A 144,179-nucleotide genomic window follows, 5' to 3' on the forward strand; every position below is an offset into this window, starting at 1 on the left:
AAACCCCATTTCTCCATTAAGTGAAGACTACAGCAGTATAAGACAGGAATGTTATAGTAACCTTGGAAATATGACGCTGTTTGATGTGTTGGCTTTCCTTTACCATGGTCTTTACCATAACATCATATTACATATCAGTTTACATCAAGATTGTCACGTGGTCACATTCTCTTTCAGGAAATGCTAATTCTTCAGTATCTACATAGGCATTTCATTCCTTTTATATGCTCTACATTTTTTTTTTTAGCCACATAGCCACTCTGATGTGAGCAAGCAGTGAATGTTTACTGACTTAATAGACACAGGCAATATATAAATAATTCACTCATTTTTACATTGTCCTTGTATCTCTTTCTTCCCAGTAAAGTACAAGAAGTCTATGTATTTTGTTTCCCTATGTACCTATAGTTCTAGTCAGCTCTGTATAGTTGAGTGTTGCTTCAGATTAGGCTATATTTAACCTGATTTGCATGACCAAAGATGACTGATAAAGAGAATATTATAAAGGAACATGCATTATAAGATCATAAGTGGTGGGCAGATCTGTTCTCCTAAAGTCTCTATGAAAAGGTAACTAAAATATCACACGCATCCAGGAAACATAAGTTTCTCTCACACAGGGAATCAAGAACTAGTTGAACATACTAAAACCACATGCTACAATTATGAGGGAGACAAAATCAGTTGCTGTAGGAATTAGTTTAGCCCATTTATATTTATGACTGCTACTGAGAACAGTAAGTCCAAGGGATGCTCACAAGTCTGTCTGTCACACTGTTTTATGTGGAGCAGTTTCTCTCCACACAAAACAAAACTGTCAGAAAGTTTATCCTAATGATTAGCTTGAATTTATTGCACTGAAACTTTCTGTTTTTCTCCTCCGGAGACACTGGATACTTTCAAAGCTTTGTGTGTCCTTAGCCACATCCTTCTTGAATTATGGTGGAATGAGGAAGAAACTTGACTTTCTTATTATTCAAATCATTCCTGTTTTGTACATATTCTTTATCACCTACTTGTATCTCTGTTGCATCAAAGATGCTCCCAACACCAATGTTTGAACCTGTGATATAACACCTAAGGACCCTATTCCTTTCCTAAAACTCATACACTATGTCAGATGCTGATATAATTTTCTATTTAGTGTAATTTATGGATACTTTCTATAACCCAGATTTCCAGGATGATAACAGCATGGAGTGGAGATCTAGTGTACTATATTGCTCCCAAAATTAAATTTGTAATTTACTCATCTGCCTTCCTTTACAACTCTGACACATCATTATGTCTACTTGTATATATCACTTTGAGATGTTTCTAAGTCTTTTACTTGACCAAAGTATTGATGCACTTCTGTTTATGCTCTCTTTCCTACCTCCCCATGGGGATGAGGGTGAGGCACATGAGGCGTGTGTGTGTGTGTGTGTGAGAGAGAGAGAGAGAGAGAGAGAGAGAGAGAGAGAGAGAGAGAGAGAATATGTGAGAAGGCCCAAAGTTGCTGTTGAAAGTCTTCTTGGATTGCTCTCCACTTTGCTTACTGAATTGGGTTCTCTTTTTGAACCCAGGACTTAGAAGTTCTGAGCAGTAGAGATAGCCAGCTTGCCTAAGGATCCCCTCTCTCTGCTTCCCATGTACTAGAATTACAGGGGACTGCCACACCTATGGGGTCCTGGAGATCCAAATTCTGGTCTTCATGCTTCCAGGGCAAGTGTTTTGTCTGCTGAGGCATCTCCCCAGGCCCTGATTTTATTCTATAATCTGATTTTAGGTTGTGCTGACAGACATAGCCAAGATGTATGTCATCTTCAAATAAGATGAAGACATACTGAATGGAACATATATGACAGAACTGGTCAATATCTTGGGATTCTAGTAGTGACTGTTCCCACCCAGGGCCCCACTCTGACATTATCTTTTACTTCTGCTTTGCTTGGCAGAAGCCCTCATGTTGTGCGACACCGTGAGCACTAATTTAAAAATTACAGTCAGAGATGACACATGGGGATTGAATTCTGTAGCAATGACTAGAGCCATGAGCTTAGATCTCAGTTTGTTTCTCTTGGAACTTAACATGTTCTAAATCTTCTGACCAAAAACTTAAAAACAAAGAAAAAAATATTCTCTGTTGACTTCTGGGCCTACCCACAGATAAATCTTTAAAGTGTACATTGAAGAATGGTAACCAAGCCAACAGTGCAATGCAATGTAAACACTTCAAAGAAAATAAAATTCAAGTAAGGCCAGCTTGTTATTTGACACTGTGAGAACCTAGGCTGTGCCAAATGTGAGGCTCTTACTAAACCTCACCGCATACCTGACATCAGAATAAGTCACTGAGAAAGACTGCAGCCAATGCCACGACTTTCTCTAAACATTTCCCCCCAGTGTCCTTTAGTGGAAGTTTGAATTTCACTTCTTCAGGCTAAAATGAAATTCCTTAAATCTTTCCTTGCATGACTTGTTTTGAAACAGAATAAGCTTTCTCCTTGATTGACCAAAATAATTATGCCTGTGTGCCGTTTCCAAGATTTAAATTGGGAATAAATCTTAGTAGGATAAAAAAAAAAAAATCTGGCACTGTTTCTTCGGATATAAAGAAACAGGGGCAGGGTACTCACTCTTTGAAAGTTTTAAAGAGAAGCCAGTGTTTTTGAACACAAACCATAGCACCATCTTATGAACATGTCTTATTACCACTCACCCCCAGTCACAAAAGCCTGGGCAATATCCAAGCATGCCTGTGCTACTGTCAGTAGGGACACTTCATTGTCTTTAGTCTTCTGTTCTCCAACTTTCCATGTTTTCTTCTAAGTTTTTAACTTATGCTTCTTGGTTTTTTTTTAACTAACTCTTTAATATATTTAGAATTTTCCTTTTAAAAATATACCTGCTTTTATCATTTTTTATATTTGTGTGTGCATATGTGTGATTGGTTATGTACACATTAATTCAGGTATCCTCAGAGGTTGGAAGAAACAGATGCCCTGGAACTGGAGTAACAGGCAATTGAAGACTACCTAATGTGGGTGCTGGGAACTGAACTCAAGTCCTGTGCAAGAGCAGCATGAACTCTTTATTATGAGCCTTCTCTCTAGATTGATTTTATCTTCTGTCATAAGACAAGAACCTAAATGTACATTTTCCTAAAATAATCAATTTAACCATCATCACATCTCTACTGAATGATATCAGAGATCATCAGATATCAATGTGTTCTCCTAACTATGTCAATCAATGTTTTCATGAATAAGACAATCTAAGCACCTATGTTGGTATAATGATGGTTGGGTGAAAAGTCATCAATAATTGTTATGTTGTATGGAGATATTTTTAAATGTAGGGAAGTCTGACATATACCTCCTCCCCATTAAATAAATATACATTTCACCCACTACCCATAACTCTATACACCTAATATTTATGGAGGATGCCTTTATGTACTCTTCTTGGTTAATGAATAAAACACTGATTGGCTGATTGGGCATACAGGAAGTAACATAGCTGGGCAGAATTGGAATATATGCAAAGACAAACAGGAAATTTCTCTCTTCTCTGCGGAGAAGTTGAGCAGTCTTCATGTATCAGGCAAAGGAGTTGCAGGTCCGATATTCCCCAGTTAGCCAAGACCACATGGAAATACATGGAATAATAGAAATGGGTTAATAATTAAGACAGAACTAGCCAATAAGAAACCCTAGTCACAGGCCAACACTATTATAACTAATATAAGTCTCTGAGTGTTCATTTAGGGCTGATGCAGCTGTAGGACCAGGATGGCAGGAAAGAATGCTCATAACGTAAGATTCCCATCCTTTGCTTTCCATAGCTTCAAACCCTTCAGCACTCTCCTGTCATGCCTGAAAGCTTTGATGACTACTAAGATTCTCCTAGAGGGATGTTTACTTGATGCCATGTTAACTCCCTGGAGAGGGAACAGAAAGAGATGGCTCCAGAATAGATGAACCATGGTTCTAACTGTGGCCTGACTACCCAGCTATTGGTGCTTTGGATAAAGTGTATCACTGCCCCAGACATCAACTTCCATGTCTGTCCACTAGAGATCTCTGAGACACATCGGTACAGATGTGAACACCCTACTTTGTAACAGAAATCTATGATGATTTGTGCTGTTAGTTTTTGCTGAAATGCACAGGCAACAGATTCCAGAGACAGGCTTGCAAGCCTGTAGATATATTACTTAGAAATTTGTGCTTGAAAATTATTGATAGTTTAGGGTTGTCTATCTCTGAAGAGAAGAGTGCTGTGCTTTTGTTGTTTATGGAGAGTTCTATTTCTTTAGGCCAAAGTATTGCGGAAGCCTGAAGTATAGGGGTTATAGGGATAAACAGTGGAGACATATGGGTCATCAAGGGCCCAGAGCACATACACACTTGTGTTTTCACACAGCAATTACCCTACATCCTCTTCCTTCCTAATGAGGCTCCTCTACAGCTTGGTGAATCATGATGGTCCATGTTCCTCTGGATAAATAATAAGCAAGAAACCAAATTAGGCTATTTAGGGAGAGGGGGAAGCCTTGTAGAACTTGAATCTCAAGCATATCAACAACAGGAAAAACTTCTTATCCACCCAGAGGCCAGAATCCTGAGAGACTACTCATTCTTCCCCTTCTTGTGTGTCTAGAGCTGTATTCATTCCTGCTAAGTGCAGTCTTTTGGCTTTTCTCTGATTCATGGACTACACTGTATTCTCTCTGAGAGAACCGGTACTCATTTGCCACAGTTGTTTTCTAGTATTTGTAATCAAAAGAATGTAAACAAATAAAACCTTTACCTAATTGAAGCAGCTAACGCTCCAGATACCAAGTAACTTGAGCTAGGCTTCACCTCAGTGTAAGCAGAATACGAATCCAGATGGTGTGTGTCTTGAGAACTAGCTTCCTTCCATATCTGGTACATGCCATTTTTGTCATGTAAGATACCTATCTTTCAAGGGAATGTATTAGTGGGGAGGTTTACGGGGAGAAAAGCAGTGACGTCAGAAGTATGCAAGTAAGCAAATGATATTCATTAATGGAGTCTCACTAAACTAACCTTTTGGCATATAGGACAAGTTATCTTTTTATCTGTGTATAATTTCTATGCCCTTTATGTTGGAGGAATTTGTGTTTTACTTATAGTCATGCAGAAGTTTCTCCTAGCTTAAGGCATGTTCTGAAGCCTGAAAGTAAAAGTCACAGAACCAAGTAAGGAAAGGTTACCTTCACTATCACACCTGACTGTCAAAATCCATGGCTAGGGAGGTCATTGATCCTTGGGGGGGGGAGATATATTAATGTTGTTTTTCTAAGTGGTCATCTTGTCAAACTGCCTTCTCCTAGCACCAGGCTCTCACCAACTGCCCTCTTAAACTACCTTCTAAATATGTATGTTACATAGTTTTGTGCTGCTGTCAACCTTGGTAAGAGAAGCTTCATATGGCAGTGTGCAGTGGTTAATGCAGCGGCTCATGACTTTTCAAAGTGCTAAGGATAAGAAATCGCAAGTGCTCAGCTGTGGATGGTACATCTATAGAAATCCTCCCCCAATGAAGCTTGAGAATATCCGAGAAGAAGGTGCAAAAAGAACATATGAGTCAGAAGATGGGAAGGAAAGCTATGAAATATTATCTTCAGGACATGGTGTTGTTCTTGTACACATAAACCTACAGCAGCCAGATCAAACCAGTCAAAATTCCCCTAAGGCTTCACTTTTTGATGAGGAGCTATTGACAAGTGATGGCTGCTGGGGGAGGAGGAGGAATGATTTTTATTTGGGGGTGTGGCCACTGGTAGGCTTTCCATTGCCATGTAATATGGGCAGCACTGTTACGAGTACTTTTCTGCCAGCCTGGTCCCACAGCCATGTCAGAGCCCCCAAATAACCCACAAGACACTGTATTAATTATAATGCTGTTGGCCAACATCTAGAGCTTCTTATTGGCTAGCTCTGTCTTAATTATTAACCCATAATTACTAATATATGTATTTTTGCATGGTTTTATCTTACCAAGAACATCAGACTCATATATCCTCTCCTCCTGAGATTACATCACAAATCCATCCTGTTTCCCAGAATCCTCCACCTTTGTTAGTCCTACCTGTCTTGCTTTCCTATTGGCCAACAGTGCTTTATTCATTAACCAATAAGAGAAACATATTTAAAGAATGACATCTCCCATCATCTCCTTTTTTTTTTTTTGTCTAAATAAAAAGAAGGGTTTTAACTTTAACAAAGTAAGATAGAAAACAAAACAGTTATCAAATAAGAACTATAGTTAACAATATTTAGTCCATTAACATTTAGCAAGATTTAAAGAAAATATTTCATCATCTAGCCTATCTTTGTGAGTCTAAAGTCTTATATGTAACTTATCTTTAATCCTAACTGAGGAAAATTATAACTCTAACTATCTGCCTTCAACTCCATCAAAGGCCACAGAAAGATAGTATATAAACTCTAGAAATGACAGAGACATCACGCTACCTGGACAGTCATCCAAAATTCTTCTGTAACTTGGTGCATTCATCTTCAGCCCATAGGCCACAGTGTATCCTGTATACTTCTCCACAAAGCAGGAAATTTCAAACTGTCCCACCTGTATTGGCAGTTTGTCAGACACTTTTCTCTGTGTCCTGTAAAATGTCTGGCAGGCTCTTCCATAAAGGAGGGACCATGCAGCAACGTCTTTCTTGTTTCAGCAGTCACTTTCTTGCATGTCCATTATATACAGCATAAAGTCAAACAGTCCAGACAAGAGTAGTTGCTTACCCAAATAGCTAGTCTTGCCATATTGGAAGTAAACTCCATAACAAGTTCTTTTTTATGTCTATCTTTGTAACACAGGTGGTGTTGCCAGAAACATTTACATCTCACTGTCAAGAAAAACCCTAAACCATTTTAAATGCCATATTCTGTAGGTCCTTGAAAGGTTTGAAGAATGCCTATCCATTTGAAATATATCTGTATACATCTAGAAAACCTAACTAATCTAACTATAAATTTTGACTATTATAGGTAACTATCTATAATTTGTACTTAGTTATACATTACATTTTTGTTTTGGTTTTGCGAGACAGGGTTTCTCTGTATTGCTTTAGAGCCTGTCCTGGAACTAGTTCCATAGACCAGGCTGAGATCCACCTGCCTCTGCCTCCCAAGTGCTGGGACTAAAGGCATGCACCACCAACGCCTGGCTACACATTACATTTTTAAATGAGCTCTACAAACACAATACCTAAACAAGAAGAGAAATATACATATCACAAAACTGACCCTAAATTTTTATCAATATATGAAAATCCATTCCAATACAAAATATTTATTTCTATACCATAATCCCCCTTTTACCTTTAAAAAGAGATTGCTTGTGATCATTGACCATTTATAACCAAGCCCACTTAAATGAAAACAAACATTTATACACAATATTTGGGAATGTGGGTATTGTTTTCTCCCAACTGCTTCCTGCTGGTTGGGGATGCTGTTTATACAATGGGGATCATGACAAAACACAGAAACCTGGCTAGGTCCTTGTTTTTGCGGTCTATAAGGCTGTGTCATCTCAGCTGTTTTTTGAAGCTGAATCACCTGGTACACTACTCTGGGGGTCTTGCTTTATCAAACTATATTGGTCTGGAAGGCATTCATAGCTTTTCATTTTTGTGGAAACAAAAGTAGAAATTCTTTTTCCAAGTAACTTATCCTTAGACATAAATATTGAAGTCAAAGCATTTTTAAAATGTATAAGTTGGGTTAATTTGGCAGCATTTATAGTCAAATGTATTTTAGCATCGGTAGCTCTTTCATCAGTAAACAAGCAATTTAAAGACAACACTACAGCATACAGTATCTAGCCTCCCTATGTATTTTCCATTTTATGTGGCTTTTTATTACTCTATTTCTTTTTCTCTTAGTTTTGGTTTTTTTTTTTTTTTTTTTTTTTTTTTTTTTTCATTTTCTGAGACAGAGTTTCTCTGTGAACTTTTGTCTGTTCTGAAATTCACTCTGTACACCATGTTTACCTTGAAATCACAGAGATGTGCTGAGTGCTGGGATTAAAGGTGTGCGCCACCATTGACCAGTCACTCTATTTCATTTTTAATCAAATATTCTTTTTATTTTCTCCCCTGATGGGAGATGTCATTCTGTAAATATGTTTCTCATACTGGTTAATGAATAAAGCACTGTTGGCCAATAGGAAAGCAAGATAGGCGGGACTAGGAGACAAGGAGGATTTGAGGAAGTAGTAGGGAGGAGTCAGCATGGGGAGATTGGAGAGAGCAGAACATCAGCCTGCTCTCCGGTAAGATGAGACCACGTGGAAATACTTAGATTAATAAAAAATGGGTTAATAATTAAGGCAGAGGTAGCTGATAAGAAACAAGTTACTGGCCAACAGCATTATAATAAATACAGAGTCTCAGTGTGTTATTTGGGGCAGGCATGGCGGTGGGACCGGTGGCGGGGGGGGGGGGGGGAACTACTCCTAACATTATGGCGCCGCAAACGTGGCTAATAAGAACTTCCATTTCAAACTTAACAGAAGCTTGAAAAAGGATTTTAGAAACCAAAAAAGCAGAGAAAAGCAAGGCTTCTTGGTAGCAGCATATTTCTCGGTTGGACTCTGTTTTGCTAGATTCAAGCAGAGATTTGTGTGGCTCCTCTAAGGGAGGTTTCCTGACCCAGCATAAGTGGCAAAAAAAAAAACAAAAACAAAAACAAAACTGCGCAGATTTTTAAGAAACTCTGCTAACAATTTATTGGTGTGTATCAGAGCTGGCAATGGCAGTGACCACACCTCCAAGCTGGCAACATGCTGCTGGATGGCAGCATAGACCAAGACAGTGACCACAGCTCTCAGTGCTGGCAGTAAAGGTACCCGCCGCCATCTTGGATGGACCCCGGCTAACACAGCTGTGGCTTTCATTTTAGCAATGTTGTTGTTTACCAGATAAAGATTCGTGGCCAGAAAAAGATAAAGATTTACAGTAAAGACAGATTCACATTAAGAAAAAGCACTAAAGGTTTAGAGTGTGTTCTAAAATATATGTAGGCTGGGGAGAGAAAAGGAATAAAATGGTTTTAAAAATACACTGAGGAGCTGGGTGTGGTGGCACACGCCTTTAATCCCAGCACTTGGGAGACAGAGGCAAGTAGATTTCTTTGATTGCAAAGTAAACCTGGTGTGCAGAGTGAATTCCAGGACATATAAAAGTTACACAGAGAAACCCTGTCTCAAAAAATGAAAAATAGAACTAACAGAAACAGAGTAATAAAAAAGCCACATAAAGATGGAAAGCACAGAAAAACCGTGAATAGTATACGCTATTCTGCTGTCTTTAAATTGTTTGACTGCTGAGGAAATAACAACTGATAAAAGAAATGCTGCTGGATTAATTCAATTTATATATTTTAAAAATGCTATGACTTCAAAATTTAAGTCTAAGGACAAGTTACTGGGGAAAAGGATTTCTATTTTTATTTCCACAGATAATGAAAAGCTGTGGATTCTTTCCAGACTAATGTAGTTTGATCAAGCCAGACCCCCTGAAACAAATTTCCTGGTGATCTAACATTCAAAACAGCATGAACAAGGCAGCCTTGCAGACTGCAGCCAGGATTTCTTCATCTTCTTAGGATTCCCCCATGACAGCGCCCTCTACCAGCAGGAAGTAGTTTGGAAAAAACAACACCCAAATTCACAAATATTGTTTATAAATGTTTGTTTTCATTTATATGGGGTTGGTTATAAATGGTTAATGACAACAACCAATCTCTTTTTAAAGGTAAAAAGGGAATTATGGTATAGATATGAATACTTTGTGTTGGAATGGATTTTCATTTATTGATACAATTTAAGGTCAATTTTGTGATGTGTATATTTCTCCTTTTGTTTAGGTATTGTGTTTACATAGCTCATTTAAAAATGTAGTGTATAATTCAATACAGATTATAGATAGTACCTATGATAGATCTTATAGTTAAGTTAGTTAAGATTTCTAGATATACAGGCATGTATTTGAGATAAATAGGCATTCTTCAAACCTTTCAAAGATCTACAGGATATGTCATTTAAAATGGTTTAGGGTTTTTTTTGACAGTGAAGCACAACTGCTCCTGGCAACACCATCTGCATCAAAAAGGAAGATGGACATTGAAGAAACGCCTTATGAAGTTTACTTCCAATATGGCAAGACTAGCCATTTGGACAAGATACTGCTCTTGTCTGGACTGTTTGACTTTATGCTGTATAAACTGGACATGCAGGACCCACAGAAAAGTGACTACTGATTCAAGATGGACATTGCTACAGAGTTCCTGCTTCATGGAAGAGTCTGCCAGACAGTCTGCAGGACACACACACACACACACACACACACACACACACACACACACACACACATATGACTGACAAACTGCCAATACAAGAAGACAGTTTAAAGTTTCCTGCTTTGCTGAAGAGTCTGCCAGACACACTATGGCTTATGGGCTGAAGATGGAAGTACTTCGTGTAACTGACCAGGCAGTGAGTTGTCTCTGTCATTTCTAGAGTTTATATATTATTCTTCTTTGGTCTTTGAGGGAGTTTAACACAAATAGTTATAGTTATAGTTTTCTGTAGTTAAGATTAAAGATAAGTTACATATAGGACTTTAGATTCACACAGATAGAATAGATGATGAAATATTTTCTTTAAATCTTACTAAATGTTAATGGACTAAATATTGTTAACTGTGATTCTTATTTGATAACTATTGTATGATATATTTTGCTTTTTATTTTAGACAGAAAAGAGGAGATGATGGGAGATGTCATTCTATAAATATGTTTCACATACTAGTTAATGAATAAAGCACTGTTGGCCAATAGGAAAGCAAGATAGGCGGGACTAGGAGGCAAGGAGGAAAGAGGAAGTAGTACTGAGGAGTCAGCATGTAGAGACTGGAGAACCGAGGTCCGGGTCCACTCTCCAGTAAGATGAGACCACGTGGAACTACTTAGATTAATAGAAATGGGTTAATAATGAAGACAGCTAGCCGATAAGAAATTACTACCTGGCCAACAGCATTATATCAAATAGAGTGTCTCTGTGTGTTATTTGGGGCTAATGTGGTGGTGGGAACAGATTAGTGGAAAACTTTACTCGAAACACTCCCCCAAGCCTATGTATATTTTTTCTTTACTGTAAATCTTTATCTTTTTCTAACCACATGAAATTTATCTGCTGACTAACACCACTTGTTTGGCAAATCTTTTTTTTTAAGTTGTCGTTTTAAATGGAAGTTCATTCAAACCACGTTGCCAGTGCCATTTTGTTATAAGTACTTTCCTGCCAGCCTGGTCCCACAGCTGAGTCAGAGCCCCAAAAGAGATGCTATATTAATTATAATGCTGTTGGCCAATGTCTAGAGCTGCCTATTGACTAGCTCTGTTTTAATTATTAACCCATAATTACACATACACACACACATTAGTGTTTTGAGACAGAGTTTCTCTGTGGCTTTGGAGGCTATCCTGGAACTAGCTCTTGTAGACCAGGCTGGCCTCAAAATCACATAGTGAGTTTGCCTCCCTCTGCCCCCCAAGTGCTGGGACAAAAGGAGTGTGCCACAACGCCTGGCTTAATATATGTATTTCTACACAGTCTTATCTTACCAGGAATGTCAGACTCACGCTCCCTCTCCTCCTGAGATCACATCAACAATTCGTCCTACATTTCCCAGAACCCTCCAACTCTTCTAGTCCCACCTATTTTGATTCCCTATTGGCCAACAATGCTTTATTCATTAACCAATAAGAGAAACATATTTACAAAATGACATCTCCCATCACAGCACTAATTAAACTCAGTTAGTTCAAGATGAATAAGTAAATAAACAATTTTCTAAAAGGAGAACAATAAGTTGAGAAGTGATGGAAAGGAGCCCTGGTGGGGCAGGAAATGGACAGTGGCAGGAGGGGTCAGATCCAATAAAATATATTATATACATGATCAAATTTTCAAAGAATACAAACTATTCTTTGAAAAGGAGTCCATTGTCTCTCAGAAGCAATTTTTGAACTCTACCTAAACCAGTTCCTTCTGTTTATTAGTTACTCCCTGCACTTGAAAAGTATTGATCATGTCCTGTTTAGCCCATTGACATTGCTTGCTCAGGGCACCCCTTCAGTTTTTCTAGGTTTTCATCTCCAGTAGATGCTTTTGTGAAGTTTGTGTTTCTCCTATTGTTCAAAACAAAGAACACATCTCCTAACCTGATGCTGTCCTCCAGCTATTGACACGTCTGGAATTGTTTCTTATAACTGACTTGAAATAGAGCTCCCATTTCATTTTCCCCATGAGGGTGACAATTGTTTCTGCTGCAATGTATTAACTAGTATCTTACTTCCCTGGTCATTTTCCATGTTCCTTATATCATGCATCAAAGTGCCATGGTTATGTGAGTGATCTATTTTGTTATATCAACAATCCATCCCTATGCCACACTTTCTAACTCTGAAATATTATTTTTTTTTAAATAAAAAGCCCATGTCTTGATCTCTAACCATTACATCCTCTCTGCCTCTTCTGAAATGAATTAACTGGTCTTTTATCTTTGCTCTCTTTTGGTCTACATGTATTTCAGAATCAATCTTCAAAAAAAACACGTTGGAATTAATCTATTGCTCTTCATACTATCCAACTAGTTTATCTATACAGATATTTTATCTTTCTACAATTTTAAACCTATAAAGTTAATTATTTATATATACAAAGATCTATTTATTTTATATGAATATATTTATTTACATATAAAAATCATATGTAGTTATTATAAAATTACACATCTAAGTTATTTCATATATATATATATATATATATATATATATATATAATTTTTCCTTATTTTACTTATTGATCCCAGTTCCGTCTCCATCCCTCCCTCCCATAGCCCCCGACTCCTCTCCCATCCCATCCCCCCCCCCACTCCACAGGGAGTCAAGTCATTTGCAGCATGTTCTATGGCCTCCCTCCTGCCTCTAGGCCAAAGGAGTATCCCTTCATGGGGAATGTACTCCCAAAATCCTTTCGTGCACCAGGGATAAAGCCTGGTATCACTGTCAGAGGTCCCTGAAACTGCCCAAGCCTTCTAACTGAGACCCATGTTCAGGGGGTCTGAGTCTACAATGCTGATTTCCCAGCTATCAGTCTGGGGTTCCATGAGCTCCCCCTTGTTCAGGTCAGCTGTCTGTGGGTTTCTCCAGCCTGGTTTTGACCCCTTTTCTTATCAGTCCTCCCACTCTTGCAACTGGATTCCAGGAATTAGGCTCAGTGTTTAGCTGTGGGTGTCTGTTTCTGCTTCCATCAGCTACCAGCTGAGGGCTCTATGATGGCCTATAAGTTAATTAGCAATCTCATTATCAGGGAAGGGAATTTAAGGTAGCCTCTCCACTGTTGCTCAGACTGTTACTTGGGGTCATCCTTGTAGGACTCTGGACATTTCTCTAGAGTCAGTTGTCTCTTCAAACCTATAATGGCTCCATATATTAGGGTATCCCTTTTTTTTTTTTTTTTTTACTCTTGTCTATTCATCCCATGACTCAATATTCCTGGTCCCACATGTTCTCCTCTCCTCCCCTTCTCTTTCTCCTAACTTCCTCTCCACTCACTGCCCCCCCCAATATGATCAGATCTTGTTCCTTTCCCTTTCTGTGAGGGACCTTAGTGAATCTCTTAGGTTCCTCCTTGTATCCTAGCTTGTCTGGTGGTGTGAATTATAGGCTAGTGATCCTTTGCTCTATGTCTAAAATCCATATATGAATGAGTACATATCATGTTCCCAAATGATCCACATCCGTGCAATAAGGACATCTGTTCAACTGTGTTCATAGCAGCATTATTTGTATTAACAAGAACCTGGAAGCAACTTAGATGCCCCTCAACTGAAGAATGGATAAAGAGGATGTGGTACATTTACACAATGGAATACTACTCAGCAGAAAAAAAGAAAAAACAAAGAACAATGGAATCTTGAAATTCATAGACAAATGGATGGAACTTGAAGAAACTGTCCTGAGTGAGGTAACCCAGTCACAAAAAGAGGAACACCTAAGTTATTTCATTAAGAGCTTTCTGGTAGTTAAAATTTTCCCACCACTCGTGATTAATTACTCAGGATGATGTTCTAGATATTGAACAATTTTATAAACATGTTCTCGTTCTACAAAACATCATATCATGAGAAAATTTAACTGTGCACAACACATAGAAAGAGTAATAAAGTGCATCTTGGGGATTAAGCTTTAGATGGAACAACTGTCCATCCTCTTCATGGCAGGCTGCAGACACCATAACCACTGCTGAAAATAAAATGTCCCTCCATTTCACCTGTTTCTAACAATAAACAACCATAGCATTACCACTGCTATAGAGAAAATTAACTCTAAATCCTTGGGGCATGAACAGCTCATATTAAATCTCTCCCAATTGTCTACCAACTACCGCTTTGTTTCTTATTTTCCTGAACAAAACTCCAATTAGAGTGACCCTACTGTGTTAGTTGTTAAATCTTTTGGTCTCTTGTAACTGAGAACAGTTTCAATATCACTTTTGTTTTTTTTCTGTTTAATAACGTTTCAGAGCAACCAGGCCAGACTCCCAGAGTTCTGCAACCTGAAATCACTGTACTGATTGTTGCCATATGGATGCCATTCTTCTGGTTTCTTTTATCTTCTGTTTCTGTAAACTGGAAGTTAAATATAAAGAAATAACTAGCTTCAGGTTAAAGATGCTGAATATGGAAACTTTATAGAGGATACAATGCATTTCATGTTGTGTCACATCAAGTGACATAAAAAGTCAGACTGTCCTGTTTTTGGTAATGCCAGTTTGAGCACTTGATTAAGATAATTAGAATCGAATATTTCCATTTGTAATGCTTTCTTTGTAAAATGTATATATCTAGAAAGTAAATTGTGGATCCACGTGAATATATCCTTTTTTTTCAAGACAGGGTTTCTCTGTGTAGCCTTGGTTGTCTTGGAACTCACTCTGTAGACCAGGCTGGCCAAGAACACTTAGAGATCTACCTGCCTTTGCCTCCTGAGTGCTGGGATTAAAGGTGTGTGCCACCACAGGTATATGAATTTTAATATTATTTCATGTGATTTTTTTGTAGGTCTGGTAATCCTTACCACAATCAATAATTTTATCATAGAGTTGAAAGTGGTAGATATTGCTGTATTTCTTATTGTGTGTAGAAACTATTAGTCAATGAGAAAGAAACCACAGTCCCTCTTTTTAAACGGGTATATATTTGCCCTTTACATCTGCTTACCTGTTTTACAATACACTTTTATAGAGAAATCCCTTCTAGTGATGATTTGGCCCAAGAAATCTCTTCAGTCTGACACATCCCTCTTAGACCTTGAATTCTTGCTTCCTGTCATTAAAGAAAAAAGAAGAAAAGAAAAGTGGTCCAGGATAAGAAAACATTTTCCAAACTAAGACCCCCGATCGACGACTTTTGCAAACCATTCTTACTGTGTTAGTACGGAATTCTAGCTGGAACAAAACTCCGCATACCAAGCCCTTTGCTTGTAGCAGGGAGGCGTTCCTGAAGTCGACATAAGTGGGACAACTAGGACATGTGGTCTGAAAGGGTGAGCTTTAGTTTTTCTGCCCAAGTCAACTAACAGGGACCAGATTTGCCATCTTGCTGGAAACAATCAAAAACACATTGGACATTCTATATGGAACAATTTTCAAGGATTTGGATAGAAGACAACAAGGGATAGTGTTTCTCACAACACGGGAAATAAACAGGCTGGATCCAGCACGCTCAAAGTTTGTTCTCTGAAGAGTTTCCAGACCCTGTTTCAGCAGTAGGAGTCCAGGCAGCATTCAGGTCCTTCCTTCAAAATGCGTAAAAGTTGAAACTCCAGAGACAACAAAGCAGGCAGTGTTCAGGTCAAGAGATCGGGCTGTTCAGTAATGAAGTTACACTTTCCCCCTCACATCGGGAGCCATGGACGTATGATATTTACCCAATTATCCAGAGAATTAAAGCTCCAGCCCGTGATAATACGTCAAGGGCTGAAAATAGTGTCTCCTCTCACCAAGCAGACCGGAGAATACACAGAAGAGACCTGGAAATGTTGCTTCTGAAATCCTATCTAACACATCTGAAAAAAAACAAAACAAACAAACAAACAAACAAAAAAAAAAAAAAAAACCACGCCACAAGCTTAAACTCTTTCCCTATAATTCATCTGTATTTCAGAAGAAACTATTAGAGGAAGTAAACCTTTCTATCATCTAACAAGCTGACATTCACAAAGTCTGGAAGATTATAATTAAAGAAACACGAAGAATGAGGAATGTATGATTTTAGATATGAACATCTCAACCAACTGAAAAAGACACATTAAAATTGCTAATAGTTATATAAGATAATATATTAAACATGTTAACCAGAAATATAGGTATGACATAGAAATGAAATTTTCTCTAAATGGAAACTAGTCTCAGATGAAATATATCAAACAGAATAAGACATCACAATAGTAAAAAATAACAGTTATCTTGAAATCATAACAATAAAAACTCTTATACAAACACAGAGGAAAATGATTACAAAATTAAAGGCCATCAGTGCATTGTGGGAAAAAGATTAAGTGACCTAAATATGTATAATCAAAATCCTATTTAAATGGGTGACAAAAATATATTTAAAGAAACAATTGCCAATAAGATTCTGAATTGGATAAAGACACAGACAATAGCTCATCAAAATTACACAGATGCACATGAGAATCCATTTGTTCAAAACTGGAGGTGCTGCGAAAGGCATTAAAGCATCCTAAGAAGGAAGAATCATTACAGATGAAACAACAGGTAAGGAGCCAGAGTGCTAGGAGGAGGGAGGGGAACGGGACATTCAACACCTCCAAAGTACTATGAGAAACAGGTGTCACACTGGAATGGAGGAAAATCACTGGCTCATGCAAAGCAAGAAAGAAATCCTTAGTTATGATAAAGCTAGAGACCTACACTGCAGAAAAATACTGAAGGCTCTCTTTTAGACAGAGGCAAAGGATGCAAAATAGAAACATAATATTGCCAAAAAGAAGGAATTGAATTAGGAAGTGTAGCTGTGTGAACACAGCTAGAATCATTTCTACTTTCCAATTCTCCTGATGTAATTTTAATAAAAAATTTAAAATAATCTTATCTTTCAGGGAGTGTGATATCTGTGAAAGTAAAATGTGTTACAGTGTCAGGAAGACAGATACAAAATATTACTCTGATAAGGACTTTGCAGTGTATATGCAATGATAAGGACATTTCAAAGTTAGCTATGTCCACATAAAGATGTGTTTTTTCCAACTCCAAAGCCACTACTAGGACACAAAGTAAAATTGAAGCAAACCAACAAAAAACACATCACTGAAAACATCAGAAGACAGTGAAAGGAGATGAATGGAACAAAGAATAAAGTGGATAATTAGAGATGATTCCATAGGAACTGGGAGTCTGACATCATTTTTCTCTGTCATGATCATGGGACGTTCTTCTCCAAATATCTCCTTCCTCCCCAAAGTCCGCTCTGCATGAAATCTAACTTCTTCCCTCTAGATTCTGAGTATCCAGTCCTCTGACCTGCAGTTCTTCCAGACTTCCAGAGGTTTTTATTTTTCTCACTGAGGACGAGGCCTTCCAGAAAGACTTAATGACATCAGCAGTGTTCTACACTTGCAGGGGCCTCACTGTGGTTTCTCTGAAGCTTCTTCATTGATCAAACCTGTCTTTGGTCATTGGACTATATATCCCTTTATTTTCCCAGGGCTACGGGTGATGTAAGTTCTCTTAGCAGATGGCTCTCGGGTTCAGTTTTGGGCAGCCACCCTTACTCACAGGAGTCTTCCTGACTTCCTTGCTCTTCTTCATTCTTTGGGGGTGAACATGGTGGCTTCCTACCCACAGCGGCTGTCTTATCAAGAGCAGCATACCCTTGTTGAGCATTTCAGTGAGCACTGTCTCTCACCCATTCTCTTCCTTGGTGTTACTGTACATTTGGATATCTGGGAGATCCCTGTTTCTCGAAGCACTTCCCTTCCCTATATGCTTTGGTATAGCACCCTCCTTTGTCCCTCCCATCAGTTTGCTGCCCCTTGACCCCCTTTCTTCCACCTGCTTCCAATTCAGCACCCAGTCAAATGTTGACTTCTCTCTCTAAATGTTGCTCTTTCATAATGTCTCTTTTCTAAACATTCTCTCCTTTCATAATTTTGCTTTTCATTTATTATGCTGATTATTGTCAAAATATTTTCCTAAAATTCTTGCCCAAACCCTAAAGCAGATACCCAATTGCCAGTGGGACATTTCCATCTTTTGTTTGAGGCAAAAATGCCTCAAAGCCATTACCTCCCAAGCTAAATTCGTTACTGCCCTTTATAATCCTACCTATCCACTTAAACATTTATAACAACGATTGATCGTCAATCATTTCATTAGCCTATCCAGAAATTCAATGATCAGTCCTTCTCCTCCTTCTCTTCCACCTCCTCATTCTTCTATATCCTCCTACTTCTTCTCCCTCTCCCTCTTCTTTTTCTTCCCCCCCCCTCCTTCTTCTTGGTATCCTTATGCTTTTCCTACCATGACATCTGTTGATGATCTATATATTGTAATTAAAACTACCATTTCCTAGTTCAAGTCTTATTTTTTCCTCAGATTATTTTACAGTGTTTTATCTCCCTGAGCACAATTTCCTATAGCCAGTGAATAATTCATACAGCAGTCAGAGTAAATATTCTGAATTATAACTTACTTATTTCCCTTAGCTCTGTTGGATGACCCATCATGTCCTTAGGACAAAGTCTAAATTTCTTAACATGGCTTACAAAGTTGAAGTCCATAATTTATCTCCTTTCCACTAACTCAGTCTCTTGCCTCACTACTCTTCTACTTCACAATCTACTTTTGTCCTCTGAACTTTTTACAGTGTTTATAACCAACCCCAGATCTTTATTCATACTGTCCTTCTTTTTATAAAGTTAATCTTGGTGATCTTGGCTCTTTCTTCTTCCTGGAAGCCATCTATGGTCCTTCCTATTTAGGGGCATCTCCCTTTGGTTCCATGATTCTCTCATAAGAGTTTTGATCTATGGATATGTGTTGGTGTGGTAATTGTAATTTCTTGTTTATAGGTCAGTATTCTCAGTCATAGACAGCTTTGAGAGAGGTGTCTTCACTAACCTATGAGTATAGACTTGATGTATATAACAACTATTTACTGAACAACTATTGACTAATAAGTTCATGGGTATAATTACAAATGGATGCCTTATATTCATGTATATATATGTATATATATATATTACATACTTATTTTCAGTATTTAAATTCGTCTATTAATAATTTTCTTTGTAGGATCTAAATATTCCTGGATGGTATGATTCTAAGGCTTATCATATCAACAAAATCCCAAAGTTGCCATTATTAATTAAGGATGTTTTTAAGATTTCTTAAAGTAACAAATATATATTATTTTTAAATGAAAGTGGAACTTGGTTGGTTCTTCTCTGGGGGCATACTAGTCAGTTATGCTTTATTAATCACTCACTCTGTGCCCATCAATGTGCTGAGAGCTTTCTGGGTAATGTTGTTGAGTCTCCATAGCTGCTCAGTGCGATTTCTGGTATGCAATTTCACAATGGTAGCAGTCATATGAAGGTTTAGTAACTTCCTTGGAGATATACAGTTAGTAAGCAGTCTGCTTCAGTCTCAACAGTCTGCTTGCAGAATTCTTCTAACTACTATGGTTCAATATATTTAGTGTCTTGAGAGTTTCAGTCTGTAATGCTTTTATTATCCTCCTTTGGCTTAATTCTCATTCCTTATTTTAGTTACATACGAATATGGAATCTAGTCTATTTACATTCTACAAAACCAACTCAGAATTAACTGTATCCATTAAAGCAAAACCCCAAAATGCTTGTATCATTGTCATGAGGCAGAATGATACCATTTATGTGGTTTATTTTTTTAAATAAATTTGAGCAAGAATATATGTAAAATTGTACTCTTTCCTTAATCTCAGGGCTGACTTTGTGATTTGCAGGGTCTGGTACAAAATGGAAATGTAAGGACCTTCCTCAAAAGTTAGTGACAACAGAACTTTATATCAAGCATGACACCTCCTAAGCACATATCCCTTTGCCCAGGAAGCATGTCTATGAAGCTGGTGTGGCTGAGACCCCTCAGAAGCAGCTTCATCAAATGATGATTTCCAGCTATCACTTTATCTTCAACTGATACTGTCTTAAGAACAATGCTGCTAAAATATGTAGGATTAAAAACTGTGTTTTCCATTTTAAAACTTTATTGTTTAGGATATAAGTACTCACTCACATTATCCTATCACAGAATATTCATAATCAAAAAAGAATTTAGCAAAGAATAATATAGAGAGGTAGCTTGCTGGGTTAAATACCTCCCCTGAAAGCATAGACCTTGAGTCCCCAGCAACTACATTAAAAGCTTAGCATGGTAATGTATTCCTGTAATGCAGCACTAGTGAGGCAGAAGCAGGAGTATCCCCAGGGTTTGCTGGCTATTTTAGCTAATGTATTTAGCGAGAAATTCTGTCTCAAAAAATAAGGTGGTGATCAACTGAAAAAAGACACATGAGGTTTTCTTCTTGCCTCCACATACATAAGAACACACATGCATGTATACTTAAACATAAACATGTACACAGACAAACACATACACACACACACACACACACACACATTGTGTGTTTTAGCTACTATGATGTCTACAGTTCTATGCAATAGCAATAAACGATTTTATTTTGCTGAGGAACAAACACACTAAGTTCTATTAAGTGACTTCCATAAAAGCACTTAGCCAGTAAATTGAGGAGCTACTAGTTAAGCTCAGAGCCACCTGTTGCCAAACACCATGGTTTTTCCATTATGCCACATCATCCCGTTTATAGTAATGGAAAAACCACAATCAGTCACGGACCAATAAGTAGAACTATAAGACATTTAATTTTGGCTTTGAAGAATTTGAAGCTTGCTCTTGTTACTTTGGTGCCTTTGCTGTGAATCTCTCATTCTTCAAACCTGAGGACAATCCTGGAGACACAAAGGACAATTCATAATTTCTCTTTTTTAAAAAAGGAATGGGAGCATCATCTGAGGCTGGGTAAGCTCCCTAGTGAGAATGCTGTCGTGGTCATTCTCAAATATCAGGGCAGATGCAGTCTATTAGGCATTACAACACCAGCTGTTGTTTTGTATCATTAGACTTGTAACCAACTGGGAAAAAGTCTTCTTCTGCCAAGAGGCAAGACTCCAGGCTGCGCAACAAATATCAATTCCAATTTGGTAGAAGTGGTGCAGGGTCATTTCTTTTTCCTCGTTTTTACAGTTTCAGAAATGATTCTCTGTACGTTAGTTGGAACCCAACCTGAACTATGTCACATTTTCCATTTAGACCTAAGAAGATGTACACTTGCATGGGCCCTTAAAATAGAGTCAGACACACATTTTCCATCAAGACTGAAGACTCTGGGCACCCATCCTTGTTCTCTGATGTGGATCTGAGCATAAAACTTGCCTGGGACTTTGAGCTAAGAGTAGTATATGATTTGCTTGGAAAGGGAAGAGAAGAAATACAATTTGTTGCTCTCTCTGGTGAACAGTTACAGTGCCCACTCAATGTTATTACCAAGCCAGATATTCACAAGTGACAAGTAGCTCTCCTTGGCAACTTGTTCTGATCATTTCATAGCATTTTAGAACCATGAAATGTTAACTTTGGAAGGGACCTTAGGTCATATCATCTCCATGCCTCATTTCCCACAGATGTTCAAGGGTGTTTGCAGTGGCAGAAGTCATGAAGCAAGTTAGTGAATTAGCAGGTACTGGGTCTGAGTCACTGACCATCGTTTGTCTGCTTCTCCTTCCATTACTCCATACCTGTCTCCTTTCTTGGTTCCTGCAAAATTCGATTTGTTCTTGCTCTGCACACAGTTTCCATTTCAACAGGGAAGCTCTTTGAATGGGAACACTTAAAAGGGTACAGTTTTCATTGGTCTATATTTACCTTTAAAAATTCAGTAAAACATTCAGCATGCTGTTGTCTGCCCAGGGACCCTTAGATCATTCTTGCATCCATGGATTAAGTCAACAAAAGCCTGTTGATCACTGATACAACATAATGGATCTTTATTTTTACTTTAAGATTATTTTGTTTACTCTGACTAAAACGTAATACCTACCCTAAAGGAGATTAAAATCTGGATGAATGGATATACAAATAATAATTTTAATAATTGTTCAATTTATGTTTGCATGCATATATTGTGGTAGTTAATATGGACTGTCAATTTGAGCAGGTCTAGCATCACCTAGGAAACAAACTTCTGGGTGTGCCTATGAGAGATTTTCTAGAATGGATGGAGCAGATCTATCCCAGAGGCTTGAGTCACAAACTGCATAAAGAGAAAGCAAGCTATGTACCAGCATTCATTTATTTGTGCTTCTTGATTGTGGATGCAGTGTGACCAGTTATCTCTCATTCCTGCTGCCATACCTTCAATCTCATTATGCACTGTGCTCTCAACCTGTGAGTCAAAGTAAACGCTTCCTTCCCGAAGTTACTTTTCTCAGTTATTTTTTCACATCAATGAGAAAGTACATATGTATGTATGTATGTGTGTGTGTGTGTGTTGACATTTATGAGCACATTTCATATACATACAAATTGTATATACACACACCACACACCACACACACACACATATATATGTATATATATACATATATATACACACACACACACACACATATATATATATATATATTCCTGTGATGCAAAAGGCTTTATAAAATAGGCTACATGTGCAATTAAGCAGTGTTACCAATGGGTTTCTTTCCACATTGGTTCCATTGTGTTGTGAAGGACAGCATCCTAGGCTGAGGCAGGGACTGGAGCTTAGAAGGATGCAATGGTTGTGTTCTTATCTGAAATCCCTGATGATGAGTGTTGCACAGCAGTTAAGAAGGTAGGGGAAAACTTCTGTCAGATCTTGGAATGACAACAGAATGTCATCATGTAAATAATTGAAATGTCGGGGATAATTCAACTTGTATGATCTGAGATGGTGTAAAAATTGGGGAATCAAGAATACATGACAAGTAGTAATAAAGTTATGTTTCTGGGCAGGAGAGTTGGCTCAGCCATTAAGAGTACTTGTTGCTCTTCCAAAGGACATGGGTTTCATTCCCAGAATCCATATGGTGACTCACACCCATTTATTACCCCAGTGCCAGGAGATCCAGTATCTTCTTCTAATCTCTGCAAGCACCAGGTACACACATGATACATAATACATATATGCATGCATACAAACATGCAGGCAAAATGCTCATACACATAAAATAATAAAATAAAATTTTAAAACAAAGTTATTTCCACCCATGTAAATGAAGCAATCCCATTTATTCTATTTGATCACCTTCAATTTCAAACTATACCAAACTAAATTCTAATTTGTATTTTAATTCCTAGTGAGGTTTGAATGAGAAATGTGCTCATGAATTTCAACATTTGGAGTCTGTTGGAGTGCTGTTTGGTGAGGTCATGGACCCTTTAGGAGGTACAGCCTTGCCTGAGAAATGCATTACTAGGGAGAGGTAAGTTTTGAGAATTTATACCCTCACCCTATTTCCTGCTTGCTTTCTCTGCTTCTTGTATGTGGATAAAATGTGATCAGCTTGATTCCTGATATTGTCACCATTTCCTGCCTCAGTGGTTGGTATGGACTTTTCTTCTGAACTGTAAGTTAAAAAGAAACTGTATCTTCTATAAGTTGCTTTCAATCACAATATTTTATCACAGCAACAAAAGAGTAACTAGTACATATACTGAAACTTGATTCTGTAATGGTTCTGCTTGTCTCTGTTAGGCAGCAGCACCATTTCTCCATTTTCCCAGACCTAAAATGTTTGAGTTCTTGATGCCTCACTCTTCCCAGGCCCCATGTCTATCTCCTAGGAATCTCTTTTGTTACATAACTTCTCCAGCATTCAGACACTAATTGTTATATCTGTTACTACTGCCCTATCAGAACCACTGAGATCTCTTGGCTAAATTCTCTCAGTAGTCACAGTAGCCTACTAAGATTTTTTTTCCCTATTTCTGTTCTTGCCCCCAAGTAGTCTACCCCAAGGACTGCCCACTGAAAAGGCATTACAGTACCACAGAACCCCCAGTCAGGACACTTAGTAACATACAGAGGCACTTTTTTTATTTTCTCAAGTGGAGGAGGTGCTGTTGATGGCATCTGATAGGCAGAGGGCAGGGATGGCTCCAAGAAATATAAAATAAACAAGGTGTACACCAAAGCAAGGAACTGTCCTTTTTGAAATGTTAATAACCCCAAGTCTGAGAAATCCTGGTCTCCTGTCATTATGATGGCTGCTAGGCCAATCCATTTAAAGAGGAAAAAAAAAAAAACCAGAAACAAAAACAAAACAAAAAAACAAAGCTAACTCTATATAAGATATTGTGTTACATCGGCAATTTTTATATATGTAAATAGTGCATATTCGGCATATTCCCACTCATGCTTCCCTCTCCTCTCCTCTCCTTCCCCCACACTCAGTTCTGTTAGCCACCTTGGTCCCTCTAGACAGTTTTACTTCTCTTTTCATGTCATAAATGTACTTATCTGTATATAATCTAGAAAGCCCATGGAACAGAAGACATTATCTTTAATTTTTCCTTAGACTGGCTTAGTTTGTTTAATATGATCACCTACAGCTGCATCTACTTTGCTGCAAATCATAGAACTTCCTTCTTCATGGCTATATGTTTAAGTCAACTTGCATAAACTAGAATATTTGGGAAGAGGGAACCTCACTTGAGAAGATGTCTTCTGTAGTTTGCCTATGGGGAAGGCTGTGATTCATTTTCATAATTAGTGGTTGATACAGGAAGGCCCAGCCTATTATGTATGGTTTCATCCTTGGGCAGGTGGTTCTAATATGTACAAGAAAGCAGACCAAGTAAGCCTTGGGGAACGAATCAGTAAGCAGTGCTCCTCCTTCCTCGTTGGGCCTCTGCTTCAGTTCCTGCCTCCAGATTCCTTCCTTGAATTCCCGATGGGCTGATGACAAGCTGTAAAAATAAACTAAACCCTTTGCTTCCCAAGTTGCTTTTGGTTGTGGTAATTTATTATAGCAATAGAAACCCTAACTAAGAAAATAGATTTACATTTTTCATTATATGTGCTACATTTTCTCTCTCTATTCTCTGTTGACGGACACTCAAGCAGATTTCATGTGAATAGTGCTACAACAAATTTGGTGGTCAAGCATCTCTGCAATATGCTGATTTGGGGTTCTTTAGGCACATACTGAGGAGTAGTACAGGTAGGCCATATGGTAGACATATATGATGAGAATTTTAAAATGAAGAAACGAAGAAAAAAAAGAGAGTATACTCATGAAGTAGAATCTAAGAGATATAAGAAGTTGGGGGCAGAGAATGATAGACATGTGTTCCACAATAACAGAGGGGGGTCAGGCGACACAGGAAAGGGCAATGGGAAGAGGATGAATTATAATAAAGGATAATGATGCACCTGTGTGAAAAAGGTTGCAATAAAATGCAGTATTTTATATACTAACTTATGGATTAAAAAATATTTTCAAATGGGGAAAACAACTGCTTTCTGGGCCTAATCCTGTTAGAGCACTTTAGAAGTTATCAGCCATTCTTCAGCACATCCACTGTGTTCCAAGTACTTGGCCTTGGTCTACTTGATACCCCATGAATGAGTTGGCTGGGCTGCCGTGAGAAGTCTTTCCTCTAACCAGACACTAAGGATGGGGTGCTCCCTCATCAAATATCCATTTCACTCAGTCTCTTGTCATGCCAGAGACAGGAACTCATATCCAGATTTTGACTTCAGTTTATCCACGCACATCTGCAAGCATCAGAAATAGGTGGTCCTCCAAGTCAGAGGGAGAAACTGTTCATAGGCCCAGGATCTCATCCATTTTCATTATGAGCACACCTGTAGCCCTTGGGACTCCATCTGGTTGTACAACAGCAATGACAGCTAGAAATGAATAGAGACACTTTAAACTAGACTCCATAAACTTTGCCCTGAAGCTGTCATTGGGATTAAATTGTAAATGTGCAACTAAGAAATGTGAGTACCATCACTTCAAGTTCAATGTAATACATCAGCCAATGGTTTCTTAAAAACATTTCTCCTCCAGGACAAGTCACACTTTCATTATAGTTATAAGGACTTATGTGTAAGGAGTATGGTTTTTCCACCCGCCACCCGGTCTTGTCCCGCAGCCGCGCCAGCCCCAATCAACACACAGAGACTCTGTATTTGATATAATTTTGTTGGCCCATTATTTGTTTCTTATCAGCTAGCTCTGTCTTAATTACCCATTTCTGTTGATCTATGTATTTCTCTTACCGGGGAGCCGGCCAGCATTCTGCTTTCTCCAGACTCTCCATCTTGGCTCATCTTTCCTACTTCCTCTCTCCTCCTTGTCTCCTAGTCCCTCCTATCCCCTTTCCTATTGGCCAACAGTGCTTTATTCATTAACCAGTATGAGAACATATACAGAATGACATCTCCCATCATCTCCTCTTTTCTGTCTAAATAAAAAGAAGGGTTTTAACCTTAACATAGTAAAATATATCACACAACAGTTATCAAATAAGAATCACAATTAACAATATTTAGTCCATTAACATTTAGCAAGATTTAAAGAAAATATTTTATCATCTATTTTATTTTGTGAGTCTAAAGTCCTATATGTACCTTATCATTGAATCCTAACTAAAGAAAACTATAACCATAACTATCTGTCTTTAACTCTATCAAAGACCACAGAAGGATAATATATAAACTTTAGAAATAACAGAGACAACTCACTGCCTGGTCACCCGAAGTTCTTTTGTAATCTTTTATCTTCAGCCCATAGGCCATAGTGTGTCTGGCAGACGCTTCAGCAAAGCAGGAAACTTTAAACTGTCTTCTTGTATTGGCAGTTTGTCAGTCGCTTTTCTCTGTGTCCTGCATACTGTCTGGCAGACTCTTCCATGAAGCAGGACCGTTGTAGCAATGTCCATCTTGAATCAGCAATCACTTTTTTGTGGGCCCTGCATGTCCAGTTTATACAGCATAAAGTCAAACAGTCCAGACAAGAGCAGTATCTTGTTTAAATGGCTAGTCTTGACATATTGGAAGTAAACTCCATAACGAGTTTCTTCAATGTCCATCTTCCTTTTTGACGAAGGTGGTGTTGCCAGGAGCATTTATGTCTCATTGTCGAGAAAAACCCTAAACCATTTTAAATGCCATATTCTGTAGGTCTTTGAAAGGTTTGAAGAATGCCTATTTATCTCAAATACATCTCTGTATATCTAGAAATCTTAACTAACTTAACTATAAGTTTTGACTATTATGGGTAGCTATCTAAAATCTGTACTAAATTATACATTACATTTTTAAATGAGCTATATAAACACAATACCTAAACAAGAGGAGAAATATACATATCACAAAATTGACCTTAAATTGTATCAATAAATGAAAATCCATTCCAAAACAAAGTATTCATATCTATATCATAATTGCGGTTAAATAAGGATCAGGATAAACAAATAAGCTGAATAGATGTTTATTCAGGGGGAAATAACTTACAACCTAGACAGATGAACACCAGGAAATTCCACCCGATGCTCTCCTGTCTGAGTCCCGCCAGCAAGAGAGCTTTTCCTGGCTCTCTCTCTGACCTCCTTCCACAGGTCACTTCCGCCCATCACTCCACCCCCCCAATGGGCGTGGTCAGTGCCACAGAAGGACTATCTCACTACACTTATGTACCATGGCAATTACCAGTATAGCAAGATATGCATTAAGTGGCACTCAGATGTCCAATTGGACTTGAGGCTCACTCAATATAATGCTACCCATGCCTGGTACTGGAAGCCTTGCCAGCTTCTGGGGTCTGGTGAGGTCATGGTGAGTATGTATGTAGAAAAAAATCTTCTATATACTGCTAATTTGCTAAATCTGTACTATCTTTTTAAAAAATAAGTATTAAAATAACTTTCTCTTTTAACAATGAAATTTGTCCTTTTAAAAACTTTCTTTGCAAGTGATTTTCTATTCACTCTTGCTATTGTTATGAACTTACATAATCCTGATTTTGCAGCAACCTAATTATGTACATTTTTATTTACCACTTACTAAATCCTTATGCGTATCTTGCTATACTGGTAATTGCCATGGTACATAAGTGCTGTAGCTGTGTAGGACGGCTTAATTCCATCTCTTCCATTGGCAGCTTGCATAGTATTTTCTGGAACACTGGAAGCCAGAGGGCAGGAAAGAGACTTTCCTTTTAGATCCAGCTCAAGTCATCTGAGTCATGTGTCCTAAGTGTATAGTGTCTTTAGCCAATCCCCAACCTCCAAGAGGCAACCAAGGGCTGCCTTGATAATCTATATTGTTTGGGAAAAGCATGGACTACCCTGATTAACCCTTGGGGCATAAGTTTCTAGTGTCTGGTACTGGATTTTGGCAGTCTATGGTTCTTGTAGGAGCATTGTTAGCCCAGGTGGCTTACCTTACTTTAATATCTATATCATATACATGCATATCTATTGTGTTCAATTTTAGGTAAATAAAAAATTATTTCTTGATGTCTTATCAAACAACCTTGGTGTTGGTTGTCTCCCCACCCCCCTCCTTCTGTATGGACCCCCCTCCTCTCCAGTTCGAGGCCCCTTCTTCGGTATTCCCTTAGTCACTTCCATGATGTAGGATAATGCTCTTGTTTCCTATAAAGATTTGTCACTCATATTGCTTTAATAAAATGGTGATTGGCCAGTAGCCAGATAGAAAGTATTGTCAGGGTGACCAGCTTAGGAGAATTTTGGGAAGAGGAAAGGCAGAGGCACAGTCACCAGCCAGAAGCAGAGGAAGCAAGATGAGAATGCCTTACTGAGAAAAGGTACCAAGCCACGTGGCTAAACATAGATAGAATTATGGATTATTTTAACTTGTAAGAGTTTGTTAGTAATAAGCCTAAGAAATAGGCCAAACAGTTTATCATTAATATAAGCCTCTGTGTTCTTATTTGGGACTGAATGGTTGCAGGATGGGGCAGGACAGAAACCTCCATTTACACTTCCATACAACCTGCACCCTGCTATTCCCCCTCCTCTACACCCTGACACACTTACAGTTCGTTTATACTTTCCTTGTTTCTGTGTTTAGTTCATGATGTCTACTCATGAGGATGTGGATCTGGGAAATGCAGAGAAGAGAAACCATGCAGCATTTGTCTTTCTGGGTCTGGGTTACTCCACTAATATAATAATCTTTCCTAGGCTCATCCATTTACCTACAAATTTCATGATTTTGTTTTTCTCTACAGCTGAATAGTATTACATTGTGTATATATACAACCTTTTCATTAATCCACTCAATCTTTAAAGGAGAGTAAAGTTGTTTTCATTTCCTAGCTATTATTAATAGGGCAACTATGAACATTGCGGAGCAAGGATCTGTGGAGTGGGATGTCTAGTCCTTTGGGCATATGTCAAGGAGTGGTATCTTAGGTAATGTAGATTTATTTTTGGTTTTTGGAGGATTCTCTGTGCTGATGTCCAGAGAAGCTGCACCAATTTGCCTTCCCAGCAACAATGAATGAGGATTTCTCCTTCTCCACAACCTCACCAGCATTTTTATAAGTTGTTTTGCTGACCTTGGCTATTCTGACTGAGGTGAGATTAAAAACCTCAAAATTGTTTTAACTTGCATTTCCCTAATTGCTAAGGATGATGAACACATTATGAGATTTTTTTATTTCTTCTATTGAGAGCTCTCTGTTTAGATCCCCAACAATAGATTGTTTCCTTGACTCTTCTTCTTCTTCTTCTTCTTCTTCTTCTTCTTCTTCTTCTTCTTCTTCTTCTTCTTCTTCTTCTTCTTCTTCTTCTTCTGTTCCTTGTGTATCCTGAATACTAATCCTCCATCATTTGTATAACTGGCAAAGATTCACTACCATTCTGTGAGTTTCTTCTTCACTTGATTGATTGCTTCCTTAGCTATACAGAAGCTTTTTAGTTTTATGAGGCCCCAGTCGTCGATTGTTGACCTTAATTCCTTGGCAAGTGAAGACCTGATCAGAAAGTACTTTCTTAAATCTATACCTTGTAATGTATTGCCTATGTTTTCTTCTAGCAGGTTTCATGTGTCAGGCTTCAGGTCTTTGGTTCATTTGAACTAAAATTTGTTGTACAGTGATAGATATGGGGATCTAATTTTATTCTTCTATGGCATCGTTTCCCCAGCAACATTTGTTGAAGGAAAATACTGTTTGTTTTTTTCTTGGTGTTCATTAGGGTCATTGGGTTTTCTTTGTTTTGTTTTTTGCTTCTTTGTAAAATATCAAAAGGCTATTGTTACTAATACACATGCTTGGGTCTTCTACCTTATTCCATTGGTCTATGTGTCCTTTTTTTGTTTGTTTGTTTGTTTGTTTGTTTGTTTTGGTGCTGGTACCATATTGGTTTTGCACTATAGCACTGCAATATATCTAGAACTTCAGAATAGCAATTCTTCCAGTATTCCTTTTACTCAAAACAGGGAGGAAGCGAGCTGGGAAATTACCACTGCACCAAATTCTTGTCTGCTTGGAAGACCATGAGAGTACACTTTATAAAACACCATTTCAAATGCTTCTTTGAAACACTTAAGAAACTATTTCTGATATGCAGAAACATTCTGTTACTGACATGGCCTGTGTTTGGGAAACTCAAACAATGCCTTAGAGCAAGCTGCAGGAAGAAGAAGTGTCTCTTTAGAAGTCTCAGGCTTCTCCTTTTGTTGTCTTATAGCTTTAGCTAGAACTTCAAGTACAATATTGAAGAGATATGGAGACAGAGGGCAGCCTTGTCTTGTTCCTGATTTTAGAGGAATTGGCTTAAGTTTCTCTCCATTCAATTTGATGTTGGCTGTTGGTTTGCTGTATATTGCTCTTATGTTCCTGTTTTTCCTGATCTCTCCAAGACCTTTATCAGGAAAGGGTGTTGAATTTTGTTGAAGGCTTTTTCAGCATCTAGGTAGATTATCATATGTTTTTCTTTTTCAATTTGGTTATATGGTGGATCACGTTGATAGATTTTCTTTTGTTAAACCATCCCTGCAACCCAGGCATGAAGCCTACTTGGTCATGGTGGATGATTGCTCTGATGTATTCTTGGATTCAGTTTGCCAGTATTTTATTGAGTATTTTTGTATCGATGTTCATCAGGGATATTGGTCTGTAGTTTTCTTTCTTAGTTGTGTCTTTTGGAGATCAAGGGGATCCAAATTGGAAAGGAAGAAGTGAAACTGTCTCTATTTGCAGATGATATGATGGTTTACATAAGCGCCCCAATAAACTCTACCAGGAAACTCCTACAGCTGATAAACACCTTCAGCAAACTAGGAGGACACAAGATAAACTGAAAAAAATCAGTAGCCCTACTTTATTCAGACGACAAAGAGGCAGAGAAAGACATCAGAGAAACATCACCCTTTACAATAGCCACAAACAACATAAAGTATCTTGGGGTAACATTTACCAAACCCTTACTGAACAAGTGAAAGACCTATATAATAAGAACTTTAAAGAAAGAAATTAAAGAAGATACCAGAAAATGGAAAGATCTCCCATTTTCTTGGATAGGTAGGATAAATATAGTAAAAATGGCAATCTTGCCAAAAGCAATCTACAGATTCAATGCAATCCCCATTAAAATCCCACCACAATTCTTCACTGACCTTGAAAGGATAATAATCAACTTTATATGGAAAAACAAAAGACCCAGGATAGCCAAAATAAACCTGTACAATAAAAGAACTTCAGGAGGCATCACCATCCCTGACTTTAAGCTCTACTACAGAGCTATAGTTCTGAAAACAGCTTGGTATTGGCACAAAAATAGACAGGTAGACCAATGGAATCGAATCGAAAATCCTGATATAAACCCACATACCTATGAACACCTGATTTTCGACAAAACAGCTAAAAGAATACAATGGGGGAAGGGAGGAAAGCATCTTCAACAAATGGTGCTGGCACAATTGGATGATGGTGTGTAGATAGACTGCAGATAGACCCATGTCTATCACCATGCACAAAACTCAAGTCCAAATGGATCAAAGACTTCAACATCAATCCAGCCACACTAAATCTCTTAGAAGAGAAAGTAGGAGGTACACTTGAACAAATTGTTATAGGAGACCGCTTCCTGAACATAACTCCAGGAGCACAGACACTGCGTTCAACAATTAATAAATGGGACCTCTTCAAACTTCGAAGCTTCTGTAAGGCAAAAGACACAGTGGACAAGATCAAACGGCAGCCCACAGACTGGGAAAAGATTTTCACCAATCTTACATCTGACAAAGGGCTTATCTCCAAAATATACAAAGAACTCAAACAACTAGTCAACGAAACACCAAATAACCCTATTAAAAAATGGGGTACAGAACTGAAGAAAGAATTCTCAATAGAGGTAATCAAAAAGGTGAAAGACACTTAAGAAAGTGCTAAACATCCTTAGCCATCAGGGAAATGCAAATCAAAACAACTTTGAGATACCATCTTAATCCTGCCAGAATGGCTAAAATTAGAAACACCAATGACAACTTATGCTGGAGAGGATGTGAAGAAAGAGGAACACTCCTCCACTGCTGGTGGGAGTGCAAACTCGTACAGCCATTTTGGAGATCAATATGGCAGTTCATCAGGAAAATGGGAATTAGTTTACCACAGGACCCAGCCATCCCCCTCTTAGGCATATATCCAAATGATCCACATCCATGCAACAAAGACATGTGTTCAACTATGTTCATAGCAGCTTTATTTGTAGTAGCAAGCACATGGAAGAAACCTAGATGCCCCTCAACTGAAGAATGGATAAAGAAAATGTGGCACATTTACAAAATGGAATACTAGTCTGTGGAAAAAACAATGGAATCTTGAAATTTGCAGGCAAGTGGATGAAATTTGAAAACAAAACAAACAAACAAAAAAAAAAACATCCTGAATGGGGTAACCCAGCCACAAAAAGAGGAACATGGTATGTACTCGCTCATATATGGATTTTAGACCTAGATCAAAGGATCACTAGCCTATAATTTACACCATCAGAGGAACTAGGATACAAGGTGTATTCTAGAGATTCATATAAAGCCCTTTGCAGAAGAAGGAAGGAACAAGTCCCCCGGAGCACATGGGAAGTGTGGGGGGGGGGGAGTGAATGGAGAGAGAAGTAGGAGAAAGAGAAGGGAAGAGAGGAGGGAAGAGGGGAAAGCACATGTGACTAGGGAGATTGAGTCAGGGTAGGAATAGAAGATCGGAGAGAGAGAGAGAGAGAGAGAGAGAGAGAGAGAGAGCATAAAAGAGGGAGCCATTATTGGTTTGAAGAGAAAACTGAACCTAAAGAAAGGTCTAGAGACCTACAAGACTGCTGCCAACTAATAATTTGAGCAACTGTGGTAAGGCTATCATAAATGCCCTTCCCGGATAGTAAGATCAACAACTAACTTATCCACCATCATGGAGCCCTCTTCTAGTGCCTGTTGGAAACAGAAGCAAACACCCATAACTAAACACTGAGTCAAACTAGGATCCAGATGCAGAGAGAGAGGACAAGACCAGGTTGCAGAAACACATAGAGACAGCTGACCTGAACAAGGAGGAGCTAACGGGCTCCCAGGCTGATAGCTGGGAATCCAGCATGGGACTGACTCAGACCCCCCCCCCCCCCCGAATATGGGTCTCAGCTAGAAGGACTGAGCATTCTAAGGGACCTCAGACAGTGGAACCAGGATGTATTCCTGGTGCACAAAAGGGCCTTGCAGACACGTCCCTCATGGAGGGATAACTGCCTTAACCTAGAGACAGGAGAGAAGTCCTAGTCCCTACTTCAAATGACTTGACAGATTTACATGAGCCCACCTGGATGGCATTGCCCTACATGTGGAATTGGGGTGGGGTGGGAAAGATGCATGTGAGGGGGGGGAGAGAGGGTAAGAGGAAGGAAGGGAAGGAGGGAGGGAGGGAGAGAGAGAGAGAGGGAACTGTGATCTACATGTAAAATAAAAAAATAATAAAATAAAAAAAGAGAAAAAAAAAGAAGTCTCAAGTTTCATGCTGTTCTTCCCATATCCCATATTGTTGTGCAATTAAAACAACTGCTTCCCGTAGGAATCTGGCCTTTACCAGTTCTAATCTGAAAGTCTTTCCTGACCCATAGTGTTGATTCCATAGCCTTTGCTTGCCTATCTCCCCTTAAGTGGGTCTTTTTCTGCATCTCAAATTTCTCCAGAAGCTGAGAGTCAAATACATTTGTTTAGAAAAACCAGTAGGGTACATTCTCCCATGTTCAAGGAATAGAGACAATTTTGTATTTGTTGACTTCTGCCTGCATACCTTCTATCACCTCATTACATGGGAAAGCAAAGTTGAGTTACAGACATCCTTCAGGAGAGACACTGTGTCCTTCATATGGGATAATAACGCCGGAGTAGATTCTTTAATGCTCTCCAGCTCTTCCATCAAGAGAGCCACATAAAAGCACACAAAAAAAATGGGTATCACTTCGTAATTCCCCAAGAGGAAACTATGGCTGGGGAGGTCTGTGCAGGAGAAGGAGCACACAGAGTGTTGGATTTTTCATGGAAGTTCTGGAATCTTCTCTCAAATCTCTGGAAATTTTCATCCTTCAGATATTTCATCTATGCTTTAAAAGCTTAGCTATGTCATCACCCGAAGGGATTATTAAGCTTTTATTGATTTTTCAATGCTTTACATCTGGACACTCTATATGACAATGCTCAGATACCTTGTAAGGTTGAGGCCACCACTCAAAATATAAAGCCACACATAAGACAAATATAATAACCCTGAACATTTTTGTGCTTAGGCATTTCAGAGCACTCTTTCCTATATTATCTGATTCATGCTCACAGTTGTGAAAGGTGTGTGTGTGTGATAGGGCAAGACAGTGCAGAGGTTCTTCCATCTTATGTTCTTGCTGAAGCCATCAGGTTTGACTAAAATTGGATCATGATAGAGAATCACACAGGATATTACCCAGCTCTATTGTAGGAACCCAATAGCTGGTCAAGATGGCCCAGCTAACTTAGCTTCTGTTATACTACCTGATTGTGCAGACCTCCCTCTCCAGCTAACTTCTTATCTCGGCTTCTGGTAAACTGCTGGATTACATGAGGCCCCCTCCTCCCGGAAGCTGCCCAGAGAGATTCCAGGCTCTCTTTAACACATGTATTGGTAACTATGAATTCAGAAGCCAAGCCTTGGAGAGGTAAGATGGTTTCTCTCATATTTCAATGTAGGACTTCGATTCTCAGGGCCCTCAGTTTCTATTGTACTTCAGTTACTCAAGTGTAGCATCAAAATAGTACAACTAAATACATGTCCAGTAAATGCAGTTTGGGATAAATGACAATGACATGTCAGAGCAGGACACTAAGGAAAGAAATGGCTTCCATAAAGTGAGTGAAATTTCAGTGACCAACATGTGGCACTTGCTTTGAACTCTCCTTAGGTAGAATTCTTATAAAACAGCCTAGCATGAAGCCAGAAAGTTGATTCCATGGCTTAAAATAAAAGCCCCTCTCATCAGCTAGTGTTTGTCATGGTGTCTTTCATTTGAAAATGTGCTTCGCACATGTGAATACCTAATAAATGCTAGTTGATAATGACAATGAGGACTGATGAACTGAAATCGCCTTTGGCACTGAAGTTGTCAGTTTTCCTATGAGTAATACATGATGAAGAGCGCTGTGGTCCATTAGCAGCTTTCTGAATACTTGAGTCCATAAAAGTAACTTTTTGAACCTACTGTGATGGAGGTCTGAGAGTTGATAACATGTACACACAATGCCAATCATTCCAATGAAAACTGAAAAATTCAGTCAATCATCTGGGGATTTATCCACATGACACCAAACATCTGGATGACTGAGTGTTTCCAGTTCTCACTAGGATGGTGTCATGCAGATTCATAACCTACCAGTTAAGATCAGCTATATTGCAAGGTACATACAGTTTTACATATCATGCTGCAAAAGGGAACACAAGAGCACATTTCATTTATTTCTTCTCTGGGTAACATTTGTAAAAAGAAGTACATGTGATTACTCTTTTCAAACAAGAGACCAAACACACACAAAGGACTCAAAGCCTAGTGGGAAAAGCAAAGCAGATTATGATAGAAGCCCAAACAAGAGGACAAAGGAATTCAATGCAAAGATGAGCTCGAAGAGTTTGCAGAGCTTCAAAGATGACTCCATGCTTAAACAGAGTGGGGGTAGATGTTTTCAGTAGAAGAGGAAGCCCAGGGTATGATTTATGTAAAGACAAAGAGATACTCAGACACTTCAAAAGTAAAAGGAAGAATTGAGAGAGAATAGAACACAAGTATGTTGGCAGTGTCTGTCTGCAGCCTGTGTGTTAGAAGGTCAGGCTTCACTCTTCCTTAGTTAAAGGCCTTCCAAGAAAAAACAAAAACAAAAACAAAAAAAAAAAAAAGAAAGAAAAAAAAAAAGAACATCATGAACATAAAGGACAGCCTTGTCCTGGGCCAAACCCTACCTTGGCAGACCACAACTTGGTTCCCGGGCTCTAGCATTTCCTTCTGATGTTGCCCTCCTCGTGTACCTGCAGAGGCCATTTCTCAAATCTCTGCTCCCAAAGGAAGATGATGATGATGATGCTACACACTCCAAGGGGCAGCTGTTTGTAGGCTTCGAATGAGTATGGGTGTATGAGGCCCCTCACCCCCAAGACTGAACAGGTAACAAGGGAGAGGGCCTGCAGATGACAGACTTGATGATATTAGGAGCCAGACAACTGAACCCCACTCCTGGAACCCATGATTTATAAACTGGAATGAAGCCTTGTAGGTTGTTATAAAGGCGGGATAATCAATGCCACAGTTTGATACCTTGTTTAAAAGCATAACGGTATTTAAATGAAAGTGAATAGGCCTCCACTGGTTCTCTACAGGGTTCTGTAAATGTTAGGGGCAGTTCTATATTTGGGAAGGCTGATCAGAGAGTAGGAGAGATTGGCATGAATGAGATTCTGAAGGGTCTTATGGGCTTGGCAGATAAATTCCTCTAGGAGATACATGAGCTATTTGATGGCTCAAATTCTTCCCTTTCCCACCTTTCCCAGCTGTACCTGCCCTTGAGATCTTCCTTTTCCAAACTATTATTCCAATTATGACCCACTGTATGATATCAAACTCTTAAGTGTGGACTATATCTAGTTTCGTTATGAATAATGATTATACCCCTCAACCTAGTAAACTCTATTATTAGCTAACAAATATCTAGGACTTTTGTTTGTTTGTTTGATATTCCATGTTTGTCTTGGGTAGTGTTTGGGCAGAAATTTCCCTATCAGCTCTTCAACAATTCATTTTAAAGAGTTCTGGAAAAGCTTGCCAGTGTCCCAGTTGAAACTTACTCGATGCCAGCCTTTCACATTCCTGTACCCTCTCAGGACCGGCTATAGAGTTTGTAAAAGCTGATGAAAAATGAAAATGTGGAACCACTTGTTCAAAACTTATTCAGAATTTCAAGAAGGTGACAGCTGAGTATTAAAGCAAGCCTGGGGCCCTGTGTGCATGGGGCCACGTGTAGCTGCACAGGTCTGCCTGCCTTCACTCGTCTCAGGCAAGATGCCTTTCCTCCTGGCTTAGTCAGTGAACTCAGTGCAAAAAGCCTTTTTACTATTTCAGAAAGTGTGGTCCAGCAGTAAATGGGATGATGCTAGATGGCACGCAGATGGACATTTGTTTAGTGTCATAGTTATGTACCAATGTGTTATGATATGTGTAATAGTTATGTAAATGTGCCTTGGGGAAATATAATTTGCACATCAATCAATAATTTCATGTTTATTATTGTTTAGGACAAGGCTAAGTTACAAAATAGGCCAAATTAAAGAAAATATTAAGTAAGTAAGAGTCCAGGTGGTAGGCAGATGTTTCACAAAGTACAAAATGGTACTTAAATGACTGAATTTCGGAAACACTGGGAATACTGAATAGTTAGGGTGTCCTGATGGTTCTGGGGTGTCACTGGGAATACTGGATGGTTAGGGTGTCCTGATGACCCTGGGGTGTCACTGGGAATACTGGATGGTTAGGGTGTCCTGATGACCCCAAATATTTGGTAGCTTCTAGAAAGCTGATCCCTTTTCCTGTTTTGCTGTTTAGTAAGTAGAACTTTGATTTGAACAAAGAAAGGCCACCAGATCTGGAGCCCAGCTTAAGGCAGACCTGGAAAGTCTCTCAGTTCTAAAACTCCACCCCCTCTTCCCAGCACAGTCTCCTGATCCTATTCTGTAAAGAGACTCATTAGCCTCTGCAGAATGCTTGTAACCAACCACAAAGGTGATCCCAGACAGCATTAGGCACTTCCAACATTCTTTATTGTTGCAGATATTTAATAGTGCTTGTTCGATAAATAGTTTTTACTATTTACCCCCAATTACTATTCTTCTCAAAGTTACACATGAGCATACAAGATTTAGTAAATATTATTTATGATTAGTTTCTGGATTTGTATTCCTTATGTATCAGGAGTGTATTACATGGTGGAAATAGTTCATCTATCATGTGGCAGCATGAGTTGTGGGGACGGGAGGCTGGCCCTGAGGTCATAAGGGCGGGAGAGCTGCTCCTGTGCCCCATCAGCTGCAACACTCAGGTGAGCAGGCCTTGCACTTTGACTGGGCAGCCCTGTAGTTGTTAGCATGGGAGAGCTGTCCCCATTACTAATCTGTCATGTGGAGGAATGGTCAGGGGAGAGAAGCCACCTTTCACCCCCCAGCATCAATACTCAAGGCAGGTGAGAAGGCTGGCCCTGCCCCTCATCAGTGTCAGCACTCAGGAGGGTGGCCCCTGTGCCATGTTGGAGCATCACAGTAGAGCGGATCCTGAAGATGTAGGTGTGAGGGATCTGACCCCCAGGATATAAAAGCAGGAGAACTGCACCCCCTTTCATGGTTGCCGCAAGGGGTGGACTCATCAGGACAATGCAGGAGCATTCAACCTGGTGGTGAGGAGAAGGGAGAGCTGGCAGGCTGACCAACCCTGCAACTAACCAGACCCAGAATCAGGCTTATGTGTTGGCCCACCCCAACATCCACCTCATCTGTGATCTGCTGGAATACATAAAGGGACTGGAATGCCCTTCAAACCCAAAGCTGCAGGGTTTTCACAATATAGGGCACCACATGATATCAGAGAGAAGTCCCAGTGAGGGCCAGCATTAATAGTGCAGAAACCAGAGGAGGCCTCGAACCAGACCAATGACTCTGCAATGAACACTTGCAAGTAAAGATGTGTGGATAAAAGGGTTTACTGAGTGACTCACTGGGCCACACTACAGTTTCCATGGCAAGGCTAATCCCCCCCTTCTCTCTTGTTCTCCTTTCCTTTAAATTTCATTTTACTTTTAGTAGGGAGGTTACAAGGGCAGAGGGTGGATATGAAGGGATGGGAAATGAATGTGATAGAGAGGCATGATGTGAAAGACACAATATTTTTTTTAATTGTGTAAATGGTATAAAGGCTAACCTTAATTTGATCTTAACAGCAATCCAGCTAGTGTTAGCATTTCCATTTTGTAAAAGAGTCTCTTGAGCCCAGTGTCTTCTCCAAGACCACCAAGGAGGCCTATCTCTAACTCCCCAGTTTCTAAGTTCAAGATATTTTCTTGAACTCTTCTTGTGCACTGAACATCTGGGTCCTAGTGTTCCATTCAGGAAGGGTGTTTCTCTCCAAATTCACCCAGGACTACTGCTGCTTCAAATCAAAAGGTGTTAATCTTAGGGATTTAGAGAACATGACATCAGAACTGGAAACTCTCAGTAATTTGACATCTTGAGTATTCCTTAATGCACTTCGGACCGCCTTTATACTCTTGGCTTGTTATTATAAATGTCTAAAACATTTGATTAATAGACTGTATTTATTATTAATATTCATTAATAACACTGTGAATATGTTTTGGGTATCATTTTTTAAAAAAAAAAAAAAAGCCTGTAGCCTATAACTAATGTAGAAACACTGGAGACAACAGGGAGCTGTATTTGGTATAGTAAAGGACTCTGATGTTCATATCACCTAACATGAATAGCAACAGTACAGATAATCAGTCAAATGCTGGAGTAAACAATTTAAGGACCATTGTTGCTTTCAGAATATTACTTCTTGAAACACACTACTCAGAGAACATGACACGATGTGAGATTCAACTTACTAGTTTTTATTTTATTTACAAGAATGAGTCATTATGAGTTTCACATGGGGCCATGGACACACATTGGAACCACAGCAGCAGCTGCAAGCAGAGTTGGCACTATGATCCCTTTTCACTTCACATCCTCCAGTCCAGATACCCAAAGTGCCAGTCTCAAACTCTTCAATGTCATCACTTCCTGAGGTCCTTTAACTTAGCAACTTCTCTTTATTAAGTTTGGTTCTCTCTAAAGTTTTTACTTAGAAATCAAGATTAGGGAGAAAAAAGTCAGAATAACTTCCTTTTTTTTTTTTAATGCTGAAAGAAAACCCCACAGGGAAACAATACCTAAAATGGACATCACTATGGGCTCATGGGCATATGGGTGGAACAGGTCAAATTATTTGTGGTCCAAAAAAGAGAAAAGCAACAATTAAATAAGGGTTTGAAGAGCCCTTCCTTCTTTTCAAACAAAAGAACACTTGGAAGCTTATTCTAGATAATAAGCATTTTACATAGAATTAAAATCCATCCTGACCCTAGAAAGAATTATAACTAGGAGTTAATTGTAAGTTGCTTGTTTAGACTTTCTGTGGCTATCAGGTCACTGCTAAGAGGAGGCCTGGAAAACAAGAGGCTTCCTAACATGTCTCCTCCAGACCAAAGGGACATGTGTTTCCCATTTCAACATTTCATTACCCCCAACTGAAAACTAATCAGCTGTGTCCTTGGGATCTTAAGGACAGAAGGTTAGGAGTTATTCCTGGACAAGCCTGAGGAAAACATTACCCTGATGGATGGAATGTGTGTGCACTAAAGACCCCTTGTAAGTATTGAACTAACCTTTCCCAACTTGAGTTCCTCTGCCTCTGAGTCCATTGGTGTTATGCCAGCTTTGTCTTTATGTGAGGAGCCTTGCTTTGGTTTAGATAAGCATAAACGTCATCACTGTCTCCAGGGAATACACACACACCCACACACCTTCACCAGTATGGTCTAGAAATACCATCCTTTCTTGGCTATATGCAGCAATTGAAAGCCACTTCCTGTTTTCTCAGGCCAAGTTCCTCAATCAATTCTGTTCTATTTCCTCAAGAAAACTTTTGCTGGTTTCTCAGTGGTCAACATGGTCAACAAGGACATCAGTTCGATAAAGAACATTTGCTTTCCTGCATTGGAAATAATGGTCTCCTTAGGTCTGTAAGCTTATTGTGGAGGAATTTTGGCTTCTTTTTATGGTTTTTACCCTGACAGAGCACAGGAAGTAGGAAAATAGATTTATTTTCCTTGGCAAAATCAGGGGATGCTTGGTTTAGCAATCTGAAGGTTCTAAGAGTTCAGCTGGGTAGCCCAGCATGAAGCCACTCTAAGATCAGTGGGTCAGACTCTCATGGGTAATAAGGGGAATCCACCACCATTCTCCTTCTCAGCTCTGTGTGATAGCATTACCCAGCAAGTGGGACAGCTGAGTTTTCTTTTCCTCTTCTTCCTCTTTCTTTTTCTTTTCCAAGTTTGATTTTTCCATGAAAAGATTTAAAAATTTAAAGAAATCTGTGGGTTGCAAAGTCCACAGTGTACCCACTATACTAAGGTGACAAAGAGCTGGTGATCTGTCCCTGCCGCCTTGATGTCTCCCTGGCATTGAGAAAATAAAACACTGGTAGAAAGGGGAGACTATTTCTTCACTCAGATTTGTGAGACCTTACCTGGAGAGAATATAAGGCCTAATTCTTATTTAGATCTCCAACCAATCAGACGTGGAATCTTTAGTAGAGTACATTTTAATGGAATCATTTGAAGTTAGTGTGTGGTTTTTATCTTCTGGCTTTCATATTTCATAGTACGAGGTCTATCTTCTAATTTTTACATCTTTTGAATGACTTCAGGTTTCCTCATAATCACCATTTTGGAATGCAATATGAGATCTTATTTGACAAGATAATTCACATAGACATAAAATATAAGCAAATCATATCACACTGTGAAATCATACCATTTGTAATTTATACCAGCAGTCCTGGCGTCCAATAAGAGACTGCGTTTCACCCTCAGGAAAAAAATCAAAATGAACACACAAACAATTTCACAAGATAAACATAAATACATGTCAATGATATGTCATATATATATATGTCAGAGAATATATATATATATATATATATATATATATATATACACACACATACACACACACACACACACACACACATATATATATAAATAATTTTTCAGAGAATGGTCCTGGAATGAATGGAATGGAATGAAGTCATGTGAGGAGAATTCTAGATTCTTTTGAAAGCACTCAAGAAAAGAGAATTGTGACCTCAGTTTCTTCAAGACACAGAGCTGTTCTTGGGTGTGTTTTCACGCTCCTCCCAGGTGACTCGGATAGGACTGAGTTTATTTTCAGATTACTCATTATTGCTTGCTGCTGTTATTCGATTAAATGTTTAAACGATCCTTTATATGCCTCTATGGAAAAACATGATTTTATTACTTGCGGTTTGTCCTTGTGACTGCATATAACTTGAACTCATGAGAGGATCACTCAGGTGACCTTTCTTAGCCCTCAGGGTATAAATAGTCTGGGGCTCTGAATAAAGTTGACTATTGCATGAGACTTTAGTCCACCTCATTTATCAGTTCCTTTCTCCCAGGTCCCACTATGTCTACAATGGTGACACCATTATAAAAGAAAATATGTAATTTTAGTTTGTTTAAAATGATCATCAGTTCCACCTAATTTCCTGCAAATGACAAAATTTTATCCTTCCTTATAGACAACTAAAACTCCACTATGTCCATATCATATTTTTAAAACCCATTCTTCTATTGGTGAGCATCCAGGCTGATTCCACATCTCAGTTACTGTAAATTGTATGTTTACTGCAGATGATACAGAAATTCTCCTTTTCATTTTTTTGAGGAGCCTCCATACTGATTTCTACCCTCCCCACCAAGGATTCTCATCAGCAACAGTTGCTTATTTTCTTGTCACTGAGAGGATATGGTGCCTCCACATAGTTTCCATGTGCTTTACTGATGGTCAAAGGTTAAAACACACCTTGACTCTGAGATGCTAAACAGGCTTGATTTGCCTCTTCAGATTCTTAGAAGCAGCCCTCCATAGCCCTCTTCCTGGCTGTAGCTGCTCTTCAAAGCTCAGTATTTATTCCTGTGTTGAAACTACTTCCAAAAACCAGTTATTAAAATTATTTCTGTGTTACAGGGCAGTTTCTCATCTTCAAAAACACATTCATACTTGTATGACACATTGTGGTTTTTAAACTTCTGACTATGTGCCTGGCCAGTCCTACTTTTCATGTCCTTGCTTACCAGGAGCTCCCACTTGGTGTTGGCAGCTTCAACAATCTAAGGACTGCATCACCCTTCCCAGTGAGTGACTGGACCTCTCCTCTTTGGTTGATTTTGATGAATTTTATTGATGACTTACTGGGTCACCAGGGTTTGGTCAGTGATATCTTGGACTCCCTTTTCTCTTTGCTAGACAGTCCTACTGACTCTTTTCTTGGAAAACTCTATTCCCTGGTCCCCATCTGTCACATCTATTTTCCAGTGTCTACTCTACTCTAGTTTATCTTTGCCTGTTTGTAAGAAGTGTTCTGCCAAAATGCAAGTTTTGGGATTTCATTTTATTTTTTTCTTGCTTAGAAGCCATTCTTGCTTAAAACCCTTTTATGGGTCTCTATGGCCTGGAGAAAAGTTCATGTCTTTTATCTTCTTCTCCTTCTCCTTCTCCTTCTCCTCCTCCTTCTTTTTCCTCCTCTTCTTCCTCCTCCCCCTCTTCCTCCAGAATTATTCTATGCACTCTATTTGTTTGACAGCTATTAACTGATTATCTTGAATTGTTGCATAAACTTGTTTATTCTCAAGTTGCCTTTTTGACTAGATTTTAATTGGTATGAAAACAACTTATTCCTCATGATGTGGTTTTTCTGTTTTCTTTATTGTCACACACCCACACTGTACACAATGGTTGCTTTAAAATGCTTCATTAATATTAAAGCAAAAGCTTGGCCTCATATGAATACTATTTGTCTTATTGTATGTCATATTGTGGATGCTAGAAGCATTGGTAAAATTGCTGTTTCCATTGGAAGTTCTGCCCTCATCTTCCCACTGAACATACAGATATTCCTTCTTCCTCCCCCTACTACTTTTGCTTTTGAAGAATAATAAATATATTATTTTCCATTTACATGATACAATATCATACTTTGATAAAAATTTCTCTTGCTTATTAGCCATTCTTACCTTCACTTTTCTCAGGGCCATCTTGAATCTAAGCAGTTCTACATTTTAGAAGTTCACAATAAAAATAATCATCCGAGTCCAGTGTATTATAACAAAAGACATTGTAGTGTCTGTCTTTCATTTTATTGAAAAGAAATCATTTCTATTCTATCACAAACAATGTATATTTTACATCATAAAGCAAGATATAATTTACATATTACATTTCTTACGAGAACTTTATTACCATATGTCATTTATGTAGGTCATTACTTCTGGTTTAATTTAACCTGCCAAGTACTTTACTAATTAACCTCTTGTTTGGGAAGGGATTGGAGACAATAATAGTTCCATGTCTTCATCTGGGTATGTTGGTGGAGAGCAACAGGTCTTGAATCTGTGACACTGAGACACTCTTCTGGCAATTCACTTATAAGCTAGAAATCTAATCCTCCAAATCACTTGTTAAACTTATATTCATCTAAAAAGTGGATCATAAATGAACAAAACTGAGTGCTAGTGTTTCAGATAATATCCAGATAAGTGCTCAGATAAAGATGGTGTGGTGTGGGTCCACCAGGAACAGGCATTCCTGTGACTAACTAGAATAGGTTATTCTATGAATTCCTAGAAACTACTGATTTGAAGCATCAGGTAAAGCCTCCCACTTTCTCCTTTGAGTTTATGGGATCAGGCTCTTTGGTGGACACTAGAAATATAGTCAGGATTAAGGATTCAAACAACTTTCTTTTATGACTCTCTTCCACGATTCCACCCTCCTTAGCAAAACCTTCTCATTTCTAAATTTTGTTCCTTGCCTATAATCCAAATCTTTTAGGTATTCCCTGCAAACTTGAAATCCCCAAAGTTTACCAGACTATTGGACTTGTATTCACTTTACAAATCAAAAGAATTTTTTACAATAAGGATGTACTGTTCCTTTGAAACTTGATAATACACAGCAATCAATGGGATGAATACATGAGTGGAAAGACTCCTTAAAAACAAATAATGTGTGTTCAGCCAGACCACATGAACTATTTTGAAAGAAATGTTTTAATAGGTGCTATTGAGAAAGATTCACTTCATGAGCTTAAAGTACACAAGATGGTTTTCCTTCTTATTATTAAACAAAGTACAAAATCACTTGAAATATATTTTCAGATTGGTGGCTGTTAGGCTGAAAAAAAATCACCATTAACTCGATTAGATATGCCAAGGAAAATACAAATGTATGTTGAAAGTGCATCTAATACCCCACATATTTTGCCTTTCACTCATATTAAAGTTGACATATTTGGCCAAAATCAATCTGAAGCATTTTATTCACTGAGAGCTATGGTTGCCAAGCTGTTGATGAGAATATAAGTTAAAAATATCTCTATACTTTGTGCCTTAAATTATTCTTTGGTCAAATGATGTGATCATTGAGATATCTATCTGAAAATATAAACCTATTTATCATTTCCAAATACAAGATTATATGTATGTACAGCCAGATACCACTTCCTGCTTGAAAACAAAGCTTGCAAATACTGTTAGGCCATGAACACTGGATGCTCTTAAAGTCCCTTTCCTCCCATGGCTACAGGGTGCTGGACAAACAAAGAACAGGAAGGAAGGATGGAAGGAAGCAAACTAACACAGCCTCACAGCATCCCTGTGAGGTATATAAGAATTGTTAAACCCATTTTATAAATAGGTAAACTAGACACAGCATGGTAGCATGGTTGTTCAAGTCCACCAAGAAAGCTGACAAAGCACAGCTGAGAACAAAGAGAAACAACCAAACAAACAAACAAAAATACCTGCCCTGCCTCCCACCCTACATACTAAACCTCACTTCAAAATTACTAAAATATAAAGGTATAATTGTCCTTAAATTATTTTTTTGGAATTTAGAGAAAGGTTTAAGCATTTCAGTTAAACGTGTTAGTAGGTTTTCATATTTCTGTGGAGTGGAGAAAGAGCCGATGGCTAACTACCCACCCTGTGTGTATTTCCTGTGATATGTCAGATGATATAGACTTCCCACTTGAGCTCAGGCTCCAAGCTCAAGATCATTCTTATATTGTCAAATAATTCCTAATCCCATTAAAGCCCTAAAGTGAAAATGAAAGATGTTCTCAAACGGTTCCCTAGGAAATTGCTCTCTAACCTTAATGAGAATTTTGTTTAGAGAATGGAAAACAACAAGGTGCCACATTAATATATCATTACTGTGTTAATAAGGACAGTGATGATGGTGTTAAAGTTTGCTTTTATAGTGTTTGAGAAACTGAAAACTCAAGCTTTCAATATTTTATATATAATATATATAAATATACACAGTGTGCATCTGACCACCCCTAAGGCACCAAAGAGATAAAGGCTATGCCTTTCACAATTTAATATTTGTTTTTCTAAAAAAAATTTCCACAAAATTTCCTACAAAAATTTCTCTCCATCTCGAAAGCCAAAAGTATTTTTTCTACCAAAGAGCAAATGACAGCAATTTTTCAAAATGTTCAAAAACAACAAATATCTTTAACTTAGGATGGTTTATTGTTTGGGTTGGATGAGGGATGGTATTGATGGTGACATTATAACCTAGCACTTAGAGCTTAAATCCACAGATTCACTCTAGACCTTAGAGCTCAGAGTTCACTAGACATGGCCAACAACATCAATCAGACAGGTCAAATACCAGAGCGTGTGTGCATTTATATTTCCTGAAGCTGATAGAAAACCTTACCATGACCAACAGACATGGAAACAATACAGATTCCTCAGAAATACTTTGGATTTTCAAATTCTCCTAGAGGCACTTAGAAGGAGACAGAATAAGGCACTGAGGTCAAACAGGTGTGTGTGTATAATGTGTGTGTGTGTGTGTGTTTCTTTGGCTGCTGAAGATTTTTTTTTAATTCTCATACAATTATAGGAATGGGCAGGTTGAACCTAACTGAAGAATCCTGGAGTATAATGAGCAAAGCATGGATAGAAGGAAAACAAAATAAACACACACAGAAACAAATGGTGATGGTATCCGAGAGGAAGAAGGAACCACTGTTAACTAATTTTCATTTTGTTCCTCTCCTGCTTTTATCCGCCATGGTCCCAATATTTTAGTTCTGGCTTTGTTTGTTTGTTTGCTTTTATTTTTTCCAGCAGATGAAGAAATGACAGAACAGGATAGGTTTCTTATGGTTTTTGATTTCTTCTTAGGCCTGTTTAATTTTTTTTTCCTCAGTTGACTGTTGGCACTTGGTTCCTCTGTAAACTATATTCCTTGGCCTTCAGTCTCAGGTTGGCAATGCTGTTGGCCATGTTGATACCCTGTGCAGGGTTATTGTTGGCACATGTGGCAGAATAAGTAGCCATGGCGCTGTAGGGACAAAGGAGAGAGCAGGGAGAACAACAGGCGTTAGTGTCATAAAGCTGCAAGTCCATGCCCTGGGTGGATATACTCTCAGGACAGGGGCAGGCAGGGCAGTAGGGTGGATAGAGGACCTCTGGGGTCTCTTATAGCCCCAGCTTTCAATTAGTCTAAGGTCCTTGGAAAAGGGTGGCCATCTTTTATAGGGCATTGGGGAAGCAGAGGAAATGAGATAGGGTAGGGAGAAGTATTTGCTGTGTTGGATACAGTGAGTAATGATTTGTTTCTGAGGGAAGAGGAAATTCTGCTCAAGTCAAAAAGCAGGAGCTTCATCAGCTACTTAAACACAGTCTAAGCTTTGCTACCCATACCAGACAGCCTGTGGAATCAGTAAAGGAGACCAGCAAGCAAGTAACACTAGACCAGAAGAATTTTGCTTCTTCACCCTAAGTAACTGGAGTGGATAATCAATAATACTATAAGAAATTATGTGCTTGTAGAATCCGTTAAACAACACAACATAATCCCCTGGCATTGTGATCCACTTGACAACAGTAACAGACACTGTCAAACCAAGACTTTCCTGTCAATGAGTCTTGATTTTATAACTTTTCAAAAGTGACCATCACCTTTGGGTTGAGTCACTTTGGAAATACTTAAAATTTCAAAATAAACTTCCCAAGTTATAGTTTTATCATTCTTGTTCTCAGACATAACTGTTTCTCCCTGTCTATGTTGTTGAGAGAAACATGAAGCTAGTTTTGATTGTCATGGATTATAATTAAGACCTAGGTAGGAACTCATCATTGTTGGGTTTTTTCATTTTATCTACAAATCTATTTTAAAGGAAAAGAAAATGGTGTGTAGATGTGTATGCAAATTATCTCTTTCTCTGTGTAAAATAGTTAAAATGAGATTATTTTTGAACTAAGTAGAATGTCTCTAGCTGTTTCTATGATGAGTAAGATCCCTTTCAACAGAGAGCTGAGACTTATAAATGGAATAACATGTGTTTTTCTGCCTCCTGCATTCCAGTAAAATTTTGTGAGCCACACAGGAGTTTGTGGTTTTGTGATCAAATGACAAGATCAGAAAGAAGGAAAACTAAAGCTAGAGGGAATAGCCCATTGGCAATATGGGGCAGCACAGAGTCAAGCTTAGAGTTAAGACGCAGTAGTCTATTTCAGATTCTAGCATTTATCAAGAAAAAAAAATGAGTTAAAGAAATATACTGAGTTTCAGATCAATTACTCATGCTATAAAATAAATCTTTTAAAAGCTTTATTACATAGGTATAAATCATTGTAAGGATAAAGTCTACATTGCAACAAAAGGGAAAACTCAGATTACAAGAGAATTCTACATTGTTACATTTAATTTTTCTAGTTTTCCCTCTTCCTGGTCAATTTCTGGATCCTAGGCTTCTGTCCTTAGACAAGGTTAGGTTGTCCTGTAGCACCCTGTATTTTTGCTTTACTCATTTACTTCATGTTTAATTGATAACTTGTTCAGAGTCTATCATTTTCTATAAGCTGCATAGATCACCGCTTTCTTCATCACTGTATCTTCAGGTAGAGCTGATAACACATCCAGCACATATTTGGTGTTCAATAATCCTACTGAACAAACAGCCATAGCTAGATACAGAATGATTAAATTGATCTGTGCTTGGTGTCCTCAACATCTACTATCCTGCTATAGTGCTCTCTGAAAATAATTTGTTTATTCTTGAGGACTAGTTATTTCTGTAAAATTTGTTATCTCAATGGAAGGAGTCAGAAGGATGTGGCATAAGAGGACATAACCATTGCATATTCCTAGATACATTAAGATATCTTTTTATAGTAAAAAGTACACTAATACATGAAAGCTTAATAAAACAAACTGTTTCTATCACTGTCCACCCAAGAGGCAGAAGAGTCCTCAATTAAAGCAGGTTTAAATTATGAATGAGCAAATGACAATAACAGTTTTCTAACACAGGAAAAAAAGTCAAATAGGTATCATTTACTTTCTAGACAAATTATATGCTTCTAGCTAACATCCTGCTATAAATCAATGCATACCCAAAATTTATGATTCAAAAATTTCCAGAATATGCCAAACACTCAAAAGTTTAGTAGCTGCTAGGTGTGATGGCACACACCTTTAATCCCAGCACTCAGGAGTCAGAGGCAGGTAGATCTCTGAGTTTGAGGCCAGCCTGGTCTACAAAGTAAGTTTCAAGACAGCCAGGGCTACACAGAGAAACCCTGTCTCAAAAAGGGGTGGGGGAGAGGCAACAAACAAAATAGTACCTAAGAAAAGAGATTCCCAGATTTGGGGAATGTACCTAAATTATGGATTATTATAAAATAAAATTAGCCTTTCTCAATCTGGTTTCTGTGAGAATATCAAGTCCTAGAGTGTTATGAGTGTTTTAAACACATGGAGCAGAAGCTGGCATCACAGGGCATCTGTGTTATTTGTTAAATTCTGGGAAGAAAATTGAGTGACTTCTGAATATACAAGACTAAAACTTAGAGAACTTTAAGAAAAAATTACCATTGTAAATTACAGATTGTTATGGAATGATTTTGCTTTTAGATACTTGGCCCAAGTATCTAAGAGAGCTATTCCCCATCCTTTGAGATTCTGAGCAGCAAGGTCCTACTTGATAGAAATTCCCCCTTTCTTAGATAACTGAACCTCACTGAAGGGATTGGAAACTTGGGGATCATGCGTTAATTATCTGATGCTGTTATTACTATTTTTCTGAATTGTCTACTATGGTGTTGGTATCACTTCTGCTATAGTACACATTTTGACTATAGTTATCTCATAGTCTTATCTATATCTCATCTGATGTTCTAGCCTGAATACTTTGTATGGTAACACATACATATTGAGGTTCTTTCTAGGGTAGGTTGACATTAAGTAATATGAATCAATCCACTTTCTCACTCAAAACCAAATGGATAAGAATTAGGATAGTATCTTGCACAAGAGAGTGAGTATTCACCAAGGCATTCAAGTGGCAGCCTGGGCAAGCACAGCAGAGAACAGTGTCTCTTTGCATTTTGTGGGACTGTAATGACAGTGCCATCCTAGCAGTGATTCTGTGGCAATATTACATTAAGTCCCCCAAGTTACAGGGCCAGAAGTTAAGAAAGTGATTGATATTAACAAATGATATTTGCACCCCTTAGGGAAGTTTGGTAAGTGATACCAGTACCACCTGATAAATGCTTTGGAAAGTCATTCATTCTCAAGATTGAACAAACCTAGTCTTTGTTAGCTGTATATTATAGAGTATTAAGAACAGACACCATACTCCACAAGTATGAGTTCCAGTCATAGTTTATGTATTTTCTTCTGGGTCTTTGACATGGGTCTGTTTTTACAGCTCAAGCTAAATGTGCAATATAGGTAAGCAATGGGCAGCTTTTTTACATACCCACTACAAAGAAGATTTGCTATCAGTCAGAAAAGAGAGAATTTACTACTGGTGTCCCAACAGTTGCTTAGTCATGCCTTAAACATAGCATTGGGAGGTAGAAGACTTGCTTGCTTAAGTGACAACAGATGCAGGAGAGCCTTGAGTGGCTGCCAATCTAAGAGACTATTCATGACCACCTGTTTTCTATGTCATGGAGACATCTAAAACTTTGCTTTAAGAGGAGACAGACAGAGAGAGAGAGAGAGAGAGAGAGAGAGAGAGAGAGAGAGAGAGAGAGAGAAGAAGAAGAAGAGAGAGATTAATTATCTTCCCACCAGAGAGACCAGCATAAGTTATTGATTTCAACCAATGGATGGGTCATCCAGCCCACGTAAAATTACCAAAGTACCACTTGTTCCTATACTGAATGAAACTTCTTGGAATTCCAAAAAAAAAAAAAAAAAAAAAAAAAAAAGACAGAAACTCAGTGATGTGTATGAGTTAAACACAGGACAACCACAGAGATCCCTGTCAACTGACAGACATTCAAGTGCTTAGTCTCCCATTTGGCAAGAATTTCTCATTCCTGTAAGCAGGGAGCACATATGAGTCCTGGGAGCGAGTCTTAAAAAGGTTGGCTAATGTACCATTTCTGCTGAATTTTCAACAAAACTCTTTGTATCTGTAACCAAGAAACTGCATTTCCAAATAAAGCACATGGAGACATTAGGGATGAGAAAGAAAGGCTTGTGTTTTTCATCTGCTGACTCATCAAGTCTGCAGTGGAACATCACAGAGCTGACACATTTTGGGAAGCATGAGGTTTTCCCCTTCCTTATTTGGAGATTCCAAGCAGATGCAACCCAGCAGTAAGCTCACCCCACCAGCAGGGGTTAGATACTTGTTTCCTCTGGAGACAAGTAACTTATGACCAATCCTACTTGCTCTGAAAGGTGGTTTTTAAGGAAAATGGAGTGAAAACAATTGCCAATACAAAGGAAGTATAGCAAATACTCTTGAAGGTTTGACTTCTAATCACCCATAGTGTCAGTCACAAAACAATTGAGGAGAAAACATAGTGTAAATCACAAAACAATTGAGGAGAAACGTTAATGCTTGACTCGATCTTTACTGCTATTTTCTGGTCAGCCTTTTTTGAATATTTTCAAGCTGCACAAAACATCACCCTAAAGTTGATTATGACAGCCTAAGATGCATGTGAATGGTCCTTAGCATCCAAGTTTCCACCTACTCTAGATCGTTTTTCACAGGCTCTAGTTTGTAGTTTTCTGAACCCTGAAATACAGGGGTTGGAGGCCATCTCTTTTGCTTGTTCTTTTGCCAAGGAAAGTACAAGGAGGAATGAGTATGTCCCCTAAGAAAAGTTAATTTCAGTTTTCCTGGGGAAATTAACTTCTAAAGTGAGATTTTGTAAATCCTTTGGAGGTGCACCTATGTAACTTAAACCATCATTTCTTACTTCTGCTTAAAGTTTGGAAGTTGAGTTTTAAAATATATGCTTGGTTTTTCTAAGTGGACACGTGGGACCACATTTCATTGGTAAGGCCTTAGTTTCCACTGTATGTTCTGTGATCCCTCTACACTGCTGAAACATTTTCCCACTGACACCAAGTCTTTTGTCTTTCCCCTTTTCAATATTGAGTATGCCATATTGTTTATCCTTAGATTCTCAACTCCCCTGTGAGACGTGCAATAGGGAAATTATATCTAGCTCAATTTTCAATATAAAGTTACATAATAGATCAACTATGGTATTGGCCTAAGAAGCAACAGAAGCAGGACAATGATGTAGTCTGATTCCTGCTCATACTCTGGGTATCTAAAGCCTCTCTAGTCAAAGTCAGTCAGATATGACCATCATGGGAATTACTTCAGAGTAAAACAACAGAGAGATGAAGAATCCCAGCTCCACTCTAGAATTAATGGATCAGAGTCTTAGTAGGCACAGCCCAGTGATCCTGGAACATAACTGTGTTTGAGGTAAGCTGTTCTAGACTTTCATACTCCCTTTCAGGGCATGCTTTCTTATAGTTCTGACTTCTAATTTCCCACTTGGGGAAACTCCACTACTTATACTTCTAAGACATCCACCCCCAGTTTCTTAGAAACAAAACTAATTTCCCCTTAAGCCCTACCCCAAGAAGCCACCCTCAACCCCATCTGACAAGTTACCTTTTCAGTGTCTTCCGTTAGAATCCGTTATGAAGCCCCTCGTGTAAACAACATCTTGGGAGGGACGAAGATCTATTTTTGAAAGTGTGAAAGGGAGAAATGAGCCAAATGCGTTGAGCAGATGTCAGCAGCACCACGACCAAGACCAAATGAGGGGAGGGACACGGTACAAGAGTAATCAGCCTTTCTTTCCCTTGCCACTAGTTTCCAGTCCAGCCCTCCCTCTATAAATGACACTCTGGACCAGTACTACAGAGCCAAGCCATTCACGAGCTACCTCTCAGAAGAACAGAAGTGTCTAAGGAAGTATTTTTTGACTACTTCATCTCCAACAGTAGTATGGGATAACACTGTAAAGCCAGGGAGTTTTGATAATTTTAGTGTTTGTGTGCATTTTCATTTTCATAATTTGCTTAAAGAAAATAATTCTCTACTAAGAAGTGGGTTTATTATGTCCCAAAGACAAGCTTGCTTCAATTAGCTACAGGTAAAGTAAATAACAATCTCTACCAGGAAAGTAGTGTCCATGTTAGGAAATCCTTTGCTCCTTTGCCTGTTCGACATGTCCATCTAGTATACTCAGGAGAATGAGTGAGCCATAATCAGAGTAAACCAAATGTCTTTGTTTGCCAGAGACAATCCTGGTTTTTACCCTTTGTCCTAATTTAATTATTAATATCATTCTAAAACCTTCCAAGTGTAAATGATGTATTATATGATCTTTACACACAATAATAAAGACATCCAGCAAAAAACAGGAGGAGGGGGGGTTTACTTCCCAGCCTATAGTTCTGACCATAAATAAATAGCTGCTCTTATGACTTGGTTTCCTATTCTTTTTCCAGAGATGAGCTATTGAAATGGGAAAACCGTTCTCCCTGACAAAAGTGTCTACTCACTGTCCCTGGGTTTCATGATCTAACCACACAGAGCATCCCACTGGGGTGCCCACACCACAGGATAAAGACCCCAGGTACAGACATGCTTTGCTAATCAAGAAAGAGTGCTTGAACCAAGAAGGAACATTTAGATAGTTTCACAACTTTATACTTTTCAGTACTTCCAATACAATGCAATGTAAAATTTGAAAAGAATACATTGGTCATGCATCCCTATGTGTTGGACAGAGCCTAGAAGTACTGTCCTAATTCTGCTTGGTGAAGACTTAAACCTGGGGAAGTATTCAGTTTTTCTCTTGTTTTGAGACAGGGGAAGGACAGAGCTATCACACAGGAGTGTTCTAAAGATTAACCAAGAGAAATGCCTTTTAATGAATGTCACACATGAGGCAACTAGCTTGACATAATGGCACGAACAGCAACAACTATCATTTCCTTTGCTTTCCATCATTTGTTTTTCTTTTATATTTCCTTAACAACAATCATGGTTTTCTAGCAAGGTTCAAAATGTAAAATCATAATATATTTGATTCTAAACATAGCCCCCAAAAAATCCCCAAGTAACAGAATTGCTTTTGCCACTTTCAGAAATTAACCAAATTATAAACACTTGAGTCAACATTAAGTCAAAGGAACATATCATTCATTAGACTGTTGCCTTAAATTTTTGCTTTTCTACTTATATTGGATATTAACTTATTCTTCATACAAAATATAAACAATCAGTTTCTATGTCACTTCCTTTAGTTTTTTTTTTTTTTTACAAATACTGTATGTAAAAGAAATAAATGCATACCATGAAGTGAGTAAAAGAAACTAAGTTATACAATCTTAAGTGGAAAAGTACAATACAGAAAAATATGTACTCTAAGATTTTCTCTATATAAAATATTGAACTCTAGTCATGAAATGAACTAACTAGTTAGGTCGAGATGTTGAAATTATGAGTGGATTTTGAAAATATATTTAGAATTTTTCTATTTTTTTCAGGTAAAATAGAATATTTCCCAAAAGGCACACACAAATTGTCATGTTATTAGCTTCTGTTGGATGCAGAAACTTGTCTATCTTTGGTTCAGTTGACCTAACTTGATGCTAGTTCAGGACAGATCTTATCTCCATTTGTGTAATATGTTGTGTTTGGCTGCATGGGTAGAGCTCACATGGCAGCCATGTAGATTGTTGATGGCTGGGGTAAAAAAATAATCCCAAGGAAGACAGTCAGAAAAGGAGCAATACTTCTTGGTTGCAACCAAATTCAAACCAGAGATCTTAATGCAGCAGGCCCTGAGCTCCACCCATATCCCAAGCTGCTTGCTGAAGCTGTAGGCTATCAGATCGACAGTTGTCTTCCACTTACTTAAAATATTAAAGAATATGCTATTCCACAACAGTCTCCAAAATGTGTTTTTAGTAAGTTCCATGGGACAACATCTAAATTTTAAGTAGGAAACATAGATATGACTGATCTTTCAAAGTCAGCCAGGGTGGGGTGATGAAGATCCAGAACAGGAATAAGTCCTTCTCATTCTCTTAGACATGGAATATCTACCATTGCGATCAGAGTTACTTCAGGATAATTTCACAAAGAATGTCCTCAAACTTCCAAATGCATTCATGGCATTTCTCTGGAGAAATTATTTGGACCAGAAAGACCATTTAGGTGAGGCTTTGGGATTTAATGACACCTACCAACTGTGGGAAAGTACTAGTGTTTCCCAAATGTGATTTTCACATCTATAGCTCAGCCCAATCTCCTGTAAACAGTTTAAAACCCCTCCTAAGGTCAAGAATTAGCTTTAGTAATAAAAATATAAATAGATGTTTTTAATAGAAAAGCAAACGTGTTCATAGTTCTTCCATAGAAATCATCCAGACAGAATATAAAGTCTTGACCTGGTGTCTTCCTAGGTTTAAAGAAGGGCCTGATCATATATTAAGTACAGGGATCCTAGATGTGACTGCATCCACCTGCGATTTCTAAACAGCATCCTGGATGGAGGGTAAAAGTCTCCAAACAGAGACTGAAAGGGTCTTCTGTGATTTTTCTGCTTCAAACAATTCTTTTTCAATATAAAAGTTTAGTGTATTTTTTTTCTTATTTAAAGCATACCACACAGAGTGAGAGAGAAAGAAACACATCATAGAGAGAGGAGGGGGAGAGACAGGAAGAGGGATAAACATAGGAATATATAAGAATTACAAATAGAATAGGAAGGCATTTTGGGATCTTAAGAAAGCCTTGCCCACTAACAAGGAACTATGGTCATAAAAGTGACTGAACTTCTCTGTTACTGAGTTTTCTTCTCCTCCCTCCATGTCTCCCTTCTCCCTCCCTCCCTCCTTCCTGTCCTTTTAATGCAAAATCCGTTTTATTGTGAAGAGTGCTTTTAGTCCTATACTTGGAGCATTAGACATTGATCCCCTACTTGACCATTACACAGCAAAGGTGTCTTAAATGGGATAGTTTTGTTCCAGAATGTTTCCAAGAGGGGCACTGGACACGGTTTACAAAGAATATGTTCTTTTATATTCTTTCCTGGTTTTGCAAACTTGGCAAGAATTCCTGAGTCCAAGAGGAGATTGCTGATGGCCGCCCCTCTCTCTTCAGCCCCAAACCCTGCTCCTGGGGCAACCAGCAATCTCCTGAAAAATGTGGGGATGCCAGCAAGTTGAATGTCTCTGAAGAGGTTAACCCAGTAGGGAATGTCAGCCAGCTGCAAATGCAGCCTCGAGAGTGGTGGATGGCTGAGAAGGGTGTGGTAGCGGAGCAAGGGAGAGTGGGCCAGTCATTCACCTGTATGGAGAGGCTGTCCCCCAGGAGAGATAATCGGTGGGTCTAGGAGCAGGACGAGGTACGATGGGCTGCTCCACAGCGGTCACGTCTCCTGAGTAGGACTTGAGGAGGGAAGCGTTTTTATTGGCCAGCATGGCTCTCTCATTCCGACGGAACTTGGCTCTTCGGTTCTGAAACCACACCTGGAATATTGTTGGAAGAGGAGAAAGATATAAAGAAGGAGAGGGAGAACAAAGAAAAATAGGTTATATGAATGAAATCTTGGTTGATTTTACTACATGATGCCATCCCAAGAAAGCTACAGAATGGATCTAGAACCCTTCCTAAAACAACAGAAATACTGAGGTGTAATTCATCCTCTGTGGGCTATAAGACTCAGAGTTAAACATCTATGTCTCTGGAATGATTCAAGGGTAGATCTTAGCATGGATAAAGCCCCATCTTAACCCCCCTCGATAAAGGACCAGAAAACACTTCTAGTATTAAGAATCCAGAGATGGGATCTATGAATAATAAATGAGACAACAAAATGTAGGTTATACACCCTGCTGTAGTTATAATCAATACAACAAGGGTTTCATTTGATGTTGGCAATGGATACAATGGTTTCAAAGGGCATTTAAAAATTCTTCAAAGTGTGAAAATTTTGTCTGCTTTCATGATGTTTATTATTTAAAGAAAGCCCTTTATCACCCCACAGCTTCTACAAATATGAAGAAGAAAATGATCATATAAGAGGTACAGGAAAAACATCATAAAAGGAGGCTACGATAGAAGAATAACTACTAAAAGCACCCAATTAATTGGCAACCCCTACGAGAGCTCAATAAAATGGTGACTCCTGAGACCAAGACCAATGGAAGACAGATGTTCCAGGGTGACCCTCTCCCCACAAGGGTGTAGCCATACACTGACTCCTGGCTATAAGTCTATCAGTTCTAATATATTGAACCAGACATGGGAACCTATCTATATTCTGTAAAGAAACTCTCAGCAGAAAAAAATAGGCACTAGCCTGAGAATTCAACTGAAGGACATTTATTTGTATATGTCAAGGGATGTGGGTGGCCTGACAACATCTGCAATCGCTAATGATAAAGTCATCATTTATTAAACTGCACCCAGGACCTACATTGGAACTTACACACACTGTTTCAACTTGGCATGACACTTCTGCATATTGGGTTTTATCACTTATACTTTGAAGTGGAGAAACATGCCCAGTGAGATTACAATACTGAAGATTATGCAAATAATAACTGGCTGAGTTTTTACTTTGGGATGTCTAACACATGACCATATAGATCTATACTTCAATGGAATTTTATCCATTCACTGATATTCATTCAAGGACTCTTTATGGAGTGCTCACTAGAGTACAGGCCTCATGCTAAATGATGGGAAGAAAAAGGTGAAGAAGACTGTTTTTTCAAGCAGCTAAAATTTATTAAAGGTAGGTGTGTAAGTACACCTGAAATAATGCAAAGCAAATATTTTAGTCAAATTATGAAAAATATGACAGTGTGTGGGAACAAATTGTGCTAGGAGATGGCATTTACCTAAAATACCATATGACCATTGCCCCTGCCCCACAGAATTGTGTAACATGCTGGACCTGAATGGAAATCAGCAAAGGTAACATTAAATATCTCCTCTCTATCTTCCCAGTCCTCTGATCTTTCATTTGTAATGGGATCAGCACATCACTGTTAGAGTTAACACTTTAAATGTAAACATAATCTGTGCCTTGCTTGATACCATCTACTGCTTTCCTACTGAAGAATAGAATGAAAATTTCTTAACACAGAGAAAACACTATTCAAGAATTAGCTCTTTGTTTATCATGAATCCACACTACTGTTTAGTGTGTCTTAGGCTCAGGGCTACCAGATGACTTCCAAACAAAGCAGGTCACTATCCATCTATACACAGTTACACCAGACATTTCCTCTACTGGTAGTATTCTTTCTCTCTGGCCAGGTATCAAATCCAAGATTGTATTGTAACATCACTTCCTCCATGAAGTGTTATAGTGAAAGGCATAGACTTCAAGGTCTAAGAGAATTGCATAAAAATGCCAGCTACACTACACTATGGATTATCATTGAACTGTTATTTAATTTGTCTGTTACTTTGTTCTGTAGTTGATTAGAAATGACTAACATGCTTACAAAAGGTTATGAGTTGGTTCACAGCATACAGTTAATAAGGGCATAGTTCCTTCCTTTCCCTTGGGCAGAATGGATCATTCCTTCTTCTACTCTATCAATAATTTTTGCATATTTCTTTACTGTGGGGATCATCTCATAATGACATCATTTGATGGTTTGATCATCTTTTCTCTGTGTTCCAGACTGTGGCATCCTTAAGAAGAGGGCCAGTGTCTTACTCATTTCCAACAAATCAAATCGGGTCAAAGAGTCCATAGTTGCTCAATAAGCATTTAAGGAAAAGGGGAGAAATGAATTTTGAACAACTGAATAAAACTTATCCCACACAAGAGGACTCCACCACCCAGGAAAGGGAGTTGACCCACAGATTACTCCACACAGTACCTGTCATGTTAGGATGAATGTCCTGAATATGGAGTCGGTAGGGATTTGTTTGATCTGGGAAAGTCTAGGACTTTACAGAGGAATAATAAAGTGACAGAAGAACAATTCTGTGCCACTCACCTAGGAAATGTTCACAGCACTGGAAGGAATTGTTTTGTAGTGTGGTAGAAAAGGAAGGAAAAAAAGAGATAGATGATAGACATACAGGTGGTAAATAGATAGAATTTTCCTGTCTCTCCTACTGTGCATGCGTGTGTGCGTGTGTGTGTGTGTGTGTGTGTGTGCGTGTGTGTGTGTGTGTGTATGCAGAGCATTAAACAATTATAATTGGACAAGATAATCTCCCAGCTCAAAATTCACCCTTCTGAATTCTAAAAACAATCATCATTGTTCCATCTATGTTTCTGTTTTCAAATTCTGAGCACTATCGCAAAAATGGTGCTCCAAGATACTAGGGGCTACTAGTGTATTTAATTTGATTTTTTTTACATACAATGTATTTTGAGCATATTCTTTCCCCTCCCCCAACTTCTCCGAGATCCTCCCAACTTTCTTACCTACCCAACCTCACATTCTCTTTTTGTCTCTTTCCTTCTCTCAAAACAATAAATAAACAAAACAACACACACACACACACAAATAGGAAAATAAAATGCCAAAACATTTTGCGTGTGTGTGTGTGTGTGTGTGTGTGTGTGTGTGTGTGTGTGTGTCTTACTAATTTAAAGTTGTTCATTTCACCACAGGCTGAGGTTGGGGAAATGAGAGATATAGATGGTTAGGAAAGCAGGGAGAATTCATGGGACTGTGTGGAAAGCAGCCTAGGGAGGTGTGCAATGGGGTTAACATCACTTCTGTGCAAGTGTGATAGGATGGAGAAAACAAGACTGTGTTGTTACTATGGAGCCGTGATGGCCAATACAAAAGTGTACCTCAACAACCTGTCTCGGTTTCCTCAGGGCCACAGAAAGGGCCTAGATGTCTTTCCTTGCATCATGGCACTGTAATTCTTTCTTATCTCATGGGGAGAACTTTGAAGTGGGCAGTCTGTCTCCCCATGTGGAAAATCTCACACTACTCTTCCAACTGAAGGAGTCACTATTACTCTACCTTCCCTTGACTTTTTTATTTTGTAGAGACATTGGAGACAAAAGAATTTATCTACTTTGAGTGTGCTCTTAATTTAATTTCTGATATTCATCTCTAGTTTTTATCACCATTCATAATCATGGGTGCTTGGAACAAGGTACTGGCAGGTTTGTTTATTCTCCTAAGCTGGAGAGGAAAGCTCAAGTGAGGGAGGGTTAATTGCTTAGGTATGGCCACTCTAGGGCTCAAATTGAAAGCTGAGGGTGCCAAGGCAAGTGCTCAAGTACGTGGTGTAAAAGAAGACCAAATTGTAAGGTTCACAACAATGGGAAGGAGATAGCCCTCCCTACAGCATATTCCATCCTTCCTAAAGGCACTCTGTTTGGTTTTTTAAAATACCATTCAACCTAAAGAAACACAGTAAAGATATGAAACCTGTTGTCATACTTCATATGCACAACCCTTATCAGTATCAGCTCTAGGCCTGAACCTACAACTTATATGCATCAACAGTCTTCAGAGATGGTTTGCAGTGGAGGGAACACTTGGTGCCTGCCATCCAAAGCATGAGTTACCTGCACTCTAGCCTCAGTGAGGTTCACCCGACGTGCAAGATCTTCTCGCACAAAAGCATCCGGGTAATGTGTCCGCTCAAAGACACGCTCCAAGGCCTGCAGCTGGCTGCTGTTGAAGGTTGTTCTGTTTCTCCGTTGCTTTCTTTTCTTCTTCTCCTCTGAGTTCAGCTGATCATCTGGAATGAAATAGATTGGCGATAAGGAGTGAATAGCACTCCAGAGGTCCCAGGTGGTCTAGATTTACCATTATCTGTAATGAGATTACTTCCTTTACTCACATCCTTAGCAAAATACTAAAGTCAAACGTTACTTTTCTGATACAAATCCTGGCAAGGGCCAAGATTTGTTGGTGCCTTATTATTGCATCTCTATGCAAGGTTCAACCTAAGATAGTTGCCTGAAGAATATTACCTACATGCTCCTCAAAGCCTGTTTAGTAAAAGAGGACTAAAGGAAATATCTCATGCTTGTCCATATTCTCTGTATTTTATTAGAGATGGAGAAATGAAAGTATATTGCATTTTTCCTTATTCCCTTACACAATATGAAGTTCATTAATACAGTTTCATTACCGATTATACAAGGCCCCCTCCTGAGACCTCTCCAAAGCACAGACCCAAGGTCACCAGTGCACATTTACAGCAAAAAAGCTGTTCAAACCCAGCCAGAACAATTTCCATTTTAACATGCTTTCCCTTTGAAGCGGATATCAAAACAATATTTGTTAAAAGCTCCATGCTGTTGCTGAGGAGGCCAGCTTAGATTAAGCTTAGTGTCAAGAAAAATACCAAGAACCCAACCAACCATTAGCTCGGGACTCACCCTAAGAAAATACAGGAGTGGTGAGCTATCCCTTGAAACAGTTGTACTCTACATTGAGTAGCAGGGTCCTGAGGATGGGGGAATCTTTGGATAATTACATCTCTGGATTTTTGCCTGCCAAGGTCTGTCTTGGGTTTGCTCTGAATTATTCCAAAGCCATCTTGGTTTACTAATCATTCAGAGAGCAACAAGCCCCCCATTAGAGAGTAACATGAGTCTATCCTGAACCACTTCGCAGCCCGAGAACAAGAATGATTGACTGTGGAAACCAAGTGGTTGCTCAACTGTGCTAATACCACCAGCAACTGGTTGTCCAGACACGTGGCCTTCCTAGAGCCTATATTACTCATGTCATATATATTCTCTTATGGCACACACTGTCCATTCACTTCTCACCAGAGAGGCTCAGCTCAAAGAAAATGGCTAGGAGTAAAGATGAGGGGAAATGAAAAGTTGTATACTTGCTCTATCATCAACAAAAAGGAGCCCTCATCTAGTGCATCTAATCTTGGTTTCCTATGACTAAACACACACAGCACTCTTGACAAAGCTGCCAGCAAGAACCAAGATGTCCTATGGACATCCATCTCAGCAGTAACATTATTGTTAGCACAAACTAACAAATTTAGAGCCTGTTCTAGATTTATGTTTGGGTTCAAAGTGCAGGTTAGACTGAGGACTCCTGCAGGGCAGATCTCTGGGTGCCTGATGGCCGAGCCTGCTGTCTTTACACTCTGAGACGCCTTCCCTCTCAAGCCCCTTCAGGACATAGTATAGACACTGTATATTGTCCTTAGTAATTGAAGACCCAGATACAATAAACACTGACCGAAACTTTTCCCCATGGGAAACATGAAACTTCTCTTACCCTCAGAAGTGTCTCTATAGGAAAACAAAATGTGTAAAATCCTAGTGCTGGCCACTATCCCCTGACTGATACATGAGCTCCATTAATCCTCTTTGTTTTTGATACTCATGGTACCTGATGGAGCTTCCATCACACTGCCATGAAACTCTCAAATCAACCATGTTTTGATGAATCATTATTTGCATCATAATTTCTAAGGTCTTTCCAGGCCTAGAATATCCAGCTAACATGATTGACACTATTTTACCTCTTAGGAAAACTGTCTGACAATAACATCAACACTGTAAATCAAACATATAAGACCTAATGTCTTTCAGCAGTTCTTTTCATATACAATCCCCTCCCCATTCAAATGTTAGAAAACCTTTGTGTTATTCTTATTGCCCCTCCCCCAGCAGATCTCTCGTCCACAGTTCCATATGCCTAGCTCTTCAGGTATCTCTGGGTCTTCAGGGACTTTGAGACAATACATTATCAGGAAATTTCATGTTTCCACTAAACATCAATTTGCAAAAAGTCCTTAGCCTCTCTACTCTTCCAAATTTGAGAACAGTCAGACCACAAATTAATATTTTAAAAACCCAGATTTAGTAAGAACTCTGAGTTATCTTCACTCAAGAAAAGTCTTTATCCTGTATAATCATAAGCTCCAAATCCTTTGTTCTATTATGTAATCCTGTTTCTTCTTATACTGCCAAGCTCTGATCAAAATCAAGAATATTTCATGTCTTGTTCTCAGTGCCACAACCTACCACATGATCACTCAGTAGTTCTTTGAAATCTCCCTCTGTTCACTGAAATTCCACTGACTGTCCACTACAAAACCACCAACTCCCCTGACATGGGAGTAAGGGGAGTAGAGGATTACAGTTTATGACAGGGAATGAAGAGCTATGGTGATCTGAAGTGATTCCAGCAAGAGTTTCACAGTGAATGTGCTTGTTGTTTTGAACAAATTAAAACATCAGTTCAGATCATGTTGAAGGTGAGAAAAGACATGCAAATAACAAGGGTCCCGGTAGTCTGGCTCTGGCAAATGTCCTTCAAAGCTCAAGTCAAATGGAAAGAGACAATGAATAGGCAGCAGAGACAGCATGAGCGGCAGCCCTGTGGCTCATCTGTCTTTGCTCACTACTCACAGCCTGAGAGTTTTCCATACCATTGAAGAACAGGCCCGGGTACAGTATCTTCCACAGCAGGAGAGGATAAATAAACACTGCCAAAGTTTACAAATTCAGGGCACTTGAAAACGTGTGATAAATACATTCATCTGACTTGGGGCTCTGGTTAAACACAAGGAACAAAAGCAGTGAGTGTTTATCAGAGCAGAAGAGTCATCTTTCTTTTAGGACAGCTACAGTGAAGGCGAATTTTAAAATGTGTGGTCCATAGACATTAATATTCAACTGGATGATGGGAAAGGCATCATTCTTTGGTGACCCGAAGGGATTAGGACCTTATCATGTGAATTGTAAATTTTTTATTGAACTTGTATGTAAATTCAAGGGAGTTGTGGATCTTATAGGTTTGGGGTTTGAATACATTGCAAGTATGTAATTACTATTATTGCTACTTTCTTGATGAGATAACTAAACTTGCATTATGGACAGGTGTGGTCTCACTTAGAATCATGAACCATAAAATTTTTGCACCAGCTGGGGGGTGGTGGCACATACTTTTAATCCAGCTCTAGGGAGGTAGAGGAAGGTGAATCTCTATGAGTTCGAGGTCAGCCTGATCTACAGAGTGACTTTTAGGACAGCCAAGCCTACCCAGAGAAATCCCACCTCAAAAAACCAAAAAAAAAAAAAAAAAAAAAAAAAAAAAAGAAGAAGAAGAAGAAAAATTATTGCACCAAATAAAAAACAAGAATTTATCTAATTCATGTTTCTCATGTTGCAGATAAGGTAGGAACCTAGAAGAACAAAATTATTTGCCTAAAGTAGCAATGAAAATTGAAGCTTTCTAGACAGAGCCAAGACACCTAATTTACTCCATTCTTAAGTGCAAATGGCAATATACATGCTGTGCAAGAGAAAACCCAGAAAGTATCCACAAGAATAGAGTGCTACCAGGTCAATTACTCATGGGAAATGTTTGTCATGCTAGCTGTTATAAAGATGTAAGGAGGGTCTGTGAACAAGAATCAGTGTGTCATATGCCATTCTTGATAGAATGCCCATGAAGCCATGTTCATCTTGAGTGGCTGTTTAGCTTGGGTATTCTGTGCTTTCTTTTTCAGTTGCCTTCATAAGTATCTCTGGTTATTTTCACACAAAAGAACACCTCCATCTTCCATGGACACACTTCTCTTTCATTTTACAGGACACCTTAAAAATCAATGTGTCCTAGAAAACACATTTCACATTTTACTTCCTGAGTTAAGACTTGACCAGTAATTTCAGTCCATATTGACCTATCCCTTTCTTAATCCCCATACATATGTTAGTATTTTATCTAATACTATGTAAAAATTATGGTCCAGTTCTTTCCAGGTGGATATTTTCCTGTCACTGTGCATTCAGTCATTACTGTGGAAGAGATATAGGAAGCACAGTTGAACTGACGGAAAATGTTGCAAGAGTTAGACCTATACAAACACGTAGAAGCAGGGCCAAGAATTAGAAACCTGGAGTCTAAAGGACTTGGTGATTTCTGATTTCTACTGATTCTTTTTAATAGCCCAAAGAAGCTAATTAGACCGGAGATGTCTTTGTTTCTGAATAATTTTAAATACAAAAGGAAAAATAAATCTTTTATAGTATGTCTTCTTCAGATCCAGACATAGGAAAAGCCTTGGGATCTTGTTCTTTTGTAGATGTGGCTCAGTCCTTCATTTTCATCTTATGTAAAAAGCAGCTTTGAGAGGAATGAGTGATTTAAAAAATCAGGAACAACATACGAGACAGAAATGCTAAAGAGAGGTGTTTTCAGTGGGTCACAGTGTTAGTAGCAGAGATGAAACACCTCACAAGGAAAAGGGGCCAGAAACCCTTACATGATAAATTGTGTATCTACACATGGCTTGGAAAAAAAAAAAAAACAATGCTCCCCCTGGCTGTAGCACAAAGTTTGCTGTACATTCTGCATGAAACAGCTGGCATTGTGCTGCAGACAAGGTGAACAAAAAGAAAATGAACCCTTCAAGCATCAGGACCAGGAAGCTGTAGTAACCCCTACTTACTAAGACCTTGTATCCATCATGCAGTCTCTGACCTTCTGCTGTGCTATGTTCAGTAGGAGGAACCTCTGAGGTCCAAGATCAATGGTCAGTCCAATGTAATTTAAAGGTACAGTAAAATATACATGTATATTTAGGGAGAAAATTGCAGTTAAAATGTGTTCCCTATGCCTGAGTCACATCAATTTGGGAAGAAATCTGATGCAAGAAGATAAAATGCCAACTTCAGTAGCAGAAACCAACCACCACATCAAAGCTTGTTGTCTGTCTCTGGGCTGAAATCATGGCAGGCAAGCGGATCTGAAGTGCAGACCGCTGATCACTTTATGGCCATTGAAGAATGTTTTCAAAGCAATTTATATTGCACAACAGCTACTTACTTTAATGGGATTTGTGTGGTTCAGGCCCTGTAACCTTTAGAAAATTGAGAGGAAGTATAATTGCAAAAGCCACTAAAAACTGTTTTGCTTTGATTGCCAGGCCTATGAAAAGCAGTGAAATACAACTGTAGTGTTCATTTGTGTTTCCTTGGGCACACTTAGCTTTAACTGAAATTAGGGGAGCATCCTTCTAACACGTGCCCTGATAAGTGGCTCAGGTACCATTTAACAGTAGACACTGTTGCACTGCAAATGAAGCTTTATGATCACAATGACCAAAGTCAGGTTTGGCAGCATGCCTACCCTTTCTCAACAGCATGGTTCTTGCATGGTCCCTCAACACTGAATCTCATCCACTGTGCAGAGAGATGAACGAGGTCTCTGACAATACAAATATGCAACTATTCAGTCATTGGAGATAAGTGATCAATCACCTTAGAGCTGCCAGGCCCACCCTGTATGGTGAAATTAGACATGTGTACTTTTTCCTTTTACCATCATGTTGGCATGTGCTTAGTTTGTTTTTAGTTAGGTATCAGTCTAAGTCTTAAAAAATAATACAATAACACACAAAATATGGTTATTCTTTAGAGAAAAGAATATTCTAAGGGCATGAAAAGGGAGATGGAGAGATGGCTTTGTGGTTAACAGCACATATTCTTCTTGCACAGGGCCACAGTTCCCAGCACCCACATCATAACCACCCTTAACTAGAGCTCCAGGGAACCTGACATCCACAGGCACCTGCACTCACAAGTACACACAGGCACACAGATGCACAAGCAAACACACACACACATACACACACACGTGCATGCACACACACACGTGCATGCACACACACACTCATTGAATCTTTTAATAAATTTATTTTTAATGGTTGTGACTAAAAAGGTGATCCTAGGGTTCTATGTACAGTCTCAAGCTGTAGCTTTCTCATTACAGTACAACCTTCCTTAGAAACAGAAATCACTAAACACCATGAGGTACCTTAATATGGTTGGTATTGCACTAAATCTCTCATCTTCTCTACTTCCTTTGGCTCTGTAAGGCAACTGTGTTTACACGGTGCTAAAAACCTTAACATAATCCACATCCTTTTATGTGCTTTAATTCTCAAGTTGTGTCTCTTAAGGCATTTCTAATCAAAACTCCTAAAGGAATCCAGTACAAACAAACCTTCCTATGTAGTCCATTATCAGAACTCTAACTTTGTCTGGAGTTGTGTAGAATTATGTATAAGGTTCTAGCAAAACAATACTGCTACTGCTACTGCTTCTGCTGCTGCTACTCCTACTACTACTACTAATAATAATAATGCATTCTAGCTATTGAGTTATTGAATAGCATGCCTGCTCTTTGACAAAGACACAAAGGTCTGGTTTTAGATAGGTATACTCCCCTCAAGTTCTGAATCCTTGATCAGCTCCATCTTACTGTAACAGAGGGGATACAGTGGCAGGAAGCATGCCAGCTTAGAAACCAAGATCCCTGTTTTCCTGCTGCTCCATCCATTATTATCTGTGACCTTAGACTATGTGCTTCAATTCTCTGAGCCTATTTTCGAAACAACAGAATAGAAAAGAAGACTGACTTCTCAAGGTTGCCTGAGACCTTTAGGAATGCATTCTGGGCGGCCAGTGGTTGTGGGGCTGACATTATAGGTGTGATGTCTCCTTGGAAATGAACTAGTAGAGCCATTGCTCTGATACCTTTGCCTGTAGTGAGCCATCCTGTCACAGGAAAGGTACAGGGGAAAGTCAGCAGACATTTCAGATGCGGTAACCACAGCTTGATCAAGTCGGGCGAGTGTGTAGAAGAGGCTGGAAGCTAAACAGTCTTACTCATCAAAGCTTTGAAAATTAGGAGGAACAAAGACATGGTGATAGACCCAGCAAAACATAAGGAAATTCACAGCTTGTCCCAGACACTCCACTGGGGACACTTCTGCTCTTAGTCAATCCCTGGCTTTTTACTGAACTGAGTTTTCTTTCTAAAGCTGGCTTTGGAAAATAAATATTCAAACATCAAGCAGATGCCAGCACTCAAATAGGTAAGGAATTCATAACTTTGGTAAGTAACCTCACCAGAAATTAGTATTTTTGAAAACACAGGAAAAAGGGGGAAGGCCAAAGGCAAAACCCAGGCTATGAAAATTCAATTATTCCCAGCTCATTTGCTTTGTGTTAACTAATTTGGTTGCCACATGTCTAAAAACTAAAAGTTTCATTACTCAATATTTATTCAATGAATTTTCTTTTTCTCCTCTCTTTTTCTTTTTTATGTCTGAGCATTTTGGGAAATTCCAAAATATTTTTTAAAAAGAAAAGAAAATAAAGAAACCACCAAGGGAGGTAAAATTCCAGGAAAAGAATAGATTCTCTAGATTCTCAGTCAGATTTTAAAAGCTTTCTAACTCTTGGTATTCCAGGTGTGTCGCGTGCGTGCGTGCGTGCGTGCGTGTGTGCGTGCGTGTGTGTGTGTGTGTGTGTGTGTGTGTGTGTGTGTGTGTAGTGTGTGCACTTGCCTGCCTGCCTGAGTCCGTGCCCATGTCGCCCAGGAGACTGCACCCTCCACAGGCATCTCTGGGTGAGGTGAGGGCTGCTGCTGCTTCCGGTGACATGCTTCCTTTGCAAGGCTGTTTCCACCTCACAAAAGGCTTAACATCATTCATGGTATTGCCAGGAGGAACTGGTACTCTCATGTGGATCCGCCGAGCTCCAGAACATTTTTTAAGGTGATTTTTTTTAATTTGTTACATTTTTAAATGTTACTTTAAAATCTGGTTTAAAAGCAGACTTAAGAAAAATACTCCCCAGAGCAGACAGTGATGAGTAAGCTGTCCCTCCGTAGTTAATGAATAAACTCAGCTATTAGAAAAATAGGACTAATGAAACAGAGGGCTCTTCTCCTTGGATTAAAATAAAAAAAGTAGTAATTAAAAAGTATTTGAGTTCTTGGAATAGTGTGACTTATACTGCCTTACATGTTTTTATTTTAGGTTGAAAGGGAAGAATGCTTCTAGCAGAGACTCCATAAGGATCAGAATGCTAGCTCTCCATCACAATAGAACAGAGGGAGGGCATCTTAGTATCTGCCAGAAGACAGGAGTATGCCAATGTGACCAACATAAGAAGTCTGACATTTAAAAATAGTGTTTTAGTACAGGATATTAAAATTCTCCTTAAAGAGCAATAGAAAAATGAAAGTATAGCTTCTCCCAGCTTAGATTTTATTTTTCTTTCTTTCTTTTCTGTTTTTTCTTTTTTCCTTAGGGGTGGGGAGTGGATACTACTCCATAACAGCTCTGGGTTTAAATGTTTTCCTATGTAAGCCCTGCTGCTATCTCAGTCAGTTTTGGGTACCATTATCAAATACCATAGACTGTGAGTTATAGAACAGTAATGCATTTCTGATAGCCTGGAAACTGGGGAGTTTGAGAGCCTGAGTGTGCATCTATTGAGGTCTTTAAAAATAACAGAGTGTTTTCCTGGGGTAACAAGGATTGAATTCTATTTTGAGGACTCCACCCTCCTGGCCTCATCTGAACCAAATTACTTCCCCCAAGACCTGACCTTCAAACACATCACACTTTATATTAGGACTACAACACCCTAACCCAGATGGAGGTGGGGGTAGGGTAGGGATGGGTAGCATTTACTTCAGGAAAATTGCTTTGACACAAATTGACTTATGTTTAGAGGAGTTCAGTTGTAATGGCTAGTTACACACCATTGCCTTTTGTTTTAAAACATATTGTGTCTTAGTAATTATTAGTAGTAATTCTGGAAATAAGTATAGGTTGGAAAACAGGAGGATTAGATTCTAATTCAAGGAGTTATGGGCCAAGACTGTGATGTCAGCCCAAAGTACCACCAAAGTCTCACAGTGGGATCATGAAATTGATTTTATATTTCAAGGATGTAGCCAGATAGAAAGCATTCAGTAGTTGTTTAATTTAGGTGATTTATGTCCTTGTGCTGGTAGTGTGCTTTTTTTTTTTCTTTTAAAGAAATTCATTGGCTGGATTATAAATTATATGAGGGCTGTGCCGTAATTAGCATGCCTGAGGAAATCCTCGGTGATTGACAAACCCTGAACGCAGAAAGACTCTCACAGGGATAAATCTCCAGATTGAAAGTGATATGGATGTTATTTTATAAGAAGTAATTCATGTCCAATTATTGTCTAGACAAGGAAGAAATCTAACAGTCAGTTACCCTGTACTCTAGCTGAACTAAAAGGAAGTGGTAATAACTATATACCACTTTCATTTCTTCCGTCTTTTACCTCCTTTCCATGAATTAGAGCATTCTCCATACTGCAAAAAGTATTTCTATCAACTACTGAAGGCCAAAATTATTGACTCTAACTGTAATCAAAACCAATCATGATCTTCACATCCTCTCATGGTCACCCCAAATATCTACCAATTTCCTGTTGCCAACTGGGAAAGCAGGTTCTCTGGATACAGAGAAGTACAACATACAGTCAGAAGATTTTATGTTGATTTGAGAAGCAAGACTGCAGGTATGTCAATGGAAAAGTAACAGCCAAAAAAGTATATCCGTTTGACTTAATGGCCACCAGAACCAGCAGTAGGCGAAGGAGGCGGACCTAATACCACATGAATGCTCAGGTACAGACACAGCCTGCAAGAGCTTCAAGAGCTTCCGTCTTTCGTGTAGGAAGTACAGCATCCTTCCTCAGTTTCAGCATTGTTTGGTTCCATTCTCTCCACTCTAGTAGTAGCATAATGGTGACCAATGCCTTTAGGTGTGTTCTACTTCTGTTAATTCTTATGACCTAGTGAAACATCCTTGGTCTACCCTTATCCATGTACTGTACTCCTCTTTGAAGTCCCAGCTTCCTGCCAGCTCTTTGCAGGAACCTCCTCTAAGAAGCAGTGGACCTCTCTTCATTGTTTCCCCAACTCCCAGCATTTTAGCCTTCTTAATAACCTTTATGAACCTGTATGGCAGTCTCTCATGCCTTATGTTCACTGCTGGCATAGCAGACCACTGTGTCTTGAAAGCAAAGACTTTGTCTGACTTGCTGAGTGTGATATTGTGGCATCAAGCAATAGTACCCAGCATAGTTTAGGAACTTTTCTTGGAATAACTAAAGGAATACATTAAACTGCTTAGTAAAAATGACTTGCCTTATCTAGCCAATTCACATTTAGCTGCTGAGCCTGGCAAATCTTTCAGGCATCAGTTTCTATTTAAAAAAAAAAAATCTTGGCACACAAACTTTTGAAGGACTAAGGCTTGTTGTAGTCTTGATAAATCACATAATGTCCAGGGTTAGCATTTATTCAGATCTTTGATGTACTCTCTCAACAGTGGCTTTGCCTCAGAAATTATCCAGGAGATCAGTTAATTCTTCTCAGATGACAGTGGAACCCTTGAAGGCAGATGAAGTGTGATGTCACAGTCCTCGTAGCCTTTAGTAAATGTTAGAGCCTGATAATGGCAGCACATATGGAATTATTGACCAGTTTGGTCTTGTGAAGGGAAAGGAAGTCTTGAAAGATGGCTCAGTGAAACCATTTCTGTGTTCCAAAAGAAAGAGTATTTTGGATTGTTTTTCTTTTATTCTGTCATCTCCCGACACTGCATTTGCTGATCCCTTTCCCAGACAAGGAAGCTTGAGCAAAAGCCTGAATAATTCACTCTCTAGCATACGGGAACATGACTGCCTGTCAACCACACCTAAACTTAATTATATGACGATTTCTCCCCCAGGGATGTGTGAGTGTTTTAACTAGCAAGGAGGTTGATGTGTTAAGGTCACATGAAAAAAAATAAAAAGAAAGAAAGTTAAATTTGGGCAAAGTTTCCCAAACTCCATGTGGGATAATCATATTCCACTGAGTCATGTGCCCTGGTTTTAAGTATCCTAAAGAAGCCCTTGTTAGTAGATGAGACTGTCTGCCTGGAGTAGAGAGACTATGAATGACCTGTGTATCACTATGACTCACATCATGACCATAGGTCCACACCCCAGCATCTGAAAGCTGGTGGAAGGAAGATATCTGTCCCAGCTCACAGCAGAAAAAAAAGCCAGGGTAGAGGACAGCCATAATAAAAGGCTTTATTGATTGGAAAGGAAATGATAAGTAGAAGAGGGTGAAAATATTTCAGAGACCACTGGAACGTCCCCTGCACATCTGTTTCCAGTGGGCTTCCCTTGCCAGACATTCTCCTTTCCATATCCTTGGGTCATTTCTCAGCTTTTGTATCCCAGTAATTTCCAATTACTTTTAAGGAAGTTTTTTTTCCCTCCCATTTAGATTTTTGAGACAGAGTCTCTCTATGTAGTTCTGGCTGTCCTGGAACTCACTCTGTAGACAAGGGTGGCCTCGAACTCACAGAGATCCACCTGAATTTATCTACTGAGTTGTTAGGACTAAAGATGTGTACCACCACTGCCTAGATAAAGAAGGATATTTTGAAAGGTTTGCATTATTAAATTATGTGTTGTGTGTGAGTGAATACATGTATGTGAGTACAGGTTCCTGCAGAGAGTCAGAAAATCCCCCTTTGAAGCTACATTTGCAGATTTTAGATAGCTCTTCAATGTGAGTGTTGGGAATTGAACTTGAGTTCCCTGAAAGAACAACATGAGCTCTTAACCACTAAGCTTTTTAATAGGTGATCAAAGCCCAAATAGCCATCACTAAACATGTAGACAGATGAGCAACACAAAATAGACTCAGCAGTGTATGTGTTGTGTGTGTGCATGTGTGTGGTGGTGGGGGGCATTCAGAAAACCCACAGCTTAACTAGTAACAATTGTGCTATAAATATAAGAACTCAAAGCAGACCCAATTGTCTGTGATGGAAAGGCCCAGAGTCTTGTACTGTGGAAGATTTACTTATCTGGGCTGTCTGCATAACCCACTAAAGCTGTTGAGATCGCTCATCGCTCATCGCTCATCATTACCTGGTGGAGCACTAACTATATCTGGTAACTCACTTTGACATATTGGTTGCTGATGGGAGTTCTCATGTGTCATTGCCAGCTGGACTTAGCTTCAAAACAAAAGAGAAATTAGATATATATTTCAGACACCTGAAATTTAAATAAAGCAAGGCAGAGTATGTAAGGTTCCAAGTGAAGCCAACTGGCAGCTTGGGCTGGTTGGCATGACCCAGCACCACATCAATGGGCTCTTAAATCATTGTAAAAGTCAAGCATGGAAAAAATGGTAGGTAATGGAGACATTGAAGACAATCACAAAAAGGAAAGAAAAAACAAAGCAAAGTTCCATTAAAATCTCAGTGATTATACATTGACATTGAGACTGTTCCAGTCCCACTAGAACCCAAATGATATAATGCAACTCTGGAGACATTTGAGGTATATATTTCAAAGTTCTGAGCTAAGCCACTAAGTAAGTTTTATGGGTCCCTCTAGAAAAAGAAGGGGTTTTAGTCAGAACTGGAAAAATAACGGCATAAAGCATCCAGTCACAACAACATAGAGGCCTGTTAGATTCCTCTTCCAAGAGAAGACTGAGAAAAACAGTTTATTCTCCAAATTCAATTTGAAAGTCTAATACTTAATGTTGGAAAACTTTTGTTCATGAACGACACTGGAGGATGTATTGAGGAAAACCTGTTTATCATTTAATCTGTTCCAGTTATGACTATCAGGAAGGTAATCTTCCCCAAGATTGTCACATGTAGGAGTGAAGAACTTGAGTCACGTGTGTGTCACTGGCTTTCTGGGTGAACATCCTCAGACAGCCTCAGACCATCACTGCAGTGACCCATAGCAAATAAATCAGCTACATCTTAAGCACCCAGCTACTCCTATAGATGTAATGACTATTTGGAATGTGTTTTTATGGTCTCCAGCCAAAAGCTAACCATGGCTCAAGATTTTTGAATCTCAGAAAAACAAGTAGGGATCTACACTGCCCCCCCTCTATTCATAGCATGGTTAGAACAGAATTCCATCAGGAGAGCATAATGGAATTGTGTTCTCAACTTCTGAGCATTTAACAGCTCAGGTTTCTGTGGATACATGCATCCAAAGACCATAAAACACCTCACATATGTTATTTCATTTATATTCCAAATGTTTCTGGTATAACAAAGGAGCACTTAATACAATTTTAACCAAAAAGGACTAATGTAATAAATTAAAACACAACTTAGTGAAGTAACATTTATCTAATTAGTTGCAAGAAACAGTAGCATCTAGTAATATTTTGGGAAAAATAGCCAAGCAGTAGGTTTATTATTTCTACCTTTTGATTAAAATTTATCTGGGAGCAGTGGTGGTACTGGAGAGGTGGTTCAGCAATTAAGAGCATTGACTGATCTTCCAAGGGCCCAGGTTTGATTCCTAGCATACACATGGTGGCTCACAACTACCTGTAACTCCAATGCCAGGGAATCTGATGCCCTCTCCTGGCCTCTGTGGGCACTGCACACAAGTGGTCCCAGACACACATGCAGACAAAACCACTAATAATAATGATGATGATAATAATAATAATAATAATAATAATAATAATAATAAAGTTTCTTTTCCTATTTCCAATTTCTAGGTCACATTAATTTTATTTTTCTTCCTTAAATCTGAGTTAGTATTTGATTCAAACAATTTATCACATTGTAGCATATTTCTTCTAGTTTGAAGAACCCCTAGAGCCAAATTGAATCTGTTACTTACTTCAGCAAATGTAACTTTCTTGAGCCCAAGTTGACAAATGAAAAAAAACTGTAAATATTTTCAAGGGCAATTTTGTGAGGTTCAAGCAAGTGTTCTAAAAATCATGCATGCACACACATACAGATGCACACATGTGAGACATTATTATTGTACAGTCTATGAAAGCAAAGAATATTTTTACCTTCTTATGTGCTCTCAAGGATCTAATGTACTGTTGGGTAGATATAATTTTCAGGTAAGCACTTAATAAATATATCTTAATACTAAATAATTATTGAGCACTTGCTATTTGCTAACATCCCCCCTCGCAATGTGCTATACCTGCTCTTTCTCCCCCACCCCACTGTCCTTGTCGTAGGAGATCTAGTTACTGCTATATCTGTTCTATATATGAAGAAGCCATAGCTTAGAGCATTCTGGCTGAGGACATGCAGCTGACATCTAATAGTTTGGCTAAAGAACCTAAGCTCTGAAAAGCTTTGCTTTTTGGTATTCAAAGACTCAATGATCTTGAAAGAACTCAAGGCTATAAAATGTCATTACTTAAGAACTAATAAGAAATAGAAGAAGTTGGGTGTTGCGGTATATGCTGCTAATGCCAGTATGTGGGGGGGGGGGGGGTAGAAACAAGAGGATACTGATTCAAGAGCATCCTGGGCTGCACAGTGAAACACAGTCTTAAAGCAAAAGAAGCAAAAGAAGAGAAGGAAAGAGAGAGTAATGAAGGGAAAGTAGAAATTTTTAGTACATAGGAATTTTCCCAAATATTGGATATCATTATAACCCAGAAACTGAAATAGATACATTAGCCTTCCTCTTCATGAGATCAGAGTGTGATCAGATGATTCTCATAAGACGTACATTCATCTAAGAAATGTTTGCACAGATTTTATTTACTTTTGAGGAAGTTCTGGCCTATATTTCTACTCCTCTCCTAATCCACATTACAGGACTTTTCTTGGTGTTATGGGTGCATAAATCTGATAATGCATGAAGACAATGGGAACAGGATAATTGCATAGATCTGTTACCTACCTATCACACTTATCATCATAAATCATAAGCTGTAGCTACAGCTTTATCAAATCTTCAAGTTGTTTGAAATACTTAGTGCCATGTATGGGAGAGACATATTGGACTGTCTTCTTCTCAATTACAAAAACTGATAATATTAATAATAATAACAATAACAATAATTGAATTGTAATAATTGAAGTGTTCACACTTCAATAAACAATGGGAAACAAATCAAAGTGTAACATCTTACATCTTGGGACCAGTCAGCTCATGAAATTAGACTGGATAGTTTCATGTTTAGTCCTTTTGAAAAGAAAATTGCATTTATTTAACAGAAGAGCAGGTCTACTTCCTCCTAACACACTAGAAAAACACACAGTACCAACTCCATACACAAAAGACTAGTAAATCTACTTCTCAGATTGTTCTTAAAAATTCTTCTACTTCTCAGAAGTTTCAAATAAAAAGTGTATGCCCTATGAAATGGTAATGCTTGAGAAATGCAAAGAAAGCTTCTAGCTTGAATAGAGATAAAACAATCAGATACCCACAGGTTAGACTTAGTTCACCCCCAAGCTTTACGGTAAGCTTGCAATTAAGTAGCAATAAAAAAAAAAATCACAATTATATTTCCTATCTTTTGTTTTCTTCCTTGATGCTATAACTTACATTTAATGAACAACAATTGGTTATTTAATTATCAACAATTTGTTGATAATTATGAAAGATGAGTTCCCTCCAACAAGGAGTTCATGGTTTAGCAGAGGGGGAAAAATACTTATGTAGAAACTTCAACAAATGAGTTAAGTAAAATAAACGAGGGTATATACTATAAAGTTGAGGGACAGAGGAATAGAAGAGTCTCAGAATAAAAGGAAATAATTGAATTGTATTTTCAAAGGCAGAAAGTACATATTTTGACCAACTTGGAAGAAAAATAAAACTATTTGTAATGAGTAGAGTGATAAAATGGAGTGTGACTCATTGCTAAATATGTATTTGTAGCTCATTTATTCCCTAAGAGGGTGTTATTGTCCTAATTTTAGGTCCAGAGAAGCAAGTTTGTCGAGAGCACAGTGTCAGTAAGATGATGTCTTTCTAGTGTTGCAGGCACTGGGAGTATGAGAGCCTGAGAAAAGAAGACAGATGGAGCAGAGATGGAGAAGGTAGACAGCAGTGGCCCTTTACAGCATCCTCTTGCTTTTGGGCTTTTAGTGCAGGGAAGTCAGTAATGGAGTTCTAACAGAGAGGTAGTCACTGAGCACTTTTGCCTTCCTTGCTAGGTCTTGGTGACTGCAGAGTTCAGGTTTGTCTGGGCATGAGACAAATGTCTCTGTTGTAATAGTCAGAGACTCGGAAGAGGTTTGTTTCTAAGAACATGCTTTGCCCTGCCACTTTAATGGTGACTATGCATGAGCTTCTCTGATTCCCAAACATCTACCTGCCCATCATCTCCCACTTTCTCCTCTGTCCTGCTTTCTTTCTAAGTCTCCTAAATCATATTCTTTCCCAGCCTATGAAGTATATCTGTATCTAAGTCACTAAAAAGCTAAGTATTGACTCAAGACTCAAAGCTCATGTAATATACATATATATGATCTGTAAGATTTTCTAAATAGTCCAGGCACATCTCCTATGGGACTACGTTCACTTCTCTAAGCAACAAGTAGTCACACAAGTTCATCAATGGCTCTAATCCAGCTGGACATGCCTTGCCCTCGAATATTTCACCTGAAACCTACTGAACTTCCTGGGCTCCTGGAGCTCCTCACTGTAAGCAATCTGATTCATAAAAAAAAAAAAAAAAAAATCCAAAACCATAAAATCAGATATGGCAATTCACTTCCTTTTTTTAAAAAATGACCACAGGATGTTTTTAGGCTGCCAGCTCCACCAACATTCAAATATCATTACAGACATGTGTGCAAAAGCCCTTAAAATCCATCTATTTGTATTGCGAGGCATGCTGGCATGTCTAAGAATATGGGGGAGTAGTAATATCAATTTAATTACGAGCAAGCCCTTTCACTTTTGAGCCAAAGGGAGCCTGACTCTACCATTTATTTACTAGGCACCATTCCTTTTGTTGTCTGGTCTATCTGGAGGTGGGCAGACCCTTGGGGAAGTCTTTGCCTAGTTCTCTATGATACCCCAGATCCCTGTGAAGTGACTAGGAGTCATCTTCCTGGCATTTATGTGAAGGACCTCTGTGCACACCACAGCCTCTGAACAGAAGAAATAATGGAGAGAAGTCCATGTCAACTCTCAATGAATCCTCATTTCAGGGAACCAAGGCATTGAGTTCTAAAAGGGTTTTGGTAAGATTAAAAATATAAGTGGGAAGAAACTTTATTAATGTTTTCTAGAGAAACAAAGCTGTCTTTTCCTTCCACAAGAAAAGTCTTTTCTGTGCTGAAGTTGGCAGCCGGTCGGCCTGGCATTTATCTCCTGCGTAGAAAGTGCTCTGTCAGGCGATCTGTGACTAACAATAAGCTGGAAAACACACCACAGACGTCCACTGTATTTTATTTGGCAGAGAGGAATTATTTCTCAGCACAAAGTATTTGCAACTGGCATTGGTTAAACAAGAAATTACAACCTTTAAAAGCCCTATTTATCATTAGCTGCAAAAGTGCAGACTTCGCTGTCAATTACCCTGACAAAGGATTATGGACCATCAACACAGCATAAGGAATCGCACAGTCTTGGCAGCCTGGGCCTCGCTGAAGGGAGGTTTGGAAAGGGTCCCCTCCTCTGGAGACCCTTTGGCCCTTCCATTACACTCTCCCCCTACAGCTGTGAGGGACTCTCCCCCATTCTCTCTCTCCCTTTACCTTAGGCTAGTTGATGCTGGGAGGCCAGCATAAAGGAGAACACTGCTCTAGCAACAACATCTTATAACCTACTGGCTGAATCCTGTCCCCAGCAACTTTCCTGTGGTTCTGCTCTGAATGGATTCTGATATGTAAATAAAAAAGTACACGACTGGTTTCTGGAAGTTAGTGAAATAATAGGATGCTAATTCAACTTCTCCAAGAGGCTAAATAGAAAGAACAGATGATTTGAATAAATAAAAGGCCTCTACTGTGATTGTCACTAACTTCTCATCCCCTGAGTAGTGCCTGTCTATCAACTCATGGTCTAACTTGTATTAAAAAGATTTAATAATGCCTTCAGAATAGAAAAGTTAAAAAATATTTTGCTTTCTAGCCTTTCAGTTTTTTTAAACTGTCGTTTATTTTTTTTTCTTTCTTTCTTTCTTAAGTGGTTATATAATGGTAATAGGCTTTTCTCAAAGAGCACAGATAAACAACAGATAGACAAAGAGATGGATATCCCTACTTAGTTGCAGCTTCCCTAAGTAGCCCAAGATCATGAACAGAGTTTCTGACACATGGCTGCAGGTCCATTATTCTCTATGGCCCTGAAGTATCTCTCACAGGAATGAGGCTGGCAGCTGAACTATGTTTCTCTTTGATGTTTTTGCTCATTTTAATCATATTTCTCTAAGTATAGCAACATCAGTAATGCCTGAGGATGAAGTGAAGGAGCCCAGTGTATGTAAACTGCTTCTACACAGTTTGACACGGTATTCCAGGGATATTGGGGACACGATAATGCAGATGGTAGAGACAAAGGTACAGGTGATCCTGACATCTGGGCAGGGGTGGGTGGGGCAGTGGGGGTGGGTGGGTATGTAGTGCTAAAATTTACCTTCAGAAGTGCTTTTAATACTATGAAAGGACACTGTGAGATATACATATATAGAATATATTCTAAGTTATATGTGTGCATATTCTTAACTACATAAAAACAATATCCAGAAGAAAACCTGTAAAGAAATAAATCAACATATTAAAAGTATTAACCTCTGAGTGAAACAAGAAAGTATATTCTCTTTTGTTCTTTTCTCTATTCTCTAATTTTCCATAGTAAGCTCAAAGTACACAGTTATTATAAGAAGAAAATAGAAACAGTCATTATTGGCAAGGATCATCGGCCAGACTAACATATTAGCCTCATACAATGGGTTTTTAGAATGCTTTAACACGTGCTAATGGGCTCAGACTCAATTACAAGCCTTCAGGGAAGACAGTTTCCATTGTAGCTAAGTGGCTGAGGCTTAAGGAGGTGAAGTGGCCAGCCAGCTCAGGAGAGGCCAGCTCTGCTGCATGGGCAAAGCAAAAGTCCAGTTGGAGCTATGTTATTCCCTTTGTGTGTTTCCCAGCTGCATGAGTGAGTGAGTGTGTGTGTGTGTGTGTGTGTGTGTAGGAGGGGTGCTCTCGAATCTACTGGTTCCTTTGCCTTCCTTTCTTCTCCAGTTAACATATGTTTAAGACATGGGTTTATCCCTGTGTATGGCCCCTAATCTCTCCCTTTCATTTTTTCTCTGCTGTGTACATACCAACCTATCACAGGGATATCCTGTGTGGATGACCTTCTCCAGAAATCACGTGAGTTTGGATAGCTTTATTTAGCTCCATTAAGTTCAAAGAATGTGCCAGGCAGATTCGCAGTCCAAAAATAATCTCCTTTTATTGGCACTCTAAATTACCTCATGGAGCAGTGAGCTGAGCTAAATTAAAGCTTTCATAGAGCAAGGCCCAGGGATTTTTACTGAGTGGTAAACGTTCTCTCTCTGTGTGAGAACTTTACTGTTTCCTTCCTCTGAGAGAGACTGTGCTTAGAGGCAAAGTAGCTCCAAGCAGATCTGTGAGAACTCGTTTTATTTGACAAAGACTCTTAGTGTAAGCCCCTGGTGTGGAATATTTAAAACTTTATAGGTTTTCCTAGCTTTTAGACTAATTTGCATATAAATGAAGGGACACTGACTTCTAGCATGAATGGCTGAATAAATTCATCTCTTTTTCTTAACCAGAAAGTTGGGTTCCTGGGAGTCATTGAGGGAGGAACTTTTACTTATAAATGGCTTTAAAGAGCTTGACAAGTCTTAACCATATCCCTTCTGGACCTCCAGCCGCACCTTATGTTATCTTTTCATAACTGCTGGGATACTGTGATACATTCCTCTCTGAGATCTGCACATTAAAGTCAATAGACAATAAAAAGTAGGAAATTAAGGCTCTCAGCTACCCTTTTTCTCTAATTCAGAATGCCTGTGCTGGTCTCAGATAACCATGGGTTTACCACCGTGCTTTCAACGTCTGGGTAATAACCATTGAGGTTTTGAACAGCTAGAACCAGCACACCTGGTTCACCTGACTACCTACCTGTTACCCTGAAACTCTCAGCGTCACCCTCTGTTGAATGAGTGACCTGTGTAGGTGTGAGTCTTATGTACGTTCCCTGTGTCTGTCCTGGGTTTTGAACACATCCACAGCTATCCACAAAAGAAACTAAAGTGTGTAGTCTTCATGCAGTTTGAAGAGAAGTCGCTTGTATTTTATTTCTCCCCACTGGGCACCTAGAACATCCAGGAAAAGTCACCCACTTTTTCTCTGCATGTGTGCTCTGACTTCAGTGGAGGTTCCCAGCGAGGTTCCTAGAGAACCGAGCAAAAGAAATTTCCCAAGAAGACGGAAAGTAGAGGTTGAGGCACGTGGGGAAGTTATACAATACAAAGTTATGTGTGTCATACAAGGGATTATATGTGAGGACATGTGCTGCATGTAAGTTTCCTATTGATTGGGAAGATGTAGGAAACATAACAAACTGGCTGTTCTTATGTTCAACTGAAAAGGTCCCGATACTGGAGACATATATGTTCTTAGTCCTGATTCTAAAGCAGAAAACACTTCGCTCTGACTATTGCTGAGAATCTCATAAGCCCCCAACATAAAAGAATGAATGGTCCAACCTAGAACATTTACACCTTCTACCAGCTCCACATGAGCTCCATTGTGGTTTTGGTAGAAGGAGGAGGAAAAAAATCTATAATCACATTGAACATTTAGCTATGTAGTATTGAGTATTTAGGGATCTGAAATACTGACTGGCTGTAATGTAACACAGCTGTGCCAAAGCCATTGATGGACTACAATGGGCAGTAACCAGGGACTCGGGATCCAGTACCGGTTTTGCAAGCTAGCAAGCTGACTCTGTGCAAGTTGCTTTCTTTTGCTGAGTTTGCAGGTAAGTGGCTTGGAGGGGCACCATCTCTGGGTCCTTTTCCCTCTAGTCTATGTCAACAGTTGCTGCTTTGAGCCATACTAACATCCGATATCTCCCATCTCAGGCCTCCAAAGACATTCCGTGAGCTTCTCTCACCATTACCAGGGAGAGATACTTGCCCACAGCTACTTCAGTGATAACAAATCTAGTCGGAGAACCTTGGCATTCTCTTCCATAACAAATTTCAAAGAGAAACTAAATGACAAATTAGAAGAATCGATACCTCTAGCCTACTCCTAATTCCTAAGTCTGCTCTTATTCTAACAACAACAACAAATCCTAAGATGCTAACGTATTTTTGATTTTTATCTCTTGGACCCTTTCAAGCACAGCTGTTACTCATTAGACTCCAGTGGCGGAAAGCATTTGGTGGCTACATGAAGAAAAAGAAAGCCAGTAAAGTTTTATTTATAATCTACTCTCACTGTAAAATGGTAGACGTTCTGAATCAATAAAAAGATGTGCTTGGTACTAACAGCATAAGTATGTCTCCTTAAAACGGCAGTAAAGGCTGTGGGCATGCTTCCCAGGTTTAAGCACTATCTCACTTCGGTCTTATTTTCCCCAGATGTATGGCTGTGTTCCTCAGTCCAGGAACCAGCTTTTGAGTAAGAAGACACAGCTTTGTGGGACTATACCTTTCCTAGCTGGGCATACAGATTGTACATATGCATACCTAGGATTCTCATATAATTTTCTAACAAGAGCTCACACCCTCTGAAGGAGACAAGCGCTCTGTGATCTAGTGTAGTTAATGAAAATATTCACGTGAGGCTGGATTATATATGCCAGGAATGTGAGAGAAGTCAGTCCAGCTTCCAGAATAGGTTTTGCTTGTTACTTACAAGTTCCAGTTTTGGCACTAACAGTTGTGTAAGTCACAAGTGTTTCCTAATTTCATTTTAAGAACTGATCCAGCCTTTCTCCCACCTTCTGTGTGGTGTCAGGTACTACCAGCAAATGCAAGTGAGAAAATGAAAACTTATGGTGTTGAAATTTCGATACCCTTGCACCTGGTCTGGTCCCACGGACACCTGGAAACCAGAGCGTGCAGTAATAAAGTCCCTCCAGCAGCAGCCTTTGTCCAGGAACTACAAAGGCTTCCAAAAATTAAAATTTGTTCCTTGGAATCCTGGGGTGGTGGAAAATAGCATTCTCACTTCCTATGGGAAGGAAGCCTGAAAAGTAGGACTCAGATGGGTATGAATAAAAATAAAAGCATTATCCCCAACCATTGTTGTTTTGTGAGCACAAAACCCACCTAAGCATCACAGGCTGCAGAGCCTTTGTAGCTTGCTATATCGCCCTGTTCCCTCTTGGATCAGATTTCTCAGAAAATATATTTCCTTTATCTTTCATCCCATCTTGTAAACCTAGGCTGATTCAAGGTCTAACTAAGTCTTTCATCTTTTTTTACTTAAATTTCTGAAGAAACCATAAGTAATAAAGTGCCATACTAAACAAGTTACTCACTGCCCATTGATACTATCTGTACTAGGAAATCTATTACTGTGAAGTATTTTCTTTCAGGAGTGGGTTTTACTTAACACACATATTTTGACATTTTACATAATGGTGAGAATTGAATTTAGTGGATGTCTGTTGCAGGAAAAGTAGGATCCCAGCCCAGCAAGAAAGCAAATTGTTGTTCTTCTCTCGACCCCTCCAAAAGCAGTACTGCCACGTCGAATAGCCTGCCTCCTGAAGCCTGCTTCTGAGATTGGTATGTGCAAGAATTACATCATAGTGGAATTGGGTCACCCTGACCCTAAGTACACCATATTCCAGCACTCATCTTCTGATCCTGTCTCCCTAATCACATTTGCACTCTGTCTCCACTTTTTATAGTAGACTTAGAACCTTTTTACAGCATATTCTATTTTGCAAGTCATTTATCAATGTTTATTCATCTCTTCTTGCCTTCATTCCTTTGAGGTAGGGCCCTGTGATTAGTAATGATGACAAAACCATGCTATGTAGCTTTTCTGGAGCTTCTGTCCCCCGAGAACTCCACAAATATTACCAGAACACACAGAGGTCTCCTGGAATGGCTTAGGTCACAGACAGATTAGGGGAAATGCTATGACTAGTCTAAATGGAATAAATTGAAGGTTGTGTTGGAACTGGATCAAGACACTAGTGTTAACATGCCTGACTATTTAGGAAAAGTTCCAGGATCACTTAATGATGAAAAGCAATAAGCCTGTCAAAATATGCCTGGAATATATATAGGATTAGGCCAGCTCCTAAAATTTCCCAAGGTACCTCTGGGTCAAGGACTTTCTGCATAAGGTAAGCATTCTCAATGTTATAAAAATTCCAAAAGTCTTAGTTGCAGAAAAATGTAGTAGTAGTATGGGGGATGGGAGAGGAGAAATGGAAGAGAGAGAGAGAGAGAGAGAGAGAGAGAGAGAGAGAGAGATATGAAACAAAGGGGTTCTTTCTCTTGTTTTCGTGAATGTTATTCAGTGAACCTGTATTAATTCCCAATACTTGTCATAGATTATCACTTCTAGGAAAAAAGTAAGATCCTGTAGCTAGGACCAATCTAATTGTTAAATAGTAAGAGAACTCCAGTGGTCTGAAATAAAATGCAGCTTCAACTGGCCTTCAAATATGCCTGGTGATTTAATAATAATGTAAAGTGATCCTTTCTAAGGGAACGTTAGCTACATTCTAAAATAAAATACAAGAATGAATCAAGGAAGGGTATACCTTTTTATTGAGAAGGGAAAGAGAGGGTAGAAGACATTTTTCTTAATGATGTCAAGATTCATGTAAGGGGCAATTCTATAAAAGTGAGTTCATCTCCATTATTTATGCTTCCCCATCAGTGGTCCCTGAAAGTCAATACTTTATATTTGACCCTTAGATTCCTAATAAATACTTTCATCCAATTCGTGTTTGCTGGTTGGCAACCAACACATCTCCTATATTTCAAGCATTCACTCAAGGCTAATAAATACTTTGTGAGCAACAGTTTCCAGTCCTGTGAACAATACTAGAAGGACAGTAGTGAGTGAGTAGTGAGCTTTGCTTGAAAACTTTGCCCTGCTCTCTCTACTGTTCCTAAACTCAAACTGAACATATTATTATACACATCTGAATTTTACTAAGTAGTTTTTCTCTGAAGCCAAATTATTCTGAATGGCCTACTGACAAACCATTTGTCCTTTCCTGTTCTGGTCCCTGGCATTGCCTGACTCAAGCTGTCTCCTGATTTCCTCTTTAACCTCTCATTTTATGAAATATACATCCCTTTGAGTAGCTTCACATTTTCATTTCATTTTCTTCCCACAGTCACACTTGCAACACCTTTCTGGCTCATTGTCCAAACTCCCATATTTAATCTCTCTGACCCAAAAAGCTATTTGAATATTAAAGCAAAATTTATAACATAACTAGAACTGTCATACAAACCCTCATATATGAAGATAAATGAGGAAACAGTTTTATCAAGTCTTGTTTTGCTCAGGTTTTCACATGCAGAGCCTACACTGATGCTAGACATGATGTAAGTCTGAAATTCTAGCATTTGGGAGGCTGGGGAGGGAGTTTGAGATCAGCCTGGGCTACATAGTAAGTTCAAGACTAACCTGAGCTACTACAGTGAGACTTTGTTTCAAAAATACAAACAAACAAAAATCCTGTAAGCAAACAAACAGATAACTGTACTATTAATGTTAACTCCTGGTTGTCCTTACAAGATTGACTATATGCAAATGCTTAGACCCAACCAGCTTTCCCTCTATGTACAACACATATTTAAACAGCTCAAGGGGACAAAGTCATGTATTATAATAATATCCTTAATGCACACCTACTCATCTTTCAGTGTTCAGCTTCAGGTTTATATCTATCCTGGTATCTGTTTCTTTATTCATTAAACTGGCAGCCAATTTAAGGCTTATACATCTAATTCCCAGGCAGCAGGGACCAGAGAGCATCTGCAATGGTATTTCTGGCACTTACTTCACTGTGTGAGCCATTGTATGTGGGAGGGAAGCAGTTGAGAACTTCTATACAACAGAATGCTAGTCCAAATGGCTATCAGGATCTACAAATCCATTAGTTCCTGTATTTTGCAAAAAAATATATTCTGTGGAATCTGCTAAGAAAAACTATTTCGTTCAGATTGGTGATGCTAACCTAGTGTTTCTTAGTCAAAATATAACCAAACCTTTGCAAGGTTTCCCTTTTTAATTTGTCCCTCAAACCCACATACATACTGGCACACACAGACACACTACACATACTCACAGAGAGAGTCACACATATCACATACACTACACGCACGCGCGCACACACACACACACACACACACACGCACGCACGCACGCACGCACACACACTTGTTTGTTCTCCAGTCTCAGGGGGCTTCTTTTTTAATTTAGGCCATAATCTAAACTGCCAACCCCCATGCATCTCACAGCTCACCTCATATCGCCACCTGGTGCCCAAAAGCAAGAAAAATACCTACAAGAACGATACATAAAAGTAATTTTATGAGATTATTTCTCATTTAGTCCATGCTGACCTCAGATTTGCTATGTAACCAAGGATGACCTTGAAATCCTGAGCTCCCTCTCTTTATCTGCCTCACACAAGCAGAGGGATTGTAGGCATGGACTGCCCATGTGTAGTTGAAAATTATTTTTCAAGGTGATAAATATCCGGACCTTGAAACCATATGCTGAAAGTGTTTCCCAAAAGCCGTGTTTTCTGATATTGATACATGGTCACGAACAAGATTCAAATATAAATTTGCTTCAGAAGCCAACATTGTTCCCTTCACATCTTTAAATAATAACATGAGCACTCTCCAGTCCTCGAGCTGCCTTCCCCAAAGTACTCCAAATCTCAACGCCTTACTTATCCAGCAAACTGCATCCAAGGTATGTATTAACTAGCCTAAGGCCATCCAGCTTGTGATTAAAAAATATTTATTTTGAAAATATATTTATTATTATTTTGGTGCTCTAAAGTCATTTGTTTTATAAAATAGCAGATTGTTTTATAAAATAGCATCTATTTAAACATTCTCACCAATCTACTTAAGCAGTTCCCAGTTTCAAAAAATAAAATAAAATTTTACTTGTACATAGATTTCTAAATTCTTGGTAAGCTTAAGCATGGATGTAAAATGAATTACAAGGAAAATTAGAAGTCAGAAAGCATCGGAAATATCTGACTTAAAGCAATCTTTAGAAGCAAGCATAAAACATCCAACTGCTTTTTTTCAAATGGATTGGTGAAACAAAAGCATTAAAAAGAGAGAGAGAGAGAGAGAGAGAGAGAGAGAGAGAGAGAGAGAGAAATGGAGGGCAGAGAATCAGTGAGTTTAATTTTCAGCCCAGTGTGGTCCAGTTCCAGAAAAGAATATTAACATTATATAAATCACAGTTTTTCAACCTATGCTCTATCTTGTGTGTTCTAGTGTTTCCCTAAGTTCCTCTTTTTTATTACTTTGTGCATTCAAAGCCCACATGGAGGTCCTGGATTTATTTTGCCTCCAAAGATCCCTATATTGATAAATAATAATAATAATAACAGCAGCAACAATTGTTGGGAAATCTCACAATGAATTCAAAGGTCACACCAGTGAATGGGTTTAGTGCTCACATACTGGACGTCTGTTTACAGGAGGGCAGCAAGTTCTCATTAAACTGCTTATGAGGCTTAACTTTATGTAAAACCAATTTCCAAAGCCCTTCCTTTCTTCTTTCTTTTTGCCTCTTCTCTTACCACAAAGCTTTTTGGATTGAGTAGAAGTATTTGGTCACTTGCCCTTTGACCTCAGAGTCTTCCGAGACTATATATTCATTCTCAGAATAAGCCCTTTTAGTTACCTAAAGTGTCCTCACACTAAATTGCTTCCAGATGTTTACAAATATTTCAAGGAAATATTCCCATAGTTTTTATGGCTGAGTGATAAAGGACTCCACAGTGTCTGTTCCGTTGTAAAATGAGCTCCAAGCAGTTTTTATTAAAAAAAAAAAATCTTTGATTTGACAAGGGCTCACTGCATGACAGGCACTGTACACACCACATTGATACATTATCTCATACAGTGTTCACAAAACATTCTGTGGGTAAGGGTGGTGTTATAGCCTTCCTTTCAGAGGACGGGGAAGGGGGCTCAGAAAGAAGCTCAGAACAAACAAGACAGAGAAAAAGGTGCTGTTCCAGGTTCTCTGTATCTTTCAAAGAACTCTCTACTGCTGGTTTAAGAGAAAGAACACTGGAGAGCATTTCCAAAAGTCCTGATGCATCCTTAAGTATCTAAAGAGACTGTCATAGGGAGTAGAGAAAGTCCTACAGTTTCAACTAGTAACATCAATAGATATGTTCTCCAAATATTAATTCAAATGCTATGAAGGCCTAAGGGCAATGTGGTTTTATTGTTTGAAATCAGCTATTACACGTGAGGTCCTGAAACTTTTCTGTTGAATGTTTATATTATATTGTTTTTCACTCATAATATTCTGACTTATTCTGAAAAAAAAAAAGAAATCAAATAGTCAAAATAAATTTTTACTTTATTAAGCTCTTTTCACAGAAACTCTTTAATGTTTAGACATTGGAAAAAAGCAATTATGAGCAAGAAAACTCCAATGATTTGCTTTTGAGATGAGGTAGGACACTGTCCAGTTGCTATTTCGTTATTCTACTCAAGCAAAGAAGCAAACCATTGTTTCTGAGGAGCTCAGTGAATGCTGGCTCCATTACCCAAAATAAACATCAGTCAGAAACGTTCTATATTTGTACTTGGGAAACATTCTACTTTCTTCACTTTAATTAATTGTATTTATCTGCAATGTTTACACTTCTGATTAGTCATGCCTTGGTGTATTTCCATGTGGCTTTGAATTATCAAAATGTAGGCTGATAATGATAAAGAAATTAAGAAATGTGCACATGAGGGAGAAGTGTCTACCACTGTAGATTAGCCAAAGAATTCATGAGGTGAGAAATCCATATGCAGGCAATTAAGAGGTGGCTCTGTACTGGAATGTCTCTCAAGGAATTCACTGCATAGGCTGCTGCAGCTTGCTGTCTTCTACCCATGTAAGATGTCATCCATCCCTGCCACCTCTTCCTCTGACCTCATTAAATAGCTCCCCTCACCCCACAAGGCTAGAATTCAAGTAAGTGTCAGAAATGGCTATGGATATTTTCTAGCCCACTCTCCAAGGCACTGCAGCACTCTCAGACTCTTGACCTTGCTGAAATTACAGGCTTATCTGAAGGAGAAATCTTTTTCTCCAGGTCTATTTTTCCTTCCTGTCCCTTCTTCTCTTCAACCACCCATGGCTCCTTCTAAAGAAAAGGTAAGTTATAAAGCAGAGCTGCCTGCTTTTGCTTTCTTAGGTTCTTGGTCTCTCAGGCCAAAAGTTTTCCAAGCTGCCATTCTCTACTCACTAAATTATACTTTAAAATACAAAACAAAATACCCAGAACATTAAAAAAAATAGGTTATGGTTTTGTGTGTGTGTGTGTGTGTGTGTGTGTGTGTGTGCTTTTAACTAAAAATATGCCAGTATTTATTAATGGGTTTTTCCAGTCTTTTTAAAACGTTTTTTAATTGTGTGTGTGTGTGTGTGTGTGTGTGTGTGTGTGTGTGTGTGTGTGTGCATGTGAGTGCAGATTCTCATGGAGAGAAGCATCAGCTCTCCTTGAAGCTGGAGTCACAGAGGGTTATAGGCTGCCCCTTGTAGGTGCTGGAACTTAGTCATCTTAACTGCTTAGTCATCTCTCCAGACTTGCTTCACATCAACTTTTAAGTGAGTTTAACACTGGTGAAAAGAGCCAGACTTAAAGCCTAGGAGGTAACGGGTCTACATTTTTAGTTTGACAAAATAGCACAGTATCAACTACTACCAAGGAGATCCATGAGAAAACAGTCATTCCTGGAAGAGATCTTGTGGGACTGAATAGGTATGTCACCAACTAAATTTGCTTGCTTAGTGTTTATATTGCTCTTAACTCATAATCTTTGGACTTGTAAAAAGAAACAATATTGTATGGCACTCAAGCCCCACTCAAATACCAACTCCACAAAAGCCTTCCTTCTGCGTCTCTGGTAGATATCAAAGGGTCCCCCTCTCAGCCTATAAGGGTCTATTACTTAGAAATTTCCATCAGACCTCAAACCATACATAGGCTTCATGATTGAAACAACTCATGTTTTTAATTCTCAGGAGAGGCTAGCAGTGGTACACTTAGGCAGAAATGGAGCTGGAATGGAAATCTAAAGTTTTCTGAGTCCAAACTCTTTCATCTCTGTCTATCAAAATGAATACTTTTCAAACTACCGAGAGTGGGTGAAGATACCTCCATTCCTAACTCATACTCTCTAAGTTTGTCTTGCAGAAAGTCTGTCTTGCAGTTGGTCTTCTGGCCCTAGCCAGCTACTGGTCCAGACTGGAATTGCCCTTTGACAGTGTATCCCAAGCTCAGGCTACAGGCTTGACCCCACCCCCACATCACCCTATGTCCTCTGGTGTCAGGAGATGAACAAGGTTGGTTGGTTCAGCCACAGTAAGTGCAAACTAGCTTGTCCTGACCCAATTTCCCCTTTTATTTTTCATTAATGAAGCCATCTGTAAAGGCTCAGAGTGTGCAGATATGAACCTCAAATAAACAAGACCTGATGAAAAGCTGGTCTTTCAGCCTTAGGCAAAATATAGATTAAATTTCCTGTGCTGAGCAGTGAACATATTTTGAAAGTCATGGAGTATGTTAGAAGATTCAAAATCTGAGACAGAAGGGATAGTGTGACATTTTTCTCTATTGAGATGCTCTAAGAGGCAGAGTGCTAAAGAAATCTGGTGTATAAAATATTCTGTAAAAGCTACACCATTTCTCTGATGACTTCAAATTAATGGCTTCTTACAAATTTGGAATTGACATAGTTTGAATTATATCAAGCTCAGAGAAAGTACTATAGAAAAATTTGAGCAAGACTTCTGTGAGACAGATGTCTGCCCTGGAAGAAGGAGGCTACACAGGCATTCAAAATGGAGACAGCAAGAAGATGGAGGCAGTGTGGAGGCTCTGAGCTGTGTCTAGCTGAAGTCTTGAGATATCATGAGTGGTAGGGATAAGAAGAGCCCAGTAGAGCATGGGTGAGCTCAGGATCAGACATGACAAAGTCAGGCTAAATGCAAGCTACCCAGGGTATTTACTAGATTTGTCCCTTGGGCAAGGGGACACTTCAGATTGTTCTTCAATGTTTCAAGAGTTTCATGTGGTGCCTACCACAATAAATATTTGCTAATGGAATGACCACTGGTAGCCAACTTTTCTGGCTTCAGCCCATCTGATGTATGATTTCAGTTTTGTTGCTGGGAGAAAAATACCTGACTGGTTTATGACCTTTGATTCCACTAATGCATCCCTTAAAGAGGAGGGGCTCTGAGCTTGGAAATAAGTAACTTCTTGGGAAATTTCAGTTACAAAAAATCTTCATGTAGCTGAATTATACTATTTAGCAATGTTACCTGCTAATGTTTTGATATATGCCAAGGAGGTTGCTTTTACAAAATTTAAAGCAAGGTCTAATTATTCAGATAATGAACTCCAGAAAGAAACTGTACCCATTTCACACCCCATTGTATACAGTCACTTTCTCCTATTTCAATTGCTCACAGGGAACCTGGAAGTTGAAGAGACCATCCACATACAAAGGTAGAGGAAAGGTAGGGCTAAGAAAAGGATCCTGCAGGACAGGCTACACAGCCTCACTGATAATGCCCCTCTATTTCTCTTTCATCTACTAAGTTTAGCCAGCCCCCAACCCCGAAGCCTCCTGAGCCACTGCAGTAAGCACACCTGGCTGTCCAGCCTGACTTTTCAAGACATCATTCTCATGGCTGCTTCAAGATGGCATCATCTCTTTCTTTGTCTTTGCAATAACATTTTAACTGATTTTTGCTCTTCCTCTAATGTCTATTCTTGTAGAATGGTCAAGTTGTTCTTTTAAAGATCAAAATCTTCATTATAAAATACCACAGCTTATATCTCTCCAATGGCTTCCCATTTGTCACTATCCTTAGAAAACAGACCAAAGCCCTTTAGCATACACATCCCTGACATCTTGCTGTCATAGACTTCTGACCTTGTCTACTCTATGTTCTCACCACTTACTGTCTTCTGGCCACACCTTCCTTTCATGCCCTGGATGCGCTCATGTTTGGTCTAACTTCAGAGCCTGTCCCTTCCCTCTTCTCTCAGTTACCTCCTTTTTTCAATCAAATCTTTGCTCAAATATATATATATATATATATATATATATATATAATCACCTGTAGTTGTAACTAAATTATTTACCTGAGTGTTTGCTCATTTTCTTGTTTATTGCTTTCCTTCCTGGGAACATGCAAGTTTATGAGAAAAAGACTTTTTTTTTTCCTGTTTTCTCTTGAGGTCCCAACACCTTGGCTAATAAACAGGATGGCTGGTACTCAATTTGTATGTGCCAACATTGTGAAAACATGAGTGAAAGATTGCAGTGGGAGTCTGCAGTTATTACTAAGTCCATTCCAGATCTCATACTTCACTATATCAGCCAGTCTTACAAACCTGGATACCCATGGTTTATTGGGTTTTGTCTAAATGTTGTTCATTCAATATATTATTTGCCACTTAGTTACTCTTCTTTGTATGTTTTGTGTTTTTTTGTTTGTTTGTTTTGTTTTGTTTTTTTCCTTACATGGAACTCTGAAAGAATCAGTAGGAAGAGTGGGCCCTGAAATGCACTGCATGCTTAGGAGACCATACGTTGTGACAGTTCTGTAAAGGGCACTATAGGAGAGCATAGGAGATTTAGAAGATGACTGTTGAATAAGGCAGTCACTACAATTTAAGTTCAGCCTAGCATGGGTCTTACAGCAAAGAGGAGGAAAATTCCCCTTTTTTCCTCACTATAGAGTCACAAAATCACTTCCTTCCAAGATGGCAGCACTCTGGCTGCCCCCAACACTATAGTTCAACTACATCATATATTTACTAACCATTTTAGATTTCCTTGGAAACTAATCACTACTTAGAACATCACATTTGAACAAATGAATTTCCAAATCTATACAGTCAAGTTAGAGGTCACTGAGAGAACCTTCTGAGTAAAATCCAGTCTACAGTTTTAAAAATTTCATTGCTACCTTAAAAGAAAATATACTTAGAAATTTTGAGTGTCTCCCCCCCCCCATAATGTTCTACAGTTCAACATTAGACCTGCCACAAAATAAGAGCTTGGTTCCATACTTCTGTGATAGGTAGGTCCATGGGCATTTTGTTTAACCTCCAATAGACTTGTCAAGATGTTCTGCCATTCCTTTTTCATAGACTTAGAACCCAAAGGGGCTTGATAACATATGCAAAACCATGTGTTTTTCACAGTCAAAGATTCACAGTCAAAGTCAAGTCTCTCTGACTCTCACCTCAGCTTCTTTAGAACTCACCTCTGAGTAAACACCTTCATCTAAGTTACTGAGCCCTGTAATTAATCTCAGATTTCCCATCTAACTGACATAAACATCTTTGTCATAGTTAAGGGAATTTTCCTGGCAAAGGCATCGGTTCTTACAGGCTTCTTCAAATTTTTAAATAGGTAATCCCCAGGGTTCTCACAGTATCCAGCTTGATATTCTGCTGAATAAATACCACAAAGAAAATGGGTCCTGTTCTACTACTTTTCTGGCTACTAGAAGATATAGGAGAGGATACTGGAGGATAAGGGAGTATAATGTACCTAAAGGGTCAAGACCAGTTCTGATCTTTGTCAATAACTAGCTTCAAGGCTCTAGGCAAGGGTCTTAGCCTCCAGTGAGTATCAAGTGTGTATATATATATGTATATGTATATGTATATGTATATATGTATGTATGTATGTATGTATATATGTATATGTATATATATGCATATATGTATATATATGTATGTATGAGTGTGTGTGTATGAGACAACAAAATCTACCATTTAGTCTTGCTATGAAAATGTTTGTTATCAACTTAATTAGTAAAAATCACCCAGCGAACCATCTGCTCCATTCTAAGTACTCAATAAATCTCAGTTTCTTTCCTTTAGCACTCTTATCCCAATGAGAAATCTAAAGGCACTAGTTAATCACTAGTACAATCATTTATGAACTTCAGAGACAAACATCAGAACACACAGTTAAGTCCAGAGTCTTTTTGATTACCCAAAAACCTTCTTTGCTATCTCATTAATATCAATTATGCATCTGTGGATTCACAGGAATAAAATATTATTTCTCAGTTGTGTTGTAGAAGTTAAAATCACATTATTTGTCTATGGAAACATGCATGCTACTCCGCAAACTGCCTTTAAGCCAGAAGCTGTCTTTAACAACTATCCACCCCAAATAGGAAGATTCCTTGAGAAGGTGAGTAAGCCAAAATAACTTCAGGGAAGTCGTAAATAAGATCAGTATCTGCAAGGCCTGAGATGTGGGATGACACCTGGTGGATGACTTCTGATGTACATGACTATGTAACAAGGAGATTTGCAGAGGCATAACCACATAGCTCCCCTGGGTAGGCAGCCAGTGTGCTCACAAATGATTAAATGTAAAATAAACAAGAGTGAGCTGTGAATTATGGAGTTGTAATTCCACCAACGGAGTTCCAGTGATGTCATAGACCACCAGGGCAAAGTTTGTGTCACCAAAGAATCCCAGATGGGCTTAGAGGTCTATAACTCTGTAGTGTAGCCCACTCTAGACCTGGATCCAGGAAGGTCTCTGCTCCTGGTTTTGGCCCACCTCATTTCCACAAGGGTCCACTTTTCTTGTTCCTTTTCTTTGAGCTTACTGAAGTCAAACTCACTCTGCTTTTCTAAGAGTAGTGCCTTCTAGTCAGTCCAACATTCTATCAGTTGACATAGGCCAACAGATAGACCATTTGGAGACCAGCCTACTCTGAAATACACTTCATTAGAAAGCGCGCCTTAGTATTATTAATAAAATATCTATGTGGAACAAGATCCTTGGAGCATACTCAAAAGACTGAAGATCTAGCCCTAATACATGCCAAGTTCAAGTATGTCACTAATGCAAAAAATTCAGTTGCAATTGAGCAAACTACGTTTGGGAAAGTTATGGTGAAATCTTATATATAGCTTGCTCATAAATATACATCCAAAGGGGGATAATTTACCAAACCAAATTAAAGTAACCAGATTTCAAAGTGTTGCAAAATCTGTGCTTTACCAACTAACTGAAAGTAAGGAAATACTTTATTTTTAAAAAAGGAAGAGGAGGAAAAAAGGATGAGTGCCAGCTTCCAAAGGTAGAACAAGACTCGAAACTAAACTGTAAATGCAACTATCTGTGTGACAGGGTGCCACTTTACAAATGTATGCTTCATCGAAGCTAAGTGCTGAGACAACAGTCACCTAAGCTTGTACTCAGGGGTTATATATTTCTCCATGATGCATTTCTTGTCCTTCTAGAACAGTGCTATGTGCCTATAAATGCTGCATGCATGCTTATTATTTCGTGTTGGTTTGTACAGATATTCATTTGTTCAATAGCTGCTTTAAAGAAACCTATACTGTGGCAGGTGCTCTGAGCTAGCTATAAACCTTCTGTCTCTTTTTCCTTGTCTTCCAAACTTCATGTGCCTGGATAAAGACATAAGAGTTTAAGTGATAATGAAACACAAAATATTCAACCTCTGTCACAAGGAAATACCCTATTCTGTGACTTGATACCACTTGCTATGGATCAAAGTTGTCTAAGCTAGGGCTTTCAAACTTCATGCCATATAAAAATTCATCTGTGATATTTAAAATGTGGGCTTTTTGGAGAGTCTCATTCACTGTACATGTGTCACTTGCATAATTTTGATGCCAGTGAACCAGTTTTGTACAGAAAAGAGTGTGTGTTAGAGAAAGAAACCGATGATCTGGGATTTCTCTTGATTTCTTTTTCTGCAAATCAGTAGAAATTAGCAGCATAGCAGTAGCATAAATAAGACATAGATTATAAAAACAAAGGCCAAAAGAAGGGATTTCTAGATAAGAAAGGACTCCATGCCCTTTGAAAGAGAATGGTAACCCAGAATTATCTGTGTACCCTAGCACAGACTACAGGGATCATAAAAGGAAGACTTTTTTTTTTTAAACTTGTGCAAATGCTTCTCGGCTTAAGACTGCCATATATTTTCAGAAGATCCATCTAATCTTTGCCTCAATTCACTGAGATTGTTTGGGACATAATCCGCCTCACTGGCAAAAAGAGCAAATGGCAACTGCTTCCTTGGCCCACACGAGGGAAGGCACCAGCCTTGCAATAAACTGTTCTCAGAGTGCCTCACCCATAGAGGCTGATTTTCTCCACGTGTGCCACAGCTGTGAGCAATATAGAGCCACTGCTTGAAAATGCCAGGGAAATTTGATTGTTAATGGCTTAGCAAAAAAAAAAAAAAATGAAGTCTTAGATATTTCATGATATAGAAATGCAGTCTGTACATATTCTGGGCTTATTAAATTTCAAAGAGGAATGTAAGAAAACAAGTCACATATCAGATGGAGGGTAGAATGTTTCTATTATGCAGCTCATTAGGAAATTGAAGTTGGAGAACAGAAGGGCAAACTTATGTGTAGTCATAGTTAACATGGTATTATGTCTACACAGAAACTTAATGTGTCCCACAGAAATTTCAGTGGAGCTGTGTAAACATAACAACATGAAGCGAGAATGCTTCATGGTGGGTCCCTAGGAACTTACTAAGTCAGGTCTTGGTTTAACAGTGTTGATACTGTGTGTCCTAGGTATGTATTATAATCTATGCAACATTCAGAAGCTCGATAGAAAATAACAGGGGGGTTGCCTCCCAGCCTGTAAAGCCCATGGTGATGGCCGAAGCAGGTGGGGGTTAAGAAGGCTCATACCCCCTGAAGCATTTCAGGGTCTGTATACTGTTCATCATGAAGAGAGGGAGAGGCATGGCCTGAAAGGGAGGATCTTATCCAGAAAGTTCTAAGGCAGACACACGCCTAGCATTCATGGTGGCATTTGTGGCAGAGCCATGTGAGCGTCACAAAAAAAGACATGAGGCATCAGTTTCTAACTGTGGATTAAAAACGGATGTCTACTTAGTCACTCAGTAAATGACATGCTGGTAGAGTGTGACTTTCAGAGTATGGGAATATTCTAATTTCAGTAGTATTGAATGGCCTCCAGCATTGACTGGGAAACCACACTGAATATATAACTGCCCTGGGGAGCAACGAAGCTTGTCAGAGATGTTTGCAGAAGTGCAGAATAGAGAAAGGCAAGCCAGGAAGTGCACTGGAGGACTGATCAGTTTGCGCTCATTACCTCCCTCTGAGAAGTGGACCTGGGTTATCCATATTCACACAGCGCTTTTATAGACAAAGATACTGAGACCCAGACAGTTGTACAAAATCAAGTTATAAGTGGGATCATAACTGAATAGAGAACTCTCTGAATCCACAATAAATACATAGAAATTTCTAATGCTCCTAAAACCCTGGTAAAATATTTCTCACTTTTGTGTATATAGGCTCTAGCTCCAAGGACTGAACCCAAGTTCTCATGCATATTAATAAGCACATGCTCTCCCAGTCACCTATGTTGCTAGTCCCAAAGATTCCTCATATATTGAGAGCTTGGCATAAACCTAATGAATCGTATGTTTCATTTTTTATCTTTTCTTGACAATTTAATTTTGAATTCTGTATTCTATCTCTTTCAGTCCATTAATGCACATATGATCAGCTCTTTATTTTATTTTATTATTTTATGTTTGTTTGTTGAAGCAGGATCTCACTATGTAGCTCTGACTGTCCTGGAACTCACTATATAGACAAGGCTGGCCTTGAACTCACAGAGATCCTCTTGCCTCTGCCTCCTGAGTGCCGAGGTTAAAGGTGTGAGCCACCACTGCCCAGTTTATTTTTCATTTATTTTTAGAAGCACAATTTCTCCATGGCTGACTGCATTCCCATGAAAGAGGCAGGCAGAACAACGGCTTTCTAGTGAACAACGTCATTACTTTTAAAATATTAATACAGCTTGGGGATATAATGTAAAGTAGCTTGCTTAATTCCTCATTCCTAATTAAGAGAGTAATACAAGTAAAATAATTTGGTTGACATCAAAGGTGATGGAGTAGAATTCTAAGAAATTAAAATGGGATCAGGAGAGTGAGTCACTTCACAGTAGCAATGCATTAAGATTATATACACAAGCAGAACTCATATCCAAAAACTGAATACAATTACCCAAATTCTATTTACTTCTCAGAACTAGCTGAAGAAAAGTATCAGAACAGAAAATGTGTGTTTTCTAATGTTTATGAAGTAAATGTATACTTTATATCGCTTTATCTTCCATGTATTGATGTTTTCAATACCTTACTACAAAGCAAGTCATGGGAATAATCAAGAACATAAATGAAATAAGCCATCAGTGTAAGTAAATTAGGTCATTTGAAATAAGGCCACTCCCAGGCCTAAACCAACATAAGCTAAATTTCCTCTCTGCTCAAAGTAGAGTCGAACCTTTAAAACAAACAAACAAACCTCACCTCAAACAGGGCAGAAAACAAATATTTGCACCATGTCAAGAAAGCAGAGTAATGGAGGTAAAGTAAGAGGGGAAGAGGAAGGTAAACATTTAAACAAAGGCCCTGGAAATTATCACACTCAGGAAAATTGCTCCTTCCCAGAGGGTGGTTGAAAACAGATTGTAGGAGTCGAGTGAGCAGAGATATTATTTTCTGTTCCTCTTGTCAGAAGGGATTCAGTCTTTGAAATATGTCTAGCTGAACTGCAGAATTCAGTTCCATGATGAATGAACTAAATTAAATTTTATTTCTTAAATGTGTTAGGGATTCATCCTGTGGTCCTTCCCTGGGTCTTGAGGATTAGAGCTGCTGGCAGGCACATCTGGTTGCAGGCAGCCTACTCTCTGGGTGTCCTTGCTTCCCTCCTTTAGAAGAAGGCAATGTGGGGAGATGCAAACCTTTTATTGGGTAAGTGTGGTTTTCTAATTCTCAAAAATGGAGCTTACTCTGTTTCCTCTAATGAGGAAGAGAAAAAGTAGCTATTAATATATACAAATACATATAATACATAAACTAAAGTTTTTATTCAGCATAGTGTTATACCCCTTGATAATTTTTCCCTGCAATACTTCAAGAAAATGTTTGTATTCATAGGGCAAATATTTTAATGATAATCTGCCTTGGGATGATTTTTAAATAGACTTCATAATAACAATTTCATACCTTTCTCTCTTTCTCTCTCTCTCTCTTTTTTTTTTTTTTTTTTTTTTTTTTGTGTGTGTGTGTGTGTGTGTGTTTTGTTTTTCAAGACAGGGTTTCTCTGAGGCTTTGGAGGCTGTCCTGGAACCAGCTCTTGTAGACCAGGCTGGTCTCAAACACACAGAGATCCGCCTACCTCTGCCTCCCAAGTGCTAGGATTAAAGGCATACAACACCACGGCCCAGCTTTCATATCTTTCTTATAATTAGCACTTTAAACAAAAGCTCATGTCTGGATAAAGTTAATTATCTTTGGTTTTGTTTTGTTTTTAACACTTTTTCCTTTGTCAAAATGTTTCACTGGGTACTGAATCTGCCACTGTGACTATCATTATGCAAGATCCAAGAACCTACAATAAAATAAACCATGTTGGTCTCCACTTTGTGAGCACTCTTTACCAGTGATGTCAAGAATTAATCCTGTGGAAAACCCCTTTCTAAGTGTGGTCTAGGAACATCCTTTAGATATGGGGCAGGGTTTTCCAACTTTGGTAAATGTGTGTTCATGTCTAGGCAAGGTTCCCAAATAAAACAGACAGAAAAGAAAAAGAAAGGACTTATTCTGAAAGACTTGGGGCTAGCGATGCCTCCACTGGAAGTTGACAATGCTGAGAAATGGACTGTGATGGCTTGCATAGCCCTTGGGAGACATTTGTTTGCTGTTTGCATGTTTATTTGTTTAACTTTCCTGATGAGAACAAGTGGGATAAATGTTTATGTTTTTTCTTGTTTAAAGGAAACAGGATATTTGAAAATGGGCTTAAAAACTCCTCTACTGATTAAAGAACAATCAGTCACCAAGGATGCTAATACCATATAATCAGAAGTTGTACAAACAAAACTATAAAGAAAACACTTCAATGTCAAAATATTAACTGTATTTACCTCGGGGTAGAAAAATAATAACAACTTGACGTTTTCATCTGAAATTTTAAGGTAAATAAATATATAGTTTTCTAAAATACGTATGTGCAATTCTTGGTTTTTACTTTATAACAAGACAAACAAACAAACAAAAACCCTACAGGTAGAAAACACACAGTCAGTAGAATGCCTCCGTGTAGATATGTCTTTACAGTATTTGAGAGAATGTGCCCCACCCCACAGTGTCTAGTCTTAACAAAATTCTCAAGGCACATTCACAACCCTAAAATATTTAGAAAATAAGCAAAAAAATGTGTGTGGAAGCATTGAATATTTCTAGAACATGCACTGAAGAAAGACATTTATGCGAAGGGATTGGCAGGGACAGGAACTGAGCAGAGAAGTATCACAAAGTGTCCTGGAAATAGAACTTTGGGAGGTAACACATGTGCTACAAATTCTTCTATGTAAAAAGCCAAGAGACAGAAGTGAGGCTAGCACACAGGAATTCACTTGCCTACCTAGCATCCCAGGGCAGAGCAGCAAGACTGCTTCTGTCGGAATTTAGGCTTATAAACAGGACAAATTGCTGGAGCAGGACAGTAATAAAGACTGTAGAGAATGGGTTTAAGAGGAAAACAATCAGGATAAGTCATGCATACTTGATGTTGAGAAGGTTGAAAAACTAGGACTTTTAAACAATGTATTTGTGGGAGAAACCATCACCAGAGCTCTCTGAATGGACTTTAAGGATTTAGTTCACACTGGTTTCATTACCTGGACTTAGGGAATGACAATAATGCATTGTGGGAAAACTGTAGGAAATGAGGAGGAGGAGGTGCAGGTAGACATGCTAGGCATTTTAAAGGAGAGGGGTTTAGGTAGATTTTAAAGGTAAACTCAAAGGAAATTAGAGATGGAGTGGGCAAAGTCATGATGGAAAGAGCATAAGGGATAGATGTGACAACCTTCACCTAGGAAAACAGGAAAATCTACCTGAGAATCAAAGGAAGGGAGTCCCACACTTTGTTATTTCTGAGGCCAAAGCACTTTTGTGACATTGGAAGAACAACATCAAGCAAGTGACTGCATACATAGAGTCATAGAGCTACAAAAAGGGAACAATAATCTACAAATGGCTGTCCCCACAATGGGCCTAGACAAAAGGCAGGAAGTGGGAAGGAGAAACTAGCATGCTGAGTACTTTCACTCCATAAGAAAGGCCTTTGTTTGAGAGTGCTTACTAAACATGAGAGCACAGACAACCCTTGACAGCTATCTACTATGTGCTAGGAGCTAAGGTAGCATTTGTGGAAGAAACACTGATAGGAAATGGAAAGGGATGTGCATAATTATTTAGTGCCACTTCCTGGTCTGTGTCCATTGTGATGCATGAAAATGACAAGGGAGGAGGGGGGACTTAGAACCAGCACATTTTCCATGAGAGCCTTCAGTTCTGTGAACTAATCAATGGCCCCAAAAAGAAACAGGATACTGCAATCACCAACAGGTTCCTGACTGAGGAGAGGCCAGGTATGGTAGTACATGCCTATGATTCTAATCTCCAGGAATCAGCAGCAAGAGTATCATTCTAAGTTCAAAGCTAGCCTAGTCGTGTAAATAGTTCCAGATACCCAGGGCAAATGATGAGACCCTGTCTCCAGAAACTCCAAATTAAAAATGAAATAATAAACTGAATTAGCAGAAAGGAAAAATACAGGTAGCTATCTGGCATAGGTATATATACTTGAGCTTAATACCACTCTCTTTCAGAAGATTCCAGAACCTACCATTTAGGGAATGTTTTAAGTTCCAGCACCAAAATTCTTGAGGCAGAGGAAAAAGGAAGAGGAACAGGATGCTAGAACTTGACATTCTCACCACCCGCCAGGCCCAAGTCAATCCTATAAAGCTCTTGGCAGACTGGCACTGGGTTTGTACAGAAAGGTTGCAAGGAAACATGAAGAAGAGTGGTTCTTTGCATGTGTCTACTGATGCCCAGGCCCTCCACTTTGCCCATAGTCAAGCAGATTGACCTTAGCACATAATGGCGCAGGGTTTTGATTGAGTTGGGCCCTTTGGCCTTGAAGTTGTATTTCTGAGTCTCCTTTGAAAAGATTTGGCCTCCTTGTGTGTACTCAGAATATAATTGAGAGAGCACCCATCTGTTTTTATTCTTATTTATAACTGCACCTCCCTCCTTCCAGCACTGTGAGGTCCTTTAAAATATAATAACACGAGTAATGAGGAGAAAATAGCTGAATGGGATGAATGTTTTCACTCTCTAACAGAGGATTGTGGGAAAGTAATCTCCTGCTTGTACTCCTACTGAACATCTCAGATCAGATTATCTGGAAAAGTTTGTATTCAATGCCATCTATGCTAAGACAACAGTATTCACCATTGTGATGTCCCAAGAGTTGCCTCCTCTCACTCCAGCCATCTTTAGAGAAAGAAGAGAATTAAAACTGCAAATTTTACTGGGCGTGTGTGTGTGTGTGTGTGTGTGTGTGTGTGTGTGTGTGTGTGTGTGTGTGTTAAGAATTAATCCCTACATCCTTGAAGCTTGACCATAAAGGGTCAAATTTAGGGACTGGTTTCCAGTGTTCAGATTTCAATGTCACACAAGTTTTGGGGCAGTTTTATCTTCCTTTGATGAAAAAGGATTACCTCCACTCAAGAGGGGCAGATAGATTTCCTGCTCTATGTGAAGACTCTGGGTGCTCTAGGGTTTCTATTGCAGTCTGAAACATCTTGCTTATACCAGACAAGGCTCCACCTTTTCCTTTAAAACCTCTAGCACATTTGGATGCCTGTGTGTATGCACACACACACACACACACACATACTTGCGCTCACATCTGCAGGGTCAACCCCCACCCCCTCCATAGAATTTAAGTACCAGTTGTAGAAGCTATAAAGGAAAGGCCAGTCTTCTGGCCCCACCTCCTTCTGCTTCTTCCTTCTTACTCTGGAATCTTGATCAGAGTCATTTCAAAGGCGCTGAGGAAAGTATATCCCTTACCCAGCAGCTATCTCCATGCTTCTGTCAAAACACATCTGTGTGGAATATATTCACAGAGTCCCTGAAGTATCTTCATGCTATGAAGATTTCCTGTGCATTTCCATTCATGTAGAATACTACTCTTAACTAGTGTCTTCTGGCCTAGAGCTGGGGGTTTTTTAAGGCAGAATAACCTCAGCCATGAAGAACTGTACCACTACCACCACCCCCCATTGGAAAGAAAAGGCAAGGAGCAGCCAGTCTGGCTAGGCTGGTGGACCTACACTTTTGAACTAGTTAGAAGGGGTAGAGGTAGAGTAGACAGGTTTGCATCTTTGTTTGGGCAAAGACAAAAGCAGTTAAAACCAAAGACACTGAAGGCTGTGCTTTAAAATTAAAAATCTTTGTTCAATTAATTTCTTTTTACACACACACACACACACACACACACACACACACACACACACACCAGAATACTAGAACTTCTCACATACATTCCAAATGTATACCTTATTTGAAGATGAGCCTAATGGAATAATGGAACCAATAGTCAAAAAAAAAAAAAAAAAAAAAAAAAAAAAAGGACTCTAGACTTCTCAGAAATCAAGACTCCCTCCCTACTCTACTGTGTAGCAAAGGGTTTTAGACACTCAGGACCCAAGAATGTCTGCAGTCACAACTCAGCCCCTTGCCCCTGTATTTGAACAACCCAGAGATGATAGAATTCTAAGGTTTTGACTGACCTCAGACTCTTAAAAGGTCGCTGTGAATTTTATTTGTTGACATGATTTTTGTTTCTTTCACCAAATGTCCTTAAGCAGTTACCAACAGAGGCCATGTCACTCCTCTAACTACCAAGGCTGTCACCCTCTTCAATCAACTTCTTACACTTTTTTTTAATTAAGTGATTTTTGTGCTAATGAAATACTGGAATTTTAAAAATCTTAGTGCAAAATTGATATGTCATAGGGTTCTGCATGGACACATCTTTGAGACTTCTATCTACTGATGCCAAATGTCCTTAAGCAGTTACCAACAGAGGCTACAAATATTCAGTCTCCAGTAAACTGACAGACATCTTTCTGTGAAAATAAAGGGGTGAACTTATTGAGAAACAGCTGTGGCTGTCCTGATGCCCTTTCCCTGATACCTTCATCTATACTGGTGTAACCAGAAGCCACATTTAGAAAAAGGGAAGGCATGGTGCTTTGCAGATATTTTCACCATCATTTGAGAATATTGATTTTTTCACTTGAGTGTTGTTAGCCTGTACACCAAGGTCTTTGATTTTTCCAAGAATCCAAATTCTTGTAGATCAATAACATTATCAAAGACATTTCTTGATAAAGAGGGAGTTACAGTACAAGAAACTCATGGGAGGTGGTACCTTAGAGTATCATAACAAATTAGGGAAATGGACATGGAATGGTCAGTTATACAGTAATGCTCTGGGGACAGGTAGTTCCCTAATGTTGGGGACACAAAATGGCCATAGAGAGTTGGGCACTTGACAAGAATAAAAATAAGTTTTAATAAATATTTCTAGCTCTTAAGGTCCACATGATTAAATTTACCAAGACTTGAATAGAGTATGTGGAAACACTTATTTTCCTTTTACTTTGGTGGGAGAATATACTGTCTGATTAAAAATTTCTTCTTGCAAAATCTATCTCCTTTTCTATAAATACCCCTTCTAGTTTCAAAGTGGTTCCTCATGTGACTCTTCTATAGGGTTAATAAAATGAACATTCCACAGCAACAAAGAGGATGGAGGCTCCCCGGGGTTGCAGTGCAAAATCCGCAGGCAGGCAGAAGTTTGCAATAACTGGGTAGCAGCATCTCTAGTGTTTTCCCCCACTGAGGTGGCACTGGGGTCTGCTTTGACAGAGGAGGCTCCCTCACCTCTACAGGGAGCCCAGGAACACAGCATAGGAAGAGAATTGTAAATTCTTTAAAATAAAACATCCACTTGGTCTAGGAACACCCAGAGCTGAAAATCTACAGCTGTCATTGAGTGCACCGGGCTCCATGTGCGGCCTGGAGCAGAGGGCAAAACTATCCAAAACTCGGTCCTAGCTAGAAGCAATATAAAAACTGTGTCCTGGAATCCGTACTATAAGAAGTGCCCATTGCTTTGGAATAGACTGTTTTACGAGGGGCGCGGGGTGGGGGGCATTTGTTGGTTTGGGGATTATTTATTCGCTCCTGCTGTAAAACCTAAAATGATTGTCCTGGGAAGATAACAGAAAAACTGACTATTTACTGACACTGGTGTGATCCACTGCTGCGCAGTGCTCTGCCTTAAGGGCCTCTTAAGAAAGGTCACCGGTGAGGAGCAAAGGCTAAGACTAGGATGCTACAGGGTATTGGGAAGGGTTTCAATGAGATCGGGACAGTGATGCCTAGAGTTGTTTTTGTGGATCTGGATCCTCAAAGAGTCTCTGCTCAGCTAGGGTACCAGGCTCCTAAGGACCTAACAACCTCAAACGCCAAGTTGTCCCGGGTCTCCAAACTTGAAAGTTACTGGATTGTCTTTTTCTCTGACAATTTTAAATGCCCCTGTGCATAAAATTTCACCGCCAGCCTTTGCATTAGGTTTAGTGCTTTGGAGACGCTCCTGCTCCTGAATTTCATTCTCTGCTCCCATGAAAGCAGAATTTTCCAGGCCACCCTTTAAAAGATGTTTTATTATCTCCATCTTGAATTAAGATCACTGAGACCTGAGTTCAAATTCAGAGTACCAGCGTGGGGCATAAATCCCAGGGAGGAGCCACGAAAGATACTTCTGGCGCCATAACTATTGCGAAATGAGACTGTGAAAAAAAGAGAGGAAATTGATATTATTTTGAAGAGGATTCCAACTGGGGAGCGCCCTCGAGAATGTCCCCGCTCTCCTGGGCGTTCCTCTGGCTTGGAGGAATTGGGGAGCTGGGCCAGCGTGAGTGAGGTTGGTGGGTCAGGAGGGTGATCGCTTGCCTGCTACACCTCTCTCTTTGTGACAAATCGATTTCCCGCGCCGCTGTTCCCCATTTGCAATCACCCGCCCGGGATCCAGCTGTGTCGGGGCGCACACTTAGCGCTGGCTGGTGAATGTGTGCGTGTGATTGCGTGTGTGTGTGCGCGTGTGTGTGTGTGTGTGTGTGCGCGCGCGCGTGTCTAATTGACTTTCCGTCTACCTTTTTATGACTACATGTGTTTCCAACAAAAGGTCTTATTAGGACAATCTGGTTTCACTAATTTAGAGGTTGGGAATGTGGAAGGCAGGCGTGTTTTTCTTTCTTTTTTTTTTTTTTAAGAGTTTGCAGAAGTTGAAATTAAGAAGTTGACAGAGGGATGAACTCTCCTCCCAAGAGTAAGTCTGCCTGTTTTTACGATTCCTTCCTCTCCCTCCCTACTTATCCCTGTGCTCTGCCTTCACTGGGGGCATCCATACACCAAACGTTCCTCCACTACATTAGCCATAGAGTAGATTGTCAACACTGCTAAAGAAACCAAAAAGATTGAGAAAAATACACTGGGCTTGGAGAATCAATAATAAAAACAGTCCTTCCACAAAAGGGAAAATGGAGCATCAGCCCAGGCTGAGGGGAGTGGGAGGACAGGATTATTGACTTAGTGTAGGAGAGGCCAATGAGGACTCTGTTTTACAATAATTGATCAGGTTGAGATGCAAATTTTTGAACAGTTAGTAATCTAATGTTGAGTGCATCTGCAGAACCTGCGTGCTAATTTCTCCAGATAGGTAATTAGAGAGGCCAGCTTTCCATATACCTGGCAAGCTGAAGCATCTGCTTGTTGTTGCTTTAAGTAGTATTTTCCTTTCCCACTAAGAGCACCTGACACCCTGTGAACTTCTCCATCCCTTATGACCCCTAATGTAACCCCCTAAAGTCCTTATAACCAGATCTCTGCAGTAGCTCTCATTTATTCCAGACTCCCCCCTTTTCTGCCTATAAGCTAAGCTTTACTGCCTCCTATAAGCTGAAGAACCAGCACCACCCCACAGATCGTGGTTTCCAAGCAGATCACAACTTCCTCTGCATTCTATCCAATGCCCAAGAATAAGGATAGGGGTTCCACAGAGCTGCTGGTCTTACTAGACTAGAGTGTCTTGTTATCACCCCTCCCTCTCACCACCACCCCATGGAGAAGAGGAAGGTTGAGAAAACTTTGCTTCCAAAAGCAACAATTTCTTAGTACAGCCCTGTCTGTGGATCATATCCCAGCGAAGGCAAAGTCAGCCCGGCCTATGTGCCTATATGTTTATGGTCTCCTGAATTCTTTCTTAGTCCTAAGTGCTGGTCACTTATACCACTAACCTTATCCTGCATTTCATTGACTAGTAACTGTCCTGTTTGGTGCATCTTTTCCTCAGGTTAGCCTTAAGGGGCTAGATTTCCTCTCTGGGTCGTCTCTCCACCCACTTTCTATTCACTACAAGTATGAGATGAGGCTGAGTTCGATGCAGGCAGATTTATGGGGCGCTGTCCCTTTCTCTGAGGACAAAATCCCCCCAGCTCAAGTAGAACCCTTAAGTTTGTCCAGGGGATTCATATGTATAATGTGACCTTGGTGCTTCTCCTCTCATGCAAACTATTGCTCAGTTTCAACCACCTGCAGTATAGCCCCTCCAAATCAGCTCTGCAATGGCTTCCTTAGCCTGGCTGTTCTAGATACCCACTGTAAGACCACAGCAATCCTCAAGATCCTTTCTTCCATGGTTTCCTCAAAGAAGAAAACAAAACAAGCAAAAGCAGTACTTTCTGCCCTCTTCCAGCCCGGCAGTTTCTGATGCTGACTGACACTCTGAGGCTCTTGCTTGCTGGTACCAGCCTTGGTCCTGCTTTTCCTATGCTCCAGCCTTCTCTTGGAGCAAAGCAATACTATCACCTCTCTCCTGCCCACGTTGACCTTCTTTAAAGCGTGTTTTCTGTTGGGGGAGTGTGTATGGGTGGTGGTGTTGAGGTTCTAACATTCAGTTCTTCCAACAGTGATAACTGTTGGGATCAATAATAAGTCTTACAGAGCAGCTGCAGCTGGAGTTCCAGGTACGACCTTCCTGACTTTGTTTTATATTTTCCCTAGTGAAAGGTTTTAGATAACCGTAGAATTTCATAGTCCTTTTTGTTAGAGCTTCAGATACTCCATCTGTGAGTTGCTGGTGTGTATACCAAGATCAGCTCCCCCAAAACACGACACAGAGCGACTATCTTTCCAAACCTAGTGCATACCCAGGGTTTGGGGACACTGGTTCTTCCTGGGTGTGGTTTGGACTAATTTCTGTAATTAGGGTGGCTACTTCAAACCTCTTTATCCAGCTCTTGTGGCAGTCAGTGGGCCCAATGCCGAGTTGATTGTCCCCCAGGTTACTGCCATCTGAACTAGTTTGATCCTAGCAGACTACAGATTTTAAGGCCACAAAGCTAGGTACCAGTGCCTTGACCAGATACGTTTCTCCAGTGGCCTGCTTCAGTGAGCTTGGTCCCCCACTACTGTGCCCAGGTACCATTCCAGCTGTTTCTGATGCTAGTTTGCTTTGAATGTCTTTTTTCAAATTATTATTTGTAAGTCTAAGATGGGCAGTGTCTTGAGAGAATCATAGAATGTCTGAGGGCCTCCGAACTACAAAGAGCGACCAGCATATAAAGATAAGGAAAGAGGGCATTTTAGAACTTACTGCCTGGTCCAAACTCCTGCAACCTCCAGGAGTGAAGAGAGTACCTGTGTGCATCTGACTTGAGGCCACCTAGAATGGTGACAAGTGTGTTACATACTCATGGACCATGACACATGCTTGCAGTCAGTCTTTTTCTAAGGGCGACATTAATAACTCTGAGAGGAACATTTCATGGGGAGGAGGTCCGCAGTGAGTGAGGGTGGGGAAGGCAGCTAGTACATAGGCTTTTCAGGAGGTCTAGGAGCCTACAAGCCGTGCTGCAAGAGCACTTGGGCCCGCGATCCCAGGTGCACTTACAGTGCTAGATCAAGCTGGGCAGAGTTTTGGATTTCGCTACTAAAGAACCCTCTCGCTTTATCAAGGGTTGGCTTTTAGCTCCTCTCAAAACTGATTCTCAGGTAGAGGTGACAGCAGGGGTCAGAGAGCAAGCCTAGGGAACTAGGGCTGGGCATTCCCGCGCTGCCCCTGGCTTTTTCCAGACCTGGGTCACACACTTTGGCATGTGCAACCTGAGTGACTTCTGCCAGATTCCCTTGAGCACAGTGCTTTCTCCTCAACACCCGCGGAAGAAGCACTCCTGGGCCCACCCAACATATTTGTCCACCGTTTTCTCTAACGAAGGTGTCTGTGCAGTCTGCGCTCTGGCTGGCCGCACCTACCCCTATGCGGACGCTCTGCCTGCGGGATTTCTGGCTGCCGCTCTCGCCAGAAACCGAGACGCAGCTGTGGCTGCTGGGGACAGTCCTGGCCGAAGATCCCTGTCTGGGATCGCCTCGCCTCCCAGCGTCCCCGGGCCTCCCGGTCTGTCTCCAGCGTCTGCTAGGCTTACATCCTTAGAGGATTCCTCTTTTTCTCACCCATCTTTCTCGGTCCCGCGACCAGCACTTTCCCCAGAACTCGTAACTTCCTCGTCCTCACCTCTTCCAGAAACCTAAACCTAGGACACGCTCGCAGCCACCATTCCCGGGCCTCCACCCGCTGTCCCCTTCCCGGAGCACGCGCCCCTCACTCACTGTCCTGCTGGGGGGTGTCGCTGCCACTGGTCAGTCCTGGTGACTCCAGCAGGCTCCTGCCCGCCTCGCCCACACTTTCGTCCGCCTGAGCCGCCACCATGTCCCCGGCCTCCTCCAGGTCTAGCAGGTGACTGACGGAGAAGTTCTTTTTCGCCTGCAGGGTGTCGAGGTTGCCCGGGCTGTCCAAGCGGCCGCCCAGCGCCGGTTGCCGCTCCAGAACGTGCCCGTAGCTGGAGGTCATGGTCTCCCCTCCAATCCCACCCACCCCCCTCTTCCCGCTCGAATCAACACCAAACGCTGTGGGCGCGAGGGGGGAGAGGAGCCGAGTGGGGAAGAAAGAGGGGGGAGTAGAGGGAGGGAGTGAAAGAGGGAGAGAGAGAGAGAGAGAGAGAGAGAGAGAGAGAGAGAGAGAGAGAGAGAGAGAGAGAGAGAGAGGACCCTCTTCTGAAGAGCAGAACTTTTCGGCACCAGTATCTTTGCTGCAGACTCGGTTGCTTTCCTGAAGCCAAATCCGGCTCGGTCCAAAGAGACAATCCACACCAAAAAGTTTTCTTTTCTTTCTTCCTTTCTCTCTCTTTCTTTCTTTTTTAAAAGTTACCCTATACTTAAAGCAGGAAGAAAAAATATTTCTTCGAACTCTCAAGAAGCGTCCACACGCAGACACTAAAAATAATAATAAGGGGGAGAGAGAAAAGGGGAGGCCAGCAGGGCGGGGGAGTTAGGCAAACAGAAGAGAAAAGAAGGGGTGGAGAGAAGAATCAAAGTGGGTTAAAAAAAAAAAGAGAGAGAGAAGAAGAAGAAGGAGAAGGAGAAAAGGTTAAAGAAGTTATTCCCCCGCAAGAGTTCAAGCACCAACAGAAGGAGGCTTGTTCCAGCTTTAAAATGTCTTCAAGAAAGCCGTTCCCCTCTCTGCACTCCTGTGGATTCTCGGGAGTGACTAGAATTTCAGGAGAGTGATGTCTTGCAGATGTATTAGAGGGCAGGATTCTCACTTTACTTTTCGTAAGGAGGAAAAAAAAATAAGAAATAAAGAAGTAGGGCTTCAAGAGTCAGCAGAGGGCGGCGGGTCCCCCCTTCCCTTCTCTGTCTCCCCTCTCTGCGTTGAGTTCCTCTCCCCTTCTCAGTCGGATCAAGAAGCTCTCTGGCACTTCAAAAGGCACAGACTGGCATGGAGAGGAGGCTTTGTAGGGAATACAAGAAAATTGGAGACCCCTGGGAGGGCAGATCTCCACTTAATAGGAGCCTGTAATTACGTGGCAAAGCCTTTGTGCGGCGCCTGACGTTTTACAGACCCCCTCTCTCCATCACAACCTCCTTCCTCCTTTCCCTGGGACCGAAAAAACAGCCTGATTAAGAAAACCCCCTTAGCGAGAAAGAGAGAGGGAGGGAACAAGAGGGAGGGAGGGAGGAAGGAGGGTGAGAGAGGGAAGCAGAGAGAGCCCCTTTGGATTTTTAAAATAAAGGTCTAATTATCATTCCCTTGCAGTAGTATCACGGAGAGAAAAGAGCCGAGACCCACAGTCACTTTAAACGGGCTGATTATTTTGTTTGGGCATTAACTCCTCCGGGTTTGTTTGAGATCCTGTTGGAAAATCTCATTTGCATGCTTTGATAACAGCTGAGGGCAAACTTGTTAGAGGAAAAAATGAAAAATGCACATCTACAACAACCAAATCTTCTGCTGCTGCCCCGCCCCCCCCCCCTGTAACTTTTCCTGCAGATTTGTTTTGGCGAAGAGCACAGAGAGAGGCTGAGAAAAGCAAAAGAGCAAGCCCATTAAAGCTCCTTTGGCTCTGTAGAGACAGCCTATTAAATAGTGTAATAAAATAACAAGAGCGATAATAACTGGAGGCGCTCTGCGTTCTAAAGGCAGCTTGGGGAGATCCAGAAGTCTTCAGCTTCGAATGGATTCGAGACTTTCGCTGCCACCAGAAATATCCAGGCTTCAGACAGTAGAAAACTTACACACTTATTAAACAGGAGGAAAGTCTGTCCTGGTCGTTCCCCTACCCTTCCAAGGAGAATAATTTCTTAGGTGTGACCAAGGTCACTTTCCCAGGCGCTGGACTATCCAAATTCGGAGCAGACTGGAGCACCCGGGCTGGGGCTGAGAGAGCTGAGAGCTGGGGGAACTGGGAGAGCTGGGGGTAGGCTCTGTGCTAATCTGTGTCCAGCCGGGTGCGGTCCTGGCAGACGCCGCGTCTGAGGTCTGAGGAAGCCAGGGTCTAAGTCCACCGACCAGGCTTGACAGAGGACAGAGAAGTGTTGGCGGTGTTTTCATGGCATGTTGGAATCTGGTAACAGCTTTAATAGTCTCATTAGGAATGAGTTACTATATAGCCAGTAAGTAAAATAGTAAGTGCTTATTTGTGGGGTTTTATGTTCTTTAAACACATGCATACATACGTTTCCCCTCATTCCCTTGATTGCTAGATTTTTCCCCCTCCCGTAACTATGAGTTTGAATTGAAAAGGAGGAAGGGTCCTAGTGTTCGTAAATGGTTTCTGGGCTCCAAACGACCATAGTTAGCCCAGAACTTCCAGCCCTGATCTGGGAAAAGAACATTTGATGCCATCAAAGGGTTGTAGATTGAAACCAGATGTGCGCGCCTTGGTTCTTTCCATGCATTTAATTAAGGAGCCAGGATGGAAGAGACTTTTTCATCATTAGTCCACCCGCTGCCCCTCATTTTTCCACCCCCTCGCCTCCCTCCAGTCACTCGTGCCCCTGTCCAGCAGCCCCCAGTCCCATCAGTGCATGATCAGGCTCCATAGCCCAGGCTCTGAGAGAGGAAGATTTGTCTGCCAGCGCCTGAGCCTGAGCCGGGAAAGCTAGTTAGTTCTTGCGCTGGGAACTTGCGCGTGGGTGGGCTGTGCAGAGTGCGACTGTTTATCCCGGGGTGTCTTTGGAGATGCTAACGATGGGGCCTCCAGAGCCTACTCCATCTGTGCCATTCCCTGGAGTGGAAGCAACTTAGTGGGCAGATTAAAGTGACAGGTTTACATCACCATCTCTTGAGCTCTCTTACTAACCCTAACCCTTTCTCTCTTCTCTAAGGCCAGCATATGTCCCCACAACATCAGTCTCCCCCTTATTACCCCAGAACTGGAGCCTCATGCCCTCCAACTTTACTTTTTCTTTTGGACTCTAGAATTGCCATTTGAGACCAACCCCTGAGTAAGAACTTAGGGTTTCTAGTACCCCAAGACAGTTCTTCCAGGTAGAAAAACATCGCCCCAGAGAAGTAGCCTTGTTTCTGTGTGCAGCCAGTATGGTTGATGACCTCGAGGATATTGACAAGGAGGAGAGATCACAGACCATCCCCAGAAGTACCATCAGATGCCTTCCCCCTTTTCTCTTGAGGCAGGAGGCAGGTTTTGAAAATTCCCTTAGTGTTACCCGTGCACATATCAACCACCATATCAACACTATCAGCTAGGGTAACTACAGGAACTTTGTATATACACCTAAACATTTGTGTGACAAAATTGTTTACAAAGTAACAAATATAGCACCCAGCATATAGCAAATTCAAACCTGTGATAACGTTCCTAAGGTTCAAATGCAAAGCATCTATGCTGCTTGCTGGCCTTCCCCATTGCTTCCACCTCTGCTCTAGAATCCAGAAGCAAGGAAAGGCACAGGAGAAGGATGTCCTTTGAAATCTGTGGGCACAGAGTGTAGTCAGGTTCTCTAAACTGGAACTCAGGAGTGGAGTCCCAAAGAAAGTTGCATCCTTTAGTGCCTGAGGGCAAGTGGGCAGCTGGGCTACTTCCCTATTGGGTTTAGAGTCCTTAGAGGCTACACTAGCTCAAAAGGCTTCTGGGACCCTGCAAGCTTCCTAGAAAGCCTTTTAGGCTTCAGCTGCATGCTTGCGGTTAAGCCCCTTTGTCTGGCCAGAGATCTTCGAATGTGACCCCTGGATTGGGGAGGAAGGGAGGTAGGCTGCACTGGGAGAATCCCATCAGAAGCAAGACTCCCCCCCCAACCCTGCAGAACTGTCTCTCATGCTACCCCAGACTATGTCAAGAGCTTGTGACTCTCTGTCTCTCTCTATCTTTGTCTCTGTCTCTCTCTCTCCTTTTCTATTAGTGATTACAATCGGATTGGATCTACATCCTGATTGTGTTTATATGGCATTTGTGATTTGTTGAAATTCTGGATTGCAATTAAAAAACTGTGGAATAGCTCTAGGGGTAAATTCAAGACATGGCAAACAGCATTTACATCAGAGCCTGTGCTTGGGCAAGAGAAGGTGATCCCAGATCCCATGGAAACAATACTGTTACTGCTCTACCAAGACACTCAACTCAGGACTGGGGAGGTTTTTGCCTCCTATCTCCTCTATGTCCAGGCTCTAGGATGACTTATTGACTGCAGGGGTGGAGCAAGGAGAAAAATGTTGAACCAAGTTCTCTGGGCTCAGGTTGCAATTACCAGGAGAGCCAAGAACTTTCAGAATTCCAGAACAGAATGACCGACCATCTGGCAGAAATATGCCAGGAGGGGCTATTTAGGGAAGCTATGGCTACCAGCATGCAGTCATCTCCCAGGCAGGATGCTGGCCTGGCCTGAGCATTTTGAAGGTCCTAGAGGAAAGTGGCCTGGTTTTGCCTTTGTCATTCTTTAACCACTATTTTGTTTTCCCAAGTGACTTCCTTGGAGGGTGGTTGGAAGATGTGTAGTGTAGGTTTTCCCTTTCTCTTAGCCTTGACTCCTATCCATCAATCATTATTTATTAAAGTCTGTAACTTTGGATGATGTAACTTACAGAGCTCTCTTCCTAATAATCTACCCAGCACCTGACAACAGCTTTTCACCCATTCTTTCTGGTCTAGCCCCTTTAAAGAATTCCTGTTTTCAGATTCCAACTCCCCCACCTCAGTGGGTTCAAAGCTGGAACTAGGGGAGGAGAGAGTTGCCAAGAGACTAGACCAAGGTAAGAAGGACTTTTGGTTGACAGCCATGTAGTCTTGGGTGGTCCTGCATAGGCTTGGTAGTGGTTATTGTGCAGTGTTTCCCTGGCACTAGAAACTGCTACAACATTGCCTCATCTGGCTAGCAGTATGTCCCTTACCCTAAGTAGCTCTCCCTCTGAGCTAGAAGCCAGGAGTTGTGCTCTCTGACATCTTAATTTGCTGACATGATAATCACACATGACAAGTCACATGTTCCATGACACATAAAGAACACAGTATTACTCTCATGCAAACAACAAGCCAGGGGTGGAACTATTCCTCTGATCATGACTGACAATCTGGTACATATGCATTAATAGAGAAATGGGGGGCAGCCAGCTGAATTCTGCAGGGTATTCTGCCCATATTCTAATATTTCTGTGGAATTTTTATGCCAGACTCGATTGTGCCCCTCCAATTCTAGTTCTGTAACTCTAAGTGGTATATTAGGAAAACTCCACCTGTCTTGAGTGGATGTTTCCTATTTACCCCCAACTTGTCCAATATTCCCATTGAAAGATTTTAAAACTTTGAAGTAATTAAAAGAGATAAGACTAAAATACAATTTCTGGCAGTGAACTGATATGGCCTATCCTACTATAGGTTGTGAGGTCAGTATATCCAGGGACCTAGTGTAGTTTTACTGTATCTGTCTGCTTCTCATACCATCAGCTAGTTAAGTATATCACAGGGGCAGTTTTAGTCAAAGGCACCTGCATGCTGGCAATACAAGTGAGATCTTCTCAGGCCTTGCACTACTAGACGCCTCTGCTATAACTGACAATGCAGAGTACTGTACTTGAGACTTCTTCCTAAGTCCTCTGTCTATGTCTCTGGCTGCCTCTCTTGGTCTTCAAGAGAATTTCTCTCCCTCTTAAATACTGATTGTTTCCTGAGCTGTGTCCATCATTTTTACTGTCCTTCAAAATAAACAAGTTGCTCTTAGATTTCACACATACACATAAATTAACTGCTACTTGTTTGCCCAAACTATCCTTGATCTCCCAGCATATCCCTACCTCATTTGTTCAGCATAAATTACTATTGAGCAATATCACAACCAGCCCTTGTTTACCAATGAGTCTAAAATCCATAATTTTCTTATTTTTGTTTGTTTTTAAGGTAGAATTCCATGGGATATCCCAGGCTGCCCTCATGCTAGGAGTCTTTCTCCCTCAACCTCTAAGTGCTTGGGATACAAAGGTATGCTACTAGGAAAGAGCTCAAAAGTGGTTAAAATGAGGCTAACTAGGCTAATAAGGCTTCTACCACATTTCTTTAAACATTAAATGACCATGTATGCAACCGACTGGGAACAGCGCTTGACATATAGTAAGCCTTGAAAATAAAAAGACAGCCTTCTCTCTAATGATCAAGCATGTTCATTAAGGAAAATGAAATTTAGCATCTCCAAATTTAATTCACTGTCTTCTCCCCATATTCTAGCAATAATATGGACAATTTTCTCAAAGATAATATTTGAAAAACAGCAGACATGAACATCATAGAGTTTGCATAGGATGACAAAGCTGTTTCTTTGCATATTACTTTTCCTAAACCAAAAAGATCTCATATCACATCTCATAGAAATGATAATTCAAGCCCAGTTTTGTTATCAAGATACCATTTATCTACCATAGAAGATTTCTATATGAATGAGTTGAAGCATGAATAAAATTTTTATAACATAATGCTAATTGGTCTAATGAGTAGGATTTTTTTTTGGTAAGTTGCAGTACTGAATAGGATTTTAGCCATGCTTTTCTGTGTCCAGTGAAATAATACATTGTACTGGTTGATACTTGTTAACTTGACACAAACTTAGACATACCTGGGAAGAGAGAATACTGAGAAAATTCTTCCCTAAGACTGGCCTGTAGAAAAGTGTGTGGAGGTATTGTCTTAATTCATGGTTGATATGGGAGGGCTCACTGTGGGCAGCAGCGCCAGCCACCTCTAGCTTATTCCTGGGTGGTATAAGAAAGCACCTGACTAAGCCAAAGAGCCTGCTGGGGTAGCATGGGTCTCCCTGTTTACACTTAGCTAATAGAGAGTCATACAGGGGTCCTGTGTGCCTCTGCCCAGCCCACCTGATGCTTACATGTGTAGAGCCTGCTGTTTGTCCGGAGGAGGTGCCAGCCTGGTCTGTTGGCTGCTCCCCCTCCATGGCTTCAATTTCTGCCTCCAGATTCCTGCCTTGAGTTTCTGTCCTGACTTCATCACTCGGTGAAGGGCTATGACCCAAAAGTTGTAAGACAAAATTAAACCTTTTCCTTGCCATGTTGCTTTTGTTCATGTAGTTTTTACCACAGCAATAGAGACCCTAACTAGGTCATACACCAAGAAGATAGCACTGTACACAGATGTCAAAATACAAGTGCTTATGATAATTTTCTACCAGGTGTGCAGTTCTCACTGCTCTCAATTTCACAACTCAATAACTGCACTTTATCATCTTTAGATGAGTGTGAAAAGTGTGTCAAAACTACGTTAGATGTTTTTTTATCTACTCTTTTACGTGGTCTTCTCAGCAGCCACATAATGGAAGTTTTATTCTCTTTTACATATTTAAAAAAAATCAAGAAGATTTCCCAGGGGAGTCATCAGGCCATGATTAAAATCTGTTCCTCACTAATGATCAGTCCCATGATCTGACACACCAGTTGAAGTGTTACATGGGAATGAAGGCATTTACCATGTAAAGAAGTACTAATGCAGGGACACAAAGTGGTAAGTGTAAGATTTGAATACATTTATCCTTGAGAGTTTGTGTTTTCCCTTCCTGTGCCCATGCCTCTTGGGTCCCATTGTTCTAGAAACACGCACACACACACACACACACACACACACACACACACACACACACATCCCACACACACACAATGGAAAACAAAAACAAAATAGAAATATCAAGAGCAAAACAACACTGATAACTGTATTTATTTCAACAAAGGATTCAGATCCCAGAATAACTTTAGCAAGGAATGCTTCAGAACTTGTCTGGTTCCTTCTCTTGCAGTTAGAATAAAGAAGGAGAGGGCAACATTCTCCCTCTCCTGGGAGAATGCTGGGAATTTTTGGGTACAACATAGATTAAAGGGATTGAAAAATGTACACTGACCTATAAGTCAGAGGACATCTGACCATGTTCCCTCTCACCTTCTCCTTACCCTCTGTTTGAAAGGTGTTGGTTCTCAGGTTGTCACACTGGTGTGCACATCTCAGTCAGGATCCTCAGCATCCAGGAGGTATCTGCCTGTTCTTGTCCAGAGGAGAGACCTGTTATCATGACTGTCTCTGCACTGGCCTGGTGAAATGTGTTCTTTTGGAGATAATAGCTACAATTGAGAAATAAATCTGTACCTCTACAAGTTAAAGAAGAATTTGAGCTACTGATCCCTGCTGCAGCATGGGAGCTAATGAAAACCTTGAACCCATTACTCATGCATCAGAACAAAGAAGGCTTTATTGAAGATCAAATAAAAAGTACAACTACTGAGCCAGGCAGCACTTGAATATTGCCCATATTGCTTTTAATGGTATTTCAGATTAAAGCTCAGAAAGAATCAGCTTACACAAAAGCGACAGTACTGATTTCTTTCTGTTTGCTGATTCTGGGTATCCACAGCTTCACTCTGAAATACCTGCCCTGTCATCAGTGTACTTCTCATGTCAGTTTATCTGTAACCCTCAACATATGGACATTGCAAAAAACTCCTCAGACCTTTAGGCATTCAGTAAGCTTGTCCACTCTCCCTAGGAAGTCAAGAAATCTGACTTCACCACAGTGTACTTACTGCTGAGGAAGAAAAACCAACTGGTATTTGTCAAGCGATTTGTGTTGCAGGATTGATAATTGAATATTCTACTTCTCAAGTTTAAAAAAAGAGAGAGAGAAAAGAAATGCCTACAGTTCTTACACAGCTTTTCTGTGTGCAGGACCAAAAGAAAGCTTAAATTGGTATTTCATGGTACCTCAGACTTCTAGACATTGAAGTATTTCAAAGGTAACTTAATACCATGTATGTTGTCTCCTGGCAGTTTCTTCCTTGCTTGCTTCCTTCTGACTTTCTCTAGGATGGCATTTTAGACTGTTGTGAAGGGTATCTCAAATCCCAGAGGGACTGGAAGAGTAAGTCCAAGATTCATATAGGAAAGTTCTGCATTGACTTTCGTATCCTCTGTGACAAGATGCTTTTGGGGACTCAATTCCTGGACTCCTCTTTGCAATTCATTGGTTAAGGTGTGTTTCTATTCTATCTTAATGTTCAGGCTTGTTGGCAAATCTTATGCAGCACTGCTCAGTCTCAGGCATCTGGGTCCTGGTTCCCTGCAACCGGACCTTTGCAGGTCTCCTAACTCCTCCCACAAACATGCCATTGTAGGTCTAATAGTGCAGCCCAGCTGTCTTCCTTACCTCTAACCTCATTCTGCACCACAGAGGATGCATGCTTCTGGGTATTTCTCGTACTCTGGAGGAGATGAGGAAGCCATTCAAGGGTAGCTCAGGACTCATAAACAAGCCTGCTCTTTTCACCACTTTGTTTTGATTCAGGATAGAGTTCTGTGAGGCCACCACTCCCCAAAGATCTGAATGAAAAGTGGGTTTTTGAAAAGACCTTGGAATTGGCAGGACACCCTGTAAAGAGAATGTCTGAGGCTAACCGTTGCCTCCTCTTCTCTCTCTCTTTTCAGTGAAGTTGGCTGATGAGGCAGTCTCACCCTCATCTATACAGGCACAACTTAGGTTTTGTGAAACTTCTCTGCCATGGGAAATCTGATGTTGAAGTAGTATGTCATAATTCTTAATGATTTATAGGAGTTTAAAATTAGAAACATGTTTTGTCTTTCCCAATGCTTGCCTTCTAGGAATGCAATCATAAAAATGATCCAAAAGCTCATTCCATGTTTAGTCAATGTTGAGTTATCAGTGACTTTCTTTTCTGTTTTCACTTTCCACCTTTATGCAGATGTCTATTTCTGAATAACTAGTTACATATCCATAAATTTTTAAAAAGTGCACATTAGAAGATTTACCATATTTTGACCCATTTATCATATCTTGCACTTAAAATTTCACAGCAGATTTGCATTTTATTTGGTATTATTTTTGCATGTGTATGCATGTGTATGAACATGTTGTATGTATCAAGTGCAGGTGTGTGGGGAGTTCAGAGGACAACCTTAGCCATTCACTTACTTTGAGACAGGATCTAGTATTAGCTCAGTGGTTGCCAATTTAGTTAAACTGGTGGATTAGCTAGTCTCAGGAATTCTCTGGTCTCTGGTCTCTGCTACCCCAGAATACCATTATACCCAATATCTTCACATGAGTTTCAATGATCAATCTCAGGTTCTCATGCTTGCAAGACAGGCACTTTGCAGACTGAGCCATTTTTCCTGCTCCTGTTACATTTTTGAAATACATTATCTCATTGTAAGTTTATAAACCACAATGGAAACAGCAAAAAAAGGAACATATACCACAGCATAGACAAACAGAAATAGAGTTAATTGAATTTCTGAAATTGTTTTTTCATTGATAATCTGGTGTAAGATAAGCAAATAAGTTTCTTCCTGTTAAAATTTCTTAGAGTTTTCATTGACAGAAGACAGATTTTTCACACAAATATCTGAGATGTGGACTCTACTTTAAGAAGTTATGAAGATTTAAGCCAGGCATAGTGACGCAGCTACTCAGTGGCTGAGGGAGGAGTATCATGAACTCAAAACTGTCTGGATTACAAAGTGAATCATCATAGGCCAGACAGAGCAACTTAGTATGACTTTGTCTCTAGCACAGCTTACTGATAGAATATTTACCTAACATTCATGAGGCCCTGGGATAAATTCCCAGCAACACACACACACACACACACACACACACACACACACACACACACACAGAGAGAGAGAGAGAGAGAGAGAGAGAGAGAGAGAGAGAGAGAGAGAGAATGAGTCAACTGAGAAATGAGAAAATCTGTCAACTGATTACAGAAAAACAAACAAAACAAAAATAGTTGCTCTATCATCCTGAAATCAATAGAAATCAAATATTGTTACTCTTGTTGAATATTTCAGAACAGATTTTGAATAACAACAATAACATGGAAACAGCCTAGGATCAAAGGGCCATACATTGATGTTCCAGGCAATGGGACTCATAGGTTCATTACTGATAACATACATCTTACTATGCCCAGATAACACCATTCTGCCCTTTCTCAAGAAGCATCAGGTCAACTCAATTCATCTATAGGAGTCTGAAAGAACAGCGACTCACAAAATTGAACAGCAAAATATTGTCACATTAATAAAGGTTACAACCCTAAATTGTCTTTAATGCTAATGTCCGGATATAGAAAAGAGAATCAATATTACCAAATCTTAGAGTATATGTACAGACAACATGCACCATAGTGCTATTTGTTTTGAGCTTGGCTGACTTTTTTTTTCTTTTTCTTATTTTACATATTGATCCCAGTTCCCTTTCCCTCCCTCCCTCCTTCCCTCATATCCTTCCTCCTTTCCTCACACTCTCCCTCCTTTTTTCCCTCCCTTCCTCTCTCCCACGTCCCTACCAACACCCTTCATCCCACCCCACCCCCTACTCCACAGGTAGGGTGATACCTTCCAGGAGGGATCAACAAAATCTGTCATTTGAAGTAGGGACTAGACCCTTCCTCCTGCCTCTAGGTTAGGGGAGTATCCTGCCAATGAGAGTGTACTCCCAAAGTCCTTTTGTACACCAGGGATCCTGGTTCCATTGTCAGAGGTCCCTTAGACTGCCCAGGCCTTCTAACTGAGTGAGACCCATGTTCAGGGGGTCTGAGTCAGTCCAATGCTGGTTTCCTAGATATCAGCCCAGGGGCACATTGGCTCCTTGTTCAGGTCAGCTGTTTCTGTGGGTTTCTGTAGCCTGGTCTTGTCCTCCCATTCTGCATCAGGATTCCAGTTCTTTTCAGTGTTTAGCTGTGGATATCTGCTACTGTTTCTATCAGCTACTAGATGAGGGCTCCATGATGGTGGATAAGTTAGTCAACGATCTCATTATCAGGGAAGGGCATATAAGGTAGCCTTACATTCAGAGCAACAGTGGAAAGGCTAACATAAATGCCCTTTCCTGATAAAGTTGGGGTCAGTCTTGTAGATCTTTAGACATTTCTCTAGAGTCAGTTTTCTCTTCAAACCTATAATGGCTCCCTATATTATGGTATCTCGCTCTCCCCCCCCCTTTTTTCCTCTCATCTGACTCAATCTTCCTAGTCCCATGTGCTTTTCTTTCCTCCCCTTCTCTTTCTCCTAGCTCCCTCTCTACTCACTGGACCCCCTCCCAATATGCTCAGGAGATCTTGTTCCTTTTCCCTTCTGTGAGGAACCTTGTATGAATCTCTTAGATTCCTCTTTGTATCCTAGTTTCTCTGGCTGTGTGAATTATAGGCTGCTAATCATTTGCTCTATGTCTAAAATCCATATATGAGTGAGTACATACCATGTTCCTCTTTTTGTGACTGGTTTACCTCATTCAGGATGGTTTCTTCAAGTTCCATCCATTTGCCTGTGAATTTCAAGATTCCATTGATTTTTCCTCAGAGTAGTTCTCCATTGTGTAAATATGCCACATTTTCTTTAGCCATTCTTCAGTTGAGGGGCATCTAGGTTGCTTCCAGGTTCTTGCTATTACAAATGATGCTGCTATGAGCATAGCTGAACAGTCTGTTTTTTAAGCAAGTGCTGACTGCCTTCTTAGTGAGGAAGTGCCACTGTACTTATGAAAGATAATTCACACACTGTCAAAAGTGTTCTGCATGCCTCTGTTGGTTGATTACAGGATGACCATTTTTCATATCTCCTAAAGGTCCATCATACGGTCTATTTTTATATCTTTTTGCATGACATTCTCAGATCTATTCTCTAACTTATTCATTATCTTTTTAGCAGGACCTGATATTTTGTTTAGTCCACCTAGTCAATTATTTCATTTCAGTGACTGTCTATATTGATTTTTTGTAATATTCTTCTTACTTTTACTGAATGACTTACAATGCACATTTTATTTTTAATACGTTGAATGTATTTACTTAATATCTTTAAGGCTGACATTATCATTATTTAAGGTTGATGGGAGATGTCATTCTGTATATGTTTCTCATACTGGTTAATAAATAAAGCACTGTTGGCCAATAGGAAAGGAGGATAGGAGGGACTAGGAGACAAGGAGAAAGAGGAAGTAGTAAGGAGGAGTCAAGATGGAGAGTCTGGAGAGAGCTGGACGCCAGCCGCCTCCCCAGTAAGAGAAGGCCATGTGAAAATACATAGATCAGCAGAAATGGGTTACTACTTAAGACAGAGCTAGCCAATAAGAAAGTAGTACCTGGCCAACAGTATAATATCAAATACAGAGTCTCTGTACATTATTTGGGGCTGGCGCGACAGCAGGACAAGACCAGCGGCGGGCGGAAAAACCCATACTCCTTACATAAGGTAAAAGTTTTACTATTTGTGGATTCATTTACTCTCTCTTAAGATTGTTTAATTGTGGCATTTGTAATTTTAATGATTAACTGTTAAAGTTATGAAAATTTAAAAATTAAGAGAAAATTATGCAGAAAATAGAGCTTCAATTTAAATAACTTTAAGACCTTTGTGTTAGTTTCTTTGGGAAGAAGATAGTGAAGTATTTAATCTTTAACTTTTTAATTAAGTTAAATTAAATTCATGTATTACAAATTTGAGGTTAACCACTAAGAAGCATCAATTGAATATACAATCTAAAAACCACTGAAGGAAAATAAAACATGAAAAATCAACAAAATTAATAGAGATATGGGAATAAAACCACATAGAGATGTATGGTAATTATAAAACACAAAACCAAACATGTCAATATTCAACAGTACTTACTGAGCTCATTAAAAGTCAAAGTTGATTAGAAAATATTTGAAAGAAAATTACAGCTTTTCACAACCAACAAATAATATATTTAAAGCAAAACAACACCAACAGACTGGAAAATAAGAGAGGAGACTGTTAATAATGGAAGGGATTAAAACCGGTTTAGTCAGCTACTGGTTGTAGCTCAGATAGTAGAATGCTTGCCTTGTGTACACAAATCTCTGGGTTCAATCTCCAGCAGCATGTATACTAAACCTATTAGCACATACTTATTATCTCAGGACTAGGTAGGTAGAGGAAGGAGGATAAAGGTTGAAAGTCATCTTCAACTATAAAGTGCATTCAAGGCCAGACTGTTACACATGAGACTGTCTGGAAAAACAAATAAACAAGCAAACAAACAAACTTTAGTCATAAGATAGAATGCAATATGGCAGCTAAGAGGCTAGCAAAAAATGATCTTTCCCTAACATGTCTATATACCTATACTAATTTATATACAGCTCCATCAGTCAATGTATCTTTCAAAACATGGTGTATCTGTAGGGTTCTTAAAATACATGTAAAACATTACTAAATGTTGGTCATAGGTATAGACTTCAGGAAAATTTAAACTTCAAAGAATTGACAAATTCATAAAGAATTCAGTGTAATGATTGACTTGTTCTATTCTGCCAAAAAAAGAATGAAAGAGGGAAGAACACAGTAACAAATACAGTAGTTAATAATTAATAAAAATAGGTACATTTAAATAACACATCCTATGTAACATATGTGTACATTTATGGTAGATGAAAGCTGGATAGGTAATAGACAGATATTTAGAATGATAATGACAGATAAGTAGATTATAAATAATAGGTGATAATTACATCAGTAGTTATTTTCCTCTTTAGAAATGCAACTCAAACTGTAAATACTTAGGATTGTTGCTTGACCTCTAGGCAAGGAAGAGCAACAATCTATTTCCTCCAAATATCTAGAAAACTTTAAACTAATAGGAGCTAAAATACAAAAGAGTTAGAGATCTACAAAAACAGAATTTGAGAATTTATAAGAAAGCATAAATAAACCCAATTTAGTTTCATTAAAGAACACTTTATAAAACACTAATCTGCTGTTTTTATGTTTTAAAGATTTATTTTAGTTTCTGTATATGAATATTTTGCCTGGGTATATGCCCGTACACTGCAGGGTGCCTGATATCTGTGGGGAGTCAGAAAGAGGGCACTGGATCCTCAGGAGCTGTAATTACAAATGGTTGTGAGTATGATGTGGGTGCTGGGACTGAAACTCTGTCCTTCGCAAGAGCAACCAGTGTGCTCTTAACCAAAGAGCCTTCTCTGCAGCCCCAACCTGCATTTAATACGATTAGTAACTGTAAGTATAAGAAGGAACAATCGAAAGAAAGACTAAGTACATTGACATCTCTAACCCAAGACAAACACCTTAATGCATTTCAACCACATGGCCAACTGAAATGGTTTAAATTGTGTGTGGCCAGTCCTTTGTATTTCATAAAAACTAAGATAAGCACTGATGGTCTCCGCCCACTGCCTCAGAACTAGAGGCATTATTGGTTCTTACAGGACTCAATCTTAGGGAATCTGCCTATCATGGTAGAAGTTCATGGAGCGGTGTGCCTTCTTTCTCCACAGTTACTGTTAGTCCCATAGCTCCCTATTCTACAGTTATGTGAGGGCAGTCTCCAGCAAGCAGAGAAGCAGGGGACAGCTTGCTGCAGGTGCACAAAAGCTTCTCTGTTTACCCATCGCCTTCATGCTGAGAGTCCCGCGACTGCTATTTGCCACAGCTCAGCTTTAAGGTATGTCTGAGAGCACTGAAGATTTCTGTTCCACAGACACCCTTCAAGAAACAGAAAGCAAGTGCTACAACAGCTGTGTATATGTTTGTTTTCTTTGGGGCTGGAAGAAGAAAAAAAACACAAAAAAATCTAAACCACAGTTTTTTCCTTTACTTATGTAAGGGTTACAAAGGCGGGTGCACAATGTTTTCTTTTACATGCAAAATAGAATGCTTCATTTTCATATCGGTAGTTCGAATTTAATCACTTATATTTCATTTGAAAAACTATATTGGTTTTTTTCTCTGCTTATCACTTCTGATCTGGAAGCTCTGGGAATACAAACTCAGGCCTTCATGCCCACAGAGCAAGCCTTCTGCCCAAATGAAATTATCCTTCAAATTGAGGGAATTCCTAGCTGGCAGATCTTCTACAAGAAACGTTAAGAGAAATTCATCAAAAAAGAAGTAAAATTATATGCCAGAAATTTGGGTCCTATGCAAAGTAATAAAGGGTCAGAGTAAGAATAGACAAAGGTAAAGCTGAAATAGCTGAGTTGGAAGAGCATTAGACTGAAGAATAGACGAAGGTAAAACATGTCACTGACTGTAGGGACTATTAAAAAAATGATCTTGTGTGTTTTAAATCACTAACTATTCCTAGTCATGAATAGTAATGACAAAATTTTCCGTTTTATTTTTCTTTCTTTCTTTCTTTATTTTTGAGACAAGGTTTCTTTGTATAGCTTTTGCTGTCCTGAAACTTTCTCTGTAGACCAGGTTGGCCTAGAACTCAGAGACCCACCTGCTTCTGCCTCCTGAGTGCTAGGATTAAAGGCATGCATCACCACCGCCAGATTAATTTTCTATTCTTTTAAAAGATTTATATCTTCTATTCTTACATATATATATATATGATGCATTTGTATGCATGCGCATGCATGCATGCGTGCATGTGTGTGTGTGTGCGTGCGTGCGTGCGTGCGTGCGTGTGTGTGTGTGTGTGTGTGTGTGTGTATGAACTTATAATGCAAGAGCTGGTGGAGGCCAGAAGACAATATCAGCTCCTCTGGCGCTACAGTTATGGGAGGCTGTGAGCTGTAAGGGATGTGCTGGAGACTGAACTGAATTTGGGCACTCTGAAAGAGCACTACATGAGTTAGTTATTAACTGCTGAGCCATTTCCCCAGCCTCTGGAGTTTCTTATTTAAAATATCATTCTGTTATCAATAAGAATTGATTTCTAGTGATTTAATAAGTTCAATTTATTTATTTATTCAACAAATAAGTATTAAACACAGCTACAAAATATCTAACCTTGGTACTATAAAGAAAAGAAAGGGGTAAAATTACCATTTTCCCCAAAGAAGCAATACTTTATGTAATATAAATAAATCCTACTTTAACATTAACAATAGAGTAAGATAAGAAGAGGTATGTGTATAGTGTAGTGGTGCTTTCAAGGAAGCACGTGGCTTTATCAAGAGATGCCAGAAAAGGCTCGTTAAAGGACACAGTAGTAGACACATAAAGGAGAAGAAGAGCTCACAGAGAGATGTCAATAATATGTTCAAATGTATAGGGAGACATTACTGAGGATGCAACATGATTTGGTTTCACTAGAACTTAGTGTGAAAGGGAGTGGAAATGGGGTTCACAGAGCAGTATCAAAAGGAGAGACCTTGTATGCTTGGGTTGGTTCATTGACTAATTTTTAAATATAATAAAAGCCTAGATAATATGTATGAACTGTCACTACACCTTGGGGCCTTTTCTAAATGATTTTCATATAGTAGCTCATTTAAGACACCGAAGTCATAGCAATATGTGGGATGATTAAATTTCTTGACTAAGGTCATGAAGCTGGGCAGGATGTGGTGTAATAGAATTCATGGGTAGAATTAGTCTTCTGCTATCCATGTAGAAAATGAAGTGTCTGATGATAAACTAAGGCAATGGACATGGTGTTGGAAGAACGGAGTATATGTTCAGAAAGTAGAATCGATGATTGATTGGCTATGCCAGGGCTAGTAAAGCAAAATCTAGAATGCTTCTGAGATTACAACCTAGGAAAATGAAAGAATATGATGACTGCACTCCCAAAACAGTGCACACTTGAAGGAGAATTGTTCTAAGATGTATTCATTCACCCGTTTATTCAGTCAGTACTAACTACTTGCCAGGATTCAGGCGATCTATTAAGTGTTGAATATCCAGTGCTCAACCAATCAGACTAAACTTTCGATTCAAATCTAAAAGCAAATTCAGTCTTGAAAATGTTAAGGAATCTATTGCTCATTAAGGTAGACATTTCTTTTTGTGTTTTAATGAGCATTATGAATTATACATGACATTGGGCTTCATTATGACATTTTCATTGGTGGACATAAGGAATTTTGATCATATTCATGCCAATTACACTCTAGCAGATCTTTGTCCTCTTCCCAGTCATTCTTTCTTCTTTATGTCTTCTGTGTGAATGCCTCAATGAATTGCACTAGAGGTGGCTGAAAGGCATGGATAAAAGTTTACATATACAAGCATGGATACCCCACCAGTGGCTATACCACTGAAGAAAATGTCTCTCCTTCCCTCAGCAACCACAAAACACCTGTTGATCCCAAGAAGTGAAGCCTTGCAAACTCTTTCCCTCTCACTACAATTAACTGTCTATAGAGACATTTCTAAGAGAAATTTAAACACAATTAAAGAAATCTTATTCTTCCCCAGCCCATTGATTACCTAACATTTACGGGATATACTGACCCCTTTTCTAGATCTTCACATTGTCCAGTCCAGAATCAGATCATAAAATATTGGACATGATTCACCTTCACTGTGTTCTAGGAAGATTGACTTTCATAGAAAATGGCAGGGTTACCCCTAAATTCTGATCAGTGATCCACACTTAGACAGAAAGGCAATGATAATCCCCACATGAAGACTACGTATCCAGTTTCAAAAGAAGTATGAATTAAAGGTAGACAAAGGAGAGGCATCAACTTATAGGAGATAGAATAACCCACTCACATAAAGGACATGAAGTAGAACAGAAGGCTGGAGATGGAGTTTAAAGTTGCACCAATAAGAGACACTGTATGGGAGACAGAAAGGAAATCTGACAGCTTATTGTGCAAAGCACTAAACATCACAGGCTTCCAGTAAGAGAGTCAAATATATGAAAAGTAATACTAATTTTTAAAGTGAATAAATAAAGCTGAGCTAATAATGTCACACTAGTTTAGATGACCTAAGGATGAACAAAAGATGTCCTTAATATTGGCTCATTTGTGTTGACTCTCCATTCATTTGTAGGTTAAGGGTTTTTTGCTGGCGATTCTGGGTGTTGACAGACAACAGGTTCTATGATTATAATAATGCATTTGTTATACAGTGCTTTGGAGCTAATGGGTATGATTATGCTGGTCGATTTGATAAAATGTTCTTTGTGATGAATTGTTAAAATCTGAAGTCTTAGAAGCACATCCATGCTCTTTCTCTTCCGGTCCTAGGCGCGGGTGCCGCCGATACAGTTCAGACATGGCCAAATCCAAGAACCACACCACACACAACCAGTCCCGGAAATGGCACAGAAATGGCATCAAGAAACCCCGATCGCAAAGATATTAATCTCTTAAGGAGGTTGACCCCAAGTTCCTGAGGAACATGCGCTTTGCCAAGAAACACAACAAGAAAGGCCTGAAGAAGATGCAGGCAAACAACGCCAAGGCAATGAGTGCACACGCGGAGGCCATCAAGGTTCTTGTGAAGCCCAAGGTGGTAAAACCCAAGATGCCAAAGGGTCCAGGCTGCAAACTCAGCCGTCTGGCTTTCATCGTTGACCCCAAGCTTGGGAAGAAAACTAGAAACTAGCCAAGGGTCATAAGCTCTTCCAATCAAAGCCCAAGGTTCAAACCAAGGCAGAGGCCTCGGCTCTATCTAAGGCCCAGGCTGCAGCTCCAGCTCAGGCTCCCAAAGGCGCCAAGGCCCCATAGAAATGGTTTCTGCCACTGTGAAGACAGATGGACTGGTGTGACACGTCTACACACTATCTGCAGATGACCTGTGCCCTATGCTGTTTTTACAAATAAACTTGAGACAAGATCTGTTAAAAAAAAAAAAAAAAGAAAAAGAAAAGAAGAAGAAGAAGAAGAAGAAGAAGAAGAAGAAGAAGAAGAAGAAGAAGAAGAAGAAGCACACCCACTGAAGTCTTCTGTTTGTGAATTTTTCTTCTATCTCTCTTGAGCTGTGTGAATAGCTGAATAAGTATGGAAGTTCTGCTTATTTACATACTCCAAACATTGGGGTGAAGTTTAACCTGTGATAAGTCCACCTAATCATCAACTTGGTAATAATCTTTTTTTTCTTTTTTTATTGGTAAATTTTTTTTATTGGTAAATCCCAGCTCCTGTTCTCTCACATCCTCCCATGCCCCCCACCAACCCCCCTCCACCTTAATCCCATCCACTCCCCAGGGAGGGTGAGGCCTTCCATGAGGGATCATCAAAATCTGTCAAGTCATTTGGGGTAGGGCCTAGGCTGTCCCCTGTGTCTCTAGGCTGAGAGTATCCCTCCATGGGGAATGTGCTCCCAAAATCCTTTCATGCACTAGGGATAGATCTTGAGTCCACTGCCAGAGGCCCCATAGACTGCCCAGTCCTCCTAGCTGACACCCACATTCAGGGGGCCTTGTTTGGTCCTATGTTGGCTCCCTAGCTGTCAGAATGGGGTCCATGAGTTCCCCCTTGTTCAGGTCAGCTGTATCTGTGGGTTTTCCCAGCATGGTCTTGACCCCTTTGTTTATCACTCCTCCAGCACTGGATTGAAGGAGTTTGGCTTAGTGCTTAGCTGTGGATGTCTGCTTCTTCCATCAGCTACTGGATGAAGGCTCTAGAATGGCATTTAAGGTAGTCATCAATCTCATTGTAGGGGAAGGACATTTAAGGTAGTTTCTAGGTAATCTATTGCTTAGATTCCTAATTGGGGTTATCCTTGTGGATCTCTGTATATATAATTCCCTAATGCCAGATTTCTCTTTAAACCTATAATGGCTTCCTCTATTCTTGCTCTCCTCCCCATTCAATCTTTTTGATCTCTCATGTTCTCCTCTCCCTCCTCTTCTCCCTTCTTCTTTCTCCCTCACTCCCTCACTCCCTCTTCTCTCCCCATGCTCCTGATTTGTTCATGGGCTTTTTGTTCTTTTTCCCTCCACTGGGGAACTGTGTATGTCTCACTTATGGTCCTCCTTGTTTCCTAGCTTCTCTGGTGGTATGTATTGTAGTCTGATAAACCTTTGCTCTATGTCTAATACCCATATATGAGTGAGTACATACCATGTTTGTCTTTCTGTGACTGAGTTATCTCACTTAGGATCTCACTTCTAGTTACATCCATTTGCCTGAGAATTTCAAGATTCCATTGTGTTTTTTCCTCTGAGTAGTACTCCATTGTGTAAATATACATTTTCTGTATCCATTCTTTGGTTAAGGAACATCTAGGTTGCTTCTATCATCTGGCTATTACAAATAATGCTGCTATGAACATTTGAACAGATGTCCTTGTTGTGCGAATGTGCATCCTTTGGGTATATGCCTAAGAGTGGTAATCTTAAAGGTATGATCCATCCAGTCTTTGAATTGTCATTCCTATTGTCCAGGTGTCTTATGATATTTAGCAGAGCTGTCTCTGCTTTACTATGTGTGTGGCTCCAGATGGAGGGTCCCAGAGTGACTTGAACAGCTGAAGGACACAATTATTTATAGACTTGCTACATGTCCGACAATTAACCAGGCATAAAATGAAGGCTATCTGCTAGAACTACAATTGACTATGTGATCTACGTGCAGTCATATAACTTGCCTTAGATCATGTTGGTCTCTGGGTAGCTGGGCCTTTAAATCTGTTGATTCAGGAGATAAGTGCTCTCAGTAAACAAAATGGACTTTGCATTATCTAGCCTCAGCAATAAGTCAGCATCATAAATTACCTTCTTCATTAGGGTTTCTAACATTCTGATTGAAATCACGACCAAGAATAACCTGGGACCTGGGGTGGACAAGGCTTAGTTTACCTTACAGATGATAATTCCGTCAATTAAGGCAGCTGGGGTAGAACCTGGAGCAACCATGGGAGAATGATGCTTACTGGCTTGCTACACTTGCTTTCTTATACCATCCCAGACCACCTGCCTAGGGGTAGCACCAGTTACAATAGATTGGGACCTCCAATATCAATCCCTAACCTTGTCCATAGACCAGCCTAGTGGGGCCATTTTCTCAATTGAGGTTACTTTTTTTTTTTTTTTTTTGCAAACAACTCTGGCTAGTATTAAGTTCAAATAAATCTAGCCAGCATGTTACCAAAACCAAGGAACAAAGCAGAGATCTGACCTATTTATGAGAGGATCATAAATTAAAAAAACTACACTTATCACGGATATGGTGAAAGTTAAATAACTATAAGTTCACTAAGATTGGCTAGCTTTATATTTCCATTTAAAAGGAAATAATAATACACGGGAAACAAATTGTGCTAGAGTCAAATTTTCAAAGATTGGAGGTTTTGCAAAGATCCTTATCTAGACCCATTCATGCATTTGAAAACTTAGCAACATGAAACAGTTAGGTTTTTAAAAGGCTTTTCATAAAGTTTGAATTCTGGCAGGAGGATAGAAAATAGAGAAAAGGATGGAGAAGGAATAAAAAAGCATGGATGAAATGATTAAGGACAGAAATAGACACACATAGAAAGCAGCCAGGTTAATGAGATTTGCACTTGATAGGAACTGCCATAAAAGAACAAAAGATACAGCTTTTCAGAAGTGGGAGAGCATAGAAAGTAAGTCATTTGCTGTCTAAAAGCACTATGAAGAAAAAAATAGACATTTTCTAGGAGCCACAGAATATCAAAACTGTAATACCCAAATTCAAATATTATATAAATGATTGGAATTAAGAGCAGGCAGGCAGGCAGGGAGGGAGGAAAGGAAGGGAGGAAAGAAAGAAGGAAGGAAAGGAAAAAAGAGAGAAAGAGAGAAAAAAGGAGCGAGCCAAATACCACAATCAATGTATACCTGGCATTAAACAAGATGCAGTTGAGGGTTTGGAGAGGTGACTCAGTTGGTAGAAGCACTAGCTGTTTTTTCCAGAGTTTCCTGGGTTGATTTCCAGCACCCACATGACTGCTCACAACTGCCTGTAACTCCAGTTCCAGGAGATATGATACCCTCTTCTGGCCTTTGCAAGCATCAGGCTCTCAAGTGGTGCATAGACACAACTGAAGGCAAGACATCCATACATATACAAATTAGAAATTAGAAGAAATGGAGTTGAGAACAAAAGTAAAGTGAAGGAACTAAAATATGTATTTCTTGTTGATGCTGTGTGATGGGTAGGACTGATAAATACAATACAACATATTTATTATTATTTTGTTTGGTGGAAAAACAATGAGTCTGGGTAAGATCAGAGAAAATGGCTCAGTTGTTGTACAGAATGCAGAAATTAGGAACTTTGTGATGTTTCACTCTAAATGTATTTAATATCTAATTCATGCTGCTCAGAAGTATCCTAGCATATATGCTATTAGTTCATCACATAGTCATGTAGATAACACAAGGACACTGGGACAAAGCTCTCTGGAGACTCTGAGAAAATGGTTACCATATTTACCTGGGTTACTATAATACCTTGGCAAAGAATAGACTGTCAGCTAAGAATAAATTGTGTGGCTCCTTAAATGCTGAGTCAACTCCCACAGCGTGAAAGACCAATTCATCCTTTCCCTGTCATATTCCTCATGCTTCATCACAAGACTAATGGTAATTGGGACATATCTTCTAAGAAGGTTTTATTCAAGATATTACTACCAGAGTTTGTTTTCTTCTTGGCAACAAGCATAAGACCAAGCGTGACTCTGAATAAGCTCCATGCTTTGGCTGGGTACCCTGAGCTCTGTTTCTGCCATGCATATTGGAATCTACAACTAGCAATGGTTTCCAGATATATATAAGTTCCCTTCCTGTCTTGGACATTGCCTTGCCACATGACCTTTGCCAAGTCACTCCCTTCTGCTCCACTATAACATCAGGTTGTAATTACAATGATTTCTCTCTCAGAAATGCGATGAGAAGCTATTCATAACAAAGATTGTCAAAATTGCGAACATCATGAGAAACAGATATTAAATGTATAAAAAAGTTCTAAATTGAATATTCATTTCCTCTTTGCTCCACGAATTCTTAAAATTTATATGTAAAGACAAGAAAAGAAAGAATGCCTGATTAGACCCTTCTGTTAATGCTATTCATGAATTAAACATTTATTTGGCCCCCCAAATGACCTTGATTTTCAGATAAATAAATTTTGCACAGGGGAACATTATCTTTTCACTGTTCTCTCACTAGGCACATGTCGTTTTTCTTTCCCAAGAAAACTGAGGTCACTTACTTGATTTTAAATTGGCAATGCAGTCTTGCTCAGTGCCAGACACAAGACATGTCCTAGTAGCTGTCTGGACTTGGATCTGAGATCATATTCCCTTCAACCCCCAATCTATGCTCCAAACACTTGAATGTAGGAGGGCAGAATGCTTGACGAGGTGAACTCAGGCCAGGCTGGCATTCACTCTGTAGGATTCAGGGAGAGAGTCATACTTCAAAGTGGTATAAGGGAGTGATTGACAGTCCGCTAGGATTGCTCATGGTAGGTGGAAGGACAACAGGAGAGAAATAAATTGGTCCATCTTTTCAAGTCTGTTTTCTTCCATCTGTAGACTCTTTAAACTGCCTTCATATTTGGATGTGGACATTGAAGTATTGCTGACCAATGCCAGAGTCACAGGAATACCCTGCTGTGCTTTTGAGCTTTTGATCTTCCCATATGACTAAATTTCCTGGATCCTCGTGTTACTCTCCGTGTGTGCACATATGCACACGTGAATCTTCTGGCACATCTCCCAGAAGTGCTAGTTCTAGGACAAAGGGCCCATTGGTGCTTTCAGAGTGTAATATTGATCACTTTGGCTTTCCTTGGCTCAGAGCCAGACACTTCGTCTTTCAGTGCACAAGATGGCTGCCAAGTCCCTTGGTTTGTCTTATTGTGACAGCCTTCGACACTACTTCCTGAAGAGCAGGATAAGATTTTAAAGAACCTTGTTTAAAAATGGAACTCCGTGTTTTACCAACTAAGGGCAGGAATTTGATTCTTTAACCCTTACAGGCTGTGGTACATTCCCTAGTCATTTACACAGTACTCTCCATTGTTCAGGGAGCAGGGAAGTCAATGATGGAGAATAATTCATGGAGTTCTCCCTTCCTTTTGTACAATTATCTGTCGAGTACTGGTCTTAGTCATATCCTTAATTTATACTTCAAATTTCATGCTAATTCAAAGGATAAATATAAGAATAAAAAGAAACTTCCAAAATATATTTTTCACATATTGTATTATCAAAATGAAAGTATGTAATTCAGAATTGACCCTGATACCAAAGCTTGATCATTAAAATGATAAAATAATAACCAGTGTACACTAGCATAGGACAAAAATAACATGGTTATCTTCAAGCAGACAGAACAGGCTTATAAACTTCAGACCCATTACAAGTATCTAGACTCCAAGGGGAAGGAGGTCACCAAAGTCTTCCTCTCTCCTTTGCCCCCAAACACTATGTGTAGGGTCTGACCTAAGTGGGATGTAAAATAGAGGATTCTTTCATTTTCTGGCTAGAGCTCCTTTCTGTTTCTAAGCATCAACACCTAATGCACAAGGCTGCATTTCTTCTCAGAAGAAAGTATCTTTGAGTAGTCATAAAACACTTGAGTGCCTGTTTATATCATATGCAAATTTCTCATCTTCCAGACAGTAGTTTTTGCTAACGATTTTAAAGAAAGGTATAGGCATAAGCATGTATGGTGACTGGGGGATCCTCTGATCTAAAATAAGGGGTGATGAAGGACAGGACTTTCAATACTGTCACGATGGGTATGCCAATCATGAGATCTGGTTCCTTTGTTTTGATAGTTGTTAAATCAACTGCTTCCATTGTATTCTATTTTCTTTGGCTTCTGAGAGATGCCCAGAGCAAATCCTTAATGCAGGACTAAATGAAAGTTAATCTGAATTCCAAGCATTCCAGATGTAACAGAAAGAAGGCATGCTTCTGAATCAGAGAAGCCAAGGTGAGTCCCCTTCAGCCCTTGCCAGTTGAGCAATCTTGGGGAAGGTATCAAACCTAAGTCTCATTGCTAATTTACAGAATAAAGGAAATATTAGTTGGAGGAGGTAGGAATATGATCAAAATATATTGTAATAAAGGTACTTTAAAAAAGAAATATTACTTCTGTCTTAGGAGACTGATATGATGAACATTAAAGACTAAGCACGGTATGTGACAGACTCTTGAAGTCAGTTTCCTCTACTGTGTGCCCCTATGTGTGAGCAGTCTAAGGCAGACCCTGTGAAGGGCCTTTCTCTTTTTTCTCTCTCTCTCTCTCTCTCTCTCTCTCTCTCTCTCTCTCTCTCTCTCTCTCCCCCACAACATCCAATCTGTACATTACTTGTGGATATTGTATTTATAATAATAATTAATAAAATTTGTCTAGGAATTTGGTATTTTTAAATGAAGGACCTTTCTTAAGGACAACTTATGCAATCTAAAAACTCAGCTGTGATATTTTTAAAAAGTTATATTCCATAGCTATGATATCACTAGTGTCAAGTTTAAACTTGTGATGACAGAACAGCTGTGAACTCTTTGGGCATCAGATTCATGGGAAGCAGAATGCTGTGATACTCATGGAGAAAATTGCCAGGTTTGGCATTCTGTGGGCCTTGGTAGAGCCTTGAATTTTTGGACAAAAAGAGCTAATTGAATCTTGTTCACTCACTCTAAGTGTTGTACTTCCAATTCTTTGAAAGCACATGGATTGCAAAGAAACATGTAGTATTACTATATTCCCATATGACTATCATTGGTAAGTAGCCCCAATAATATTCATGATAGTTCCTAATAATCTATTTTGGAATCCATCTTTTGAATTAAACATTTAGATTAATAAAAATTTTAATTATGGAGTAAAATAGTTTGAGTTCAATAATAGGTACATGATGTCATATAATAACAAGCTTATTTTCATAATAATAATAGCAGCCTTGAAAATCTAGACACTAATATTTTGACCCAGGAAATCATTCTCTCCTACTCTTGAGGAAACACAGTGCTTGGCATAATTGTTACACAGTGCCTGGCACTGTCTGCATAATCCCACACATCTTGATGTCATCTAGGAAAACTAAAAGCAGGTTGTAATTAAGACTTCTATTCAGACAGCAGTAGGGAGAAGAATCCATCAGAGTCCAGTTAACCACTAAGTAAGTTTGCAATTCAAAACCTGATTTTGGCCCTTGTTGCTCTGACTTTGAAATCATATTTTAGTTCTCAATGTAGGCAATTATTTCTTTGGCATTATAATATTCAGACTGTGTTTATAAAGAACAGAACAATGAATTCATTGTTTTCCCTTCTCTCTCTTAGAGAAGCATTGAAAATAAGGGGGAAATGAAAAAATGATGTTTTTAATTCATCCTCAGACTTTGGTACTCAATGCTTTTCATTTATGAAATCTTCACATTTACATCACTGGTATAAAACCCCAGCTTTCACATTAAATAAGGTCCACAGGCTGGCTAATCATTTGTCATAGAAAAGTTGCACAGCTGAGATCTCAGAAAGCAACCAAATACACATTTTATTACTTCCATTAAAATCTATTTTAAGCCTCTATTTTTTAAAGACAGCATGCCTTATTCCTCATACTTTTATATTGAAAAATAGGCTTTTTCACCTAATATGTCCTGATTTCTGCTTCACCTCCCTGTGCTTCTCCCAGCTCCTCCTCCCAACCCGATCCACTCATCTTCAATAGCTATACCATCTGCTTGCTTCTTTTACTGAAGTACTGTGTATATTCACAAAGGTTGTCTTTCTTCATTCCATAACATATACATTAAATGTCCTATGAATACTGTTTGGAATATTTGGAACTTTGGATGTCACAAAACTAAGTGGAGAACATGCTCGCTCCTTCATGGAGCTTGACCAATAAGAAAGATGAGGATTGCCTACCACAATATAGTATGTCTTTGTCACAGATGGTCATTCATCATCCAAAGTACTACCCACTCTATAAACTGTAAACCCAGGATCCTTCTAGCTAACTTCCTTCCTCAGACATATTTGACTTTGGTCATCCAGCACTGTCAAACATAATTTGGAAAATCATCAGTATTCTGAAGTGGAAATATATTTCTTATAGGTGTGGATTTAAGGTTTTCCTTCATCAGTATTCTGAAGTGGAAATATATTTCTTATAGGTGTGGATTTAAGGTTTTCTTTTTAAAAAATTGGAGAAAAGTGGGCAACATTTAAATAGAGTGCCCTGATTCTTCACAACCATTACCACTCTTCTACTCTATTCTTCTGATTACAAACATTTCTTCAAAATATACTGGGAGTTTTCCAGGAAAAAATGTTAAATATAACTTGTCTTCTGTCCTTTTAATTTACCTCTCTTCTGCTTCACTAAAACTCAGGGACACACTCATGTGTGAGTGATGTTCAGCTGCAGGGCACCCAGAGGAGCTGTGTGGAGTTGTGTTCTGTGTGGTCTGTGAGAGTCTGAGATCAGAAGGTCTTCAATATGAAGACTGAAAAACAGGATCCTTGAAGGAAAATTCCCTGCTCCCAAACAGCAAGGACCCTTGGAAGAAATTTAGTATTAGTACTGATGTAGACACCTGCTGTTCTAGTCTTTATCACTTGTGGAGAAGCAACACAGTCTGGGTTCTCACTGACCCAGGAGGAAAGGGGCATGGATTTCAGAGACTGAAAGGATTCCATCTGCTTCCTCAGATGTAAAGGGTTACTGTCATACCTTCGCCTCCCCCAAATCATGAACCTCTACTCCTAGCAATCCAACACCTACATTAATACCTCTTGATAACAAGCAATATGCTCATGAGAAAAATCAGAACACTTTACAATGCTGCTGGAGATGAATGACAATTTACAAGTGACAAGAAGGCAGCCCAAAAGTACTTATCATGTCTAAAATTGTAATTTCCAAAGCGAACTGTTCAGGAAATGAATAGATGGATTATATGATTACCACTGAGACTGAAACTAAAGGTCTGGAATATCAAGGAAAGACAATTATCTCCAGTCACATAATAGTATCTCATACATGAAAGTCATGTACAGGATATTATACTACACACACACACACACACACACACACACACACACACACACACTCCCACATTCTCACACACACATACAACCATACACATGCACCTACATAGACACAGTCACATGCACAAATACATGCCACATGGAACTTGAAAGATAAAGCATTTAAGTGAATGACAGGACTTTTAGAAGGCACAAAGGAGGATGAAGAGGCAAAGGGAGAATTGTAGGCTTTTGTGGCATTTAACTGAAGGTCTAACCATAAAGTTAAAAAAGACTTATAAGGAAAAAAAACCTGTAAAGACAGTTTTTTTTTAAAAGTGAAGATATGGTCAAATTCTTGCAAAAACTCCTTTTGTCAAAGAAGTAGTGTGAACGTTATAGTGGTCAGGAGCCATCAGACATTAAAAAACAATGCTGAAAGCAGGTTTATCTAACCACGCAAGACAGATAGTTATAGTTGTCATTTTACTGTTTTTGGCCATGGGGGAAAATGAAGGCCTTGTGTATGAAAGGCTTGTTCTTCAGTGGTGATTACTGAGAGGTGAGTGAATCCTGCAGACAGGAACCTGATGAGTTCCTAGCAGAACAGGCTAATAGAAGAAGGTGGGACCTTGTTGCCAGGTTGTAGACCAGTGGTGGCCTGCCTTAGAATAACATATCTTGCCCTAGCCTTCTTTTCCTTCTGCCTTCCATTTACCACAGGTGAGAGATACTTCCATTTTCCTCATTCTTCTGTTCTATTTTTGTAGAAGCTTCTAGTTTGGATAGGATTCCATTTGTTTGGTTTGGGTTTTGCTGTCTGTCATTGGTTGTCTGATGTGGACTGGAATGATGATGGGGCAGTTGATGTGTTGTGCTTTTCTTCTTTTCTTAAAAACGTATTTATTTATGATACAGGATGTTCTGCCTGCATACCAGAAGAGGGCACCCAATCTTGTTATAGATGGCTGTGAGCCACCATGTGATTGCTGGGAATTGGACGCAGGACCTTTGGAAGAGCAGCCAGTGCTCTTAACCTCGGAGCCATTTCTCCAGCCCCCAAGCTATGCTTCTTGACTCTGCTGTGAGTGTTCCAGAGTCTCTGTTTTGTTCCTATTCTACTCAATGATGGTCTTCAAATGTTTCAGTGAAGCAGGGGTTAGAGCTACTCTTTGTTTTTTTTTTTTTTTTTTTTTTTTTTTTTTGCTATTGGTAATGTGTATTTGCTATTAATTTGTTTATAGAGTTTTTATTAGCTCTGTTGATTTTGGTGAATCAGCCTTTAGTTTTTCATAATCTAGCATCTTAAGGTAGGACAGGTCATTGTGTTGAGAAATTTCTCTCCTGTTTTGATATGGGACTATAAACTTGTACATTCCCTCCTCAGGCACTGTTTTAGCCATACTTCATGTATATTAAAATGTGTCAGCTGTTTTAGCCTCCAGAATGATTACAGGGATTGCAGAATGTGCCTCTGCACCGATGTAGAAATGAATAGTCTTTAAAAAAGAGAGAGAGAGAATAAATTCTTATGGAAAATATAAAATTTACTTGTATCTATTTAAGTATGTGGTGGCATTAACTATATTCATAGTCTCCCACTATCCTCCATAATACTTTTATGTTGTTATTGTTGTTGTTGAGGCTATCTCTAGACCAGGCTAGTCTCAAATCCCTTAAATAGCCAAGGTAAACCTCCCAGGTGCTAAGTGCTGGAATTATAGGAACATGCCACTGTGTTGGTGAATGTGTGCCAGGCAATCAATCCTGCCGGCTCCTGAACTCTTAGTCTGATAACTGTCTTTATCCTTTAAGCTACAGCTTAGCTCTTCATTCTTTCCCCTCACATTCTATTCACTAGTAGTGTTCTCCCTAGTTTTTTTTTTTTTCCCTTGGGGGGGGGTGGTTCGAGACAGGGTTTCTCTGCATTGCATTGCTTTGGAGCCTGTCCTGGAACTAGCTTTGTAGACTGGGCTGGGCTCGAACTGACAGAGATTCACCTGCCTCTGCCTCCCAAGTGCTGGGATTAAAGGTGTTTTCCTCTAATGTCTGGCTCTGCCTCATTGTTTTATTGATCATAAATACTTCATATAGGAGGAATCATACACCATTTTTACAACTGACTTATTTTACTTAGCAAAATGTTGTTGTCATCTATGTCAGAATTCTGCTCCTTTTTAAAGTCTGAAATTTTTTTCCATGCCCATTTGACCATGTGCATACCATATTTTCCTCATCCGTGAGTTATGAGTTTATTGATAATACTACTTGGACTATGTTCATGGTTTTGTCTATACCAAATATTTCTATGATACTCTGGTTTGGGGATCTAAGATTATTTGAGATTTTGTTTTTTCATAGACAAGTTCTCACTGTCTTGTCCAGGTTGGACTAGAACTGGACTAGAACTGGATAGTCTCCTCCTCAGCCTCCCAAATCTAGGATTACAGGCATGTGATACTTCATCTGGCAAAACTGTGCTCTTAATTCTTTGATGACATGCCCAGTATTTATCTGTAGACACATTCTTGCTATGATGCTCAAGCTGAACTAGCATCCTTGTTCATCTTCCCAAATGCTGCAATTACATGCATGTGCTTCCACACTTGGAAAGATACTGATCTTAATTCTTTTGGGGGAAACTTCAGAAATAGAATTGTTGGGTCATGTGGCAATTGTATTTTTATTTAATTTTTAAAGTAACATATTGTTTTCCTTAGTGCTATACCATTTTACGTTTTTATGAGTAGTGCACCAGTTTTCCAGTTTCTCCACATACTTCTATAACAGTCATTCTCAACCTTCCTACTGCTGGGACCCTTTTGTACAGTTCTTCATGTTGTCATGACCCCTCAACCATAAAGTTATTTTTGTTGCTACTTTGTAACTGTAATTAATACTGTTATGAATAGTAATGTAAATATTTTGGGAGATGGAGGTTTGCCAAAGGGGTCATAACCCACAGGTTGAGAGCCACTGCTTTAACATTTATTTTTCCATTTTTCTTTCTTGTAGTTCCGTTAGCCACTTAGATAAATGAGGTGGTATATCCGTGGTTTTGAATTCTTTTGTGATTAGATGTTGGCATTTTTTATGTTCTCACTTGACATTTGCATGTATATAAATTAATGTCCCCACAAAGTTTTTTTTGCAAGGTTTTGAAATAAGCTGTCTGTCTTGTTGAATTTTAGAAGTTCATGGTAGACCTGGTATTAATCTGAAGTCACACATATGATTTGTAAATATGTTCTCTTATTTGTTAGGTTGCCCCTTTGCTGTCAATCATTTCTTTAAATACATAAAGTTTCATGAAGTCCAATTTGTCTACTTCAGTTGTTGTCTGTGCCTTGGTGTCATATGTAAGAAACCATTACCAAGTTCAAAATTATCAAATTCAACCCCATCCTGTGGTTTCTTCTAAAAGTTTGTTTTATATTTTAGATTTAGGTTACAGAACTGGTTTGAGTTAATTTTACAATATAGAATTAGGTAAGGTTCCAATTCTATTATTTTGTATGTGGCTACCCAGTGATCTCAGCACAGTTTGCTAAAAAGGCTTCCTTTTGCTTATTGGGTGCTTCTGGTAAGTCACTTGAAAAAGATCCCATGTGTAAGGAGTTATTTCTGAACTCTATTTTAATTCAATATGTCTGCCTCATGCAGATTTTGAAGTTTGGGACTTTTACTACATGTCTAAATTTTAATTCATTTCTGCAAAGAGTAACATTGGGATTGGTAGAGATTTTATTAGCGCTGCAGATCATTTGGGTAGTATTGTCACTCTTGATGGCACTGGATCTCCCATCCCAAGAGCATGGGTGTCTTTACTGCCTCCATCACTTCACTGCTTCACCCATGGGTGCTTTGTTCTCTCCTGTGGACCTGCAGGTGTAATTACCATTCTGACTTTCTACTTGGATTGCTCTTGTTGCTGTGTTGAGGGACATTTGATTTCTGATTATTTTATGTACTTCTCTCATGTTAACACTTGCCTGAACTTGTCAGTTCTATTAGTTGTATTTTTGTACAGTGTTTAGGATTCCAACCTATCTAATCATGCAACCTACGAACAGAGATAATTTTACTTACCCCATTCTAATTGATTTTTTTCTTTTCATTGCTCTGACCAGGTCTTCCAACAGTATACTGAATAGAGAGAAGTAGAAAAAGTGAGTTTTCCTTCTTAATGTTAAGGGAAAATTAGTCTTTTGCTATCCAATGAGATGATCACTGTTTTTTAAATACATGACTTTTTTGTTTTGCTTTGTTTTTTATTTGTTTGCTGTTTTTGTTTCTGATTATTGTATAATGGTTTATTTGTTGCTGGAGACAGGGTCTCACTACATAGCCAAGGCTGGCCTCAAGCTCAAAACTTCCTGCCTCAGACCCTAGAGGTGTATGCTATCCTATCCAAACTTTGTTGACTTCTTGATACTGAACTTATTTTCTATGAAATCCCAAGACCTAAATGATGACAATAACAATTGATATGCCAATGTAGATGTGGGAAATCTCACGAGGCTCCACCCATAGTTGACGAGTTATAGGAAATTAAAGACTACTGCGATGGAGAACTAGTCTTCCCCAGGAATGAGTTCTTTAACTGGTTATTCAGTACCAAGTAGTCAGCTCTCAAAATATATGTAGAAGTAACAATAAATGGAATCAGCAGGTCATACATACATATACATATTACAATTACATACATATATGTATATATATGGACACACACATACATATATATGTATATATATATATCAACAATAATTAAATAAAAAGAATCCACGAATTTGAAAGTGAATGGGGCAAGAAAT

General features: G+C 39.5%; 1 protein-coding gene across 2 annotated transcripts; it reads right to left on the reverse strand.

Annotated features, from left to right (window-relative positions):
• Positions 1 to 44,740: 44,740 nt before the first annotated feature.
• Positions 44,741 to 110,836, reverse strand: Prrx1 (paired related homeobox 1). Of its 2 annotated transcripts, XM_051186122.1 has the most exons (5): positions 110,480 to 110,836; positions 61,520 to 61,695; positions 57,301 to 57,482; positions 53,605 to 53,676; positions 47,854 to 48,002 (listed from the first exon to the last, which is right to left on the reverse strand). In XM_051186122.1, exons 1-4 carry the CDS (start codon positions 110,718 to 110,720, stop codon positions 53,622 to 53,624), a joined length of 654 nt encoding a protein of 217 aa, XP_051042079.1. In that variant the 5' UTR covers positions 110,721 to 110,836; the 3' UTR covers positions 47,854 to 48,002; positions 53,605 to 53,621. The 2 variants fall into 2 exon arrangements, with proteins under 2 accessions (XP_051042078.1, XP_051042079.1); XM_051186121.1 differs by lacking the exon at positions 53,605 to 53,676 and having other exon boundaries at positions 44,741 to 48,002.
• Between the last annotated feature and the right edge of the window lie 33,343 nt (positions 110,837 to 144,179).

The sequence above is a fragment of the Phodopus roborovskii genome, unplaced genomic scaffold (assembly GCF_943737965.1).
Source record: "Phodopus roborovskii unplaced genomic scaffold, PHOROB, whole genome shotgun sequence".
NCBI classification, from domain to species: domain Eukaryota; kingdom Metazoa; phylum Chordata; class Mammalia; order Rodentia; family Cricetidae; genus Phodopus; species Phodopus roborovskii.

Excerpts from the sequence above, each read along its gene's own strand:
- Prrx1 (XM_051186121.1), bottom strand. The coding sequence starts at position 110,720 with ATGACCTCCAGCTACGGGCACGTTCTGGAGCGGCAACCGGCGCTGGGC. Across the intron at positions 61,696-110,479 it reads CGACACCCCCCAGCAGGACA|ATGATCAGCTGAACTCAGAG; the intron begins GTGAGTGAGGGG and ends ATTTCATTCCAG. Across the intron at positions 48,003-57,300 it reads GGGACAGCCTCTCCATACAG|CGCCATGGCTACTTATTCTG; the intron begins GTGAATGACTGG and ends TTGTCCCTACAG.